The sequence below is a fragment of the Canis lupus genome, chromosome 3 (assembly GCF_011100685.1).
Source record: "Canis lupus familiaris isolate Mischka breed German Shepherd chromosome 3, alternate assembly UU_Cfam_GSD_1.0, whole genome shotgun sequence".
NCBI classification, from domain to species: domain Eukaryota; kingdom Metazoa; phylum Chordata; class Mammalia; order Carnivora; family Canidae; genus Canis; species Canis lupus.
In genome coordinates this window covers 48079674-48223852 of record NC_049224.1, presented here as the reverse complement: position 1 = coordinate 48223852, position 144179 = coordinate 48079674, and the positions used below count along the sequence as shown (strand labels likewise).

The following is a 144179-nucleotide window of genomic DNA, read 5'->3' as shown; positions in this document are numbered from 1 at the left end:
TACAGTAGGTTGAGTGCGGGAATTACTTAAATTCCAGTGGTTGCCCTTCAGAGCCTGGTTAAATAAGCTGTCATGTTAGGCATTGATGATAGGAAAAGAATTTGAAAGAATCAGCTAGCTGCCTGCCATCTTGTCTTTCCTAATCCCATTTAAAGGCACTGCAAGTGTCAAAGCAAATGCTTAATTCTAGCAATACATACAAAATGTGCTCAAAAATGCTTGATAACTCACAGTAAACTTATATAGACCTCCTATAAGATTATTCTTTTCTACCATATAAATTATATGTTTATTCTCTACAGAGCCTCCTTCTTTTCTTTTTATTATTATAGTTTTATTCACTCAACAAGCATTTGCTGTTCACCCACAGTGGGCTGAGCCTCGGCTAGCACTGATGCTATAGGTCATAGAAGGCAGGAACTGTACACTTGTGAGTACCATGATCTAGTAAAGGAAAAAGAATTAAATAACCAAGTATACCATGAGATATGCCATGGCAGAAGTAGGTAAAGTTTCTGTGGGTGGGAGTGTGGGAGAAGAATAGTCCAGGCAGAGAGAACAGCAGGGGCTGTTTACAGGTGTAGGAAAGGGAAGGTTTGATGTGAAAGTAGATAATATGCTGGAGCTGCTGGGGTATAGAGCATGAGACAAGTCCTAGAAAAGTAACTGGAGTCCAACCTGGAGAGCTTTTTGTGTCAAAGGTAAGAGTTTAGATTTTACTCCTCAGCCAAAGGGAGCCCAGAGGATCATGAGCAGGACTATGATCACATTGGGCATAGTGATCATACACTTTTAGGAAATGCCTCCCATAGGAAATATGTTGTTGTGAGTATCTTAACTGGAAAAGTCTGTTTTTCCTTGTGGATTTAAAGAATGGTATCTCAGCAAATGGCTTGGCACCTGTATGATCCCCCACAACAATGCCCCAACATATGTCAAAGTAAAAATATCTGCCTGGCTTAGTGCCTCTTAAAAACTCCTCTTAGAAAGAGTACTTTGGAGAGCGAATGTATCAAGGGAACTGAAGGGCATCCACCAAAAGCAATAAGAAGGTGCCATGAGAAGTGGCAAGAAAGATGTGAAAGAGTGATGGAAAACAAGAGGAAATATTCCAAAAATGGTTGGGCTCTCCATTGGTGCCCCATGAACAAGGAGGTTGAATGAAAATCAATAACTCATTCCCTGATGGAACAGGGCATAACTCACAAAAATATCAGAAAGTCAAGATAAGAAACAACCATATTCTAGAACCATACTGGAACTTCTGCTAGAAAACACACTTACAAATGGCTTTAGCAACAAATAACAATTTATAATGAAATAGTTTATGTCTTCATTTGTCTGTAACATAGGCTGGAGTAGTACTGATGGATACCAAGTGTAGAAATGATAAAAGAATAGATTGGTAGATATAACAAACTAAAATGCAATATTTCCATACATCAAAAATGTACAGGTACAAAATTAAAAGGCAAATCCAGAGGAGAATTTCTATGCAGAAAATTGTCTTTAATCATTTTACTTATTCTCATGAGAAATTGGGGACAACCTGCTAATCCAGCAATCAACTTCTAAAAAGGAATTATGAGGACCAGTAAATGTGGAAAGCACTCACAAATGCATCTAGCTAAGTAATAAAAACAGACCATGGCATTTTGAACATATATTATGATTTTATCTATGTAGTAATAAAAATGCTTTGCATAAAAAAAATCCAGATAAAAAATTTAAATGTTAGTTACTCTTTATTCCCTTGGGTAAATGTTATCAACCAAAGCCAACAGGAATGTTTCCAGACATAAAGTTTCAACGTTAACTGTCAAATCCACCTATCGTGACTTCCTTCATCTTGCTTTTGGAGTCTGATCCCTCCACTTGGTTTGGGAGGAGCCATCGATGGAAATAGGGATGTCCTTAGACATTGTGACATGAATCTTTCTTTTCCCCCTTTGGGGGCCAATAATAGATATAGTTACTTGAGCTCCCAAATAAGAATTCTAGAATGACACAGACTCTGGAAGTGCTATTTTTCCTCACTGGCACCTGCCGTGTCCCTCACCTTCTGTTCTGTGAAGGCAAAGGTGGGTAACTGTGTATATAGAGAAGGCACATCACAAGCATTCAAGCAAACAGATTCTCCTGCAGTTTCCTGGAGGTGAAACCAAAAGTCCTTCAGCAACTTGCCCCTGTAAATATCTAGCACAAAACAGGTACTCCATAAATGCTAGTCAAAATGTATCAGAACCATAAACAAAGTATATGTTTAACCAGCTTATTCGCATAAAACAAACAAATGCCATATGAAAGCCAGAGTTTATTCCAAGGGTCAAGAAAGATAACACCCTATTATGCTCTTCTGGATCCATCTCGGACGAAAAATTGTCACTTTTGCAAATGAAGTGAACTCTTCCTTAACTCTTACACCATATACTCCACTTGGTGTGAGAATCTAAAAGGAGTGTTTCTCTTTCTGAGTCAGAAGCAACATCACACCCATGAGGTGGACGATGATGGAAGGTGAGCATAGATGAATGTGCAAAATGGCACCAGCCCTTGGGGACTCCCAAAACACATGGCAGACATGTCCTAACAGTCTATGTGTCCATGTGGAGCAGGGATGAACTACTTAGCACCAAAAAGAAAGACTAACAATTAGAAGAATCAAAGTTCCCAATGGAATTAGGTAGAAATACAAATGGACACAATACTCTAGGACTTTCTGCATGCTTGTCTCCTTCTGGAAAGATCCCTCTGGGCACATCAGTGCTATTTACAACTAGGTTGCCTCCACTTGGCTGGCATTGCCATGAGCAGGGTGTGTATATGGGGAATTTTGGAAGAACTACAGAACAACCCTGCTCTCAGGAAGCTGCCAGTCTACCATGGCAGGTTGGGCCTTCTGAGTGTGCAGAGACCTAGGTCTAAACCCCAGCCCAGTCCCTGGCCAACCCTATGATGTAAGGAAAGTACTAACTTCCATACTAACCCTTTGGCTTTATGTATAAAGTGGAAGTGGTGCATTTGGGGATGAGCTCTTCCAGCTGCTACCGGCATGAATTAGCAGAGTGGTTTGACAACCTGAAAACTTCCTCCAGGATGCCTAAGAACCTGGAGGACAGCCACTGAGCATGCAGAGTCTCCACTGTGGCACTCAAGGAAAGGAAAGCCCTGGGCACTGAGAGTTCTGAGAAGCACAGGATGACTATAGCTCCATGTTGACCCAACCCAGAAGGTCATGGTTCGTGATTTATTTATCCTTCCCAGCGTAGCTTTCTATTTGCTTACACAGTGGGTATGAATCCAGTTCATAAAACTCTGGTTTGCAAGAAACATGACTTTATTTTGCTACAACTCAACTTACATTTTATTTGAAGCCCTATTCTGTTTGAAGGCAGAAAATGTGATCTTAGTCAATTCTGGGTAAACTTGGCATTTCAGGTTTAAACTCAAGCAATCAAGTTTTCTCATCCTCTTTCGTTTCTCAGGAGTAACATCATAGAGCAGGGGCCTCCTGCAGCATCACAGCATTGGCCCTGGGTAAAAGGAAAGAGTTCATGTTTCCCAGTCCTCATTTCTAGGTAGGGAGACACTCATAGGGTAATACTCCAGGATCTTTTCCTTTCTTCTCCCTGAAGTATATAAGAAAGGGAGCTAGTCCTGCCCCTCTCCATGATTCCCTCTGTTAGGGATCTGTCTACAGAGAGCAATCATTTCACTCTGCCCTGCAGGGAAGGGCTGCGGTGGCCTGTGCCTTCTGTGAATGAATCCATCCACGAACACTAGCATGCAGTACTAATAAGCCATTGTTTCTACTCCAAGCAGCAACAGTCTCCTACCTTACCTTTCTCACTTATAAAGATGACACTTGGATTCATAATTGCCCAACTTATGTACCTGTCAACTATTTCTGAACTTAGGTGATAAACATAGATGTTATATATGAATACCCTCAAATCCTTATGGGTGGTGTCTGCCCATGTAGGAATCTGCTGATGTGTCTGTATTCCTCTCTGCTCCCTGGTCATAGGGGGTCCCAGCCAATGTCAGCTGATGAAAGTCTCATCATGACCACGAGCCTGCTCTCTTGGCTATCTCCCTTCTCAAGGACACAGGAAAATTCATATTCCTTCCTTCCACCCCACTGAGAACTTTTGGGCTCTTCCTCACCTTGACAGCCCCCTTCTCTTTACTGCTCCCACTACATGGTGGTACAAGAATGTTGCTTCCCAGGCTTCTCTCTACTCTTGGATCCCTAAACTCCTCTGGGAATTGTGTGTTTTCAGATTATCACCTGTAATAGTTTCCTGTGGCTGCTATAACAAATTTCCATAAACTGGATGGCTTACAACAAAAATATACTTCGTTTTGGAGGCTAGACGTCTGAAACCAAGGTGTTAGCGGGACATACTGTGTGATGGTGCTATATAAGGGTCCTTCCTTGCCTTTCCTAGCTTCTGGTATTTGCCAGCAATTGTTAGTGTTCTTTGGCTTGTAGATACATCACTCTAATCTCTGCCTTTACCTGTATGTGAACTTCTCTTCTGTATCTGTCTCTGTGTCCAAATCTCCTCTTCTTATAGGAACACCAGTCACTGAATCCACTGTGATCTCATCTGAACTTGATTTTATCTGTAAAGGCCTTATTTGTAAGGTCACATTCACAGGTACTGGGGGTTAGGAACTTCAGCATATCTTTCTGAGAGATACAATTTGATTCACAATCACAGCCCCTTCCCAGATGGCATCCTCTGTGACTTTATCTCTCACTTGATCTCCAACTTTTCCTTCTCCTGCAACCCAAAGATATTTTATACTCATTTTCAGGTGGGGGAAAATACTACTTTTGGTAGCTGTTCTACTGAATCTTCTTCTCTCAGCCACGGATAGCAGCTTTTTGTTTGTTTGTCTGTTTACTTTAAAAGCCAGGAATTTAATGCCCTTTGTCTTACAGCTTCTGAAGTGCCCTTTCCTTGGGGCAACAGATGTCTTCTGTCCAGAGGCAGGAATGGAGAGAAGATTCCCCCAGAAATGGATGTGGATGGAACCACATATTTCTCAATGTTATTCTGACACACATATGTTGACTTCAGAATGTTTTATGAGACTCTCTTGATTTTCACAGTTTTCTCAGCTTTCTACCACCATTAAGATATTGTGGCTCTGAAAATCCCTACTAAGAGTGAAGATAAAGATGAGAGGCATGCAACCTTTACAGAACTGGCCCTCCTCATAAAGGCTTTGCAGACTGTTGGTGAGAAAGGTGTGATTAGCATACCTCTATCCAAAGACCTGGGTGCCCACTGGGTGCTGAAAAGGAGAAAAGAGCCAATATAATAAAAAATATTGTTCCCAATAGAGCCCCAAATCCCATTTTAGAGGCTTATTTTGAGAGGTTTGATCCCCTTGACTCTCTTCAAATACAGACACCAATGAGAGCCTTGCAAACCCAGTGATAGTTACATCCAGATTTTCCACTATTTACAAATGCAAATCTCCTTTTGACAAATCTAAAAATCTCATGGAATTATTTAGAGTTATTTGGAATTTCAAAGTAAATAGAATATCATGACAGGGCAAAGTAATAACTTTTTTGACTGCAATCTATAGGACTCTGCCCCATGCCCTGGGAATTCTAATCCCTCCCACTAGGGGGCGCAGTGCTCCTCTTCCTGCTCCACGAAAATCCCTACTCCCAGAGCTTTAAAATCCTGATCTTCCCTTCAATTTAGAGAAGATGGTCTTGAGACAATGGGTCCTGGCTGATAAATTTGGTGGATTGGTGTTGGGGTATGGAGGCCTGAATCTGATTGGGAGGATTTCCTATAGGATAGAGAGACCTCCCAACGCAGCACAGCCGAGATACAGGGCAGCATAAAAATACTCCAGGTATGGATAAGGCCTTGGGGAAGTAGGATCAGAGAGACCACAGAGAAAAGTGCAGTAAACACTGGGCAGGTAGTCAGAAGGCCCTAGTCCTAGCCCAAGGTCAGCTGCTTATGAGTCACGTGATGGTGCTCAGCTTCCCCTGAGAAAACAGGACCCCAGTGAGGTCACAGTGCAAGGTTGACCATTCAGAACTAACCTGGGGATCAGGAGAAAAAGTTCTATATTAAGTTGCTCGATTCTGTATTAAGCAATTAATTTCCTGCTAGCCCTCTCCCTGATTCAGATGAGCGTTTTATTAATAATATGGTCCCTGGTGGGAAGTGGAAATCAGGCTAAATCCAGTGTAGACACAGTCTGGTTTTTATGTCATTTTTTCTACAGGTAACCCACTGATTACCAATTTCATCCCAAAGCCATTGCCACCATCAAACTCTGGTGGCTTTAGGTGTCTCTATTCAAGAAACTGTGAAGCCCTCAGAGTTAGTCATATTCTGAGGATAAGGACATTTTGGAGTGCAGTGGCAATGTCTTTGCCCTTGAATGCCAGCCTGAATGCCCTTTAGCTTCAGAGTTTAGTGCGGATTCTGGGAGATACTCCAGGCTCTCTGTCAGATGACAGCAGGTTGCTGCTTCCATGTACCACCCTTCTTTCAGCAAAGTAGAGCAAGTAGATTCATTCAAAGGGAGAGAAAGGTATGCTCGCTTGGGATGCTGATTATGAATTCAGTTCTGGGGTGAAAGAAAGAGTTAAGCTTGCTGTTAATCTTTAGAAACAGGAAAAAAATAGATGGGAAATAAGGTTGAGGTCTCCAGTTAGTGGTTTTTTAAAAATCTGTCAGATTTAATTAAATCATCACAAGTGCCTTTTAAAGGGCTCTGTGTGGTTGTCCTGCATAGATGGAGGAACCTGATCCAAAAGGCAGTCAGGGCTTTGGTGGCATGCCAACTTCTGTCCTTTCCCAGGCAAAAAGCACAAGTCAGCCCGGTAGCACTCCTCATTATGTGGACCCAGAAGGCCATCAAGTGCAGACTGGCATCAGGTCCTGAGGCCCTGCACAATGCAAGACCTGTGCCAGAAAGTCCAATACCCACATCTTCTGCCCTGAACTGACCCAGACTTCCTCTGTAGCGCTCTCTGCTGTAGCTACTGAGTTCCTAAGCTGCACCATTCGTTCCTCTTCATTCCCCACAGCATCAGAGACACAAGAAGCAGGGCTTAACGTAACGTTCTCTTGTTCAAAGGGCATTAAATGAGAAGCTTCTTTTGATAAAAATATTACAATACATCTTATTGCATATGACAAGATATAGGTTAAAATGATAATAGAAGACACTTATTTATAAGACAGACTTTGTTCTAAACACTTTACCTATTGCCAAACTATAAGACAAATCAAAAACTAAGTGCAAAGCAATGTGTGTGTTACTCAATCTTGCTATTCTCCAGAAACCCCTCATCCTCCCTGTTCTGTGCACATAGTTGGCTGGACATCCTGGCTCCACTGTAGTTGGGAGATGCTGTGTGACTCAGTCTGGCCAATGAGTTTTGAACAAAAGTGATGCATGTCATTTGCAGGCTAGAGCATTTAACTGCCAATGCAAAACCTTCCAGTTCTCTTTCCCCCTGGCACAGTGACTGGCAACTTTGGGGATTAGAGCCTCCTACCAACCCATAATAGATATGTGGCATGAGTAGGAAGTAAACTGTGTTTGTTTTTAATTTTGAGCCACTATTATGTGGGTTGTGGCTAGTGTGTCCTCTTCTATTCCATCTGATTAAACATATATTCATAGGTTATTTCTGAAAAGATAAACAAAAATATGGCAACAGAAAGAGAAGTAGAATCAGGAGTGGGTAGGGTTTTATGCTTTTGTTTGTTGTACTGTTATTTTGTTTAGCAAGCCCATGTATGAATGCCCCTCTCCCTCCTCCACCCTAGAATGGAAACTAATGAATGAATAAAAACACAGTGAGTAGGCACTATCCTGGGCATCACGCTAGCTAATTGGGAGACAAAGTTTGAAGCCATGCTATTTTCCTGGCCAAGCTCTGCTACGCTGACCTTCTTAAATATTCTCTGGTCATCTATATCTTGCTTAAACGGGCCCTCCTTATACCGTACAGTGCTCCTCTTCTACTCAGAGCCCGGGAGGCAGAGAGAGAGAGAGTAGAGCCAGAATCTTCCTGGCATGACAGAGAGGCCCAATTGAGCCTCGCCATTACCCTCACTGGCAGCTGGTGCGGAGAGGGCTTGGGAAAGATTGAGATGAGGCTGCAAGCCTCTCAGCTCACTGTATGGACAAGCAGCACTGCAGCTGAGCCACTGACGGGGGACTTTCCATCACTGGATGTAAGCCCAAAGCAGACCGTGTCCTCAAAAAGCTTCCATTATGAGTGAGCAAATATATAATCCTCCTTGCTGGAGGCTGACGTTTAGAGTTCATTATTGAGCTACAGAAACCCAACCATGGTGACTTAACCAAATAGAAGGTTATTTCCCCCATAAGCAGGAGCCCAGAGGAGGCTGTCCAGCAGTGATACAGCAGTCCACAGTGTCATTGCTGTCTCAGGATCCATCATCTGGAAAGTGTAGCTTTTATTCCTCATGCTTCTCACTTCACACCTCCCATCAGCATCCCTGGCCAGAAGAAGGAAGGAGTTAATAACAATGTCAGAAAAGCACAGACTTTCTCTGAAATCCAATTTATATTGGCTGGAACCAGCCAACCATAATAGTTAAGAGCACTGACTCTAAAAACTAATTGGGTTCAAATCGAGGATCCACCATTTAATAGCCATGTTCTTGGGCTATTGACTTAACCTCTCTGTATCTCAGTTTTCTCATGAGTCAAAAAGGAATAATAGTACGTAAATGACAGTACCTACCTCGTTGAAATATTATGGGAACCTAAATTGCAAAATGCTTATAATCATGTCTGATCCATCATAAGTACAACAAAAGTGTTTGCTAAATGAACACTTGACCACCGTCCTGCAGGGAGTCTGGGAAGGCAAGTACTTTAGCTGGGTATATTACTATTGTGAACAAAAGCAGGTCCTTGTTAACAAGTAGGAAAGGAAGAATGGGAACTGGGGAGACGCTCAGTCATGTCTGCCACAGTCAATAAGATGGGCAGGGGCAGCATTTGAGTCTGACAGGTGAGGTGGCCAAGAGAGGGAAGTGTCAGAAGGCTCTCTGAAACAAAATCCTTCATTCAGGGTTGGGGGAGGGGGAGGCTGGAAAACAAAGAGCAGTCTATCAGTCCAGAGGCTCAGTCAGAGTGGGGCCTAGAAACTATAGGAAGAAAAGAGGAATACAATAATAAGAGGTCCTACATACTAAACACCTTTACCTGCCAAGTACTTCACCCATTATCTCATTTAAAGCATATTATCCCCATTTTACAGATGATGTAACTGAGCTTCTAAGTTGTTCAATAAGTTGTCCAATGTCACCCAGACTGTTGTGGTAGCACCAGTCCTAGACCACATATCCATCAGTCACCCAAGGCCTTGACATTGATCTTCTGCCTCTGAGGTTTTCATGGGCAGTGTTGAGTGAGGGCTGGTCCTCAGCACTGAGTGAAGAACTTTGGACACCTGAGATCATCCTATGCAACACTGAATTTGTCCTCACTCAGTGGTACTTAGCTCCAGAGGTGTGCTGTGATTTTAGGCAGGGTCTGGATGGGGAGGTCCACCAGTGTTCTGGAGGCCTGGCAAGAAAAAGTTCTCAGAAGGAAGGTGCTGACTAGACCCACACTACACTTGAGATCTGCAATAACACAGAATAGGTGTATATAATAGTATGTACATCTGGCAGTGATACTTGGCAAAGGTTCATTCTTTAAATTCAAAGCAAAATCCTCTTTAGCAGTAGGAGAGTGCAGGATGGGAGATGGGGATTGGAAATAGCACAGGTTTCAGGAAGAAGAGGCAGGGGAGAGCAGGACAGGGCGAGCCAAGGACAGCAGACCTTGGCTTCAAAGATGGCTCCTATCTATTGGGGACCAGGGGGCAAAAACAAGACTACCAGAAGAGATGCCTAGGGGAGCCTGGCTGGCTCAGCTGGTAAGCAGACAACTCTTGATTTCAGCTCAGGTCATAATCTAAGGATCCTGGGATCCAGCCCCACCTAGGGCTCCATACTCAGGGGGGAGTCTGCTTAAGGATTCTCTCTCCCTCCCCCTCACCCACGAGCTATTGCTTTCTTTCTGATAAATAGATCCTCAAACCCCACAAAAACAAAAAGAGATGCCTAGACTCACACACACAGAGTGATACTCAAGACATCACACAACCAATAAGGTGAGCCACCTGAACAGGTAACTTGCTGGACTAGTAGCCTGGAGACACTGCTGTCCCAGGAACACTGACCCTTTAGTTGCTGGACCATGAAGAGGTCTGGGTATCCAAGGGGATCTCAGGGAAATGGGTGGGACAGCAAGGCAATGCAAAGCCATTTAGATAATAGCAGCAAGTTTCCAACTACTAAAGAAACATTTCAATATTTTAGCGACTAGCATATCTGTACCAGTGCCTTCTGGTGAAATGTCAGGCCTGCACTTAAACTCCAAACACTGTGCCCACCACTGTGGGTGTATACTGCCAGAGGGCCTATCCTGCTCAGAAGGCTCAGGAAAGAGCAGGGCCTAATCTTACAGAGGCACAGAGCCTCAGCTGCACATACCAAAAGGTAGGGCTGACCCTGTTCTCCTCTGTTCTGTCTTTAAATTTTTCAGTCTGTAAAGCAGAGGGTGAGAGTTGTCTGCTTTTTGTTTCCTGCTTTGAGATATGTGTGGGGATCAGATAGCTGTTTGGGGGTCCCAACGGGGACTGAGGGGCAGACCCAGGCGAGTCCCACAGGTAACAAGGAAGCTGCCTTCCTGGTACAGGTAACGGGGAAGCTATGCCACTCGTGCTTTGCTAATCGCTTTATATCTCCAGGCAGCAGGATTTTTCATAAAAACTTTCTACCCAGTCACCCTCATCCCCATCCTCAAAAGCTGCTTTCTACCACCAACAATTTCAAAATTGATCTTTGCAATGATTCCTCACTTAAATCAGATCCTGAGTTTTAAAGGGTAAGAAAATGTCTCTTACTCATTTAGACTAAAATAATGTGCCCATTAGCTGTGTTAGAGGCATGCAAAGTCTACTGCCTAGAAATTATCTATTAGCCTCATTTTAAGCTCTCTCACCTGCCAGCCTTCCTCCGCTACTGCTTCTTGAGTTCTGTATCTCAGACTTCATCTTGGCATTCCCCTCCTCCAAAGACTAACCTTCCATGGCTCTCCACTGCCTTAAGGGTAAAATCCAAAATTCGTAGCCTGAGATCTGACCTTAATCTTTTTTCTATCTTTCACCGTGTCACTCCCTTACTACTGGCTTGGAAACTCTAGGCTCCAGCTCTACCAGACATTTCACAACTTGATCCCTTTGATTCAATGCCTTCCACCTGGAGAGACTTTGCCCCTTCCCTACCTGTCAAATCCTAGCTGTCCTTCAAGGGAGGGACTTCAACTTTCTGGAAGTAGTTCTTCCAAATCCTCCCAGCCTAGAGGATTATGTGCCCTGTGCTCTCTCCTGCTGCACCTTGTTCTCATCTGTTACAGCAGCCCAGCACATCTCTCTTGGGCCCCAGTTAATCAGCTAATCCTTTATTCTCCAGCTACATCGAATCTTTGTTATTCCTTGAAGGCAACTTTCTCTATTGTGTTTTTGGTACCTTTGTATATGCTCATTCCTGGACTAACCTCTCTCTCCTAATCCGTCCAGCAAACTCAAACTTATCCTCCTTAGAGCAGTGGTTCTCAACTTTGGCAGCAAGTTAGAATCAAATGGAGATCATTCAAAGATACCCAGGCTTCACCTCACAGCAATGAAATCGGAATCTCTGGGGGTGAGATCCAGACATTCGTATCAGGTGATACCAATGTGTTGCCAAGGTTGACAACACCTGTTCTGGAATCACCTCAAGGTTTTACCTACTTTGTTCAGGTTATTATTTGAATCCTGAGAGCTTTGCTTGATGCTTATAACTAAATTTTTATTGAATGACTAAATAAATAAATGGATGGATGGATAAATGAATGTAAGGAAGGAAAAATGGAAAGATGGACAGATGCTGTGTTACTCAGGAAAAATCCTAGGCTGCTTTCTACTGCTAGAATTAACTACTGAAAGGAAAGTATTAACTCCACACCCCTAGCAATGCAACTCTTCTTGGTTTGTAAACTGGCACCCATACACTCAGGGCAAGAAAAGAGGGAAGAGGCAGCCCACTCCAGATTGGTAGGTTTAAAAAACAAGGGAACCTACAGACAAGGCTGGTCTTGGGCATCCATAAGACAAGATCTCCACACCTGCCAACCAGAATCTTAAAAGTCCATGTAGAAGCCTTAATGAGATTCAGTCACACATACCATCCAGATGGTCTCAACAGAAACCTTATTCTCTCAAGGCTACATTATTGAAAACGGCTCTCAAGGTGTGAACAATAGGGAGAGTGGACATTCCAAGAACAGGAGAGGGCTTGAGGATCCTCCAATTGCCTGGGTCCATCTTATGGGTCAACCAGTGCGGTTGGGTCCTCTCAATGATCACCCCCCAACACTCCTTTATATAATATAGGTGCCAAGTGAATATTTAGAGCATTTTTACATTTTTATTTAAAGTCCAGTTAGTTCATGGGACACCTGAGTGACTCAGTGGTTGAGCATCTGCCTTTGGTTCAGGGTGTGATCCTGGGGTCCTGGGATTGAGTCCTGCACTGGGCTCCCCACAGGGAGCCTTCTTCTCCCTCTGCCTATGTCTCTGCCTCTCTCTGTGTGTCTCTCATGAATAAACAAATAAAATATTTTTTAAAAATTCCAATTAGTTCACATACAGTATAATATTACGAATATTTGTAGACTTAATTTGAGCAGTAGCTTCACTCAGTTGTCAGGTTATCCAGTGATAGTAGTTCTCCAACTCCACCTATAGAATACTCAGCCTTGACCTAAACCAAAATGGAGCATGACTAAAATGGAGGACAATAAAAGTTGGCCTTCTAATTCGCAGGGGAATTTGAAATTTTCTGTTTTAAATTTTTCCTTCAAAATGCTTTCTTAAAATTTGTTTCCTACAACTGACTTCTTTTGCTAGCAAGTGCTCATAAAGCAATTGAATGATTAAACATAAGAGCCAACTAATAATGAAAAATCTCCAAAATATGATCAGAAAATAACATCCAGAGAACATTCCCTCTGGTTAAGTTAATCACCTTTTCTTATCTTCTGTCTTTCCTTCTTTCTTTCCTTCCTTCTTTCCACAGGTATTTATTATTTACTAAATATTAGCATTATTTATTTAGATATTTATTTAGCATGCCAGGCACAGCTAAGATTAATGATACAATAGAGCTTTCCCCACAAGAGATGTATTCTGAATAAGGTATGTATTCTGATTCTAATAAGGTATGCTGTGACTTCCAAGACCCCACTTCTGTGACAAGGTAAAGACCACTGACACATTAATATTTCATAGCCAGAGCTCAATTAAATATAGTAGGCACATTTAACTAAGTGGCTTATGCTTGGCAAGTGAGCAGAGCCTGAGAAGGCAGGACCAGCTGGGCTGGGCTTGGATGTTCCCCTTCGGAACCCTACTGTACCTTGAGAATCTGCCAGCCTCCACAGGCCATCAGATTCCCAGATATTCCTGGGTTCTGTGCTGTTAGGCCCTCTATCATCACACCAGCAGAACCCTTGAGAGTTTCTATCTCTCTATCCATACCCATCTTGCTGGAAAGACACCCAAACTTTTAAGGCTTATAAAACTAAATAATATCATGGAAAACCATGGATCAAGCAAATGAGCTAGTTAGAATTATGAGCAAGGAAAATGCTTCCTAAGCCCAGATGTTTCCACTATCTCAACAGCCCGCAAAGGTGGTCGTGCTCACTCAAATCTGGTGGGAAGCAAGTCTCTCCCAGACCTGCTTTCTATCCTTATTCAGACCCCAGGCTTGTGCTTGTGGCCTCAGAAGTCCTAGCATTTCCATGAAGTTGCTCTCCAGTCCAAGGCATCTCTGTGCCTAAGGCCTATTCCTATTTACCATCAAAGAACCCAGTGCTAGGCTTCTGGTCTACCTGATGCCTCTTCACAAAGCCTCCATTCCTCCTCCTGAGGTCTGTGTCCTATAGCTGATACTCTTAAGGACAGTGTTTTCCTCTCCATGGGACATCGAGTCAATGTATTTGGTTTCTGTGAACCATTGACTGATCTGCTGCCAAATTCTAGCCTTGAACAAAGCTAGACTTCATAAATTACTGATCTTACTGAGCACTGAGTCCCTCCTTCCAGTATCTGAGAGAACATCCATTTTACTTTGGGGCTCCTCTCCACTGTCTTAGGACCTGTGGAAAGTCACTCTTGTTCTCAAAGCCTAGATTTCACTGTGGTTCACCTAGAAAATTTCTGTGTTGCATACAACACAGAAATAGTGGCCAATGTCCCACTATAGTATAAAGCAGTGGAAAGAAGGCTTAACATCTGCTCACACTATGGTCAAGTTATTCTTAGAGGATTCATCATTCAAGTGGAGGAAGGAATGGAATTTTCCAAAAACCACTTAATTGCACTCTTATAGACTATGGTATTTTAAACATTAATACTCTGTAATAAAAGAAACTAGGAGAAATTTGGATTAATCAAAGGCAGGAGTTGGAAGAGAGAACACATTATAGAGATTGATGATTTGGGTTAGATAATCACAGACTGCTATGCATTTGTTCAAGAAAGTAATTTTTAAACTGTAGTCCTAAGACACTAGGGTCCCATGGGGGTGCTTTGGGTCTGCAACGATTCCATACAAGTTTGATTTAGAAATTCTATAGTTACCTGTTTCTCAAAAGGCCTAATAAAAACTTGCATATTCAAAGGTTATGTTTCCAAAATTTTGCTATTATTGGGACCACTGGTGCTTTAATTTGTTTGCTAACTTGCCAATTTTACAGTAAAGATCATAAATGTGAACATACAAACTAAATTTACTTGTGTTGAACACATTATACATACAATGTAGGATATCAAGAATGTGTGTGGGGGGGTGTGCCTTAGTTTATTTATTTTCTCTTATGTATATGACACTGAATGAAATAAGTATTTTTGAATAAAAAAAAATCATGAAGAAGTTTTCTCATTCCCTTACAGCCAGTGCCCAGATTCCTCCTGAGTAGGGAAACCTTCACAAATGTCTCCCCTCCAAGTCTCAGTACCTGCCCCCTCCTACAGTCCCTCCAAGCTGGATTGAAATATCAGCTCAAGTTCCACCAACTCTGGGTTTCTGTTCTACCTCTTGTGGTTTTCCTATACCTCCCACACCTTTGTGAACAAACCTGTCTTGAATTATCTTAATTTGGGTGTGTCATACACTTCCTGCTGCAAACATCACTGTACACCCCACTTTTCATCCTCTTCCCACGATGGAAACCATCCATGTGCATTGATGTGTTTCTGTTTATATGTGTTCTTGCAAAATAGTGTTGTTTTATATGCACATATTTGAATTTTCTCATAAATGTTGAGTTATAGATTTCATTCTGCTTCTTACCTTTCTCACTAATTATATTTTTTTGAAGTTCATCCTCATTGCTATGGCTACAGCTAATGTGTTGTCTCTAAACTGCTACCCCTGCTCTGCTACATACACTCTCTACATTTATCTATCCAAGCTCTGGATGATGGATGGACACCCAAGTGGTCTCCAGCACCATAACCAATGCTGCAATGAAAAGTCTTGCACATGCTCCTTGGGGAGCTGTGTCAGAATTTCTTTAGACGACATAGAGAAGGGTAGAATTGCTGAGTAATTCTATGTGCATCTACTTAAGATAAAAGCACCAAAGCACCATCTGCCTTCCTGACAATAGTACCAAAGAGCTTCCATTCCGAAATCCCCACCAACACTTGGCATTATACAGCTTTCTAGTTTTGCCAGTATACTATAAGTAATATCTTATTTTATAATTTGCCTTTGATTATCAATAATTTAAAAATCTCATATATGTTTGATTTCATCATGCATAAATTATATGTTCACATTGCTTTGATTATTTTACTATTGGAGTTGCTAGATTTCTTATTTATCCACAAGGAGTTCCTTATACATTATTTTTAATACACTATTGGTTTCAGTTAGCTAATATTTTGTAAGACTTCTTATACCTACAATGATAAATGAAATAGGACTATAAATTTCTTTTCTCCTATTGTCCTTATTTGGAGTAACTTTAATAATACAGGAATTGTTCCTTACAAGAATCTGATGGCTTCTTATCATTATACCCTGGTCTACATCACCACTATTTTGCACCTGGATTACCCATAAAAGATAACTCAATGCAGAGGATTAGAAAGACACTGGGTTTTGGAATGGAGCCCCAATGTGGGGTATTGCAATTAACTGTTTTTGTATTCATCCTCCCTATTAAACTGTATTTCCAGTACCTGGCACACGTATGCATAAAATAAATATTTAATTTGTTGGTGAGTTGGAGACTTGTCCTTCTGCTCACTAGCTTTGTGATTTGGGGAATTTCAGGAACCTCATCTCTATCATCAGAATAATAAGACAGATCCATGTCCTACATTTGTGATAAGGGTTAAATAGAACAATGCATGTAGGGAGCCCAACCCCAGGGTCTGATGCATGATGGTACCTATGTAGGGGTGGAGGGCAGCTCAGGGATAATTCCCTACCCTATTTAAAAATAGAACTCAGGACACCAACTGGTCAAAAGCAGGGCTGATGTTTCAGAGGAGAGAAAATCCACATTAACTAATGTGTCTCTGCCTATATAAGAGCACAGATCGGAATGGGAGAGTACCCTCCCTAACTTTCAGGGATCCCAATATGATTAGCATGTGAACAGGGCCTTAATTAGAGAAGAGCCCCAAAGGGAATAGGAGAGGTAGTCTCTCCTCTGGTCCATGGGCCTGCTCCCCACACCTCTTAAATCCATTTGTCTCCACTGATTAGTGCATGAATGGGGCATTGATTACCAGGCCAAGCTATTGTGCAGCCTTTCAATGGAGTGGCTTCATGCAGGGATTTATTAGTAATTAAGCCTTGAATAAATGTTTTGCAAATGGGGTCTCTCCTGATGAATAGGAAAGGCTTTGGGAGTTGAGAAACCCTCAATGCTGGGACCATCAAGGCCTGCAATGTATGCTTGCACTTTCACATAATTGTATGTTTGTCCACTTCAAGGCTTCCAGGGCCCTAGCTGGCAGATAACAAGCAGTTACAAATGCAGTTCTGCCCTCTAGGTTGTGTCCTTTCCTGAAAGAAGTGGATATATTTTGTGGATTATATATCTTGGCTGTTGGGGGTATAGTGGCTCCCTCACTGTGTCTTTCTAGAGAGAGACACTACACAGGCAGGGCCTATACAAGAGTTCCAAGCTCATGGGAAAGCTTCACTTCTCTAGAGTGCCTTGGAGGTACCTTCATGCTTCACACAGGGCTTGGTCTGACCCACAATTCTCAAGCAATGATGACTCTTAGCCTCCTACAGTGTTCTCAACTGATACTATTAACATTTGGAGCCAGATAATTTCTTCTTATTGAGGGCTGTCCTTAGCATTCATTGCAGGATTTCTCACAGTATCCATATCTCCACCTCCTAAATGCCAAGAGTACGTCAAACAACCAAAAGTCAGCAGACATTGCCAAATGTCTCTGGAGGACAAACTGCCCTCAGTTGAGAACTGCTCCCTCTACTGGAAAGGGTTTCCAAGTGATTTCAGTAAAAACACTGGACTTAGGAAAAAATGTCTGTAGATCAATAATTTTTAAAGTGATAAAGTTTGGGATCCCTGGGTGGCGCAGCCGTTTAGCGCCTGCCTTTGGCCCAGGGCACTATTCTGGAGACCCGGGATCGAATCCCACATCGGGCTCCCGGTGCATGGAGCCTGCTTCTCCCTCTGCCTGTGCCTCTGCCTCTCTCTCTCTCTGTGTGACTATCATAAATAAATAAAAATAAAAAAAAAATAAAATAAAGTGATAAAGTTTATTTTAAAAATCTATTTATTCATGCCTTTGTCTATTTATGCCACTCTTTGTTAGGCTCCTTCCCTGTTCTTGCACTGTTCTAGGTACTGGAAAATCAACAGTGAGCAAGACACACAAGATTCCTGCCCTCATGCAGCTTGCCTTCCAGATAGAGGGGCAGATTGACAATGAATCATTTCAGGGTAAAGTGAGTAGTATGTGGCTGACACGATCAAAAGTAACCTCAGTGACAGATGGTGTCATTGCTATTTTAGGTAGGAGGTCGGGGAAGGCTTGAATGATAAGACAGAGCCAGCGAAAGAACTCTTCACTGGAGCGGAGTTTTCCAGGCAGACAAAACAGGGAGGGCAAAAAAAGAATAAAACAATGGAGAGGGGAGGGGAGGGTCAGGCAGGTTGAAGAAGAGTCTGGTGTGGCTGAGCTAAGGACTAACACATAGTGTGGGAGGAGGTAGAGTTTGGAGAGGAAGCCAGGATCAGGATCTGGATTGAACTTTACAGGAAATTACCCACCACCACTCCTGCCATTATTCCTTCTGATACTCCAATTCCAACACTTCTTTGGTCCCACAAGAGCCTCCAACCCCATTCTCTTGCTATCTGCTTCTTCAAGTTCTCACTCTCCTTCTTTCTCAGCTTACATTGATGGTCTACCCCTAGGAACACTTTCTTTGTTACATCTTCAACTCTCTTCCCTTCTTTCTACCATTGCACTTGCCTAGCAAATTCCAACCCCACTTAAAAGCATCATGTTTGCCTTGGAGGAGCTGAATGTAACTGGAGAGAAGCATGCAGGCAGACTTGTTTGACATTGAAATTATGCTCATAACCTCAAGGAAACTATCAGCACTGCCAATTTCCCTACCTCAGTTCCTTAGTCAACTCATCTTCCTGCAGCTAATTGAGCTGAGATACCAGTCTTTTCCTATCTTTGGACTCAAACTGAAAGCAAGGCAGAGAGACCCAAAATGAAAAATTACCTCTGCTTAGTTATTGAGTCTGCTGGCTTTGAACTAGAATTTACACTATCGGTTTTCTTTGTTCTCAGCCTTTTGGACTCAGACAGGAACTATACGTTGATTCTCCTGGATCTTCAGTTTACTGATGCAGACTTGTGACTTCTCAGCCTCCATAATTGTGTGAACTAATTCCTTATAATAAATCTCTTCAGGGATGCCTGGGTGGCTCAGTGGTTGAGCATCTGCCTTTGGCTCAGGTCCTGGGATCAAGTCCCATATCAGGCTCCCCACAAGGATCCTGCTTCTCCCTCTGCCTATGTTTCTAGCTCTCTGTGTGTCTCTCATGAATAAATAAAAAAATATTTTTAAAATATCTCTTCATAATAAGTCTTCATATATATATATATATATATATATATATATATATATATCTCCTCTTCACATATATATGTATATATCCTATTTGTTCTATTTCTCTGGAGTGCCCTAATACACTGATCAAAAGATGAAAAGTGCTTCCCAAGATAGATTTCTAATGTCCCTTGTGACATTCATGTAGATGATTGTCATGGCTCTTCCATGGGTGGAGAGATATTAATAATTATTATTATATATTATATATTATATATATTATATATTACTAAATAATATTAGTGCTCATTTATTGAGTGATTGTTATATGCCAAACCATAGGCTAACCTATTTACCTATATGCAAAATAACTTTATAAAGTCAGTTTTATTAGTCCTATTTTACAAATGAGAATATTGCCTAAAGACATGAATTAACTAGCCCCATGCCACAAAGCTGGAGAGCTGTGGAGCTAAGATTTGAACTCAAGTGTCTCTAACCTGAAAGTCCATGCTGTTAATCTCTCTAGGCAAACTGACCACAGAAACTGAAAATGAACTATTAAAAGACCTATGGTGAACAATTTAGAAAGATCCAACCTGAGAAGATTATTTTCCATGGACCACATTTCTGCTTCCTAAGCCTCTCTTTGGAAGTGGAAGCTACCCTTGGCTATCACTCCACCACATCTGAGATTCATTCCTCAAATGCCTGGAATGCAAAATGGCTCTACAAACTGATACCATGGAATTGCCCTCTCTCTAATCCCCTAATAATGAAAAATCATTAACATGTTCTACACTGAGTCACTTTGATGCCATATGAACCTTCCTCACTGGTATGTCCTCCACTGATAGGAGATCAGACCCACAAGAAATTACTCATTATGAGACCAGTAGCAAATGCAAGGTTGATACTATTGCTGCTATAACACGTTACTAAAAACTCTGTGACTTAAAATAATACAAATTTATTCTTTTATAGTCCTGGACATCAAAAGTCTGAAATCACTCTTACTGGACTAAAATCCAAGTATCTGCAGGACCATTTTCTCATGGAGTTTCTGAAAGGAGACTCTGTTTCCTTGCTCTTTTCAATGTCTAGTTGCCACCTGAAGTCTCTGGCTTGTGGCTCCTTGCTCCATCTTCAAAGCACACCACTCTGATCTCTGCTTCCATCATGATGTCACCTTCTCTTCTAACTGACTCTTCTTGCATCCCTTTTATGAGGACTATCGTGATTATGTCAGGGCCACCCAAATCACCCAGAATAATTTCCCCAATTTAAGGTCTTTAACTTGATCATATCTACAAAGTTTCTTTTGCCATAGAAGATAACATTCACAGGTTCCAGGGATTAGGACACAAACTTATCTAAGCAAGTATTATTCAACCTACCCACAATGCCTGACCAGAGAGCATCTAAACTCAAGAATACTCAAGAATAATATTTCTCCAATAATTTCCTTGCCTCCTTTTTCAGATCCTGTCACATTCAAAACACCATTAACCAAGACTCAGCCATTGGTCAGAAGTTTGTTAAATAGTCCTTTGTAATTTGTGTGAGTTACATTCTTCACTGCTGATTTCTTTCCCCCCTTCATTTTTGAAACTGAAAACTGTAAATAGCGTTTTGTGAACAGGGTCTCAGTATAAATTAAAGAATATTTGTTCTAAGCACAATGCTTAAATTAGGCTTGACTTTCTTGACACTCAACTCTTTTTCCAATCACCGCTAGCCACTATAGCAGTGATGAGAATCAGAACAGAGATCAGCACTGTTAAAACTGCATATTAGGCATGCCAGCTCAGCTCACAGTGCTTATTTCCATACCAGAGACTGCAACAGGTAAATCCTTTAAACCAGACAATATTGAACATGTCAGGACTGACAATTCCTTGAGGCCAAGATGCCCTCGAACCATAAGGGAGTAGCTAGTACTGTACCTTCTGGGTGGGCTACAGTACAATGAAGAAATCAGCCCTAGAGAATGTTAGTTAGGTTATGCCTACTAGATCCAAAGACAGTAAATTCCACTCAATCAAACAATCATTCATTCCTTACTATTACAAGTCTGATAGCGCCCACCACTGTACCAGTGCGGGAGAGATAAGAGGCAATATTGTAGATATGGATTTATGGTCACATGAGACTTGCTATCCTTTATTTAGAACTTGCTATGGGCCAGTCACACAGAGAAATTATTTGGAATGCAGCTTTTATACTTAACGTCCTCCAGCCAATACCCCAGAGAACCAGTCTTCTGATTCAGGAGGAACTGATGGGTGGAGTGAGCAGGGAGAGAATTCAAGTTAAGAACAAGTCAAGTGGGGATCCCTGGGTGGCGCAGCGGTTTAGCGCCTGCCTTTGGCCCAGGGTGCGATCCTGGAGACCCGGGATCGAATCCCACATCGGGCTCCCGGTGCATGGAGCCTGCTTCTCCCTCTGCCTATGTCTCTGCCTCTATCTCTCTCTCTCTCTCTGTGACTACCATAAATAAATAAAAATTAAAAAAAAAAAAAAAGAACAAGTCAAGTGAAACATGGGTTTCCCCACCCATGGAACCTATAAGGGGACTTTGGGATATGTGGATTATATCATACCCTTTGGGGTTAGGCATGTGCTAATTCAAATCACTTACTGAGAAGATTAAAATAATCAGATTGAATCCATCTGCAGAGCAGCCTCCTGTTCAGTGTGTTTTGTACAATTGTTTCAGTAGAGCTCTGGACCCAGCTGTCCAGGAATAGGCCATCATCTGAGGATGGCCATTATCACAGGTCAAAACTCATGTCTCAGAAAATGTGGTGTTATCTCTCGAAGGCAGAAGGTAAAATACATTTTGTTCTCATCACAGGGACAAGAAAATTCCCTTTCAGAGAAGGCACTGCCAGGAGCTGGTGTATGCAATGAGCACAGGGCTGCCCTTTGTTGATCATAGAGACAGGAGTGAAGACAGGGCTGGCTATTTTGAGCAGCAAAGTGTATGTAGTTATTTCCATGGATGGCCATTAATAATGGTAAATTAGACAAAAGCAAAATGTTTCATGGTGCCAGGCCAAATTATATTTCTGATGTAATGAAATTCTCATGTCAACATATTGAAGTCTAGAAAACAGACTGCAATTGCGCACCGCATACTCATATCCTCAGTATCAGAGGACATGGCACATATGGCAGACACCAAGTTCCCACTTTGAACTGTGGGTCCAGCTTTGATTTATGCCACTTCTTCTGAGTAAGGAGACCTAACAGGCACCCGCTCTGTGGCCCTAACTTTAAGATGGAGTCTCAGGGGCTTAATTTGGGGCAACTAAAGAGTTTACCTGAAGTGGCCAAAGGCAAGAAGATTTTAGACTGTATGCAAGATACACATGACAAAAGCCACGAATGATGAGGATAACATCCTTTTTCATTCATCTATCCATCATTTCACAAATATGCACTGAGCACCCACTCTGAGCCAGGCTCTGCAATTGGTAATGGAAACTCAGTGATGAACAAAATGTTCCCTGCAAGCTCCTCGGGGCTGATGGGCAAGATAGTTTAGCAGGGAAAGCATGCACATGGTAGGCAGTCAGGCCCAGGCCACTGTTGGAATAGTTGATGGTCACCCTGTCAGCACACACCCCCTCCATACTCCATAGCCCATTACTCTATCCCTATACTCCACTTTACTCAGGCCTCGGTTTTAAGAGGGTGTGATCGTACTTTTGCATCTGGAGTTGGACCCCATTAGAGGAGGTTAATTACAAAATTCAGAACTACAATCAGGCAACAGGGTCCCCGCCCTGTACCCCACATTTTGGAATGTCTAACTCTGACACCTGCAGTATGAGATGAGAGTCTGAGTGACTGAGGGGGCAGATCCATAAGAGGTCTACATCTCCTTTGATAGACTACACCCTCACTGACCATGCCTAAACTCCACTCGCTAGGCCGGCACTGGATTCTTTTCCATTTCCTCCCAAAGGCAGACTGTGCTGGCAGTGGGCACATACCTAGTCCACATGTGGAGTTTGGACACTAGAGCAGGGTCGTCGGCATGCATGTGAGCCCTTTGCAGTGTGGGATAGAGCACAGGTTGAACAATAACAACAACAAAGGTGGACTATTACCTAAAAGCTTCTGTTTGTATGCTTGCCTAGAACCCACAATGGTTAGTGCAAGCCTAAGATACCTCATTGTCATCAACCCTGGAAATGACTCAGGAGTAGGCGAGGAAACAAAGTTAGTTCATTCAGAGTGAACTTCAGGAATTTTACAGATTGTGGAAGAAGGAACCATCTAGGACTACTCTTGCCTAAAGCCAGCCCAAACCCAGAAGTTTTTAGGTTTTGGAAATAAATCAATTCCCTTTATTATTTAAGCCAGTTTAAATTGGATTTTCTGTTTCTTACAACCAAAAACATCCCAGTGTTCTATGGCTACTTGCTGTGTTGTTATAAGCCAACAAGTCATTTTCATCTCAACAAGGCTCAGTTTCCTCAAATGCACAATAAGGATAACAACCTAAATGTCATTGAGTTCCCTGAAGGAAAGAGTAAAATCATGAGTGGAAAAAATCATCTAAAATGTACCTGGTATGTAGTAGGTGCTTAGTAAGCATCACTTCCCTTTTGATCAACGTGGATGAAAAAACTCAGGCAAACCTTCTAGGGAAATCTGTGATATGTCACAAAACTTTACTAGACTCCTTTAAAGCATTAGGTTCCATATTAAGGGCTGAAGATCCAAAGATGAATGAGTCAGAGTCTCTGCCCTGAAAGGACAGACAGGCTCACGAAATGGTGGGCAAGAGAGACAAGTGCACAATTATGTCATCATGTAATATGCTGTGCTCATCTGTCTTTGCATCTCCAGGACCTACCCAGGTCCTGGTACAGAGTAGATGCCCCTGTGTTTGCTAAATGAATCACATGTGAGCAAACCAGTCATTAAAAAAAAAATAAGGGGGAGGAGCAAGATGGCGGAAGAGCAGGGTCTCCAAATCACCTGTCTCCACCAAACTACCTAGAAAACCTTCAAATTATCCTGAAAATCTATGAATTCGGCCTGAGATTTAAAGAGAGACCAGCTGGAATGCTACAGTGAGAAGAGTTTGCGCTTCTATCAAGGTAGGAAGACGGGGAAAAAGAAGTAAAGAAACAAAGGCCTCCAAGGGGGAGGGGCCCCGCGAGGAGCCGGGCTGAGGCCGGGGCGAGTGTCCCCAGGACAGGAGAGCCCCGTCCCGGAGGAGCAGGAGCTGCACCGACCTTCCCGGGCGGAAAGGGGCTCCAGGGAGGTGGAGCAGGACCCAGGAGGGCGGGGATGCCCTCGGGATCCCGGGGACACTAACAGCAACTGCGCGCCCAGGAGAGTGCGCCGAGCTCCCTAAGGGCTGCAGCGCGCACGGCGGGACCCGGAGGGACCCGGAGCAGCTGGAGGGGCTCGGGCGGCGGCTCCGCGGAGGGGGCTGCGCGGCCCCGGGAGCAGCTCGGAGGGGCTCGGGCAGAGGAAGAGGCTCCAACGGAGGGGGCTGCGCGGTTCCAGGAGCAGCTCGGAGGGGCTCGGGGGCGGCTCCGCGGAGGGGGCTGCGCGGCCCGGGAGCGCGAATCCAACAGCGCAGGCCCCGGAGCACAGGGCGCCGGGACACAGCCCAGGATCCCGCCTCCCCCGGGACAGGCAGAGGCCGGGAGGGCCCAGGACAGCGAGGACGCTCCTGCCCCAGCTGAGCAGATCAGCGGCCCCGCCCCGGAGCCTCCAGGCCCTGCAGACGGAGTTCCTGCCGGAGCTGACTCCAGGTTTCCAGAGCTGCCCCGCCACTGGGGCTGTTCCTCCTGCGGCCTCAGGGGGTAAACAACCCCCACTGAGCCCTGCACCAGGCAGGGGCACAGCAGCTCCCCCAACTGCTAACACCTGAAAATCAGCACAACAGGCCCCTCCCCGAGAACACCAGCTAGACGGACAACTTCCAGGAGAAGCCAAGGGACTTAAAGTACACAGAATCAGAAGATACTCCCCGGTGGTTCTTTTTTTTGTTTTGTTTTGTTTTGTTTTGTTTTGCTTTTTGATTTGTTTCCTTCCCCCACCCCCTTTTTTTTTTCTCCTTTCTTTTTCTTTCTCTTTTTCTTCTCTCTTTTTTTTTTCGTTTTTTTCTTCCCTTTTTTTTCTCTTTCTCTTTTCTTTCCTTCTTTCTCTCCTCTCTTTTTCTCTTTTTCCCAATACAACTTGCTTTTGGCCACTCTGCACTGAGCAAAATGACTAGAAGGAAAACCTCACCTCAAAAGAAAGAATCAGAAACAGTCCTCTCTCCCACAGAGTTACAAAATCTGGATTACAATTCAATGTCAGAAAGCCAATTCAGAAGCACTATTATACAGCTACTGGTGGCTCTAGAAAAAAGTATAAAGGACTCAAGAGACTTCATGACTGCAGAATTTAGAGCTAATCAGGCAGAAATTAAAAATCAATTGAATGAGATGCAATCCAAACTAGAAGTCCTAACGACGAGGGTTAACGAGGTGGAAGAACGAGTGAGTGACCTAGAAGACAAGTTGATAGCAAAGAGGGAAACTGAGGAAAAAAGAGACAAACAATTAAAAGACCATGAAGATAGATTAAGGGAAATAAACGACAGCCTGAGGAAGAAAAACCTACGCTTAATTGGGGTTCCCGAGGGCGCCGAAAGGGACAGAGGGCCAGAATATGTATTTGAACAAATTCTAGCTGAAAACTTTCCTAATCTGGGAAGGGAAACAGGCATTCAGATCCAGGAAATAGAGAGATCCCTCCCTAAAATCAATAAAAACCGTTCAACACCTCGACATTTAATTGTGAAGCTTGCAAATTCCAAAGATAAAGAGAAGATCCTTAAAGCAGCAAGAGACAAGAAATCCCTGACTTTTATGGGGAGGAGTATTAGGGTAACAGCAGACCTCTCCACAGAGACCTGGCAGGCCAGAAAGGGCTGGCAGGATATATTCAGGGTCCTAAATGAGAAGAACATGCAACCAAGAATACTTTATCCAGCAAGGCTCTCATTCAAAATGGAAGGAGAGATAAAGAGCTTCCAAGACAGGCAGCAACTGAAAGAATATGTGACCTCCAAACCAGCTCTGCAAGAAATTTTAAGGGGGCCTCTTAAAATTCCCCTTTAAGAAGAAGTTCAGTGGAACAGTCCACAAAAACAAAGACTGAATAGATATCATGATGACACTAAACTCATATCTCTCAACAGTAACTCTGAATGTGAACGGGCTTAATGACCCCATCAAAAGGCGCAGGGTTTCAGACTGGATAAAAAAGCAGGACCCATCTATTTGCTGTCTACAAGAGACTCATTTTAGACAGAAGGACACCTACAGCCTGAAAATAAAAGGTTGGAGAACCATTTACCATTCGAATGGTCCTCAAAAGAAAGCAGGGGTAGCCATCCTTATATCAGATAAACTAAAATTTACCCCAAAGACTGTAGTGAGAGATGAAGAGGGACACTATATCATACTTAAAGGATCTATTCAACAAGAGGACTTAACAATCCTCAATATATATGCTCCGAATGTGGGAGCTGCCAAATATATAAATCAATTATTAACCAAAGTGAAGAAATACTTAGATAATAATACACTTATACTTGGTGACTTCAATCTAGCTCTTTCTATACTCGATAGGTCTTCTAAGCAAAACATCTCCAAAGAAACGAGAGCTTTAAATGATACACTGGACCAGATGGATTTCACAGATATCTACAGAACTTTACATCCAAACTCAACTGAATACACATTCTTCTCAAGCGCACATGGAACTTTCTCCAGAATAGACCACATATTGGGTCACAAATCGGGTCTGAACCGATACCAAAAGATTGGGATCGTCCCCTGCATATTCTCGGACCATAATGCCTTGAAATTAGAACTAAATCACAACAAGAAGTTTGGAAGGACCTCAAACACATGGAGGTTAAGGACCATCCTGCTAAAAGATAAAAGGGTCAACCAGGAAATTAAGGAAGAATTAAAAAGATTCATGGAAACTAATGAGAATGAAGATACAACCGTTCAAAATCTTTGGGATGCAGCAAAAGCAGTCCTAAGGGGGAAATACATCGCAATACAAGCATCCATTCAAAAACTGGAAAGAACTCAAATACAAAAGCTAACCTTACACATAAAGGAGCTAGAGAAAAAACAGCAAATAGATCCTACACCCAAGAGAAGAAGGGAGTTAATAAAGATTCGAGCAGAACTCAACGAAATCGAGACCAGAAGAACTGTGGAACATATCAACAGAACCAGGAGTTGGTTCTTTGAAAGAATTAATAAGATAGATAAACCATTAGCCAGCCTTATTAAAAAGAAGAGAGAGAAGACTCAAATTAATAAAATCATGAATGAGAAAGGAGAGATCACTACCAACACCAAGGAAATACAAACGATTTTAAAAACATATTATGAACAGCTATATGCCAATAAATTAGGCAATCTAGAAGAAATGGACGCATTCCTGGAAAGCCACAAACTACCAAAACTGGAACAGGAAGAAATAGAAAACCTGAACAGGCCAATAACCAGGGAGGAAATTGAAGCAGTCATCAAAAACCTCCCAAGACACAAGAGTCCAGGGCCAGATGGCTTCCCAGGAGAATTTTATCAAACGTTTAAAGAAGAAATCATACCTATTCTCCTAAAGCTGTTTGGAAAGATAGAAAGAGATGGAGTACTTCCAAATTCGTTCTATGAAGCCAGCATCACCTTAATTCCAAAGCCAGACAAAGACCCCGCCAAAAAGGAGAATTACAGACCAATATCCCTGATGAACATGGATGCAAAAATTCTCAACAAGATACTGGCCAATAGGATCCAACAGTACATTAAGAAAATTATTCACCATGACCAAGTAGGATTTATCCCTGGGACACAAGGCTGGTTCAACACCCGTAAAACAATCAATGTGATTCATCATATCAGCAAGAGAAAAACCAAGAACCATATGATCCTCTCATTGGATGCAGAGAAAGCATTTGACAAAATACAGCATCCATTCCTGATCAAAACTCTTCAGAGTGTAGGGATAGAAGGAACATTCCTCGACATCTTAAAAGCCATCTATGAAAAGCCCACAGCAAATATCATTCTCAATGGGGAAGCACTGGGAGCCTTTCCCCTAAGATCAGGAACAAGACAGGGATGTCCACTCTCACCACTGCTATTCAACATAGTACTGGAAGTCCTAGCCTCAGCAATCAGACAACAAAAAGACATTAAAGGCATTCAAATTGGCAAAGAAGAAGTCAAACTCTCCCTCTTCGCCGATGACATGATACTCTACATAGAAAACCCAAAAGTCTCCACCCCAAGATTGCTAGAACTCATACAGCAATTCGGTAGCGTGGCAGGATACAAAATCAATGCCCAGAAGTCAGTGGCATTTCTATACACAAACAATGAGACTGAAGAAAGAGAAATTAAGGAGTCAATCCCATTTACAATTGCACCCAAAAGCATAAGATACCTAGGAATAAACCTCACCAAAGATGTAAAGGATCTATACCCTCAAAACTATAGAACACTTCTGAAAGAAATTGAGGAAGACACAAAGAGATGGAAAAATATTCCATGCTCATGGATTGGCAGAATTAATATTGTGAAAATGTCAATGTTACCCAGGGCAATATACACGTTTAATGCAATCCCTATCAAAATACCATGGACTTTCTTCAGAGAGTTAGAACAAATTATTTTAAGATTTGTGTGGAATCAGAAAAGACCCCGAATAGCCAGGGGAATTTTAAAAAAGAAAACCATATCTGGGGGCATCACAATGCCAGATTTCAGGTTGTACTACAAAGCTGTGGTCATCAAGACAGTGTGGTACTGGCACAAAAACAGACACATAGATCAGTGGAACAGAATAGAGAATCCAGAAGTGGACCCTGAACTTTATGGGCAACTAATATTCGATAAAGGAGGAAAGACTATCCATTGGAAGAAAGACAGTCTCTTCAATAAATGGTGCTGGGAAAATTGGACATCCACATGCAGAAGAATGAAACTAGACCACTCTCTTTCACCATACACAAAGATAAACTCAAAATGGATGAAAGATCTAAATGTGAGACAAGATTCCATCAAAATCCTAGAGAAGAACACAGGCAACACCCTTTTTGAACTCGGCCATAGTAACTTCTTGCAAGATACATCCACGAAGGCAAAAGAAACAAAAGCAAAAATGAACTATTGGGACTTCATCAAGATAAGAAGCTTTTGCACAGCAAAGGATACAGTCAACAAAACTCAAAGACAACCTACAGAATGGGAGAAGATATTTGCAAATGACATATCAGATAAAGGGCTAGTTTCCAAGATCTATAAAGAACTTATTAAACTCAACACCAAAGAAACAAACAATCCAATCATGAAATGGGCAAAAGACATGAACAGAAATCTCACAGAGGATGACATAGACATGGCCAACATGCATATGAGAAAATGCTCTGCATCACTTGCCATCAGGGAAATACAAATCAAAACTACAATGAGATACTACCTCACACCAGTGAGAATGGGGAAAATTAACAAGACAGGAAACAACAAATGTTGGAGAGGATGCGGAGAAAAGGGAACCCTCTTACACTGTTGGTGGGAATGTGAACTGGTGCAGCCACTCTGGAAAACTGTGTGGAGGTTCCTCAAACAGTTAAAAATATACCTGCCCTACGACCCAGCAATTGCACTGTTGGGGATTTACCCCAAAGATACAAATGCAATGAAACGCCGGGACACCTGCACCCCGATGTTTCTAGCAGCAATGGCCACTATAGCCAAACTGTGGAAGGAGCCTCGGTGTCCAACGAAAGATGAATGGATAAAGAAGATGTGGTTTATGTATACAATGGAATATTACTCAGCTATTAGAAATGACAAATACCCACCATTTGCTTCAACGTGGATGGAACTGGAGGGTATTATGCTGAGTGAAGTAAGTCAGTCGGAGAAGGACAAACATTATATGTTCTCATTCATTTGGGGAATATAAATAATAGTGAAAGGGAAAATAAGGGAAGGGAGAAGAAATGGGTGGGAAATATCAGAAAGGGAGACAGAACGTAAAGACTGCTAACTCTGGGAAACGAACTAGGGGTGGTAGAAGGGGAGGAGGGCGGGGGGTGGGAGTGAATGGGTGACGGGCACTGGGTTTTATTCTGTATGTTAGTAAATTGAACACCAATAAAAAAAAAAATAAGAAATTTGGAAGGCATTTTGAGTTAGAAATTGCTTTGAGTTGTTAACAGAAACCTAATTTCCATGACCTCTACACATGGGGATTTTCTCTCACTTGTAAAGTTCAGAGATCAAGTTCTAGATTTGCCATAGCAGCTCCATGGGACTCTTGCTTTTTCTGTCTTTCTGCTTGACTGTGTAGCCTTCCTGTCAAGATTATTCCAAAGGTCCTTGAAGGCTGCAAGAGCTCTAGCCATTATATCCATATTCCAGGCAACAGTCAGAAAGAAGAGGAAAAAGTGGAAAAACAAAAGGGGCTTACGCCAGCTGTCTGTCCTTCCTTCTCAAGTCACTCCACTTAAAGTTATTAGCTACAATTCAACTTAGCATGCACACCTACTTGCAATGGAAAAGTAGTCAGCTAGGCAAAATGGTGTCTCCATAATACAGATTGATTGGTAACAAAGAAGGGAAGGATGAGGGTTGGGGTGACAAGGAGCTACTACTCCTGCCAGTGGGCACCATAGGAGCACAGATGAAGAGGACAATAAATAGCCCGTGACCAGGAGCAGGGAGATCAATTTGGTTGGAGTGGAAGGTAACAAAGAGATGGCAAGTCAGGATTTAGGATAGGCCAGTTCTCAAACTTTAACAAGAATCCGAAGTACCTGTTTGTTCCAAGTGTTGTTTCAGTACAGATTGCTGGACCCCATGCCCAGGGTTTCTGATTCCATAGATCTGGAGCGGAGCCTTGAACACTTGCATTTCTAACAAGGTGATATCAATGCTGCTGATCTGAGGCCACACTTCAAGATGCACTTTTGAATGAAGTTAGGCCTTTATCCTCTAAGCAACATGGAACCCCCTAAACTTTTTGAGTCGGTAAGAAAACCAGTGAATGAACTGATTTGTGAAGGCTCCATCTGCCAGAGGTCTATAGGGAGGGCTAGAGAGCATGGAAATGGAGGCAGAGGCTGGGGCATGGGAAGATGGGAATGAGATCAGCATTTGGGATGTGCTCGAGCTGGCTTGACTGTATTATATATAGCAATCCCATCAAGATGCTGACCTCCAAGCCCCATCTTGATTAGCTGTGAACAAACCAATCAAGCTAGCTGCCTTACTCCCAGAACTCTGGTACTAAACGTGTGTTTGTATTGATTGATTTTTTTTTAAAGGCAAAGATATGTGTTCCTCCCTCCTTACCCTACCCAATTGCAGCCAAGGGTGGTGGCCCCTCACTGGGAGACCTTGGTAAAGGCAGCCTCTGGGCAACAGCTTGACAACCAGAATGTGACTAGATGTGGCCAAACACCCTGTACAGGACACAGCCTATAGGACTTAAGAGATAGTCCTTCTGTGAGAAGTGATTTACCCTCAAGAGCCCTGCGTTTCTCCTCTGTTCAATGGGATGGCAAAGCAGAGGCTCCAGATTTGTTGGGCAGATTGAACAGAGTAAACCTTATAAAGTATCAGGCACATGGTTGGTGCCCAATGAGCACTGCTTTCCTTCCAGATTTCCTTTTGAATCAGTGAGGACAGCCGGATGGGTTAAACCTCTTGGGCTGCCGGGGAATCATCTGCGCCTCCAAATCTTGGCACAGCTGCCCCTGCTTGGCATTTGTAGCACTGTGCCTGCTGCCTCTCTGCCAGCATCTCATTGTCTGGCACGAGGAAAGAGTGCCCAGCTCCCCCTGCGATGAGGAGATCAGCAAACGGAGACCAGCTGAGCTTCCGCAGTCGGCACATTAGCTCCCTTTTAATACTGCCAGCTTCGGGGGTCGAAGAACCCCTGATTGCAAGTCCAAAATCCCAATGACTTCCCCCTCTTTTTTCATTAATTTTCTAAGCTCCACCGTAGCTGAGATAATGCCCTGCCAGGTGCAGGGACTTCTCTAAACCACTTTGCCCGCTAATCTAAGCCATAGTGGGGTCCCTGGGAAGCTTGCTCAGGTGCTGGAGAGGCCAGAAGGGGCAGGGACTTCATTGCAGACAGCCCTGTAGGTGTGAGTGATGTGGAGAGCTTTCACCGCTGATGACTCTCTTTCTAAAGGGGCCAGCCAAGAGACTGAAGCGCCAAATCCCAATTAAATCACAAAAGAAGTGGGAGCAGCCAGAGGATGAGTGGGGAGGGAGGCCATTGCTGCTGATTCTCCAAGGGCCACTTACCCCACTTGCCTGAGGCTGAGCAAGGCTTGCTGGATGGGGACTTCTCTCAGTCCACATATTATTGTAAAAAATGCAGAGAACCAATTATGGGTTGGGCATAAGCAATCCAGAGATGAATGAGACCTAGTGAACAAGCTCACGTTTTAGTCAGGAAGAAAGACCTGTAAATGGAGCATGGCCATGCAATATGGCAAATGCTCTAATAGAGATCAGTACTGGGTGTTGTGAGTGCACAAAGGAATGTCTAGCTCTGCCTTGTGGCACTGTGGAAGTTTCAGAAGGGAAGGGGCATTGGGGCTGGTTTCTGATGGATGGGCAGGAACTTGCAAGGCAGAGAAGATGGGAATAGCATGCCAGGAACAGGAACAGCACATGACAAGCAGAGTCCTGAAACATGGTGTGGGTGAAGGAACATGTAGGGCAATAAGCCAGGGAAGTAGAGAGATAAGAAAGGTCTTTATGCCAACAGTCCTGGAGGCAGGAGTGGGAAAAATGAGAGAGAAAGCTTGCAGACCAAGAAGCAAGGAGAAAATCATTAAAAGCAAGGTGCTCTGTCACACCACACACACACACACACACACACACACACACATCTTTCCCCATCTCCATCTTACGGGACTAGAGAAGGGCAGGCTGGGAGAATGATGCTCTAGGTGCTACATGCTTAATACTATATCCAGGCTAGCAAGATGCAGAGGATAAATCCTAAACTCTGAAATCAGTGCAGAGGCAAGGAGCTGGAAACAGGAGTTTTAAGTTGAAAGATCTGCAAGAAGACAATGGATGAGAAGAAAGAAGTTCAGCTGAGCAAGAGGTGAGAGCATCTGGGACTTTACTATGCCCAGGGTTTTCTATCTGCATGATCACCTTATGCTATATCAGTGAGATGGCTAATGGTTCTCTAATTACCTATAAGTAGATTCATTTGTTATCAAAGACCGTCTGCCCTGTGCCCCTGACCCATGCTTGCATGCAGTAGTTAGTGTCTGGAAAGGCAGCAGGCTGAGCTACCAGGGGCATACAGTCTGAATTTTACAGGTACAAGATTTTCTGGGTTAATGGTTATGGATTTTGTAGGGTCTGGCCCCACTCAAGGGCTTTGAATGGGAGTGTGGAGGCAAGATGCAGGGCTTGGAATAGATGTGGAATCATTCTCCAGCCAATCAGAGGAAACCAACATCATGCCAATTTGATTTCTTCCGAAACGATATGATGGAAAGAATACACAGGTGAGCCCCACCAGTGATGTGGAGAAATATTCACCTGGGACTTCTAAGAAAAGGAGCTTATTTTTCAGTGGGTGCTAGTGATGTCTAAATAGTCCAAATGGTATCCCTGAGGCCCTAAGGGCAACTGGCTGGGGGACAGGCCATGGCATTTCAACCCAATAAATATTGCTCGATGCCTACTCTAAGATGGGCACCGTGCTAGACATCAAGAGGAAAACAATATCAACATAAGCCTTCTGAACAACTTCTCCCCCAACCCCTCCTCCAGCCTACAGTCTAGTTGGGAAACAGAAAATTAAGCCATAGTTACAACAGACCTGTGCCAGGTGATTTGTAACTATTATTGAGGAAGCATGGGTAGCCAGGGAAACCTGCCCCAGGGACCCAGTGTGGGGCTGTGCAGTGTGAAGGTTATTCCAGGCAGAGGAAAGATTATACAGGGCTCTGAGATTGGCGACTGGCACAGATGCAGTGAGAGAAGGGCCCAGGCTGGGCTGTGAAGTAGGTATGGGCCAGAGTGGAGTCTCAAAGTCAGGATGAGGAGAATGGATGTTACATTGAAATCCAATGTAACATCCTCCTCCTTGAAGGAGGTAAAGCAGGGGAACAGTATCACTATTTGGGGTAAATTACTCTGCCTTATGGAAAAGACTGGAGGGTAACAAGATGGCAGACAGCATACCAATTAAGGGATTACTGTATAATTCAGACAGTAAATGATGGAACCTGGATTTGAAAATAGCAATGGAGATAGAAGGAAGTACAAAGGTTTAAGAGACACTTACGGAGGTAGGATGGGTAGGATTTGGATATTAATCAATGATGGAAGCGTGGGGGTAAGGGAGCTTGCAATAGGCTGGATAATGACCTGCAGTGATACCAGGCCCTAATTCCTAGAACCTATAAATGATACCTTATATAGAAAATCCTTTGCAGATGTAATTGAATTAAGGACCTTAAAATGGGGAGATTATCCCAGATTATCATGTGGGTCCTAAGTGCAATCACGAATGTTTTTATAAGCAAGAGACAGAGGGAAATTTGACAGAGAAGACGGTACTGTGACCATGGAGCAGAAATCAGAGAGATGTGGCCACAAACTAAGGAATGCTGTCCAGAAGCTGGAAAAGTCAAGAAATAGGTTCTTCCCTTTGAGCCTTCAGAGGGAACATGACCTTGCAGACACCTTGGTTTCAGCCCGGTGAAACACATTTTGGATTTTGGCCTCCAAATTATAAGAGAAAATTTTTCTATTGTTTTAAGCCACCACATTGTGGAAATTTGCTGCAGCAGCGACAGGAAACTGGTAGAGTGCGGAAGAGTAAAATCTATCTACCAGTTTTCTAGTTTGGGCAACTGGGGGCACAGTGGTACCCCCTTGGAAATAACAAAGTCCAAAGGAAAGTAGGTAGTAGGACTCAAACAGCCATGTTGAATGTGAGAGTTCTGTGAGCTATTGGAGAGTAGGTGTCTAGAGGGTGGTTGGAAAGAAATATAGATCGATGCTCATGACTAACATCTGGGGTAAAGTCTGAAATCCATTATGACAGATTACAGAGGCCCAGAAGTGGGTGAAAATGAGAATGTAGAAGCAAAAAGTAAAAAAGCACTACTTCCAGAATATTGATGAAGGCTGGGCTCGATTGCTAGGAGGGGAGATGTGGACCCAAGGGAGACTGTCCCATTTATTTTTATTTTTTAGGGTGGGAATGACTTCAGAATCTTTGACTGTGGAGGGAAAGGAAGCAGGATTGAAGAAGTTGAAGAAACAGGACAAAAGGGAGATAGACCTGGGTGCTGAGGAGGCAGGAGGGAATGAAGTCCAAAGCATGTGAGATGGGGTGGCCCTGGATGCAAAAGAAAAGTAGAAAGTTGCATTCAGGTATAAATTCTTTTGCAGGTTTTCAGAAGCCTGAGGACATTTTGAAGACATTTGCTTGTGGTGTAACTTTTCTCTGGAGGTAGTGCATAAGGTCACCTGCTGAGACAGGATAGGAATGCTCAGTAAAGGCCACTGTGCACAATGGGACAGAGAGCTGACTGGAAAGAAAAGTGCTAGCTCTGGGCAATGCCATAGCTCCGCGTGGGGCTAAATGTTGGAAATTCATCATAGCCCCAGTTTGCAGGCTTGTGTGATTATCTTGTCTTCCACAATTCTCAGCAGAAAGGGCTATGAATGGAAGTGGCACAGGGTTTAGGTTTTGTCAGCAAGGTGAAGCGGAAGGGCTTGAGTTGGGGATGCTGGCAACAGAGTAGCTGACACCGTGGATGGGTCCTGGGTGGAAGCTGGACAGGGCAGGCAGGAAGGATGGTAGCTCTGAGGGGCAAGGAACACAGATAGGTCAAGTGTCAAGGAACAAGGGTGACTATAACTAGTGACAAATGTGAACCAAGATAGGGCTGTGATTCTAACAGAAGCAGATTAGAGATATGCTCAGAGGAAGTGTTTGGTCAGGGCCATTCAAACAGCTCCAGGTAAAGGCACTGGAGTGAAGATCAGAGGAGCTGGGTCATTGAGCTCAGAGGGGTCCAGTGTGGTGCTGGAGAGATCCCTCTTGATTGGGAAGTATTAAGGCCCTGTGCTGCTCTTGCCTTGTCCATGACCACTGTCAGACATGGTGTTGGAGGCCAATGAAGTCAAGCTTGCTTTATTGTTGTCGCTCTTATGAATAGTAGCTGGTGTGCTGAATCTAAACTACATACCCCATGAAGTCAATGTCTGTAAATGGCCTCATTTGAGCCTGTATTTTGGATACAGTGGTGGGAAGTGGGGAGAAGGAAGATGTATCATTTATTGAAGGCAGCAATTTCTCTGTTCTTCCTCCCCTTCCATTCCCTACTCCCTACCTGGCCCTTCATTCCCTTTCAAGGGTTTTTCTCACTCTCTCTTCCTTCCCAAGCTGGTGCTAAGCTGGGGAGGGAAGCCAGCATTACCTCACAGCAAGAGGAGCAGGACTTCTGGTCACCCAATATCCTCAGGGTCACTGTGCCTTCTGCTAGGCAGACCCTCCTCTCACCTCCTCATTGGGTTTTCTATGCCAATGTTTGCTGCAGGGGAACTGCTACTATTTCTTGGGGATCTTGTCAAGGTCCAAAGTGGTCTGAGGTCCTTTGCCTTCACTTAGGAGCACAAACATCCCTACCATCAGGGCTGCACCTTTTGCCCTGGCACTAGCCTGTGAGCAGGCCTTGTATGAGTGACCTGCGGTTTCCCCAGGGGACATTCTGGGAAATAAGGAGCAAGCTCTCCTGTTCTGTGACTCACCCAAATGATCTGGATGTTTCTACAAATTTTTCTCAACCTCCTAGAGGAGTTGACGGAAGAAGTGAGGACACTTGTCTGACCTCTTAAACTTCAAATGCTCTCTCATTTCTTTGCCTCCCCAGCAATGGTGGGACCTTCTACTTCCCCTTTCTGCCTGATACAAGCCGTCCCTCTGACAAGTCCTCTCTCCTTTTCATCTGTGTTCTTCCCTTCCTCAGGCAATGAGGGCAGAAATGTTAAAGAAAAAAAAAAACTGGATTACTGAGAAGAGAGATAACTTTGAGGGGTACTTTGAAAGTGTTATTCTACTTATACTAATTAATAAAGTTACTTACACATATTGTTTAATAAAGCTGCATGGAGAGCCTGCAAGGGGGGTGGTGTTCTCACCATTCCACAAAAGGAGAGCCTGAGGTTTGGCAAGCCTAATAACATGCCCAATATCACACAGCTAGTAAGTGAGGGAGGGAAGCCTCAACCAAGGTTCATCTGATCCAGAGCCTGTAATCTTCACCACTATGCTACCCTGCCTCTACTAGCCCACCCAGATTCTGTCCGTCTCCAAATCCCAGAAGACATAGACCTAGCTTTTACTCTGTGTTTCTGGTAACATCTTCAGCATTTCCCCCTAACAGCAATTGGAGGATGGAAAGGATTGGTTTGCCATCTCTCCAGGGGCTGAACCATTGGGAAAGAAGACTGGATTGATCTTCATCTAGGTTACACCCAGAACAGTCATACCAATTATCAAAATATAGAAAACTGAATTGTTAAAATATTTCTATGCCAGTTGGTAAATAACTACTGTCCTCAAGCCCACCAAAGCTTCATTCTGATTGGCTGGTGTCCAAGCCATACTCATGGATATTGAATATTACCCTAGAGGGGAAAAAGTTTTTCACTCTACCAGGATTGAACATATATGTATAATACTACTTTGAGCTACTGATGGTTCCATAAAATAATAGTCATTTTCTATAACATTAGTGAGACAACTTATATGAAAGCACAGAGCATACTGCCTACCACATAGCAGGTGTTCACTAAACATTAACTCCACTATAATCTAAGTTATGTTGCTAAATCGCTCCCTTGAGGGGAAGTTTGGAGCCCAGAAATTCCCAGAGTTGATAGAATTGACACATTCTTTTAAGAGGCAACAGTAGAGCCATTTTCATTTATGTCCCGAGGTGGAGATATGAATTAGATGTGGCTAGAATTGGAGCAATTGCCTGGCCATCAGAACCACTGGACCTGAATGGGTACTAGCTGATAGGCAAAAGCAAAGTGAAATAGGAATGAGATTTGTGCCAAAAGCAAAAGCCAAAGTACTCCCACAAGCCCTCCCCATGGATGGATATTGGCTCCTAACATTTACTGAGAGTTTTGTCCTCTTTGAATCCTCTCACACCCACTATAGACAGAGTGATAGCATTCCCATTTCTTTTTTATGTTTGCAAACTGAAGTTTAGAAAGTGTAGTAATGTGCCCAAAGTCACATAGGTATCAAGACATGGAGTCAAAAATCCCACCAATACCATCTCCTTCTAAGGCAGTTAGTCTGACCCCTCCACTGCATACCCAGGTATCCCCTATATACACTACTGTGGTTTGTTTTAACAGACCCTTTACAAGGAGATCACAAAAGTAATGATCCAAATATTCACATATTCCAAATTGGACATGTTTTTAATAGAATCCACCCACAAGCCAGAGAGGCCAGCAAGGTCTGTAATGATGGGAACAAAGTATAATGAGATGCAGAGAATAAAGCATGCACACCTACAGCTGCCAAGGGAAACAAGGAAAGGTCTTGGGCTGACAGGACCAGTGATAACCAAAGGCCTTTCTCTGCCTCAAGTGCTTCCACTGTGGGTGGAGAATTGGGTGGTGCCAAACATATGCTTTGCCATCAATGGCAGCCCTGAATGAGGAGGCTTGCCCTTGGTGTAGAAGGGAGCTGTGAGCAATGAGGCAGGTGAATGCTCATGGTGAGGCTGGTAGCCAGATCAATACAGTAGGAGCCCATATCCCTAGACTCTGCGTGTTTTCAATCAGCATCAACATAGAGGGGATGGCCTAAGAGGCACACCCCAGAAGGAACTGCAGCCTGGAGTCCGTCTATATGCTCACCCAGCATATCTAATGTCCAACCTTTGCTAATGTGTGGATGCGTGTGTGTGTGTGTGTGTGTGTGTGTGTGTGTGTCTCGGTTTTCATAGTGCTCTCTCACACACGATGGCTTTTTAATTGGATGAGGATTTTGAAGACATTATGGTAATCCGGGTCACTGGAGTTGAGTCTTCATTATCAGATGAAAGAATGAGATTCCTTTTCCTTTTCTTTCTCCCTCACTAGAATTAGCTGCTTTCTAACTAGTTCTCCCTGTCTTCAAGCTGGACCACCGTGTTCAAACTTGAATCCACTTCCTAAGATGCTTCATAAACACAGATCTATGTTTGCAGCATGCTGCTGCCTGCTATAATCTGTCCAGAGACGGATCATGTTCTGAGTATAGCAAAGTGGCCAAATAATCTTAGGGAAGTGCTGCAAACCAGACCTCTATGTGTTTCACAAAGCACAGGAGAGACTTATTTTCCTGTGTTTTTTGGGGTCTCCTCAATAAATTGGACTACAGAAATGTACTTAGCCCTCTTTAAATATCTGCTAAAATCTTATAATTATTACATCTTGTAGAGCAAGGTTTGGAAAAGGTCTGCCTAAAAGATAATATCCAAATTCTGTAACTTGATCTTCAAAACCTTCCAAAATTTTGACCTGATATTCTTTTCCAATAGTGGCAAGAGTTCAGGGCCAAAAATCAGAAAAATCCAAGTCCAGATCACAATGCTGGCATTTAATTGCATTTGACCTTCAATTAATCACTCCTCCATTCTATGCCACAGGATCCTCATCTATAAATGGCAATGATTGCACCTACCCTGAAGGGTTATATAAAGGATTATAATGAGATCATGTATGTAAAACCATAGTAGAATACCGAGTCTGTAGAAAAGAACCCAATGAATGGAATTTCTATTGTTATAATTATCCTATAAAGTCCCTTTGCCAACCTGCTGTGACTCACTCCAAACAATCTACTTGCCTTTTTCCAAATATTGTGCTACAGTGTCCAAATTTCTAAGCACTTCCACATGGAAAGCCTCTCTCTCTTCCCCATCTCCATGAATCAAAACCCCTTTCCATTATTCATAGCACAAGCAAATGGCAATCACATATTCAGCTTCCCTGCTGTGTGAATCAGTAGAGGCCTTTTTCATTCCTTTCACACCTAGTTTCTGTATCTATGAGGGCAACTTAATCCCCCCAACCAGTGTGGCTTTTAGGTCTATGCCTGCCTTGTAAAGCAGTGAAATGGGCTTACACCTTGTAGCCAGACAGCCTTGAACCCCATTTCCCCAGAAGGGTGGCCCTGTGATGTTGGATAAGTGTGTTCCTTATCTACATATTCAAATGAGGGTTCTGATAGAATTGCTACAAAGACTTAGGAAGACAACACATGAAGTATCTAGTGCTAGCATTAATTCATATTCCCTTCCCTCAACATCTTTACCTTTACTTTACCTTCATTATGCAATTATGTACATAAACCAGCACATGTTAGGGATATAAGGAAAAGTGAACTGACTGGTCAAACAGCCTTGATAAATCGATAGTATCTTTTAAATCAACATTGATGGTCATATCTTCTTACCTAGTGTCTAATTTACATTGCTTTGATCCCAAAAAGAGTAAGACCATTACTGAGAATGTAGTTACCTGGCTTTCCTCTAAAACTGCTACAGAATCAAAGAGCCCTCATCATAACACAAGCAGTGAAATAACTGCCCAGGATGTTGAATACATATGAAGACTTTTTAGTGGTTTTCAGCACCAGAAAAACAACACTGCTATAAGATATAACTTACTATGAGCATCACTGGTAGTGAAAGCCTGCATTTTGTGGTCCTGGCTCTACCCGTGACTTCTTATGAGATCCTGAGCAATAACGTCTTGCCCTCTGAGGGACTCAGTTTCCCTTTCAGCAAGCAAGAATACTGGGGGGAAAGATGACAAAACTCTCTGCCAATTCTAAAGTCATGGGAAAACTGTAGGCTCTTTTTCTAATGCTTCAAGTCTTAGATATGTGTTAATTATCTCCCAGTGTGGTATTTGCTATGTTACTTTAGGAGCATCACACTGAGAGAATCAGATCAGTTGTGTTGCCTTACATCACAAAGAACCACACTGGACCACCGGCTCAGCCCAGATCTGCCTGTGTGATGTGGGTCACAGCAGCAGGAAGCTTTCTCTGAACATGCTAGGAAGTCAAGAGGGAAGGTAAAAAGAGAAGGTTTCCCCTTTTTACTGATCTGGTGCGTTTGTCTTGGTTCTGGTTCACTTGGAGCCAATAAATTAATCCCCTGGGGTGACAATAATGATTAGGGTTTTTGTTTTATGGTTTGACCACGTGGTAATCTGTAGAGGAATGGTGGAAATCTAGTCATTAATGGGTAAGAGATGACAGATTATCTGATTTGTTGGTCTGTTAGACTAACTTCTGTTAAGTTCTGGTCAATTAAGAACTTCATGTTCATAAGGAAGGAGATTAACTCTTTGAAATCTGGGCCAGCAAAGTCTTGTGTCTCATATTTACTTTTAACTTCTGGCTAAAGCTGTAGAACTAAAGCTACAAACTCTCTATATAACCATAACTGAGAAAGGCCTTGGCATCTCGCTGTAAGAATGTGAAATGGTTTCCTACTTCTGGAGAATATTGATAAATTAGATTGTTTCTTAATTTAAAAGATCACTCCTCTGACTTGTTTATAAACATAAATAATCATATAAGTGAAATATTCCTAAAAATTCCACCAAATTATAACATGGAATTTCTTTTTTTTTAACACAGAATTTCTGATACTTTAATGTGTTACACATGAAAAAAATCCTGCTTACACAAATTATTAGCTCAGAAACATTCTGAGGATGTAAGCTCACATTATGGTCAATTTTGGCAAATCACATTACTTCAAGAAAAACCAGCTATGTCTTTTCTTTGATTTATCAGTGTTGAGTATAATACAATAGTACATTTCATCTTACTTGGATTTATTTTTGCAAGAAAAAAATCTGAAGTTTCCTAAATTTATACAGGGTTGCCAACCAAATAAGCTACCATTACACCCAATGATGTTTAAGATGATAAAAAATGTAAATTTGTGTTCAACTAAATTGAGTCATTATCTTACAAAGTTTTCATATCAACAGTAATTATATTTTATATTGAATCAGTTTGGACATAATTTCCAACATCTTTAGATGAATTAAAACTTCAGAAAAATATCAAACTGAGCTAATTAAAAGATAGTTCTTATATACCTAGATATTATCTAAAATAGAATAGTGAGACATTAATTACAAAGTATAACAAAGTTTATGTACTTTTGTTTTTATATGCTATACCGTTATATCTTCAGGTCATGTTAATAAATAAATTCATCTTAATGTGTAAAAGTGATGTCTGTGGCTAAATAAAATTGTATTATGTGTATCAAAAGCTTTGTTAGTCTGCTAAATGTTCATATATGACAGCTCTCAATTATCTATCCCCCATTTTCTCTGTAAAGTAGAAGTTAGTTACTTTAGTTACAAGGCATAATTAAAATGGACTGTTGAGACTATATTAGAAGCCATCATGGAAGTGCTTCTGTGCTTTCATTTTTCAAACAAGTCTATTCCAGAATATGAAACAGAGAAAGTGAAAGACAAAACATGGAAAGTGAATTCTATTTGCCTTCGTTTATAATACCTGAATCTGAAGAGAAGCCATGAAAACTGTTAACATTTTGGCAAACCTGTCTCGTTTTGAAACGTTAACTTCCATGGTTTATTGACCAATGTGTTTATCTACAATATAAAAAAATATTCTATACCATTTGTGTAATCTACCTAGATAGCAAAGATTCTTTGTCTTATCAGAATAATTTTTGTGTTTCTGTCTGTGCTTTATGTTTAATTTATTATTTCCTTGATTATTTAAAAAAAGATTCATGACTTGTGAAGCAGCTAAAATGCTTTATAAGTCTATTATTTAAAAATATTTATTAGTCACTTTTAGAAATAGATAGCCCATTATTGTTTTTCAGGCACCCAATGATCCTAACTTACATAAGTATCCAATTCTTCTCTGGGAACTCATTAGATTTTGCCTTTCCTAGGTTAGATACTAATTTAGAAAAAATAAAATGCTTAGGGTATTTTCTAGACCTATCTTTGACAATTTCCAATTGGCCAGTAAAAAATTACAAAGGTTTGTTCTTTAACCTTACAAAAAGACAGATGCTGAAAATAATTAGGTTTGGTGTGAAGCATATTCCTTGATTGGATTAACTATTGTGGAAGATACATTTTGAAGAGTTGTCAGATGAGGAAGGCTGCCAGCCTTCCCTGCCTGAGACAAGTTCCTGCCTCTCACACAGAGGAACCCTGAGATGGCACTACCCTCTAGTCTACACAACAGTAAAAGTGGCCTGGTCTCCCTCTTCCATCTTAGTTTCTACAGGGTGAGAGGATGTACGCATCCAAAGGATTTGGGAAGGTAAAAGTTCAGTAATTGAAGGGAATACAGAGAAGCTTCTCTTGAATGCTTTTCCTCCTCCCCATGCTCACAAGACCACCACCTTCCAGATGTTTCCTTCTACAGTTGACCCTTGAACTGCACAGGTCCACTTATAGATGCATTTTTTCCAATAAATACAATACAGTATTACGAATGTATTTTCTCTTCCTTGTAATTTTCTTAACATTTTCTCTAGCCTATTTGATTTTAAGAATATATTATATAATACATGTAACATACATAAACTATGTGTTAATCAACTGTGTTATTGGTAAGGCTTCTAGTAAACAATAGGCTATTTGTAATTATGTTTTGTGGGAGTCAAAGTTATATGCAGATTTTCAAATTTGTGGGAGGTCAGCACCTCTACCCTCTTCATTGTTCAAGGGTCAACTGTATGTGTAATGAGAATGACCTTTAGAAATCACAGAGAAGCAGAACCACTTGAGTACATAGGTGGATGGGTGGTGGGTGGGTGGATGGGAGGTGGATGAGTGGGTGGATGGATGGATGGAGGGGTGGGTGGATGGATGGGGGGATAAATGGGTGGATGGGTGGGTGGGTGGATGGATGGATAGGGCTGCTACAGGAGGAATTTGGTCTTATACAACTGTAAGTCCCTATAGGATGTTGTCTTCTTATCTGATGCTGCACTTAACGTCCTCAGGGTAGGCAATTGGGAAGGGAAGATGGTTGTAATGTGAGGGAGAAAATGGAAAAGCTGGAACTCACAGGATGGACTAAAACCTATGTCAACTCGGATGAACAGGTGTCCTCAAGAAGCTGACTTTAGGGCTTGGGGAAAATACAGCTGGTTTTGCATGCCACAAGAAACTGTGGATTTCTCAGGTCCTCTCCACCACATTTTCCAGGACATTTTTCTCTCTCTGTAGTTAGTACTTAAATTTATCTAGGGGTTCTATCAAGTAGGCATCCCCCTACTCAGCCTGAAGGAATCAGCGCACAAGGACCTACACCTCTCACTGCCTCTCTGACTGTTCTCTCCTCCCCTCAGCCTGTGGAGTTGTTGTGGAGTCTGTGTTTACAGAAGAGAAAGAGCTGCTTGGCAAACAGCCTTCCAAAATTTTCCCACTACACTATTGGGCAGTGGCTCCTTAATCTTTAAAACCAACTATATGATATCTTTTCCTCTGGCTCTGCTATGGTCATCACCTTGCAGGAAAGTGGACTCACATCTGACTGCTGGGGTTAAGGGGCAAAGAGCAGGTGAGGAAAGGTGAAAACACCAAAAAGACCTTGAGGAGCAAGTGGGGAGATTCAGAGTGGAGAGGGATTCACTGGTGAATGCTCCAGAATTTTTCCCACCACCTAAAGACTCAAAATCAAGGACTTTCTGGGCAGTAATTTCAACAAATTCTTTATTCCTTTCCAGTAAAGAAGCAAACCTACTGCACACACTGCTTATGAAGCCACTGAGACCACCATCTATGTCTTAGTATGATCCCCACCCACCCAATAAGATCCTGCTAAATGACATAAAGAAAATGATGCTGGTGATAATAAAAACCAAAGCCATGTTAGAAAGCTACCACCTACCTCCCACTAGCTGAGTTCATCTGGCACCCACAGGTAGAAACCCAGAAGCATGAAGACAGGAGGGACAGTTTGAGGATACACTGGTCTACCATCATATTGCAATTGGTAGGACCAATTCAATTGGCTGATATGGGCTACATTCTTGGTGGTTTTTGAGAGAAGGCATCTACCCATCTAATCCAGCTTCCTAGTCTGCTGCTAGCAAATTGCTTGCCATTCCTAGACTCCTTGCAGCCTTTTGAGACGAGTTTTCAAACCTAATTAAGCTTAGCATTATCATTGTTTTTATCACATTAAGTTCCCACTTGGCCCTCAGCAGCAGAGACCACAAAGTCAGCACTGCATCTTTAAACAGAAACAACAGATTTTGGTTCAATTAAAAATTCATTAAAATGCAAATTAGTTTGTAAATTTTTTTCCCTCCTTCTGATGATTCCTCAACATGGCTTTTTAATCATAGCTGGCTCTGAAAAAGAGGTGAACCTGTAGCTAGGAAGGAATAGAGAGGGAGAGCCAAAACTCTGGACCCCCTCTCACTGCTGCAGGATGAAGGATTCTCTGAGAGCCTTACCCCTCTCTTCAACCTTCTATCACCCATTTGCTCCCCAGAGGGGACTGGTTTCATCTTCACTGTCCCTCTGTGCTTAACTGGTAAATGCAATCATTTTTCTGATCTCCAGCTTACTGAACAATGTTATCTTAAGGGAAATACCAGGATAAAATGAATAATTAACCTTATCCACATACATTTCCTGGCTGTCCTATAATATTTTGGTAATGCTTTCAGGGAGCTTTCTCCACTAACAGTGTAGGGAAGTTTGACTTAGGGCTCTGTGATGATTTAAAATGACAACTAAGCCCCCAAGTGCTTAGCCAAGTAACCAAGTAGTGTTTTTAGACCAAAACCTTCAAAATCATAGTGAAACATCTAAAAACTAATAGCAATGTCTACTATACACGAGACCTACAAGGCATTACCTGCCTTTCTCACCAATCTACCCAGAAACCTTAATGAGCTCCCTATTTCTTACACCCAGCATAGGAATGGAGAAACTGAGGCTCAGAGATCCTAGGGGTACTTGCCCAAGGCCACACATTATTAGAAAGCATTAGTCGAGACTTGACCTCATGTTCCTTGGATCCCAATTACCATTACACTAAACCCATGATCCTTTGTTTCCATTTTCACAGAATCTGTCCAGCTTATTGTTTTGCTGATTGACCAGCTGTTACATTCAATTGATCCTAAGACAGGTTGGATGTGTACAGGACGCTGGCTTTCAAGAAGACAATGCTGCGCTGCCTCAGACACGAGGAAAAATATTCTCAACATTCTGTATGCTGTGGGAAGCAGGCAACTCCTGCAAGTTCATTAGATGCCCCTAATTGCTAAGAACACATTCAGGAAGTATGGTAAATGCAACTTAATTGAGAACTAATTAACTTGTTATAGTTATCTCGTTACATGCCAATTAAATGTCTAAATATTCTTTTCTTCTCAGATAAAAGAATTAAAAAAAAAAAAGAAAAGAAAGAAAGAAAATCGGTGAAAAACCTGGATCCCCAAACGAGAGAAGTCAGGTAGTAGGGCCTGGGTACGTATCAACCCCACAGGGGCAGCAGTGGAGGCTCCTGGTCCAGAAAATGTCAAGCTCATTAACACTATTTTAAAGGAAGATGTTCAAAGGCAGTGGGCAGATTTTGACTTTGAGAATTCTGCATTAAATCTGGTGTGAAATGGGATTTGGCCTCAAAGGTCCCAAAAGACAGGACCTAGTAAGGGCTGTTCCTACCACCCGGCTGCTGTCTAGCTATTTAAGGTTTGGGCTTCTTATCCATTTGTTTGCCTAATCTGCCCTTTTCCATGAAAATCCAAGGAGACCTTCCCTGTAGCTGCATGCTGTTATCAGGAGCATATTGCCAGGGCAGGGCTCAGTTTCAGCTCAGCTTCCAAGCAATCATTTGCTCTTAATCTGTTTTCAATGGCAATGTCATTTAAACATCTCCTCTGTAGAGTTTCCAGAAACTCTAACAAAGAGAATCAGCAGCAGCGGAGGAAGCGGCAAGGTGCCTACCCAGAGGGCTGGGAGAAGTCTGTTCACAGAGCTCTACCTTCAGCCCGGATGTTTTTTTTCTAAATTACATCCATTTAAATCACGGAGAAAAGCAAATTCTGCTTCTTCTTTTTTTTTTTTTTTTCCTGTCAGAATCTCATCTCAATATCCGGTCCTGGCAAAGAAGGGAGGCAGATCCTGTTCTCATCGGCTGGCCCCTGTCGGAACTGATGGGCAGTGGGTTTGGGCTGCCTTATTGAGATCGGCTGGCATCCCATGAGGGTAGGGCGTATCTGGTTCTCCATCTTAATGAAAAGCAGTCAAGGCTGCTCCGAAACGTTCGCCCTGACTCCCTCGACCTCTCCAGTTTGACAATTAGTGCCTGTTCCAGAGCTTTCTGGCTCCCCATCTTGCTGAAGAATGTCCCAACCGCATCATCCCCAGGGTTTTTTCCATTCTTCCTTTCTCACAGCCAGTGTTTATTCTCTCTTCTGGGGGCTTCTGGTGCTGACACAACTTGCAGCATTCTAGAGAGAATTCCAATGCTGAAGGCCCATTCTCTCAGGGGAGCCCCTCACCCAGTCTGCCCCTAGGTTGGACCTCCAGCCCCACAGTCCAGGTGCAAAAGATCCTGATGGCACTCCTTAGTTCTGGCCTTTGGGAAGACAATAACAGAAGAATTCACTGAAAACAATGAGCCCACCCTACAGAATGAAAAATGATAATCCACTTATTATATAGTCCATTTAAGCTGTGGTACAAACAACAAACTATAACACAGTGAGATTCTGATATGAATTTCCAGTTTATTTTCATGACAAAACGAGGGCAAACTCTCCTCCCCCCCTTGGTATTACTAGAAGCTTGCTTGCCATCTGATTTATCTGGGTTTTTGAAATTTATGATTGTCTCTGTTTGGCTCCTTTGCTTCCACTGAGTCTCCAACTCCGTTCTTGTTCTACTTCAGTCTGTGCTGGGACGTGGCTTCTTTGTGTGCAGCCCTGGCTTGCTTCTCTTTGCAGAAAACACTCAATCTCTGCTTATGCATTTGTTCAAAGTTCACTTTAAGTACAGAGTATTTATCAACTGTATTGCTCTGCAAAGTGCCTGCCGCTGGTTACTCATTACGGGGAATGGCTTCGCTTCCTATTTTGCATGGCCCTGCAGCTTGCTGTCTGTGTCTCTCTCATTTGAGTGCTCTGTTTTCTTTGGCCAGCTGCCTCTGTGCTCAGCCTGCAACCTGATGATCGTGGCATATTTCAAACTCTACTCCTGGAGGGTGGGGAAGGTAACTACCAGTGTGGGACAGACTACTCTAAAAGAGCTCTTCCATTGCATGGCAACACGGTGACTTGGTATCAAAATTCTCCTGGTAGAAGCAGCACCCTGGTAACAGAGGTTTAATGGAAGCTGTGGGGACGGAGGTAAAGGTGGGGGCCGCAGAGAGGGGTGGTTTCTGCCAGAGAATGGTTCTCTGAATCCGAGCCGCCCATTGCAATCCCCTGAAGCACAGTTGAAAATTCTGACACCTCCATCCCACCCCAGAGAGACTGACTGAATTACTGGAGAAGAGGAGAACCTGGACCTGGTTGTTGATTGTTTCAAATTCCTCAGGTGAGACTGAGAACAACCGGACTGCAAGTTTGAGTCAAATCAGAGTCAGCAAGAAGCCCAGCTTCACATTCGGGGGGAGCAAGGCTCAACCTCATGTCCAAAAAGCCAGCAAAATGATTGGAGTCCACAATGCAAAGCCAAGAGTTTGAAGCGGGGCACAAATGAAGCACAGGATAAAAAAAAAAAAAAAAAAAAAAAAAGCCAACCAGACGAGAGCCACAAGGACCTACAACAGCTTCTATAAGAGCTGTGGCCTGGTGGGACCCACAGCTCAGCCTCAGAGGCCAGCCAAAGTGTCTGGAGACCCACTGGGTCAGCTTGGCTTAATGTCTGAGGGAGGACCCATGGGGAGGTCTGTGACTTCTTATACACACCTCTAAGGCCCCATTCTGCCTGTGGTAGCTAAGGATTGAACCCACTTCATGACATTGCTACACTGATTATAATGACAAATACGATGGCATAAAGGCATAGAGTGTTAGAGCCCCAAGAAATAACGTAGTCTGACCTCCTCCATTACATCAAAATGAGATCAGAGCCTGTTTCTCCTCCCCAGGTTCTCCATTATAAAGACTTAAAAGACTCAAGTCAGATGTTCATAGAGACAAGCACAAATGGCTTAGAATATTAATAAGAAATTTCAGTTATCGTCAACTCTGTTATTTATAGGGTAGTGAGAAATGGGAGAGAAACCCTAAATCAGTCTTTTCTGAACATCGTTGTGTTTGAAAAGTGCCCAAGGGGAGAGTGTGTTAAAAATGTAAAGTCCTGGGCCCACTGCAGAGACTCTGATTCAGTAAGTCTGGGCAGGTGTCCAAGAATCTGCATTCTTAACATGTGAGATGCCTTACTACCTCAGGGATTTCTTGGGTATGTGGTTCCAGAGCCAGGTTCTAAGAGATTCCAGCTCAAGCAATGATATCATCACCTATTCCCAAACAGAAAAGCAATATCCCAAACGGGCAGTCATCAATCATGGTTGTACATTACAGTCACCTAGGCAGCATTTTGAAAAACATTAATGCCTGAGCCCCAACTCAAACCAATTAAATCAGAATCTTTGAGGGCTGAGGCCTTGTATTAGTCAGACATTGCTATAATGATGCTGTGGAACAAACATCTCAAAATTCAGTGGCTTAAAACAACAGACATTTATTTCTCTCTTGAAGGTCTATGGCTGGATTGGAGTTGGTGTACCTAAGCTGGGCTCGGCTGGGCAAACCCTACAGAGTGCAGGTTGCATTCAGGTCAGCTCTAAGTATATTTCATTGTCTTTAGACCAGTGGCTACCTAGGATATGCTCTCATGACAGATCATTGCAATACAAGAGACAAGCAAAACAAAGCACATTTAAGGTTTCTGCTCATATCATGTCCAGTAATATCCCATTGGCCAAAGCAAGTCCTATGTACAAGCCTGCTATCAATAGGATGGGAAAAAATATTCCGCTCAGTGGTCCAAACTATCACAGGGCCCCATCCCGGACTGGTTAAATAACAATTTCTGGGTTAGGGTATGGGCGATGAAAATGTCCCCTAAAATGTGCAGCTGGGTTGGATTCTTCCTTCTAAAGGATGATTCAGGTCCCAGGCCAACCCACAGATAGGCAGTTAACCCTGAATGAAGGAATTACAGGGCTATGTAATTGGAATAAAACATGGATAAGTAGCACCATGGCAATATAATTGTTAATAATAGAGAAAATAATAAAAATCAAGCCAAGTACATTATTTGTCCATGTCCTCCTTCATATATTTGGATGTAGTGCTCTGCACTCTGAGCCTTACACAGCCTGTTTTACCAATTGTTGTCCACATGCCATGCTTTCAATTCCCCTCACCATCTGACCTCACTCTTCTCCTAATTCACTCTATATATGTGTACCCCTTAAATCTGGATGCCCCCTCCCACAATATCCCACAGTGCTTCTACTCTGGCCTTGATACAGAGATAAATTAGATAGCCTCTCCCCTCATCTTAAGACCAAATTCCTATTAATTCAGCTCAAGTGAGACCAGCAGGGAGGGGGCATCACCCACCAACCCAGCTCAAGTACAACAAAGCTGGCTCACTGTCAAGACCAATTTCTCAGCCAGTTGCCCTCCCTTTGGGGTCTATGCCCAGCTCTGCCTCTGACTCCCTGAGTTTCATTGGATAAGTCGTTTCCTCCCAGCTTGAGCCCAGCTTCCTCATCTGGAAAAAGGGATGTCTGGAGATAGCCATGCCCTTACTACTCTAAACTTGAGTATGGGCTTACGCATGCATGCGAGTGGTCTTCAGAAAACAATGTGGGGGGATCCCTGGGTGGCGCAGCGGTTTGGCACCTGCCTTTGGCCCAGGGCACGATCCTGGAGACCCGGGATCGAATCCCACATCGGGCTCCCGGTGCATGGAGCCTGCTTCTCCCTCTGCCTATGTCTCTGCCTTCTCTGTCTCTCTGTGACTATCATAAATAAAATTAAATTAAAAAAAAAAAAGAAAACAATGTGGAAATCATTCCTCCAACTGCCTTTATCCTAAGCAATGAGGCCATCTGTGGCCTGGCCCTGCCTCCCACCCTGTGCTTGTCTCCTCTCTCCCCATACTATACCATTGACCCATCGTATTGGCCTCCTGGATATTCCTAGAATATACCTCATTCTTCACCTCTCACCAGCCTTTATGACTGCTATTTCCTCTGCCCGGAACACTCTTACACCAACCATCCTGATTTGCCTAAAATTGTCCCACTTTTAGCACTGAAGTTCCTGCTTCCCAGGAAATGCCTCAGTCTCTGGCAAATAAGAGGCCTGGCCACCCTACTGTCCTAAATACTCATGTGGATGGCTTTTTCATATACATCAGGCTCTGTTCCAGTGTTACATCTTTAGAGAAGACTTTGTAGACTACCATTATAAAATGATCCACCTAACTTCTTTTCACTCTCTTTTTAGAAAGAGAAAAAACATGTATAAGCAGGGGGTGGGGGGAGAGGGGCAGAGGGAGAGAGACAATCTTAAGAAGGCTCCACACTGAGCATGGAGCCTGATGCAGGGCTTGATCTCATGACCCTGAGATCATGACCTGAGCCAAAATCAAGAGTCATATACTTAACTGACTGAGCCACTGAGTCACCTTTTTTCACTTTTTTATCACTTACCATATGCTGAACTTGACTGATATTTACTTATTGTCTGTCTCCTCCTTCTATATGGAGATCAGAGGGCTAGTCTTATCCCCTATTTAGAAGAAAGTCTAGTGCGTAGAAGGCATTCTGTAAGTATTTTCTGTTGGGAGTTATTTTAGGTAAACTGAATTGCTGTCTTTTCTTCTCCAATCACAGACTAGAGTCCAGGGACATTGCTTTCAATACCACACTGTCCTGGAACATTTTAGGGAGTCCTTGGGTCCCAAGAACTTGGACCTTTGCTCACATCACTATTTGTTTAACAACAGAATAAGCTGCCCAGAGATGCAATAGTCTAGGCAGCAAAGAGAATTCCATTAGCTCTTTAAACCTGCAGCAAAGTTTCATGGAGAAACATGGGACCTGCTAAGCACAAATTCAAAGAGGAGAGGGATGGTATGCCCATGAATTGGAGAGTAGCTCAGGATCATGCATCTACTCTTTAATCGTAATGAACGTGGCAAGCAGGTATAAAGTGCCAACTCTCAAGGTATTTTTCCTCATTGCATCCTCATTCCTCTATAAAAGTTAGATGACATTGCTTCACTTTAGAAATGAGGTAACCAAGGAACAGTGAGAGCAAGTAATTCACATCAACTGGTAAGTGGCAGCAGATATTTGAAGAAAAGTCTGTCTGACACTAGAGCCTTTTGTCTTCTCTCAAGACCAAGTTGTTCCTTATTTCACTAGCTATGCAGAAACTTAAAACTATAGTAGGATGTTTCCATAACAACTTGGAAATTACCATGTTGTAATGTCTCATTAAAAAAAAGTAGGGTACAAACATGTATGTATGCTTTCTTAACATTTACCACATTTTTAAAAATTGTACATAGGAAAAAGCTTTAATCTAAACCAAAACGATAAAGTGGTTGTGCTGAGTAGCAGATTTTTAAGTAATATTTAAAATAGTTTCCAAATACATGGTACTTTTATGCTTTTTAAAAATCTATGTTTTTATTCAAAGGGAAAACCATACCTCGTTTACCTGTGATGAGGTGGGAGGAGAGCTCTGGAGATGTCTGATAGGTAACTTCATTTAGTTCTTCAGTGGCTGGAGGGCAAGAGGAGACTAGAGAATGTAAGCAATTTTTTAAGCAAGGAATTGGACATGGAACAGAGAAAGGTTGGTGGGACTGGGCAGTGTTTTGGTTGGCATCAAAACTAAGGCAGGGGTCTCACCGACAAAGGCCAAAGACTCCTGTGGTCTGACCACCCTGAGTTAGTGCACCCAGGATGAGGCCACTAGCAGGGAAGGGCCTTGAACCAAGATTATTTCAGAAAGAAGGTAGAGAATGATGCGCAGCCCACCTTTCACTCACAGGAGAAAATATCAAGCATGATTTCCTTTTGTCTTAGGTATTTTGGATCTGATGAGTTCTCTGAGAAGCTCTCAGTATGGCTCAGCTTTACATGCTCTGATGAAATGTATGCTCGACCATGAACAAGCTTTGTATGCACTTTCAACTCAGTCTATTTTTCAAAGGCGAAAATTAGAGAATAGTGAAAGAAGGACTTCTCTGTAAGGGTAAATTTTATTGTTTAGGATTTTTAAATAATTTCTATGAAATAGAGTTTTTTAAAAAAGATTTTATTTATTCATGAGACACACACACAGAGAGAGAGAGAGAGAGAGATTGAGAGAGAGGCAGAGACACAGGTAGAGGGAGAAGCAGGCTCCATGCAGAGAGCCCAACGTGGGACTCGATCCCGGGTCTCCAGGACCACACCCTGGGCTGAAGGCAGCACTAAACCACTGAGCCACCCAGGGTTGCCCTGAAAATAGAGCTTTATACAACCCAGAACCATATATGATAGATGGATTTCTATGGATGGTGGAATCACTGATTATAGATTCCTTTCTTTCAAAGGAAGCAAATTAAATGTCTCTTTTTGAACAGCATCCTTATGACAAGTTTAAAGACCAAAAAATATCCCAAGAATATTACAGATTTCTCAGGACAGTTTACATGTGCTTTGTCCTAAATTATTTTATCATTATTGTGTGATATGTTAGCAGAATGGCATAGTAGAATCATGGATCATCCCAAAGAGGTGGCAGGGTACACTGGGATGAATATGGCTGCTCCAGTCAGAAAGACAAGGATTAAAACCCAGTGTCACAGTCAGCTCAGACTTCCATAACAAAATACCATAGACTGGGTGGCTTCCATAACAGACGCTTATTTTCTCACAGTCCTGAAAGCTGGAAGTCCCGATCAAGGTGCCAGCATGATCGAGTTCTGGTCAGAACTCTCTTCCTCATTTGCAGACCAGCCACCTTCTTGCTGTGTCCTCACATGCAGGAAAGAAAGAGCAAGTTCTCTGATGTCACTTCTTATAAGAGTGATAAGCCCATCATGAAGGTCCCTATCCTCATGATTTCATCCTAACTTAATTATCCCCCAATGGCCTCATTGCCAAGTACCATTTTATTGAGGGTTGGGGCTTCAACATAGGAATTTGGGGGAGATACAAACATTCATTCCATAGTACTCAGGCTCACCACTCACTAGCAAGGGGTTCTTGGGCAGGCTATGTAACCTTTCTGAGTCTCAATTTTGTCACCTGCAAAACTGGGAAAGTTGGACAGCTCTCCAAGTTCAATGAAAACCTCAACATAGTTCATGGCACATAGAAAGCATCCCACATATGTTATTGGTGCAGAATACTTTTTTCATAGACAGAAGCACCATCTATGCAGGTAATAAGGGCAGAACTGCTTCTGTTCAGGCAGCCCTTCCATATGAGTCTCACTTCCCTCTGGAAACAACACTAAGACCCAGGACTTCAAAGGACATCATTTCAAAACTACTCATCTGGCACAAGTCCACCACATCTGCTGGGTGGTGAACCCACCCTCACTTCCAAGGTTCTAAATATAAAACGCATATTCATGTGAAGACACTGTCATAGTTCAGGCAAGCCTAGACTCCTGTGGCCACATCCACACTCTCAAAACAGGTCTGCACCACCAACACCCTATATTCTCTCTTCGATGTCTGTACTATGCCTCCCTCTCCAAGCATGCACTTTGAGAGATTCTCACCCCCTTTCAACTTGTGTTTAATGCCCCACACACACACAGAAAAGGAAAAGGAATCCAAAAGATTTATTTATTTCACATTCCAGTTTTAAAAATTTGGAACAGCACAGTGTGTATATGTACCATGGGTCTCAGTGTAGACAAACTTACTAGATTTAGGAGTCTTATTTTCTCTTAAGGAGTTGTACAGCAGGTTAAAAAGTGTATGATTCATAAGTTTTGCATATATTAGTATCATTTCTGTGCTGCTGAATGCATAATTCTGACTCACATTTCCCACTGAACCTATAAGGAAAAGGATTTATTTTATCCTTTCATTTTATTTATTACTTTTCCTTTCAGTGTTTCCCTAGGATGTGTCATGGGCAAAATTTCAGCTGCGGGTTAGAAGTGGGATTACAGCAGTGGGAGTTGGGAATCTGGGTACCAGTCTCCCATTCGCTGGTACCTACACCTGGGTGGGTTGAGGATGTTTCTGAGGAGAGTTGTGGCCACAGCCAAAATGTTTCTAGCCAAGGCAGAGGAAGACTTAGCCCTAAAGTATTAGGACCCCCTCCTTAGTGTTTTGTATTTTTGCTCAGTAGCTCAGACACTATATTTTCCTTTTAATCTGAGTATTCTAAAATTCACAAGTAGTTTCCATCATGAATAGCAGTTCACAGAAGAAAGATAAGAAAATACGTTCATTCTCACATATAATGAAATAATTTGCATTTAAACCAACAAAATACCATTTTTTTTCCACCTAGCAGATGGCAAAGATCAACAAGTTTGATACAATGCTATATTAACAGGTGTGGAGAAACATTTTGATGGAAGAGTATATTTGCATAGCTCTTTGGCAATGGCCACGAAAATGTAAAGTGTGTATGATCCTTGATTCAGCAGTTCTGTTCCTGGGATTTCTCAGAGCTACAGTGGCCCACGTGAACATAGCTGGAGAAAATCTCATGCCTGTACAGATTGGACTCCCTTTAGGTTTACCCTGAAATCTCAAACAGGAACCCAGATCCTGCTCAGAGATTCCACCATTCTTTTCCTGGTCTCATGACTTCCTGCTTTTCTAGATGACCGCATCAAATGGGCACCAGACTTCTTAAACCTCCAACTTGGCTGGAGACCCCTCCTCAGTCTTCAAGGAGAAAGAAATGTGGATACAAACTAGTTTTCCCAATTAAAAAATCGTGGCAGGTCTATCTATCATGGGAAGGGAAGACAGCATAGGATTTGCTAGTCAGCCTCAAAGGTAAATGGGTTTAAATGTCACATATTAGCATGAGATTTCGGCCAAGCCATATAAACTATCTGAAATTCAGCTTTTTCCTCTAAATAGTCTAGATCCTGGCCATGCCCTTGAAGAAAGAAGAGAATTGAGAATAATCAAGAATGACCAAAGTCTCATACAAATCAGTGGCATTTAAGTCCTTTTCCCTGAGGCTGACCCATCACCAAATCCTGTGCTGTCTTCCCTGCACAGACAGACCCTCCACAAATTTTCAGCATGTTTTTTTTTTCTCCTCTGGGTTTGTTTTCCTATAGTTATGAGAAACAAACTAAGTCCCCTAGTTATCCCTCAAAGCCTCTTGTCAGGAAATGACTTTTTTAATTAGAAAAGTGATACTGTTAGACAGAAACAGGGATGAGTCCCTAGGCAGGTCTTTGTATCTTCAAAAGCAAAGAAAGACCTTCTACTAATTTCCTCCCCTAAGTACTTTCACAGAAGGGGAACATTCAAAGACACAACGGGGAGAAGAAAGATCCACACTTCTTCTCCTTGATTGTTTCAGGTTAATAAGCCAGTATTTGGGCAAACGGATTGGTTCTGATGGCCACATGAATATGACCCTTGCCAAAAAAGATTACTCCAAAAATGAGCACAACATGGACAAATCAATGCCACACTGAGATGGGGTCATGATCTGCCTGTCACTCACTGTCTTCCTAAAGACATCAGATGCCATTACCTCCTAGGGTCGGGGCCATCAGATGGGCCATTAAATATGAATTCATCTTGTGTAGATGCAAAATGCACATGATTTAGTCAACTCAAGAGAGGCTGAAAACCAGCAGAGGGTTCCATAAAGGTTTTAAAATTATCTCCTGATCAAGAAGGATGTGAGTGCCAGCCAACACGCACCTGCAGAAGCTGGGGGAATATTTGTGGGTGCTTTATCAAGGGAGCCAGACATAAGTTTGGATTGGGCAGGGCTGTGGGAATCATTACTGTGTATGCTTGCCATGGTGTAGGGTCCTTCCTCCTGGGATTCAGGCACCTCTTTAGTGCCTGAATTTAGCCACCTATTAGTCACTTTAATCTAAAACTGGCTGAAACCAAGAATACAGGTAAGGGGGTACAATATTTTATTGAGGTGATTGCCTGCAGCCTTTTACTCATCCATCCTTAATTTCTTCTGCCTGTACTGCTTAGAAGTACCTGGTTGGATTTCATATATTTCATTTCTAGTGCCATTGGTTCTACTACCTGTGTCCATAAAGCTCTGAATTTTCTGTGGGTCAAGCCTCTTGGATGTCACTCCTGCCCTGGTCCTCATCATGATAAATGTGCCCACCTGGTCTTCATTGTTCCAGTACCCTATCATTCCCACTGCTGCCAGTGTGCCCAGCTCCATGATAGCTCCTCCTACCACCAGCCCCCTGGCTTACAGAAAAGTGATACCACTGAACTTCTTAGTGGTCATGGTGCCCCTCACCATTGGTCTTAGAAAATGGTATCTTCTTTGAGACTTCCTTAGAACATTTATTGAATCTCCTGGCTTTACATGGTATGTTTACTCCAGTCCTTCATAAGGGACCTACAGCTATTAATTTATATAGCTTATACCAGGGGAAGGGGAATACTCAAATGTTGAATGGACACAGGACTAAGTTAGCACTGACACTCATAAGTCTAAAGCATCACTATCCTCCCATGCTCTGTTAAAGTGGGGAGCACATGGGGGCCAGGAGATAAGTGAGGTCTGGCCAAGTTCTGGCTCATAGTAGATCCTCTCCATGCATGGACCCACCTATTAGTCACTTCTGAACTCCAAATGCATATTTAGAGTTTTACATACTCAAGAATTGATGCAAACCAAATATTGGGTTCTTGATCTATGGGGTGAAAACTATCATAATGGGGAACACCAAATGGAAGCCTCTAGAATGGTATTATTTGGAGGTGATTCTCCATAACTCTGACATTTCTGCTTATCTTTTGAGCCTAAGGCCCTGCAAAGAAAAAAAAAATGTTTCTATAACAGACAGCCTTCGAAGCTAGAAAGAGTGTCTCCCTAAAGATAGAAATCCTAGGAAACATTCCAGGAAAATAAAATCTCCCTCCTCCCAGGAGAGGATTTTCATACCTTCCAGGATAATAAGTCTAATCTTTCTCTGGAGAGAAGGATGGGTATGTTTGCCAACAACCCTTATAAGATTTAGCATTCTCTAAGCTCAATGTTTCTTGGCTGTGACACAGATCTGTGTGTGCAACATCCACTAGGCCCACTCCACATCAACCCATGGAACTTGGGGGTAATGGGAAAATCCATGCAAATATGTTGTGTCATGACTAATAGATTATCTAAATTCTTTTTGCCACATTGTTCTCTTACCAAATTTATGGAAATGTGGAAAGCAAATTTTAAGAACTGCTTGACTTCACACATCCTTCTCCACAGCAACATAGCAAATCTTTCTTAGGATGGCAGAAATTAGTGACACTCCTAAAGACCGAAAGCTGGGATTGGCAAATTCCACAGGCCAAATCCAGCCCACCACCTGTTTCTCTAAATAAAGTTTTGTTGGAACACAGCCATGTTCATTTGTTTATATATTGCCTATGACTGTTTTTGCACTATAGCAGTAGTGTTAAACAGCTATAATAGAAATTATGTGGCCACATAGCCGAAAATATTTATCTGGTGCTTTAAAGGTTTGCTAAACTTTGATTTAAAGATGGCAGGGGACGCAATTCCCGTCATACCTCAAATGAATTCATCAATCTGGTCTCTGGCAAAAACCAAATGGATCCTGAAAAATGACAATAAACTACCACAAACTCAATCAAGAAGTAGCCCTAATAGCAGCTGTTATGTCAGATGTATTGACTTTGTTAGGGCACATTAACGTGGTCTCAGGTACATGGTATGAAAAGAGGATCTGAAACAGTTTGCATTCACCTGGAATGGGCAACAAAAAAAGTCATAGTTTTCTTCCAGGAATATAGGAACCCTCCTGATAAAAGAGATATGGATGATTTGGACATCCCACAGAGCCTCACATCTATCTTCTACATTGATGACAGTGTGATAATTGGGCCAGATAAGGAAGAGCTGGCTAGCACACTGGTTGAGTTGGTATGACACATGCTCCTGATGTTGGAAGGTAAGCTATGTATAAGTAGGTCATGCTACATCAATACAATTTTTAGGGTGACAGTGGTCAGAGGTATGCCAAGACATCTCCTTCCAAGTCTAAGATAATACATTTTATATCTCTGGCCATGAAGAAGGAAGGAAACACAGTGTCTGGTAGGCTTAGTGAAGTCCTGGATGTATCATATTCCACACCTTGCAGTATGGTTCCAGCCCATATTGGGGGTAAATTGAAACACTGTATACTTTGAGTGGAGCCCAGAACCAAAAAGGATTTTGCAGCTGGGCTGGGCTGTAGTGAAAGCATGTGGCTATTTCCACCATATGACCCAGGAGGACCTATAATATTGAGTTATTGCTGGTGGGGAAAGGTGCTGTGTGAAGCAAAAGGTCCATTCCAGTTAAAGAACCACAGGGCAGGTTGCTAGGATTGTGGCAAGACCTTGGCATCTGCAGTGGAGAATTGTATACCTTTTGAAAACAGCTCCTAGTACAGATGGAGCACTTGACCATGGAAACATCACATGTGGTCATGAGTCCAGAACTTTCCATTATGATCTAAGTTTGTCAGACCCTCTATGCCCTAAGGTTGGATTGGCCCAGTAGCAGCCCATCATAAAATGGAAAAGGATAAGACTGGACAACAGTGTACCCAGGGAGGCACAAACAAGCTGCATGAACAGAGAGCCCAGATGTCCATGACTTCTTCCTCAGTCCATGCCTGTAGCTATATCAGAACCATGTATGACTAGCTAAAGGAAGAAAAAGCCAAACCTTGGCTTATAGATGGATCAGTACTATAGGGTACATGCTGTGTGCTCTCAAAATTCATATGTTGAAGCTTTAACCCCCAATGTAATAGTATTGGGGGCGTCTTTGGGAGGTAATTAGGTTTAGATAAGGTTGTGAGGGTAGGGCCATTGTGATGGGATAAGTGTCCCTATAAAAAGAGGAAGAAGCACCAAAACTCCCTCTATCTGCCATGTGAGGATACAGAGTGAAGGCAGCTATCTGCAGGCCAGGAAAAGAGCCCTCACCCAGAACTGAATCTGTGAGAAAATAAATGTCTATTGTTTAAGCTACACAGTTCATGGTAGTTTGTTATAGTAGCCTGAACTAAGACAGCTTGGTATATGAATTCAAGCCAAAAATGGACGACAGATGCACAAGAACCTCACTCAGGTGCAAGGGGGTGCCTTGGAAGACAGTGGTGAGGGACATTCTTCCAATGGGTGGCACTTCCAGCAGTGCACTTCATTGTCCACTTTATACAGAAGGAGAAATGGCCAAAGGTGGGAACATATATGGCTTATGGGTAGTGTGACTAGTCTGACTTGGTGGTCAAGAGTCTGAACAGAAAGTATTGGAGATTAAGAACAGAGAGATTTGGGTAGTGCCATATGGATGGACATAGGCAGTGGACACAAGGTGTGAAGATCTTTATATTGAATGGTAATATCTACCAGTGAGCATCTACTGTGGATGAAGCACAAAACAGCCACTAGGACAAAATGACTCAGCCATTTGAATCATCAATCCTAGGTTATTGGTCACCTCAGTGCTGGCATAATAGGCAGAGTGGACAAAGAGAGAGGGCTGAATGCTATGCATGGTCCGAACAGTATGGGATCCCACCTACTAAAGCTAGTAAACTACTGCTGCTGCTGAGGTCCATTTGCCAGCCACAGAGAAAACACTGAGTGCCTAATATGGCAACAAACTTTAAGGAATACAGCTGGCCACTTCAATTCTTCCTTTCTGGAAGAGCTAGAGATTCCTTCTAAGAGAAACATATATATTCCAAGTATGGATTTGCCTTTCCTGCCCACATGGCCTTGGCCAGCACCATTCTCCAAGGGCTTAAAATGTTTGACCCACCAACATGAGAGCTTATACAACATTGCATCATAAGAGACACACTTTGCAGCAGAGGAGATGAGGAAGTTGGCTCATATAGAATCCACTGGTCATATCACATAATGCATCACCCAGAAACTGCCATGCTTATGGAGCAATGGAATGGTTTGCTGAAAGTTCAGTTGAAGCACCCTTTAGATGCAGTACTTCATAAGGATGGGGTACCACTCTCCAAGATGCAGTATGCACATTGAATTAAAGACCTATATATGGCGCTGTGCGCCCAACGGGAAGAGTGCATGAGTCTGGGAACCAATAGGTGGAAGCAGGAATGACCTTACTTAACACCCCTCCCACAGGACAACTTTGTGTTTTCCATTCCTGTAACTGGGTTCTTCAAAGTTAGAGGTCCTGTTTCCCAATGGGGCTATACTTTTGCCAGAGCCAGAGCAAGAATTTCTTTGAATTATAAGCTGCACTTCCCACGGGGCACTTCAAAATCCTTCGGTCAAGAGACAAACAGGTGAAGCAAGGTATCACCATCTCAACAGATAAAATGGTCCCTGAATGTGAGGTAGAGCTCCAGGTGATCTACCCAGTGCCTCTTGGTCAGTCCTCCCTTCCAAATGTGAAGGTGAGCAGGTAAATGCACAACCCTGGCCTGAGGAAGGCACAGTGATGAGGGACTCAGACCTCCGAATCACTTTAGCTGGTAAGCCGCTGAGACTAGCAGAGGTGCTAGGTGATGGTAAGGGAAATCTAAAGAATAATCAGTTCCAGGTGGGGCCCCAAGACCAACTGCTATAAGTCCTTCTAATCTACGTTTCCACAGGAAGGGGGGAGTACACTGAGGTCTTGAGAATGTATATAAAGAAGTGGATGTTGGTGATACTAATAGTAGACCATGATCACAGAGACATCCACCAAGATACCTCCAGGAGAGAAGACTTGCTGTCACAGCTGTGGGAAGTGCTGCCAGAGGACAACTTCTGGTTGTCAACTCCTCCAGGTTTTCTCAGCTGCAGAAAGTCACCTCACCTAACGGCATGTCTTTCCTAGGATAACACATCCAATGACCCATTGTGGGGAATATAAATATCTAGCATTTTCCACTCAATGGGGAAAAACTCTGATTGGCCAAATATAGTCAAGATTTCTCCATGTGGTTTGCCAAACTTTTTGTTAGGTCCACGCAGTAGTTCCACTCCCCCCTCCCATTCAGCCCAGCCTTGCTCTTTTTCCCTATTTTCCACTGTGGTTGACAGAGAAATGAGCTGCCCAGAATCCCATTCAAGGAAGGATGTGGTGTCCAGTGTGGAAGGTGCAGTCAGCAGCCTCCAGTGTCAGCGCCTTCCAGGTCTTTGTCAGGGGCAGAAAGCCACCGAGCAGAAGCCACTCCTCTTTCGGGGGCAGCCTGCATTCAGTGGCTCAGCAAGCAGGGCTATAGAGGCTCTGCCATTTTAGCCCCATTCAAGATACATCTACTGGACAATATCTGCTCCAGAGTCCCTCAATCCTGGTTAGATGAGGCTGTATTAGACTGCATTGCAGTTCAATTTGCTTTCTGCTCAATCCTGTTCCCCCTACCCTCCTTTCACAGGTGTTGATCCCTGGTAAACATCTTGCAACCCAAATTCTGTTTCAGAGAACCCAACCTGCAACAAAGAGAAGGGGTAAATGTGAATTAAAGTCACCCCAAATCACAGTTCCCACCATAAATACAGAGTGTGTCTCAGAGACATGATAACTCTGTCATAAGTATATGAAACCAGCCAAATAAATTGTAAACTGTTAAGTCACCCTTCTGTTTACTCAATGACAGTGTCAAAATCTCAATGTTTTCATCAGGGTAAAATATAAAAGCCTGCCAGTACCTCATCTAAGTGATGTGTAGTCCCCAAACATTTTAAGAATGCTACATTTATGCCATCAAGACACACTGACATCCACTATTCTCCTATATATACCTCCAGATCTCTCACCCTGGGTATTAGTTGTCTATTGCTATGTAACAAATCACCACAAATGTAGTAGCTCAAATCAGCACACATTTATTATCTCACAATTTCTGTGGGCCAGGAATCTAGGTATAGTTACACAGCTTAGTTGGATCCTCTTTTTTAGAGTCTCCCAAAGGCTGCAATCAAAAATATTGTCCAGAGTAGGGTCTCATCTGGAGGGTCAGTGGGAGAAGCTCACTCAATGGTTGTTGGCAAGAATCAGTTCCCTATGGGCTACTGGACTGAGGGCCTCAGTTCTCCGCTGGTTGTTGGCTAGAGGCCACCCTCCATTCCCTGCCACACGGCTTTTCTAACATAGTGATTGCCTTCATCAATGTGAGCAAGCCAAAAAAGCAACAGAGAGAGCCCAAAAGCAAGACAAAAGTCACAACCGTTTGTAACCTAATCATGAAATTGACATCCCCTCAAAGTTCCTGTACTCTGTTGGTTAGAAACAAGTTATTTACAGGAAAAGGGTCATATAAGGCTGTAAATACCAGGAGGCAGACATCATTGGGTGCCATCTTGAAGGATGCCCACCACACCATGCAAATATATACATGTTAATGTTTGCAAAAATGGGATCATATTGTTTTATAATCCTCAACTTACTAAAATGCAAAGTGACTTCTATATATATAAATTTCAACAATTTATGACTGTTAATGACCACACTGAAGAACTGTCACATGATTTGTTCATGATGGCCTACTGCCAGCCGTTAGATTGTTCTCAATATCTCATTTCTATAAATGATATTGTTATAAGCATCTTTGTATCTAGACATAGCCACATTCATTTATGTATTTCCTGAGGAAAAAATTTCTAAAGATTTGGAATTTAGATGGGTGTTGAGGGCATGTCCTTTTTAAAGACTTCTGTTATGTTATGAGATGTTTCCAACTCCAATTAATGGACTTGTTTGGATAACAAGAGGCCTCCATTCCTCTCTGTAAATCATACTACTAACTGCTCCCAGGGCATGCGGCTATGCAGGAGGAGCAGGCCTCCTGGTGGGTCTGCATACTTCTCACTGACCATCAATTCACCTTACAGAACAAGCGCCTCCTATAACAGGGCTTCCATATATCACTAAATTGCCCTCCAGAGAAGGTGTTCTAATTTACCCTCCTGTGAACAATATGTGGGATTCTCCCCCATTTATTTAAAATCTATTATATGAGAAGGTGCTGACCCATCATCAGTGAAGTACACACATTCTGGGTTCTTTTCCCATTAATATGGGTTTCGTGTTGGTCTAATTCCTAGATGCCCATAGAGTGAGGCAAAGCTCACAAGTGTGTGAATCAGACCAGATGTAAAAGAACAAGTGGTGGGGTCTATTGAGAGCTGGGAAGTCTGTGGTCCTCTAAAGTTTTCCAGACTCAAAAACATTTTCAAATACTTTGCTGGTCCAAGAAAATATTTGAGGGGGCTCAGATTAAACTTGGGCTATGAGTTTATGATCCATAATTTACACTTGAGAGAAAGTTGGTGAAGAACAGTTATTGCCTCTGCACATGGAAAAAAAGTACTGCCTAAGTAAAGCTGATTGCCTCATACAGGTCATTTCCTTACTACAAAGAACAAAAAAAAAAAACCAAAAAAGCAACAACTGAAACACCTCATACAAAATGGGTCAGTATGGACTGCAAGATGGGTGAAGTACACAAAAATTAATAAGCTTTCTCTTCTTGGGAAGCAAAACTAAGTGTCATAAAAAAGCATAAATGAATGAACAAACGATGACAGCTTTTGGGTACGGTGCTCACTTCCTCCTTATCTGCTGCAGGAGCAGAGCTCACCCGCTTTCAGAACCTGGGAGCAGTGGGAGACGCACTTATAAATACTCCCACACTTGCTGTGAATCGCAGTCGCTTCAACTCCACATCCCTGGGGGACTGACTACACGAATCCATTAAGTTAATGAGGGGTTGGGTGCAGCTATATCTGTGCAACATGTGACAAGCATCACCCCATAAGTGAAGCAGGGATCTTTCCCAAAGACTCTAGGGAGAGTATGCAGGGCTGATGTCTATTTCTTACTATCAGAGCAGTGGGCACAGTTCTGGGCTCAGAAAGGGGAGATACTGTATATAGTGCCTCATGGCTGGTGCATGAGCTGTGAGGACACAGATGCTGCACAAATATCACCCTCTTCCTCCATCCCCAAGGAAGTGGGTTTGCTGTTTCATATACCTGCCTTGGGGGAGAGGGAGGGGCATCCAGAGAAAGGCTGATTCTTGGTCTAATTATATGTCAGGATAACTGAGGAAGTGGAAACATTTCATATTTTTCTAACTCTTCAGTTTAAACAACTAGAAACGCACATCTATTATAGTTGTGCCCAAATCAGGAACAGTGCAAGGTATTAATCTATTATTGATTTTCACTGATAGTGCAAAGTGTCTATTATTGATTTCCATTACTGATTATCTGAAGAACTGCTCAAATTTCATTTCTTCACCAAGACTAGAAGGGGCGTTAAGAAAAGGACCCCTCTGCAGAGATAACTGGGATCATCCAACCAATTTTTTGGTGATTCACACCCATCTCCCATTTTGTTTGCCTTGCATACTGATTTCCGGAGACACTGTGTCTACTTCTTATCTCAATTCCAGTTACATGCTTGAAATTGATGGCTAATGGAAACTGGCTTCCGTGGGTCTAACACAGGTCAATAAGCAAAATGCAAGATTTTTGTCCTCTGGGTGGTTGTTTCCTTTCTCTGTTCGCATTGTCTCGATTTCTCTTTTGACCCTACCTTGCCCAGTATCTACCTGGCACGCTCAGCCCTGCAATTCCGCTTCATTTTGGAGACCCTGATCTAGCACAGTGCCACCTGGTGGCCCTTCTCCACTATCGCAACAGGACAACAAAAGCCGCGAAAAGACCACCCCTCAGGTGAGCATGAGTACACCCAGGATTGACCCCATGCAAGAAATCAAATGACAGAGAGAGAGACAGAGAAATTCCTCCTTTTGTGGAATTGCCCATAAATTCCCAAGTTGTATGAAGGCACAGGAAGGACTGATTCTACAGAGACTATTTTACAAACATCAAAACTATACTCTCTATGCCTTCTCTCAAAATACCTTTTCTATTGTATGTTGTCAGAGGACAAGGATCACTTTTGAGTGGGTAACCAGTCCCTCTGGAAGCCTTGTCTTTACTGGCTTCTGAAAGCAAGACTGTAAAATGGTTTTCTATTATCTAGCAAATTATGATGAATCATCAATATTATTGATACTAAAGAGATTATCCTTTCAAATGGTTGCAGCAACCTTAGAAGGATAATTCCTGCTTCCCGGGAGGCCACGGGCTCTCACAATGGCTAGCTGTGTGCTACAGTCCCAGATCCGGGTGGGTAGTCTGCCCCATAAACAGGAAAACACACACACACACACACACACACACACCCCAAAGCGGCAATTATCCCTTTTCTTTTAGCTATGCTTTGGAAATGACAACAAAAATGTGTGTTGGGTGTGATTTTTAAATTTCTTCACCTTTTAAAGTGGATGCTGCTTAGTGATTTCCACCCCATCATTATTTGTGGTCAATTCAATTCTAGAAACAGAGAAATCGTTTTTTTCTTGCCAGCTTCATCTTTCCTATTGGTTTCCCTGTGCCATACGTGCCCCTAATGGATCCTGAAATGAATGCAGCATTGTTATTGCTTCTTTCCTTTGTGGGCACACGTCTGCCAGGGGCCAGCTGTTGTCAGAGCCCTGGGACCCTCATTCTGCAGGAAGGGTGTTGGCCCCTCCCAAGAGATGGCCAAGAGGAAGGAAGAAAGGGGAAGGGAAGATGTGTTCCCCTTTGCTGGGCCTGGAATTAATTATAAGAGAATGTTATCCTTTGACACGAGCCTCACTACAGAAAGTAAAATCTTCCTGAAATACATGAGAGTCAGGAAGTTAGCAATTCACATGGAAAGGTAGAAGGGCAATGCTAGAAACATGAAAGGTCCTTAGAAAAAGCCAGATGAAGTCCCTTATACCTTTCATGTTTTTAAACTACAAAATAGGTACTACAAGACTCATCTTAAATGGTCCAAATTGGGGATTATTCACATAGAGAGTAAGAGAAAAGGAAGGACATTGTAAAGAAGATCTTTTGAGTCCAACCTTCAATGGTTCTTCCTTTTTCACCTTCCCTGCGCACTCAAGAACCACAATCTACACACACAGCCGAATCAGCGGACATGAGCCAGTGGGTCCCTCTAGTAAAATTTAGAGTTTGGCCAAGAATCTTATGGGCACTTAGAGAAGTATAATAACTCGCTATGGAGCCTTTTTGGATATGAGACCCTGGCATTCCTTTTGGAATAAAACTGAAAGATCATACTTCCTAATCTCTCTTGGATGTATGTTCTGCTGTATTGGGAAAATCACATAGCATTTTTTTGACTCAATATGTGAGTAACTAAATGCTCACAGGGGTTGCTGTTATGTGCCCAATCCACCTCTCGTGATATCAGATGGCTGGAGGCCACGGCTGCTCCCAGGGCCACTCAAGAAAATTTATTAAACTGCTTTCAGACTGAAAGAGTGACCCAGCACTTATTTGTCATCTCTATGAGTTTCCAGAAAACTGCAAAATGGACTATGTTTCCTCCATTGGATCAACTCTATAACTGGGGTTCTGTTACTGATCAAGGTCTTAGAAGAAATAAAACATAGCTATTACCAATAATATGTTGACCCAAAGGCAGGTACGCAGCCACAAATCTCCATAATTGTTAAGAATTATCAAAATTATCTCCCTATTGGTAAACATTTAAACTTTAGTTACTTTTTACTTTTATTTTATTTTATTTTGAGAGGAGGAGAGAGATAAAGGAAGGAGGGCGGAGGGAGAGGGAGAGAGAGACTCTTAAGCAGCCTCCATACCCAGCGTGGAGACCTATGTGGGGCTCTATCTCAATTCCCTGAGATCATGACCTGAGCTGATATCAAGAGTCTGACACTTGATCGACTGAGTCACCCAGGTACCTTCTAAGTTTTAGTTATGTGCAGTATCCCAATGCTCTCTGAAAAATATTTGTAACAAAAAAACATACAATACTACTACATCATAAAGATCATCTTTCCCGCAAAAATGTTAATGATGATGAATGTTAGATAGTAATAATGCCCTCTTAGAATTTGGACAAGTTTCAGAGTTTGTATTTTGCAGCTTGAATTAAAAAATAAACCATTGGGGAGACTTAAATTATTGCCTTCTTTTTCATCTCAATGAATTTCATCCCACCAAAAAAGGCGGGGGGCGGGCAGATATTCCAAAATATGAAACGGTCACATAGTTGCATTCAAGACAAGGATCATTTTCTCAAAGAGAGCTTTGCATAGTGAGATGACCTGATGATCTGGCCAAGGACTTTATGTGAGGACTTGAAGAGGAAGGTTGTCTTCATTATGACCCTCATGTTTGTCCTTTCCCCTTGGTCCCTCATTTTAATATGTCCTCAGTATCACTGCCTGCACAGAACTATCAGCAGCAGAGTTTGAGCCATGGTGAGGAAGAGGGGAGAGTCAGTCCCTTCAGCCCTGGGGGCTGGGGTGGGGTTGGGGTGCCATGTGGGTATAAAGCTATTGCCTGCTTTCCTTGCACACAGCTCTCTGAGTCACCGCTTTGCTCTGGAAGCTGGGACTTGGCTGTGACACAGAGCAATCAACAGAGAAGTCCAGGCTAGGTGATGATCGGGTGACATCAAGTGAGAAAATAGGGGAGGGAAGAATCTCCAGGGCTTTCTGATGCCAGTGGGCAAAGTTTTGTAGACCGTGTTTTTCTTCATCAAAAACTGCAGTGTGAATATCAGGTAGCTGCTCACAAAACATCAAAGAAAGGTTGGAAATTGTTTGCAAAACCAATTTTCTTTACTAAATATGTGTGTTTCTACTGGGTTATTAAGAAAGGATATTAAACTCCAGCAGAAAAAAAAAAATTCAGTGCAGAGGAAATAGGCACCACAAATTGTAATGACTTTTTTCCTGATTACAGAGTAATTTATGGTCATCGTAGAAAATTTGTAAAATGGAGAAAAGTGTGTAGAAAAATAAAGATCAACCCAAATTCCACCATCCAGAGATAACCAGTTTGTATTTTGTATATATACATCCTTTCTATTTTTGCATTATCCTAAATAATAAATTGAAGTCCATACGTAATGAACAGTTACTTTATGCCAGCATGCTCCTAAGTACTTGGGTTATATAATTTAGTTCATTCTTACCAAAACTCATGAGCTAAGCATTATTATCTTCTCTATTTAATAGAGAGAAAACTGGAACTTAGATCAAGACCACACAAAAAGCTAAGTTCCGAACAGCAATCTGTGTGGTCTCAAAATCAGCTCAGAACCAGAACTACTCAAAGTATGGTCCAGGGGCCAACGTATGAACTGGACGTTTGTGGTCCATGCTGAGATAAGTACAGAAATTGAAGACAAGAAACGTTTAGAAACATTCATAACAGTTTCACATGTTGCAGCATCTGAGTATGTGATCAGTGACTCTCCTGGATGAAGAGTTTGAAGATTCTCCACATGCATGGTGAGTAGCACATGACGTGAACTGCATACTGGTATGTGGTAGGACACTTGTTGCTCTGCAATGGTTGAGATTTAAAAACGAATAAAAATCCTGGTCCTATACCGCAAGTAATTTGAGAAGTTCTGCTCCAAACCATTTTTTAAATGTAGGTGTTGTTGTAATTCAGCTATGGTGAAGCCCATGATCAGGAGACTGTAGCCATTGAAAAGATCATTTGTTATAGCTCCCAAGAGAAGGTCACAGGCCATGACATACAGGAACACAGGGAGAGGCTCCCGGGTCGGTCAGCAGTCAGAGGAGTGGGAAGAAAATGTGGGCAAGAGGCTTCCTTGTGGTTTTCATGGGAAGGAAGAGGCGATCGTGGTAAACAGGCTTAGGATTCATTCTGTGTAATTTCAGTCAGCTCTGGGGCACAGGGGCTGTCCCTGCCTGTCTGGTACCAGGTGTTGCGGGGGATTAGGAAAGAGGGGATAGTGGCCTAGAGAGTGAGAGGCCATACAAGACTTGGATGGGGTATGGGACCTGGACTGGCTGGCTTACACATGAAAAGAACACTCCCAGGCAAACGCTTTACTCTCTCCAGGATCGACTAGCCCGAGGAGAGTACTTTCCAGGTTCAGCGAAGCCCTAGATGTCAGAACACTAGAAAAAAAGAATCTTCTTGATACAAATCACTATGCTGCCTCCCTAGGGTGATAACAATGACATAGTGTGGCAAAGTAGGGCACAAAGAAATAGGAAGATATGACAATATGAAACTTGGCTTCAGGAACAGATTCGGGTGTTTCTGGTCAGTCCACACAATCATCTTAAGGCAGGGCTAACAAGGAGAGAAAAACTCTATGGTGGTCTTTTCTATCCCAGAGCCCGCCACATGTCCCTCACACCTGCCCTTCCCTTCTTCCACAGATTCCCTTCTTCCTGCAGGTTCTCAGTCTGGTTTGTCAAACCAGACTGGGGGAACTGGGAAGAGGGTATGAAACAGCCATAGGGACCTGTCTGAGCCAGGGAGAGGGAAAAAAAAGGATTCCCAAAGGGCCATTTCACAAGAAGCCTACTTGGGGCCCAGGGCACGCTCCTTTGGCCATGCTTTATGCCAAGATCCTAGCAAGTGGACATTCCGTTGAGTACTGAGGCTTTGGAGACTATCCCATCTGGAGTTTCCTTTAGAAATGGTATTTCACCCAACCATGCTCACCAAGTTAATTGTAATTGTGCCAAATTCCCGTTGCCCCTCATCACCAGTATTGTGCTGGAGGTGGCTCATGCTGATGGTGAAACAGAGCCGTTATTAGAAATGGAAGCATAAAAACTTCCAACTACAAAAATTCATTAAAAACAAAGACCACACATACTCAGAACTCATCACTTCCTAATCTGATTATCTACCTTTTGCCATTATCCATACTCTCGAGATTATTTCATTTATTGTATGTAAGTGGTGGACATTCTACATCATGGCAGGCCCATGCACATGTCAGTGACATGATGGGGGTGGCTTGTAATTAGCCATGGTGGGAACATGTATTCACTGGGTCTCTACCATGCTAGGTAATGTGGGACCAGAAGAAGAATAAAGCTCCCTTACTCCTTGGGAGTTTACAATCTCATTGAACTGTCAAGAAAAAGATGAAAGAGTGTATGTGCAAGAAATCTGGCTCCAACCTCAGCTAGGAGACAGGAGAGACAGAATTCTGCTCTCGGCTCTGAAACTAGCAAGACCTGTGAGCCAGCTCTAGGTCTCCGGGTCCCAGGGTTTTCTATCCGTAAAATCCCATGGGACTCCAAATTCCACAAGGGTAGAAACTGTGCATGCCAGCCTTCTAGCATGATTCCAGACACACCATAGTTGAGTGAGTGAATGGTCAGGGGTGCATCCTCTCTACCCAACTTCCTTCCCAGCTCTGAGAATGCCCAGAAGTCCGTGATCCAAACAGAGGTTAGAGAAAGTGACACAAGACAAGAGGGAGAGTCAGGGATGGCTGACCAGGGCCAGCTTCCTTAGATGCTCTTGGGGAGGAGGTCATGCTGGAGTCTGGGCAAAGCTGGATGAGTTGATTCAAATATCCCAGTTTTAATTTCATAGAAGCACTGATGAGAGTCTGAAAGAGGACATTCCTTTTCATTTATCTCTGCCATCTGGTCCTTGACTTCATGCTTTGGTTCAAAACCACCTTTAATCCTGACTGAAGAATTTGGAAAAATCTCAGGAAAAAAATTGAACCACTGCCCTCTCCCTCCACCTTCTGCTATCACTTCCAGCTCCCCATGGAGTTCATTCCCACGTCCCTCCCAAGGCCTCTTGCAGATAATCCCAGAAACATTTAGCACTTGCCTGGGTATATTTCTTTTCTTTCTTCAGCTAATATACAATCTTGCTATTTACAAAAGCTACAAATGAAATGCAAATGTGCCCGTTTATTTTCCCATATTGTTATCGCTGGATTCTGATTTTGAAGGGGGGAAACGTTGCATTTGTGAGAACATTCAAATTTAGTGTAAATTTCAAAAGGGAAGGCAGGTTCTCTCAGTTATGGGATGTGCAGAAATACAATAGCCTATTAGTCTATTCCAACTAGGCTATTCTCCTTCTTTCCACACACCCCTCTTCCCCCACCCCACACTAAGCAATTCACAGCTCCTCATTCAGAGATGATGATAAAGCAAGGCTGTAACCACTCTAGTTTTTTTTTCTTAAACATTCTAAACTGCTTTCAGAGTGAGTTAAAGGGTGGTCGATACTGGTTCAGAATTTTGGATCAGAAAATTATTATTTATTATTGAGGTGGGTTTTTTTTCCTAAAAAAAAAGATTGGATTAAAAGGATTGGTATCTTCTGTGTGGAGAAATGAAAATTGAGATTTATGATTATGGTCTCATCGATGATGGAGGGTGTGCAGTGAGTGAAGATAAATTTGTTCCCCAAATCCTGACATACCAGAATGGAGGGGATTTGGTAAAAGTCAAAGGTGGTCCCTATTTACAAATTCATTCAGAATTGCCCAATGTGTTGGAGGGGACCTTGGCATTCCCAGGATCCCAGAAGTTGTTGAGGCCCAAGGGAGGCCGGCTGCATTAAAATTCCCTCCCTGCCAACTAAGCTATCTTGCACAATTGAGCTTCTCCTGACCTAGGTTGCCTCCAATGTAAAATGAAGTTGATGGTATCTGTGTAAGAAGAATGCCAGAAGAGTCTTTATTTCCAGTTGCTGACCTGAAGAGTTGAGATGAAAACTCTCCAGTTCTGGAGAGAAGACACGGAGTATTTAGTTGATGTGCAAATGATACATATGGTTTTGGTGTTTTTAGGAATTTCAACTCTTCAGGTCAGCACCTGGAAGGAGAAATACACCCTTAGTCCGAGTCAGAGATGAGGAAGGACTGCCTGATTGCTGCATGTGACTCCACTGGACCCCTTCTGGGCTCTGCAGAGCTTCCTGCTCCTCTACCCCTCATTAATATGAACTTCCAGAGCCTTATCAGTGGTCAAATAGCTAATCTACTCTATTAATTTGAATTAAAATGTTAATGGGTAGTAATGACTTTTAATTTGCTACCTCTCCCATATAACTCTTATGTTTTAACCCAAATATACAGAAACTTGACCTAAAGAAGTGATTACTGTGGGTTCTCCCAATTTTTTGGAAAGACCAAGGCAGGAAAGGGGACTTGTTTAAACAGAGGGGTCAGAAAGAGGGGAGGGATCAGGATGGCTGTATGCCTGTGCGGCAATTCATACAGCATTGGCAGACATGACACTTGCTGCCCATCCAATCATCTTCCCTCTTTCCAGACCCCAGGAATAAACTCAGTTTTCAGAGACAGCCTTGAGGCAGTGAGTGTGAGCAGACACCACTGTAAAAGGAGCTGGCCCACGCAGATTCAAACGCAAGCGCTTCCGGACAGCATTCTGGGTCAACTATCACAAGGATCCCCTACCACTCTCCAAGTAAAATCCTGTCTCAGTGACTCTCAGTGCAAGGATAGCCTCAACATCACAAAGTTAGCTCTTTCTCAGCAGGTGTACTTGGCAGGGGTTGTTCTGTGGGTCTGGTTACAAGGGTTTCTATATAAGGATAGAAGGATAGAAGTGTTCAACGATTTCCACGTTTCCTGTCCACTCAAGTGAGTCCAAAGAAGGGAGGCCCTGAGCCTGGGATAACAACTGGGTCACCTGACAGGAAATGGGTACAGCAACCTCTCCATGAGGTTCAGCATAGTAAGAGTGTAGTTGGTAGAGAAGCAGAGAGCAGAGAAGAGAGAGGCCAGCCAGTTTCTTCTTGTTCTCTTGCATGGTCTTATTAACCAATTACAAGTTATACAGGAGACCATAGCTGTACTGTAGCTTGCTCACATCCCATACCATAATTACATCTGTCTTCCTTCTTCTAAACCATGAGCCACTAGAGGGCAGGAAATGCCTCTCTCTCTCTCTCTATCTCTATCTCTATCTCTATCTCTATCTCTCTCTCTCCTTTTTGTAGCTCTAGCCCCAAGCACAGAGTGTCTAGCACAGGGTAAGTGCTCAATAAACATTGCTGAGTAATGCAGTCAATGAATGATTGAAATATGAGGCAGCATAACAGGTGCACCTCGTTCTTACCTCTCAGAAAAAAACAGACAAAGCAACAACAAATACAATTCTACAACTCCTTAACCACTCATGAAGCAAGATGAGGGAAAGATCAAAGCATGCAGAAAACTTAGAGATACAAAGGTTATACCGCATGGCCAGCGACCCTGATGGTAAACCCTCTTTTGATGCCTGCTACCACCTCTAATGGACTGGAAGACTTAATTTTAACATTGTACTCAATATCACAAAATTGCAGTCCAATCAAAATATGTGGTATTCTGGAGGAGCTCACTGCGGGAGTGGAGGTACACAGATTTTGCAAGGGGCTAGGAAAGAAATGAAGTGCTGTCACGCAGATTGGTACACCCCTCCTCTGGGGAAAAGACATCTGTTCCCCACACCCAGAGCTTTCCCGTCTCTCTCTGGGCTGCTTCCCTCTCCTGCTCTCTAGGCAGGGTTCTGGGAACACCTCCTGCAGGAGAGAACTGATCTTGGCTTCTAGGGCCAACAAGAGCTGTCCAGCAGCCCCTAGCTTGGAAGGCTTCCACCTGTCCCTCCTTCCTACACAAAAAAAGTAGAAGGACTCTGGGCACAGACAGCCCTCTTATCCCCCCACGGTACCCATGAAGGGACTTAGCCACTGCCAGCCGGTCCCCAAACCCCTCTAAGAACTGGCTCTGTGTGGGTGGTCCTGGAGGAAACAGTCAATCTGCACTGCCCCCCACCTTCATTCTTGAGTCCTTTCCAGGCAGTTAGGATGTTCCACATGGCTTCTTGAACAGGACCCTTTTCCCCAAACTCAGACCTCAAGGACCCTTTCATAAACCCGATGACCACTTCTGGGAAGTTACGTTTCCTGATTTGAGGATTGTTACAATTAGTGCAAGAAAAAAAAATGGTAATTATCTAATTCCAGTAAAACTTAATGGGGCCCTTCCCAGGCTAATGGTCGGTGCAAAATGTAATTTGAATTAAATTGTCTCAGGCTGGGGAAGCGAAAAATATTCAGCATGGGGGGCATTGCCCCTTGTGGGAGCCATATTTTCTAGCAGGCCTTTAGATCAAGACAGGGTGGGTACTGATTTTGCAAGGAGAGGGCAAAAGCTGGGGAGGCAAGCCCAGTCCGGAGTCAGAAGGGGGAGGGCCCAGGGTGGGCAGGGCGGACGCCGCGGAGTCTGCCTTTGTGGGTAGAGCAGCCGCTCCAGCAGGAGCCCAGAGTTCTAGCCAAGACTGCGAGACCTCGGACAGCTCGGGGAGCCTCTCTGGATCCAGTCTGGGTTCTCCCAATGGTGACCAGGATGACCGGCCCCGAGGGGGTGGTTTCCCGCGGGCTGAGCACCTCGCCCGGAGATTGCGATCAGCATCTCCGCTGAAGTTGGCCTATCCTGGATATCTCGTCTCTCCTCCCCTTCCCCCACCACCCCTTCTAATTCGTCAACTGCTGAAACATCTGCCTGGTTGAAACCGCCTCCTCGCCGCCGAGCGCTGGGGGCTGTCCCCAGGTGTAGGTCTTTGTGTCGCCAAAACTTTGCGAGAAAGCGAGGGCGCTGGACAAAGAGCGAGCGCGGTAGGGCGTTTGCCGGCGGGCGGGGGACGCCGGGCGCTGCGCTCTCTGCCCCGGGCTCAGCTCGCTACCCGGACGCCCGCCGTGCCCCGGGCCCGGCCTCCCTAGGCGGGGAGTGGCGGGTTGTGGCGGGTTGTGGCGGGTTCCGGCCACCTCCCGGCGCCCTCGGGGGCTGCAAGCAGCCAGGCGGGAGGAGCAAAGGCGGAGGGCTGGACGCCGGAGTTGACTGGGGTGGGAGCAGGCGAGCAGAGGCGCGGAGCAAAGCTGTCAAACTGCACTGGGAGCCCGGCGCGGGGCGGAGGAGGGAGGAGAAGGGAAGGGGAGGGGAGGAGAGGGGAGGGGAGGGGAGAGGAGAGGAGGGGCGGGCGGGAGCGGAGAGGGAGCGAGCGGGCTCGCCGCGCCTGAGCAACCCCTGTCTGCCGCCGCCGCCGCCGCCGCCGCTGGCCCGCGCTCCCCGAGTGCAGGGTGTCTGCCCCGCTGCGCGCCGCGCGCGGAGGCTCCGGCGCCCGCCGCTGCGCCCTCCAGCCCCCGCTCCTCGCGCCGGCCCGCGCGGCTCCAGGCGGGCGCGAACCCACCATGCAGCTTCAGTTCCGGAGCTGGATGCTGGCTGCGCTCACGCTGCTCGTGGTCTTCCTCATCTTCGCAGACATCTCGGAGATCGAAGAAGAAATCGGGTAAATAGCTGCGCCCAGGCCCGTGCGGAGCCCCGGCGGGATCTCTCCCTCCCCGGTACTCCGCCCCCCGCACCCGCTTTGTGTGCGCCGCGCCCCCCTGCCGCTCGCCGGGAGAAGTGGGGGAAGGTTTCGGCCCGGGAGGCGGTGCCGAGGGACCGGGACGGTTTGGGGAGCGGAGCTTGGGGGCGCGGCCGCCGTGGGGTGTCCCCAAGAGGGGAGCACGGGCAGCCTCCGGCTGGCCCGCGTCGGGGGGCAGACTCGCCCACCCACCCCCCTTCCCCAGTGCGCCCGCGAGCGCTGTCGCCGGGGTCGAGGGAGGGCGCCGGGGAGTGTCTGGGGCGGGCGGAGGGGCCGAGAGTGGAGGAGGCAGGAGTTTCTTTGTCTCCAGCTCGGCCGTTTTCTCGCCTTGGCAAAGTGGGCAGGGGGCGCGCGGGTATCTCTGCGCTGGGGGAGGGGATGCCCGGGTTGGGGCGGAGGGCGGGGGCTCTGCACTGGCTCCCGGGAAGGGGAGTGTCCCCAGTACCTACGGACTGGCACACGCTCCTCCCGCCGGCCCGGGAGCCCGGGAGCCCGGGAGCCCGGGCTGGGGGCGCCGGCGGGTAGCGCTGGAGGCGGCACGCGCGGCGCTGGGCTGAGACTCTCGTCCTCGCCTGGCTTTGGACGCTCGGCTAACCCCGCGGCGGCCCCTGAGCCCCCGATTCCCGTGCGCTCTCAGCGCGGAGACCGAGACCTTCCGGGAAAGTGTGAACCGCCGCCGGTGGTCTTCGCGGCCCCCAGGCGCGCGGTCTCGCCTCGGCTTCTCTCCGGATCTCTCCAGGGGTGGGGAGGGGCCTCGAGCCGCTGCCCCCGCGCGGGACTTGGAGGAGCGCGCACTTGCGGCGCGGGACGCACCTGCGGCGGGCCCCGGAGGCTGAGAGCGAGCCCGGCCGGCGGCCTCCCGCACGCTCGGGGGTGGCTCTGCTTCAGCGCCGCAAAGAGCGTCCGGCCCGCGGCGGGCAGGTGGGGAGGCAGCCAGGGCGCTCAGGGGCCCTGAGGAGCGCTCCCTGGCCCAGGGCAGGGAACAGGTGAGGTCGCGGAGTGGGCACGAGGTCCCTCCCTCCTCGGGGCTAGAGCCGAGCCTGGCGCCCCGCTCGAGCCCCGCGCCGCGTGCGCCCACTCCTTTGTCCCATTTGTTTCATTCATTATCTGCGCGAGTTGAGAGCCCGCTGCGCTGACAGGTCCCTCGAAAGGGAAATGCCAGGATCCCAAGGCCCTAAGGACCCAAACCTGGGGCAGACGCCACTTCCTGCTCTCTCCTTCTCTCCCTGCCCCTTCCCATCTCAGGAACGCAAGAATTCCTTCTGTGAACTCCACTACACTTCTGTCTGCCTCCTCCTCTTCCTCATCCTGGGCTCCCCAAGAGCTCCAAAACTTTCACAAATACTATTCAGCTAATACATGACGTGTTCCCAGGCGGAGATAGAGAAATACGTTACTTTCCAGAGCTGTTAGCCTCAAAAACCAGGGTGGGAGAGGAAATCAGGCAAGCCAAGTCTTGGGGTGGTAGACGGCGGTGGGGAGGGCCTTCCTCTCCATTCTCCCTCTCTTCTCCCACCTGTGGGCTCTGCTTGGCCCAGACCACTTGCTGACCTTGACAGGTGAGCGGGAAGGAGCAGCAGCTGCCCATTGTTCTGCTATAAAATCATAAGAAGTGCGGAGCTCATTCAGGCATCCCTGGCTTAGCCATTCACTGAACTTTTACTGAATAGCTTCTACATGGCCCAGGGACTTTTAATTTTTAAAATGCAATCAGGAAATCACTTTGCACATAATGTCGCACCTTCCTGCCAAATGCGTTGTAGGGACCCCCACCGCCACCCCACATCATGTTATTCCAACAGGGTATCTAGAAGTAAGCTCCTAGGCTGGAGCTAAGAAGGGCATTTACACATGTATTTAAAACCCAGGGCTCCTCTGCTATGGGTATGCCCCTGGGACCTGTTTCATTGGTGGGGGGAGAGGGGTCCCTGTTTGGGTTGACCCTGGAGAAAATTGTCAGATGGGTCAAACGTGTTATCTTCTGTGGCATTATCCTTCCTTTTCGGTGTCTGTCCCCAGGCTGACCCCTGGCTAGACCAGTTTTGACTCCAGCTTGAGACATCTCCCCGCTCCACACACACACACACAATCCCTCTGTGAGTCCCACTCACGGTCTGTCCCACACATATTTAAGGAGAATGGAGGTATAACTGGGATTTGCCATAGCTGGAGGACGAAGGACGTGGAGCAGAGGACTAGAATACCAACAGGTCTGATATCTGCTTAGAAGCCAGGTTTCAAGCTCCGTCGCTTTAATCCTTGGAACCACCCCAACTTTGAGTAGCCAGCCAGGGCTCAGTGGGTTAAGGGTCCTGGCACAGTGGCCAGTGAGGGGTGCCAGGAGTAGGGCTCTGTCTTCCTCATCATATTCCTTCCTGGGAGACCTGGGCTCAAACTCAAGACCATGGTGCTACTCCACCAGCCGTGCCCACCCTTCCCCAACTTGATCTCAACCTGTGCCAGGGAAGATTGCAAATAACCTGCCAGTGTCAGTCCCTGGAAGAAAACATTGGTTCTATAAAAGGATGGCTTGTTTCTGGAAGGTAGGACTCTGTGATGCTGTTAGGAAGGCAGGAAGGAAGACGTCTCTTTCTGGAGTAAACATCTATGTATGATTCAGGAATGAGAAGTGAAAGAGAATTGTGTGTGCATTGTCTGGTGGAACAAAACTGAGACACACTTTTCTTAAGCCCTTGATCCTCTTTCTTATAAAATGAAGCTTTTGGTGTGGTACTCTCAGAGGTCCTGTCCTGCCCAAGCAATCATGCAGTGGGTTACCAGGGGCAGGTTTTTCTTCCTGAAGCTTTTTCTGGGAGACGTGTTTCTTTTCCTCAGTGATGATTTTCAACTTCCTAACTTGCTTATGGAAATGTCTCCCTGGGGCTGAAAGAGAAAAGGAAGTGTAGCAAGATGAGATCTCTGCAAAGCACTCAAACAAAGAGCAAATTCAAATTCTACATCAGACGTTGGGTGGGACTTTGGTAAACTGGCCCCCAACAATTCATGCAGTGCCCCAGTTTTTAGACCAAGTTGCAAGCTAAGATGTTTTTCCAATTGTCCCTTGAGCTTTAATCTTGAGTGTAACCTACAACAGAGGGGTGTGAGGCATGACTCCCTTGCCCACCGAGGTATCCCCAGAACTGGGTGCACAAAGTCATCCAATAAACTTCTATTGCACTGGCCTGGTGACAGACGCACATGGCATCATTGGGCAAAGCAGACACCCACAGAGCCTTAGGATGGGAAGGAAGTGTGAGGTTCTGACTAGGAAACTTCCTCTCTTTTTACGGTGAGGGTAAATTTGACCCTGCGAAGCAATATTATCTATCCAATATCACACCCTGATCTGGTAAAAGGGAGGGCAAGCCTGCACACGTCTCCTTGTTTGCAACCCAATGCCCTTATTCCTAGATGAGCTCTTCAGACTCTCCAGAAGAGTCTCTGGTTTAAAAGAATGTAACTAGTAATAATAGCAATAATCATCATAATGGTGAAGATGAAGGTGATGATGGTCATTAGCATTTATTGATTTGCTGAGAGCTTACTATGAGCCAAGAGCTATTCCAAGTGCTTCATAGGTATTAACATAGGTTCTCCTCATGGCAACCCAGTGGTCACATTCTGGTGGCAACAGGAGCTACTATTTGACAAGTTCTGTGTGCCGGACACTAGGCTAATGGCTCTAAAGTACTACTTCATTCAATCCTCCTGAACTTCTTTAAGCAAGGTACTGTGGCTATCTCCAGATTATCAGTGAGGAAACTGAGGCTCAGAGAGGTTTGGTGATCAAGTAAGTGATGCTGGTTCTATGAGAAGCCAAAGCCTGTGTTCTTGACTGCCTTGCTAGACCTGCCCTGTCCTCTGGGTTCTTCCACACTGTGGTAATACTACAGACTGGGTCTCAGGACTTAACCCTTTCTCCAGGGATCTGACAGGCCCACAGTTTTCCTAAGAGCATGGTCTGGCCTCAGCAGCTTACAAAGAGGGAAGATGAATGAAGGAGACTAGGAGAAGGACTAGTCTCCCTGAAATGCCCCTTTGGTCCTGTCAAGTTCAGCGTGATGCTAGAGGACAGAATGGCACATCTCTCTCCCTGGCTTGTCAGACAAGCTCACATGCCACAGACATGAGCATCCTAGACTCACAGGTGGGGTCTTGGGCTGAAGCTTCTGGAGGGAAAAGCCATCTCTTTGCAAATCTGATTTGGTTATCAATTGAAAGAGAATTCTGGCATCTGCATGCCATTTGATTGGGCATCTGGGGGCCTGCAGCAGAGGTGATAGTAGAGATATTTAGTAACAGGTCCCTGTGAGCACTGGCCTATTGGAATGGACGTCCTCAAAACGGATGCCATCCAGTCACCCTCGCCAGGGGTCCCCAGTGCACCCCAGACAGACCTCAAGCCACATCTGGGGAACAGTTAAGATGGGGGCGGGGCAGCCTAGCTCTGGTCCTTGGCTGTGACCAGGTCTGTGAGCAGGCCACAGCTGTGGCCATTGGCCAGGAGTGAGGTGAGGTGCACCTTTTGGTGGTGGATGAGTCCAGGCTGATGTGAAAAAAAGGAGCTCCTTTTTTGAGCACTTGAAGTGCAGGCACTTTGTAAGGAGCATACATATTTGCTCAAGAAGATGCAATCTTTTTTTTTCATTCTTTTTTTTTTTTTTTTTTGGAAAAGCTCATTCTTCTTCCCAGTCCTGGTGTACTTCCCTCTCGTATAAACATGACTGGAGGATAAAATAGGAGAGAAAGCTCTGGTTTTTAACTCACTTGCTCCAAGTCCTGTTGCCAACTGTTCCTAGCATCAAATTTAAATTGTAAATAGATATCCGTCTTAGAAACCAATTCACCACTCAGGGCCTCTTTCCCCTTATAAAGCAGGGTTGCTAGGTTTTAAAATTGTTTAGGTTTTACAAATTGGGGACGTTGTAAATTGCAAATTATAAATACTTCTGAGAGAGAGTGGAATTCTAGAAAGGCTCCTATGCTTTTAGCACGGTGTACAAGGTAATACATAATCTGGCCCCCGTCTCCTGTTTCTGCCTCCCTGGGCTCCAGCCTTCCTGTTTTGCTCACAGTTTCCTAGAATGAGCCATGACTCCATGCCTCCACGCTTTTGCACACATTCTTCCTCCTTTCTAGAAAAACCTCCTTCCACACACTATCCTCCCTGACTCCAACCCCACGCTATCCTGCCTTCCCTTAACTCATCTTTCAAGGCTAAGGTCTGGTAGCCGTTCCTTTGTAAAGCATTCTCAGGGCCCAGACCCTCCTTGGACAGTCTGGGATAGCTGCGCCTCCCGTATGTACCCTTAGCATGCCTTTATGCCGGTATCTATGCCAATGGAGATGGGCTCACTGATTCTGTTTTATTTCTCCCTGCCCCCAGATCCTGGTGATAAGCATATGGTTTAGTGCTTGAAACCCATAATATATTTTTCAGGCCTAGGACACGGCCAAAATAAGATTTCAGTCTTCCTGCCCCCGGAAGCTCTATACTATTTTAATAACAAGGAAACACCCTCTGCTTACACAGAAGGCCCTGTTTTTCCCACCTTATGTATCCAACATAGAGGGCACAGCCCAATTAAGGGCATTGTCCATCATCTTAGAATGTTGGAGGCGGGCCAGTGGAAAAGCCCTTTCTAGTTTGTAAAAGAAGAGGACCAGTGGTATGTTTCCAACTGTCAGTTCAGATAAAAACCAAAGCTGCAGAAACCCACCTCCACACCTCTGTTTAGCCCTTTCTTCGCCAGAGAGCTCTTCCTAGCCCTGCCACTGCTAATAGTGCCACTGCCCCCCAGCCACCGTCCTTCTGCCTGGAGAGAAAGTGCCAGCTCTGTCCCCCTTTGTCACCCTAATGCTTCCATACTGGAGTCAACTGTTTCCTTCCAAGGGCTGGTGGTCCCTAGGAAGGATGCTAGAAGTTGGATGTTTGAAACATTGCAAGAGCAAAGGAACAGGAGGTCAGATCAATGTGTGTGATCTCCAAGACTTTTTTTATTAAGCATTTTTAGGTGGCGTTTTGATTCTCAAACACTGATCAAACCAGGGAATCGTGATGGATGGACTTGTGGCAACTGTGTGGACCCTAGAGAAGCTCCTAGAGAAGCTCCAGATCCTCCTATCTCTTAGCTCTCTGAAGCAAAAGTGAGTTCTGGAGACGATGGAAAGGTATAGGGAGAAGATTGTGGGAGGGGCAGGCACATAAACACCACAGAGGGCAGGAGGGGGATGCCTGTCAGGTGGCTGTCTCCTGCCAGGGAGGGGGATAGGTCCATTTCTCCAAGAGAAGCCACAGGGTGAGACACTTGGGTGCCATCTGCGTCCAGGAAAACCGTCTCTTGTGTCTGAACGACTGCCGGTCTGGGGCTTGTCCTTAAGTGTGGAGATTAGTCACTCTCCTGGGTGGCAGCTGGGCTGGTTTTAAATTCTCCCCAGTCGCCTGCAATTCGTCACTCTGCTAGGAAGCCGCCCGGTGTCCTGACGGGACCTGTTTGTCCCAACATTTTCTCAGCTTCAGCTGTCACAGACCTCACAGTGGCAAAGGGAACTGCTCCATCTGGGGAAAGAGCAGTGGCCGTGACAAGCCTGTATCTGTGTTTTGCGCCGGCAGGAGTGGCTCCTCCTGACACTTGTCCACTTAGAATCCTGATCCGCTGCTCTTGGAAATCCGGTGTCCCGCCTTGTGGTGTGGGTGTGTGTGCCAGTGTGATTCTTCGATTTCTCTGCCAGAAGAAGGCTCTCACTTTGTCGGAGAGTTTCCCAGCACTTTTTTGTTCTTGGGGGGATTGGGAGAGACACGGAGTCCCTTAGCCCTGCCTCCCAACCTGTTTCTGAGGCTCGAGATGACAACAATTTTTCCTCCTCCTCTGGCCTCTTAGCAGCTAACGGGGGGGGGGGGGGGGGGGGGAGTGACCCCAAGGTCAGTGGTCCCCAAAGCTGATTTGCAGAAGGCCGGGGATCCCAAAGGGAGAAGAAAAGAAAAAAGAAAAAGAAAGAGCACCATGTGTCCATGACGATTATGTTCATTTGCTAACCACCATTCCTGAGAATGACTTTTCTTTGTTCTGAGACGACATTCTTTTTTCCTATAAAGGGGTCCTCTCTTTCCTGAGAGAGGGTGATGCTAGGATGGTGGTTGTGATGGTCTTCCATAGCCAAAGAGGCTGTTGATCCTATGACTCCCTGACCTCAATTTTGGGGAATTGTTATCTGATCCCTGAAATCTAACAGTCTAGGCTCCAAGTTCACTTTGAAGGGTAAATGGAGAGCATCGCTCCTGGAAGCACAGATAGCTTCACTCCTCACCCGCCTTTTCCTCCCAGAGGCTGATGCCGCAGAGAATATCACATCACTTTGGGGTGTCTTCTCTGCACCAAACGATACTCAAAGCCCATTAGCCTTCTTCATACCTGTCCTCTCAGCAATCCTATGAGGTCTGGGCTACTGTTACCTCCATTTCACAGATGAGCAAACCGAGGAACAGAACAGCTAAAGAAAGTGGCCAAAGTCACACAGCTAGTAAGTTGCATAGCTGGGATTTGAGCCCAAGCACCCAGAAACAAGGAGAACTACTCAGAAATGATGTACTAAATGGCATTCGGGTGGGGAAATCTTCATGGTCCTCATTCCAGAAGCTAAAGCTGGAAAACATGAAAGTCTGTAGGGAGCAGTGATGCTGAAAGAGAGCCACAGGGCAGCGTGCCAGCGCCAGGCCAGGGTGGCATCCTGGCAGCCCACAGACCTATGCCACTGAGGGCTGCCTGCTGTGACTCAATAACCTGTTGCACAGCGGTGCCCCCACTCTGCCCGCCCTGTTGCTGCCTCTGCTAGCTACCTGCTTGTCCCCATCTCATCTCATCAAAATGGCTCTGGAGCATGGCATTTGTGTGACTGTCTCATTACCAGAGAGACAGATACACACTGAAGAAAGAGGAACACAACACAAATGATTAAGGCCAGGAGGAAGTTTCTTCTGGGGAAAGAGAAAAGGACTAGTGCTTCCAGCTTCCTCAGGCCGGGAGGGGCCTGGCAAGGAAGAAGGAAGGAAAGAAGGAAGGAAAGAAGGAAAGAAGGGAGGAAGGAAGAGAGGAAGGAAGCTGGCAGGGAGAGGGTATGTGCCCAGGGAGCCCTGTTTCCCAGGGACTGACGCCATGCTTGCCATTCTACTGGGAGCTCCACAGCTCACTTCCTTAACCACCACAACCACCCTGTTTGCCCTCTTGCAGATGAGGAAGTGGAGGCCCAGACAGATTCCAGGATTTGCTTAAGGTCACACAGGTGGGAAACTGAGGCACCAGAATCCCAGACTTCATGGCCCATGTGGGCCTTAGCTACTTTCAGGTACTAGAATTATGGGCCTGCTGCTCCTGTTCCCTCCAGCCCCCTAGGCCACCTCTGTACCCTCTGTACCACACCAAGAGTTTGTAAAGGGCAGCTAGGGACATCTAAGACTGCAGACAAGGCTCATGGCATGTCAGAGGAGCCCCCCAAATGCATCAGTGGCCGCTGCCATCGGGTGCCCCATTTCAGCAGATGCTTAGGAAGGGGCAGCCACACTTGGACTCTGCCCAGTGAGGCGTGGGTGAGTGTTCTTAGTTCCCCATCTCCAATTTCAAGAACAGGAACATTGGCAGTGCTCGGAGGAGTGATACTCAGGATTAATTCACACTTTCTTTCTTGGTAAATGCCAGCATGGCTTAAATAATGAAGCGAGGAGGCCGAAGATCTCTGGAGAAAATGAGTTGGTAAATTGATAAGGCCGGTGACTTTCTCCTATAAGAAGCAAAGCTTCTCCAACTGTACCTCCGTGGTTCCCGAAACTTGGGAATTGACGCTCCAAGGACTCTGTAGGATGTCTGAGTATCCCTGGATCAATAAACTGAGTTCCAAGGAGAAGCAAAGAGAAGGGCAAGACAGAAACCCCCAGTGCTGAATCCATCCGGGCCTGGGCAGGATGCCTTTTAGGCCGCTGTACCTGAGGGCCGCATGCTGACGAATGGCCTCGCACAGACCCGCATGGTCCAGCCAAGGCTCTGCAGCCCCTTCCCTAGCCTGCCTGGTGCTGCCCACTAAAGCTCTAGCCTCTAGCAATGTCAGAATAACTCACTTAGGTCTTCACTGTAAATTTTTCCCAGGCTTCAAGCCAAGGGTAACTGTGGGAAGATTGAGGCTGTATCTCTGGAGGAACACTTACTACCTGTGTGACCTCAGGCAGGTGACCTCATCTCTCTGAGCCCCAGCTCCTAACCTAAATAACGGGGTGAATAATACCCAATTCACAGTGCTCTGAGGATTAAATAAAACACAAGACATGAGAAAGAAAAATGGTGCAGCCATTATGGAAATCAATATGGCAGTTCCTCAAAAAATTAAAACTAGAATTACCATAGGATCCAGTAATCCCACTCCTGGGGGGTACCCAGAAGAATTGAAAGCCCTTGCTTTCAATTCTGTGTCGTATCGATATTATTTGCAATAGGCCAAAAGATATCCATGGATGGTTGGATGAAAGGATAAGTAAAATGTGGCATAAACTTACAATGGAATGTTACTCAGCCTTAAAAAGGAAGGACATTCTGACACAGACTACAACATGGATGGACCTTGAGGACAGTATGCTAAGTGAAATAACCAGTCATAAAAAGATAAATACTATATGATTCCACCTCCTTGAGATGCCAAGAGTCATCAAATTCCCAGAGACAGAAAGCAGAATGATGGTTGCCAAGGGCTGGGGGAGGAGGGAGTTACTATTTAATGCATGCAGAGTTTCAGCTTTGCAAGATGAGAACTCTGGAGATTGGTTGTACAACAACGTGAATGCACTTAACACTACTGAACTCTACAGTTAAAAATGGCTAAGATGGCAAATTTTATGTTATGTGTATTTTACCACAATTAAAAACACACATACAGATGCGAACCGCCAAAAAAGCGCCTGGCAGGTGTTCAAGACACATTGATTTATTTTAAGAGAGCAGTTATGATCTTAACAAAGCAACATCAATGGGAGTATTATTTAATTCAAAAAATAATATAGTACCAAAAATCATGGTGGGAAGGAAGTAGAGGGAGAAAAGGAAGAAGGAATATAGACCTAGATTTACAGATATACAAACCACTTGCTGGAGGTGGTGGCCCAAATACCCAACACCTGGGAATTAGGACTGTGGAAAGTGCAAACACATAACTTTATGGGGCACTCTGTAAATAGTTGTTGGCCTGCCTGCCTGTCTAAATTCAATGGAGGGGCCCAGGAGGTCTTGTAAAAGCCCAAGCCACATAGAAACATGGAATGGTGGGGGAGTAGGTTGGGTAGGGATGTAGACAGCCCAAACCACTCTCCCTTCCAGATCTAGGTCCCTAGCTGCCTCTTGCCTTACTACCTGCCTAGGGTAGCCTTGTTTAGTGTTTTTTTGGGGTCAGTGGTGAATCTGAAAAGAGAAGAGAGCCCCCAAATGCTAATCTCCAGAGTTTTGGCTGTCTCTGGTCTAGGAAGGGCTGAGATACAGCTGTCTTTCTCCATTTTAGGCTCAGGCCACACGCTTCCCCTAACAAAAGAGGAATGAGCAAGTGCTGTGGATTGCAGGGCCAGGAAGTGCCAAAGCTGTGGCTCAGCCTTACATGAGGGTTGTAAGAAACAGTGCTAGCTCCTCAACATCAGTGTTTCTGATTCAGCAGATCTGGAACAGGGTCTTAGTATCGAAATCTCAAACAAGTTCCAGATGATGCTGTTACCCTTGATCCCTCCAAGGACTGTACTTGGAGAACCACTGGTCTAGAGCCTTGTCATTCAAAGAGTGGTCCTCAGACCAACCACATGGCATCATCTGGAGTTTTGGTAGAAATGCAAAATCTCAGGCCTCACCCAGATCCAAACCTAATGAAATTGAATCTGCATCATTAGGTAATTTGTATGCACACTCCTTCCACTGGGGGGACTAGTTGGTTTCCTGGCTTTTCGCAGAGCCCCAGCCCAAGACAGTGACATTGACCCATCAGACCAGGGAGGAGTTGTCCAAAGATCCCTGTTACCCATCACAGAGTTGGCCTAGAGTGACCCTCAAATGGATGTCAGAAAAACTTAATAATAGTTATTATAGTCACTTGCTGGATGCCTGTATATGACCAGGAGCTTTTCATACATTATTTCACACATTTATTATGAAACCCCTACAAAACCCACTTAATGGAGAGGTAAACTGAAACTCTGGTAAAGTAACTGCTGAATAAACACATGCAAAAAATCCCCCGAATTTTCTCAAGGTCTAGCTGGCCATGTCCCAGGTGCTGGAGATTTAGCCCTAGGGATTAGCCTGCTTCTCTTTCTTTGTCCTTCTAGATGAGGCTCGAGACAGAGGCAAGACAAGGAGAAGTCCTAACCAAGGGTTGAATTGATTTATGAAATCAGTTTTTAAGGAGGTTGCAGTGTGCCCATACCAGAAATAACCTCGACCCAGGACTATAGCACATGATTGAAATTTCTGGAGAAGCTAGACAGCAAAGCACTTTTTGGCTGGATCATTAAGCCCCCTCATGAGCTTGGCTGGGATGTGGTCATTCATACAGCAAATGACCCCTCTCTATAGTTGGTGTACACAGTAACAGTGCCCTGGAGTTCCTGGGGTTCATGAGAGGTTCTGGTGGCTTACCCAGCCTGCAGTCTCATTCCAAACTGAAACCATTATAGAAAGCAGATGAAAAAAAAAAAAAAAAAAAGGCAGATGAATTGATATGGGGGAAGCCTCTGGGGATGATCGAAAAAGACAAGTATAAGGGAACCTTTTAGAACCAACCTGCTCCTTCAGGTAAAGACAGCCTCTGGGCAGGCTGGTAGCCAAGAACTTAATTATATTTATTTTTGCCATAACTTTCTATTTAGAGCAAGGGATATTGGTATTCTATTTGCGGCAATGATATAAAGATTCCTTTTATGATAAATTCATTTACGTTTTTTAGTGGGTCATTGCAAAGAAACATGTTAGGTCAATGAAGTGGAGTTCACAAAACACATGAAGGTAGATCCAGGAGAAGATTAACGTCTATGCAGTGATGATGTGCTGGTCTTAACTTCTTCCCCCAGAGCTACCAAAGCTCTGCCTCTTTGGTAGCAAAGCTATGACAATTCTTGCAAAACTTCTATAGAGAGGAAGTGAGTTAATCTTCCCCAAAAGTACCTAGCTACAGAGATACTTGCTCACTGTACGTGGGAAATTGCCCAGTGTACAAATGAGGAATTGCCCAATGAAACCGTCTTGTGAATGACACAAAAGGCAAGGGCAATTTAGGCCGGAGAGGCCCCTCCACCCCAGCAACACCACTAGATTAGACCCCTATCTTGTAGTCTCCAGGCACACTCTACTCTTTCGTGCAGCTCCCTCCGCTTTGTGTGTCTTGCGTGGTATCTTTCTTGCCTACTAGATGGTAGCCCTAGGAGGGCTGGAGCCATTTCAGAGCTGTGCTACGTTGAGCACAGTGCCTGGCAGAGACTAAGTGCTGGTTTGGAAAACACAGGAAGGAAAGGAGAGACAGCAGGAAAGGGGGGGATTTGTTTCTTTTTTTTTTTTTTTAAGATTTTATTTATTTATTCATGAGAGACAGAGAGAGAGAGAGGCAAAGACACAGGCAGAGGGAGAAGCAGGCTCCATGCAGGGAGCCCGATGTGGGACTAGATCCCAGGACTCCAGGATCCCGCCCTGGGCCGAAGGCAGGCACTAAACTGCTGAGCCATCCAGGGATCCCTGGGGAATTCGTTTCTTGAGGCTCAGAAAGACCCCTGCCACCTACACCCTGAGATCATGTCTATATTTCTCTCCATAGCCAAAGGAGAGAAAATGTGCTGGGTTATACAAGCCCCCATAGAACAGTCTGATTTGAAATCCATTGAGTTCCATCTATTTACAGATGAAGCACCCTTTCCATTTCCTGTTTCCATGAAGCAACACCAGCCCCCTATTAACATAAGTATTCCTCGCAGGGATCTCATGGTTCTATACAGGCTCCATGGCCTGGTACACAGAAACCCAAGGACTGGAGGGATGTGGCCGGAATTGGGAATCAGACGAGCTAGTTCCTGGCAGGCTGAGATCAAGCTGATAACAAGGAGATTAATATGGGTCTGCAACCTCCTCCATCCTGTACCATCAAGGAGGGTTTTTAAATCAATGCTAGTCTGGCTGGCTTAATGGTACCTAATCTTACCTTTTGAAGCTGGAACATTTGGGAGTTGAGATCAATTGAGAGAAAATAAAGTAAAATGTGTTGACTTTTGGATTTTTTTAGTCCTCATCAGAGTGCCATTGTGTAGCGTTGTTTTTATTTTCTGTCTTGGAAATCGGCAGAGATTAGCCACTGAGAGGATCATTCAGCCTGGACTAGGAAGGTAGTGTATTTACTTTTGTTCTTATTGTTTTCATCTACCATAAGACAATCTCCATAAGGAAAGGGTCCATTTCCGTCCCGTTTACCAATGTGTCCCCAGTGCATGGCACGTGGTAAGTGCTCAGTAACAGTTTCTCAAAAGCAACTTTTTGGTGTTGTTTTTGAGACCAGCGCATGCTATCTGACATGGGCCAGCCCACTGGAAAAGTTAATCTGCTCTCGATAAGGTGCAAGAACAACAGCCTTACAAGGTACTCATGGTGCCCCTGGAGAAAAACTTCCCTGGTACCTGGTCTCTGGGACAGTTACCATGAGCTTCATGTGGTCGTCACAAAGCTATATGAGTAAAATGCATCCAACTCACTATACACAGGTACTCACAAGCCCGGTGTTGGATACTGGTGCCATGAAAAGCTGAACCCAGTACAGAGAAAAGGCTCAAGGCCTTTATGGTCTGGCGGCACAGAGACTTACTAGGGGTTGATGACAGATGTGTCTGCAGTGAGCAGCAATTTGGGAATCTGGGCTTTGGTTGTGGATTCACCACTACTAGGCCATTGCCTTAAGGGCAGGCCCTAAGCTCTCTAGGCCTCAGTTTCCCCATCTGTAGAATGAGTGTTAGATGAACCCATAGGTCTTCTCTGGCTCCAGTGCATCACAAGTGGATGTCTCCCTCAATGAATTTCCCTGTTGTATGGAGTCCAGACTCACTGGAAATAGCAAATCCTTTTGTGATGCCTCTGAATTCCTTGCCCTGAAATTTTAGAGCAGGGCAAAAAATAGGTGCTGGTTTATTTTCAAGCACCACCTGCTCTACATTAAACAGGAAAAAAAAAAAAAAAAGGCCACCATCGAGAAGGCAAACTAACATACTGAGCACCTGCTACATGCCAGACATTGCAGTAGACACTCTCACATCTCAATGAAGTGCCTTGATAAACTTGCAAGAGAGGTTCAGTTAGCATTGCTGTTTCCCATCTTCCAGTACCACTTGGAGAATCATTATATTACAGCAGGATTGGTGTTCCAGATAAATTATGCTCAATATTCCATGTGTTAGAAAAGCACCTGAGTGTGGGTAATAAAATATAAAGAAGCTATTATCAACATAGCTAAATTGGGGACTTTGGAAGCCTTCTTCCTTCAGTTATCAGGAAGATTCATCGTCACCAACAAACCTCTAGTGTGCACAATGGCAGTGCCTGTCCTCAGCAGTGAGCCCTGCCTTGTAATAAAAATGAAAGTGACATTGTTGTACTAATGATACTGATGATTCAGACAATAGGAGCTGCAAAGAGGACTGAGGACCTGAAAGACATTTTCCAGAGAAGGCGGGATCAGAGTAGGACTTCAGTCCAAAAAAGGGTCCAAGGACTTAGCCGAATAAAGAATGAAGGTGGTAATCCAGATGGGGATAATGGCCCAAGGCAAAGAAGCAATGAGCTTGACAGCAAAGAGCTTGGCTGGAGTGGAGGTTTCAGGAATACCTGGAGGTGAAGGGAAATACAACAGGACAAAGAGCTCTGAGCAAAGCTGTCAGTGCTGAGGATCTCACAGTTGGTTCTTTTGGGAACCACTTTGGTTTAAGCTGTGGTCCAAAAACCTCTAAAGAATCTGTGATGGATTTCAGGAGATCCATGAACCTCTTGAAATTTTAGGCATTTTTCTGAGCAAAAGATTTATATATTTTAAAGGATTCGCAAAGGGATCCACAAAGCTAAAGAGAAGATGCTATGGACAATAGGGACCCTTGAAGAGTTTTGAACAGGATGGTGCAGAGAATATGTGAGTTGCTCAGAGGGGACAAGTTAGGGAGACCACTCAGGTAATCCACAGGAGGAACATGGTGGGTATGGGCTGCAGTCGTGTCAATGGAAAGGAAGAGAGAGTTAGGGCATCATGGTACAGAGAAGAAGAAACAGCACTCGGGACCACCAGTGGTGGCAAGGACAATGGTTTGGTCTTAAACATGATGATTATAAGAGGATGGAGTTTATCTATGTGGAAATGAAAACATTTAAAAATCACTTACTGAATCACCAATTATTGGAGAATAGGGACAAAAGTCCAGCCAGCCCATTCCTCTTTATTTTTTCAAGTATGGCAACAAAGACCTTGAGATGGGAAGAGATTGTCCATGCTCACATAGATGGTGGGCAACCAGGGACCAATCCATAAGAGAATAATATTTAGGAAGGAAGTCATGGAAGATGGAGATGGAAATTGGAATCCATTTGTAGGGAGATGTTAGTTGAAGCCATTAAGTGGAGACAAAATCCCTAAAGAAGCAGAGACCCCAGGATTAAGCCTTGGTCATCACCCTCATTTAGAGGGTGGGAAGGAGAAGCCAAGGTAGCAAAGACCATGGAGAAGGATGGACAAAGAGATGAGAGGGGAACCAAGGGAGCAAAGCAGTAAGAGAGGCAAGTGCTCCCAGCAGGAGGATTTTAGGTTTGAGAGTGCTCAGAGCCACTGGGCTTGGCCATCAGCAGGTCCCTGGTGACATCTAGGAGAATGACGAAATGGAAGGAGATTTCAAAGAGAAGTCCCTGATCAAAGGGGCAGTGATTACAGCGTGGCCACGCCAGAGTTTTGAGAAGGAAAGAGAAGCAGATCAGCGGTGGGGAGACCAGGCAGGAGGAATTTACATAGGAAAGAGTGCATTTGTAAAAATAAGGTAGGGAAATAAGCAGTGGGAGAAGGAAAGGAGAGGTTATAAGTCAAAGCCACAATGTTGAGGTGGAAATAGGACCAATAACCAGAGGTGGGGAGGGGAAGAGGGAAATGAAGCCTTACAGACCATATTCTGGAGTGGGGAGGGTCCAGAAACATGAATTTAAAGGAGGGAAGATTTGGGATCCACTGACCCATTGGGCTCTTCTTGCCTGAGCAGACCCCTCTTCCTGAGGCACTTCCCAAAGCCCTTTGTGGGGCTGGCTCCTCCTCAGATTTCAAGTCTGATGGAATGCTGGCACCTCCAGCAGCAATTCCCTGTCCCCTGCCAAGCCCACCCCCAGTCCATACACCTCCATCACCATTCCTCCTACTTCCTTCTCAGTGTCACTGGGTACCTGAATAACAGGTACTCACTCTTCCTTTGCTGGGGTATTTGCCTTTCTTGTATGTGTATGTGTGTGCTTCCAGTCTCCAAATTTAGATTTTAAGCACCTTCAAACTGGAGTGGAGTGGGTGGCTATCTGTCTATCCCCACTGTGCCCCCAGGGCCTGTCACATAGTAGGTGCTCAATAAGTGCACGCTAACTGGAACAAAATGACAGGAAGGCAGAGGAATCCAGCCATGACCTATCTCTCTTCTCAGAAATGATTTAATGAGAACAATAATAAAAATAGAACAAAAATAGCATCTGCCAAGCTGTTTGTATGTATTCATTACCTCATTTACTCTTCAAAGTTTACTCACTTTAAGGAGTGAGGAGGCTCAGTTTTAAATACTCTGCTCGTGAAGACAGAGCTAGGGATCACACCAAAGCCCGTGTTCTTCTGCCAATCTTTTTTTTTTTTTTTTTTTTTGACAGTATTGGATCAAAGAGGCATTTCTGTCAAAAAAAAATAATAAAAATTCAGAGATGCTAGATCCTTCTGCCAACCCTCTACCAGGGGGTGTGTAGTTTCTGGGCATCCTCTCCCCATTCCTCCCCATTCTGATGTGGCCACACAAAGCCCTTCACATGCCAGGGTGTTCTACAAGAGCTTAAGAAGGGTTAAATTTCCATCCACTTGTCCAGTCCACTGTAGTCACATGAAGAAGTCAGCTGGCAAAGACTTTTCTTCGCCTCTGGTTTATTCTAAAGTCCAGGGAGGGGCAGACTAGCCCCCACTTCACCATAGCTTCTTCCTTGGTGTTTTCTAGATGAATTCGGTGGCAAGAGAAGTGGGGAGGGGGTAAAGGCTTTGAGGCAGCCCCAGTATCAAAGCCCAAAATGATACCTTGAGCTATTGACCCCAGAGCACCGTGCAGAGCCCCCAGCCCAAACTTGGGAGGCAGACAGGCAGACTCTCCCTGGAAGTCCAAACTGATGCTCAGGGCAAGAGTAAAAGCAAAGGAGGTGCCACTTGTCCCGTTCTCTTTGCTCCTTTCACTTTCGTGTGTTCACAACAGAAACCAGGCTCCTGGCCTTTCACACAGCCTGAACTTCCTGAAAAGCTGCTAGAAACATTCGAAGCATGAGGGCCAAACCCTCCTAGAATGAGAGGGTAGCAATCTAGTCAGATGCACACACCTCCTATAGGACGTGGCTTCGTGCTTCCTCCTCTTACTCTGCCAGGTGATGTTTGGAGCATCTGTCTGGAGTCAGGTGTAGTGTCTCAGGTACAATGGCTGTCTGGCCTGGCTCTCCGGCTTCTCTTCTGGGTTTGCTTCAGTTACACAGAACCCCAGTTTTGACTCCACTCAGGCTTTGACCGCCCCCACCCCCAACCCCTTGCACCATGTTTCCAAATTGGAGACAGTTTCAGACAAAGCTGGGTTCAGATTCTGCCTCCAGCCCCTCTTTGCTATAAATCCTTGGATTCAATGCTTAACATCTCTAATTGAATGGGAATACGAAAACATCCACCTCATAGGGATGTGATAGAGACGAAGCAAGACAATCCACAGCCAGTGTGTGGCCTGCGAGTGCTGCATGCTAGGTGCCCAGGCAATAGTAACTCAGGATGGTCACTCCTCTGGGCTCTGTCTATCCAAGCAAAGTCCTTCTCAAGTTCCCACCCAGACACCTATTTCTAGCATCAACCTGACATAGCCTTGGGTGCCACCATCCTCCCTATGCCCATCTCCACCCCAGGCCCACCAGCTATAAGCTACAGTGACGTTTGTTGAGTGAAGTCATTTTCCATGCCCAAACTCAACATGGCTGGAGGTCCTGTTTTCCATCCTGAGCACTGTCTTTGGGCTTTTCTCCAAGGCAATCAGGAATTGGCTCATAGGGAGGACCCAATTGGCAGAAACCCTCCACAATTCCTCCTCAGAGCCTCAAACTCCTACAGAACACAGGGTGGGGGTGGGGATGGAGGCCACGGCTGACAGCTGAAGACATCAGGGCTAAGTAGCCTTCCAGAACTGGGGCTGGCTTCCTCTTACTATGCTATTAGTTGGTGATTCAATTAGTAAGCTCTGGGGAGCAGTTTCTTACTGCATGGTAAGAAGAACGAAGCTCCCAGATTTTCTTTCCAGCAGCTTTGTCTTCTACATGTTGCAGGGGGCAAAGGACTGGGCCCCTGGGTGTTCTTCTGCTTATGGTTGACTTTATCAATAAGCATCTTGTAAATTGTCGCTGGGAAGGAACAAGAAACTAGTACCCCTGCTGCTCCCTGCCCACCCTCAGGTCCAGCAGGCTTGGTATACCTGGCATAAGAGGGGTTTCTGAGTCAGGGAAGTTAACGGAGAAGGTGACATGCACGGTTGTGCTACCTGAGTAGCAAGGAGTTGGTCCAGGTATCTCAAACTACCAAGTCCAAGCAGGGCACATACATAAGTGAGGTATCTCAGGGTAAGACAAAAGGGAGTGGTGAGGACTGTGGGGGAAATGTAGCATATACCTCCTCTACCCCTAGTCCCACCAACCTGATGCATGGCTGCTTCTCAACTCAACTCAACTCAACCAATGACTATGGTTCAGTATGGCCAGACCTTCTGATTGTTCAAAAGAAGCCAGATATTACCATGCTTTACAATAACTATTCCCTTGAATTTTAAAATATTGGCCTCTGATTTTTAAAATGTTTAGCATATGCAAGCCACCCCCACCCAACCAGGTATTTAGGCCAGATATGATGGGGGATTCATAAATTCTGAATTAAATAAATGGAGATAGAATAAAAGATTCCCGAGGGGGGGCCTGAGGCTCAAAAACACAATCTTGGATCCGACCTTCATTCCAGAAACTTCCCTCTGCTTGGTGGTGTTAGCAGCTGTCTCTATGGGAAAATGGAAGACAAGGACAGAGAGGGCCAGCTCAGAAAGTGTCTCCTGTGTTCTGCTAAGGATTCTGAACTTTATTTTGAAAGCTGGGAGGGTCTGTGAGGGAACCCAAAAGAGTTTCAAGGAGGGAGTGCCACACTGTACTTTACATCTGCAGTGATCCAGGGTAAGGACATGAAGGTTGACACCTGCTCCCCTCAGGTGTATAATCTGAAGGCTGAGTGGTCTTGGAAGGGGGAACATAGTGAGAGGTGGAGAGTGTAGATGCCACCTTGATTCTGAATGAACTGGGTGGGCTGCCATCCTGGTCAGGTTTGAGTTCTGTGTGGAGGTATCCAGGATGTGCATGATTCTGGGGCCAGGAGTGAGGGATGCCTGCCAGTACATCAGGCAGTCATGGCCTATAGACAAGCGATGGAAATTGGGGTTTGGACAAGTGACCCATGCTCAGAGGGTGCTGAGCTATGAACATGGAGAGGAGAGCAGGTGTGGAGGAGCTGGGAAAAAGTAATGGGAAAGGTTCAAGGAGCACTTGGAGAAGTGAGACCACTCAAGGGAAGAGGACAATGTCCATGGCTCTCAGCATATTTTGGGTCTTGCTCAGTTTACCATCAGAGCAGAGAGAACAGAGAACCACTAGGCAGTCAGACCTGCCCAAGGACTAGGTGGCACTTCAAGAATCTCCACAAGACAGTCCCTTGGGGGCTCAGTCCAGCACAGCTTGGCAGCCAGTGGACATACCATGCCCAGCTCTTGACAATGTGATCTTCAGAGGTGCCTCCTGCTATTTATCTGAGAGTTTCTTTGGGGAAGAAAAGGAAATGCACTAATTCAATCTCTGGCACACCATCAGTGAGAGCAGTGGCAGCAGGAACCATGGCTCTGCCATGGTGAACACACCCATTTGCTTCCATCCGCTGATCCTTATTTCTCCCTTGTGGGCTGTACTGCTGAAAGGCAGGTTCCCTGAGGATAGCTGTTCCAAGGCGCCTTGGCAGAGTCCACGCACAGCAATGGACTCTAATGCCCTCTAATCAGAAGGGCAGCAGCCATCCCCTGAACACCACAACTGACATCCCTGTCTGTCCAGCGCTTCTCACTGCAGCCCCACAACAGGACCCTGCTTTACCAAGAAGGACATCAGGACCTAGAGACATCTGGAGCTGCAAAGCCAGAACCATCAGGAGCCAGACCCCAGTTCCTTACTGATGGTCCTGGCTATCTTCTTTCTGCATGATGCCAACTCTCCCTGCATGGTGGCTGCTGAAAAGGCAGGGTGGGGGACACATCTGACACCCAGAAGAAATAGGACTTCAAAGTTCACTCCAACACTGGTGCCCTTGTTGGGGGGGGGGGGGGGACAGTTTCCTCAGGAAAAGGCTGCAGCTGACATTAATGGGGATGCTGTTTCTGAATGCGGCTCCATCAAGAATTGAACAAAAGAGAGGGAAGAAAGGCTGGCTTAGGGTAAAGGCCTTTCAAGTGCTGGCGAGGCGAGGAGGGTTCAAGAGCAAAGCACTGCGCATTGGACAGGTATTCTGCTTCTTTTTAAAGAGTAAGATTTATCCATAGCAGTCCACATGAATGAAATGAGAACTTTTCAGAGCTGCCAACCTCTTGCTTCAGGTTTTTTTTTTTTTTTTTTTTTTGCAAGAGTATATTTCTAATGCAATACAAAAGGAAAAAAATTACAGCCCAGGTTAACACTATGTCTGTAGCAGGAGGCCCAGGGACTGCCAATAAATGAACACCAAGTGACTGGCCAGTGGAGGTGCTATGGTCGAGTGTTTGTGTCCTCCCAAATTCACATATCGGAACCCTAACCCTCACTGTGATGCTGTTAGGAAGTGGAGCCCTCTGGGTGGGAATTCAGTCATGCAGGTGGGGCCTCATGATAGGATGAGTGCCCTATCCAAGAGACCCCACAGAGCTCCCTCACTTGTTCCATCACTAGAAGTTAGAACAAAAAGTCAGATTCAGATGAGGGAGGAGGGCTTCACCCGACCAAGTTGGCTCCCTGATCTCAAACTCTCCGCCTCCAGGACTGTGAGGAATACATATCTGTTTATAAGCCAGGCTATGGTATTATGTTCCAGTACCCCAAATGGAATGAGACAGTAAGATTGAAAGATTTTTCATATAAAACCACTCCTGGATCACATTTTATCCTTACTGGTGCGGTGCAGGTGAAGAATCTAATTTGAATATTTCTCCAGTTAGCTCACCAACTGTCTCACATCTACTTGTTGAGTTAACCTTTGCTTCCTCTCAACTTCCTGGTGTCTCCCTGACAGTATATTAAATCCTTATCTGCAGCAGGTGAAGGGCAGGATGCTGGGGCCAGCTTTCTGCAGGCACAGAAAACCCCAATGCCGGCTCTGCCAGTGTTTTCACTGCACAAATCACTTAATCTTTTGGAGCCTGTCTGTCTTATTTCTAAAACCAAAATATGGAAATTAACATGTCCCTGGTAAAGAGTCAGCACATGGTGGGGTCAAGCAAATGAGGTTATTAATATTTTTCACTGCTCTCTTGAAATCTGCATCCCCTTCCTAAAAATATGTTTTATTAACGTATCCATCTGGGACAGGGATTGTCACCTGGGTTGCTTCCTAATTCTTAGGAAGTAAATTTTGCTGGGGAAAGAGAGGCTGTTTCATTTGAAAAACAAAACAAAAGCATATTCTGGTATACTTTGTATCTGAAAATTTTATAAAACTAATATTTTGTAAGAAAAACTATAGAAAGTAATACTGGATGAAATCTTGCTGGGTGTGAATATAGCGAAAAATCAAGACTTTTAATTGGGGGCTCTCTCGGTCTAGGGAGTAGTGAGAATCAAGGAGGGATTTTTATGTCATTATAAGTGGAACCTTAAAGTGTTGAGAGGAGATGATTTAATATAATAATGGATTTTCTGAACCAGAAGGAATCTTAATGATGCCCCGAGGACTTTAACCCATCTCTTTGTTGGGAATCGTTCATCATGTCCCTCCATAGTAGCATATTTCCTATTTCCTCCAGAGGGAGATCTGTCCCATGGCCAGACCCAGGAAACCCTGATTTTACCTATTCAGGAAGGAAGAAGCGGCCACTGTCATCACACAAGATTGGGATTCGAATAAGATGGGGAATGAGTAGCATCCATTGCAAGATGTTCACACAAGAGCTCGTTTGATAGTGTGACAGGCACATAGACCAGATTGGAGTGATGCCAAGAGAGGGCAGAATGAGGAACACAGAGGGTTAGTGTAGACAATGCTGTAAGAAGTTTGCAGAGTACTGGCAAGACATAGAGAAGATGCTGAGGGGAATATCGAGTTAAGGTTGGGTTGTTTATTTAAGATGAGGAAAGCAAACATATATATAAATGCTGGTGGGTATGAGCCAGTTACATGGCAGATAATCAGGAGCTGGGCTCCTGAGCCTGTCTACTAGGTTCAAATCCTGGTGTCCCTACTTAGTTTCTGTGCTGCCCACAGAGAAGTATTTCACCTTCTTGGTGCCTGAGTGTCTTCTCACATAGAATGGATAAGCATTTCTGCTTCACGGGGCTCTTGTGAGGTCCAAGATAAGTATCAGAAGTATTAGCAAGCTGAAAGGATGCTGTTGAATATATGGAAGAGAGAGGAAATAGTTGATAGAACAAGAGTTTCAAAAGGCAAGAAGGGATACAATCCAGAGCACAGGTGGAGGTGCTGGGTTTGGATAAGAGAACAGCTAGCTCCTCTCTTGTAACAAAGGAAGGGAGGAGGCAGGCTCCTTCTATTTACAAATATTCACTGAGCCCTTATGATGTCCAGGCACTGTGCCCAACACTGGGGGTGCAGCAGTCAACAAGGCAGATACACGCTTCTGTCATGAAGCTTACAATCCAGGAGCAGAGTCAGATAGTGTGTTTAAGACATGAATATGGTGATAAGAAGACAAAAGGAGCTGGGAGTGGGAAGGGCCACGATGAAGGGAATAGCAGAGCAGAGCAGTTAAAGGGGCTGGTCAGAAAAGGCCTCTCCAAGGAAGTGACATCTGAGCCAAGGTTTGAAGGATCAAGGAGTGAATCATGGAGCTATCTATAGGAAGAGTGTTCCAGGGAGAGGGAATAGCCAGTGCAAAAGCTCTGCGGCTGGAGCACCCCTATGGGGACATGGGTAGGTGGGCAGTGGTGATGGAAGTGAGACTAGGGTTTCCCTACTTCCTACCCTGGCCATGGTTCTGGGAGGCTGAGTCCTCTTCTCTAAAATGGAAGGACACCTTCAGCTTTTCTGACTCATCTATTCGTTCAGCAGCCCTCTCCCGAGCATGTTTGGCATACAGGAGAAACACACCCCACTCCTCACAATACAGAAACGAGCAGGCCCCTGTCCTATGTTCAACCCCAGTCTGGCAAAGCCACAGGCTAGTGACGCTGCAGTGGTAGGGAGAACCTTGGTGCAGGTAGGACCAGGACATGGAAGTAGGATGAGTACACTGGCCCACTATAAAGCAGGGCCTTCAGAATGGGTCAGGGGGACTCAGGAATGTCTCTATAGCCATGAACGACTAACAGAGGTCTTATCTACCAAGAACCTCACTGTCTCCAGCTTAAGCAACAGAATAAGTATGTCTCATCTCTGAGTTTTAACTGTCTTGGTTTCTGGTTTTTGAGTGGTCAGGGTTTTGGAACACAGCATTCTCTTAGAAGTCTCTCTATTATAAAGTCTGTCTTTATAAAATGGGTACAGATGGGAGGATGGCGAGTCCCACATGGATTGGTGATCAGTGCCTCAGTTTACCCTGAAAGGGCTCTGGTTTGGATGATAAATCATAGGGCCCCCTCCCCACCACCACCCCATTAGAGGTGACAGTTTCATGATGAGAAAGGATCAGCAATAAACATGGTACAAAATGTTTGGCATCCAAGTGACTTGTTTACTTGAATGTTGATCTGCAGATGCCTATCTGTACTTTTATATGAAGACTAGGGAAATTGGCTGGAATATAATCAAAGCCCTAAGTTCACACAGATGTTTTCTGAAGTTGAGCGAAGGGAGAGCCAGGAGTGAACTGGTTCCTTTTTGTATACTGACAGAAGCTGATTAACAAGCAAAAGTTTCCTAAAATCAAAGCAAATGAGTAATATTTAATAATTTAATAATAAGCTAATATTTAAAGTGAAAAAAGGGAGAACAGCAGAGAAAGGAGCTGAACAGTGGATGAGGAGAGCTCAGGGGCATTACAGATACACCCATGAGCTTGCCGACCTCACCCTTGTCCCTGGTATCAACAGCAGAGATCTCGATCGTCATGGGAACATCATTGTCAGGGACAAACCCTACACAGGTCTCTTCAGAGCTCTCTTCCCGGCATGTTTCAATATCTGTGAGGTTCAAGGGATCCTGTACAGGAAGGACTCGCTGTATAGGAAAGCTGTCCCAGAGACTGTTAGCAGGTAAGTAAAGCTTTAGACTTGACCTGATGAGCAAGAAGCTGAGTTCATGGAACCAGAGAGAGACAAACTGGTGACAGGCATGAGGGCACTGGGGATAAGTCTAAATTTGATGGAACTACCATAGCAGAAGTGTCACTTGCTGCCTATAAAACTGACCTTTACGGTCACACCCAGTCCTGGCTGGCAGTCCAGAAGTGACTGGCCAGTTCCAGCTCTCAGTATGATCCACAGTAGTTGTCACGCTAGCGAAGAGCTGGCAGTGAAGTTCATGGTCCTTCTTGTTGGAGCTATGACTTCAGGAAAGCTGTGCTCAATCAGAAGGATGTCATCAAAAAGAAATACGGCAAAGACGCCTCCCACGTGGAGGATGAGAGGCATTTTGCTCTTCACTCCCTAGAGCAGAGGTCAACAAAGTGTAGCTCATAGATTCGTATCCAGCCAGCTACCTGTTATCATGTGGCCCTCAAGCCAAGAATGTTTTGACATTTTTTAAAGGTTGGGGGAAAAAAATCAAAGGACGTGTAACACTAATATCGAGTGCTTTATAATATGTCCTGCAGTGTTCTAAAGCCTTGCATTCATTAGCTCATGCAATCTCTACAAAAACTCCGTGAAGTGGATACTGTTACTCATTCTGTAGATGAGGAAACAAACGAAAGCTTCTAGATAAGTTAAATAATGGTCAAAGATCACACAGCTAATGGCTAGTTCAGCTAGAACTCAGACCCAGGGAGTCTTATCACAGAGCCTTGTGCTCTTAACCTGCATCCCTGAATGAAAGGTTCTCCAACCCTGTAAGCGTAGATAGAGTAGAAGTCCAAATGAGAGATTCGATGAGTGGCAAAAATTAGAGAGGGTGACAGAACATGAGAGACTCTTAACTCTGGGAAACAAACAAGGAGCAGTGGAAGGGGAGGCGGGTGGGGCATGGGGGTAGGGTAACTGGGTGATGGGCACTGAGGGGGGCACTTGACGGGATGAGCACTGGATGTTATACTATATGTTGGCAAATCGAACTCCAATTAAAGAAAAAAGAAAAAAAAACAAAAGAGAGATTCGAGACACGTGTTCTGATGAGTTCACAGGAGGAAAGAAGGAAAGGAAGGCTCTATAGAGGATATCATGATGACAGGACTACTAGCTTTAAGTCTCAATTAAGCAAATTCTAATCTCTGCCCCTCCCCCAAAGAATTGCATTCTTCTCATTGTAAAATCTTCCATTTTTTCCTCTTGGTCCACAAAGCCTAAAATATTTGCTGCCTGGCCCTTTAAAGGAAAAGTTTGCTGACTCATAATCCTGGACAATGCAGCCCCTTGGAGTTGCTATGAAATGTGACTAGAAAGGCTGGCTACACTTATAAGGTTGTGAATGGCATGAATGCAGTAACCTCTAGTTCTTAGAGTTTGGAAAATATAACCTCGAGCTTCAGGTCTCTTGATGACTTCAGCCATTATATCACTCCTGACTAGCTTGTGGCTGGGTGCAAGTCCTTCATCAGGGACTACCCAGTGCTGTCTACTGAAGATGCCTTAGATCAGGAAGACTGGAAAGCTGGGAAGAAGTTCCCACTAATGCAGGTAATATACAGGTGGTAGGGGATGGTCTCACAGTGCCCAACCCAAAACGAATCACTAAGCCTATGGGCAACAACACATGTTACTGCCTTCTGCTCCGAATGAATCAGAAACCAGTGACAGAGTCTCCTCGGGAATGCAAATTGGCCTAGTCCAAAGGATGGGGGTGCCATGTTTCCCACTGTGCTAGGGCAACTGAAAATAATTTTATTGCCAGCCTCGTGGTGAGGATCTGCAGTGGATCAACGAGGCTGGGCCTCTTGCCCATGTGAGCCCTTGGCCAAGTAAAACTAGCCCCATGGAGGAGGAGATGGACAGAAAAGCTTAATTTTCCAGCAACGAATTCAGGAAGCTCCTAGCCAAGTAAGCCCTGAGCAGAGGAGAGCCACTGAACTATTCAAAGCCGGGTCAGCTGGTAGAACCTGTACTCCTCTTCTAATCACAGATGCTCAAGGATCAAGATACAAACATCTTGGAGGAGTCTTTCCCTCTTTTGTCTTTGTGATGTCCTGCCTCCTGAGAAGGGCCACATCAAAAGTCAGGTTTCTGATGCATGAGCTACGTGGAAGAGTCTTTAAAAAATTATACTAAGTGAAAGAAGCCAGACACAAAGGTCAAATATTGTATGATTCCACTTATATAAAATATCTAGAATAGAGAAATTCATGAGGATAGGAAGTTGATAGAGGTTACCAGGGTCTAGGGGCAAGGGGATTATTAGGAAGATACTATTTAATGGGTGCAGAGTTTCACTTTGGTTGATTAAAGAAAAACTTCTAGAGCTACATAGTGGTAATGGCTACACAATATACTTATGCCACTGAATTGTACACTTTAGAAGGGTTAAAATGGGAATTTCATGTTAAGTATATTTTGCCACAAAAAAAATTTAAAAAAAACTCACCCTTAAGGCCTGTAGGAAGCCCTTGCTCTGTCCATGTGACTGACCCCAAATGAATCATCCCTTTCCTTACTGTCCTCCCCACATGCATCTCTGGGGCCATATACTTAGTGTGTCCCTTGGATGTCAACAGGTACAAACTACAAGTGGTTTTATACAAAAATTGGAGGGGGGAAAAAAAGCACTTTCAGTATCCTCCCAAAACTGTGAAGGAAGAACATCTGCAAATTCATGATTTGTGCTTTAGTTTAATCTTTTATTCTCAAGACTAGTCAGTTGTTTAAGTTGGGTCTAGACTCTTAATTAAAGCTGACAGTTTGTTTACTGGGCCTGATTCTCCAGTGAGAAACAGAGAAGACAGGAATTCTAACACAGCTACAAGACTCCAACCCACTGGATGTTACCTTACCCATAAACAACTGGGCTTGGGTGAAAAGTCAACATAGAAATGCAGTTCTCAGGTTTGCTAACTGCTTTGCATCAAAAACAGAACTAATTGTGCATGTTTTTTTTTAATAACATAATATTTTTCTGTATTGTCTTATTAGTTTACCAAGTATAATCTACTTGGAGAGAGTATTGGGTCAGTGGTGGAAAGGAGATCACTGTCCTAAAATGTAGAGCTCTAAAGCAGTGAATCTCTATCATTGCTATGGCTGAGAATATTTAGCAGGGTCAAATATACAGTGGTTATTACCAGTATTATTCCTCATTTTATAGAGTTCTTTATGTGGGCGTAGTGCTTTCCCATATATTTTTTTCCTTTGGATGATCTAAGCAACTTTGTTTCTATGACTTCAGCACACTGTGAATTATCTCTAGCAAATTCTTCTCACCTGATAATCTTCTTATGTTACTCAACCAAGCAGGTATCAGTAGTCTCCCATTGTAAGGAATATAAATTCATTTTAATAACATTGAAGGCAAAACCTAATTAGAAGAAAAAGAAACCCTCCTTGTCAATTCATGTGATTCTTGCTGAGCCGAACATCTGCAGTTTACTTCTTTTAGTGACAGTCTGCCCCGTTCTATGGATATCTGAAAGGTGAAACTGTGTCTTGTATAGTGTAAATAATATGCACGGTGTGCACACTGGGAAGGGAAGATTTGGGGAAAAAGTCCCACTTAACCTTGAAGTTAGATTTGATTCACTGAGCCCCATTTACACAAGGCTGTGAAGGTGAACAAGACAGAGTTCCCCCCTGTTTTAATATTAGTTTTATTATTATTTAGGTATGGTCAGGCCAACAGGTCAGGAGACAATTGCCATTAAAAAGATGATTTGTTATACTCCTAGATCCCAAGGGGCATGCCACACCATACAGGGCCACATAGAGAAGCTCTAGGTCACTCAGAAGGCAGTGAGACAGGGAAAACTGTGGGCTAGAGCCTTTATTGTTGTTCTCACAGGAAGGAAGAGTAAGGCAGGGCCAACAGGCTGAGGTTGGCTAGTTTGAATAATGTCAGCAGGCTCTGGGACATAGGGGCTGGTCCTAGCTGTCTAATACCTGGCTCTGGGGTGATTAGGGCAGGGGGATAGTAGCCCAGAGTGCAAGACACCAATAGGGAGGTAGCAGGGGTGTGGACTGTAAATTGGTTGGTTTGTCTTTGAAAGGTACACTCCCAAATAAGTTGTTTATTGTCTCTAGGAATTGGCTAACCCTCAGAGGGGCAGGCCCTTCAGAATACAGAAAATAAAAGACCTGATTAATGCATGCTCTCCAGGGGCTGATATTCTAAAGTGGCGAGCAGCTGGGGAAGCTGCAACGAGGACCAAATCTCCAGGCCCTGGTTTCAACTCTAAGAAGAGGAGTTTGGACTAGACACCTAAGATTTCTTTAAAGTTCCTCCATTTGTGAGTCCATGAAATAGTTGAAATAATTAAATACAGAATGAAGGTGACAAATGGCTATAAGACAATTGAATGCTCTGGAAAAAGAAGGAAAAGATGGTAGAGAAGTGAAAATGGGGATGGTTTGAAAGGGAGGCATAGATGTTGGCTTGGTGTTCAGCTTGAGAAGGTGATGCAGATGGGCTGGCTGGGGGAGGAATCCATGTTCCCCGGGGCAATGGGCAGAAAGCAAGAGTTAGAGCAGAGATTCTGAATGGAGACAATTTTGCCCCCCTGCCCCCAGGGGATATTCGGTCATGTCTGGACACATTTTTGGTTGTCATAACTTGGCGGGTGGGTGCATAAAGTGATGGAAGCCAAGATGCTGCTGAACACCCTACTCCCAACCGCACCATTAAAGAAATCTCCCACCCAAATGTCAACAGTGCTGAAGCTGGGAAGTCCTGAGGTAAAAGAAGAACTGATATGAAAAATGCCCCAGAGGGATGCCTGGGTGGCTCAGTGGTTAAGCGTCTGCCTTTGGCTCAGGGCGTGATCCCAGAGTCCTGGGATTGAGTCCCACATCAGGATCCCGGCAGGAGCCTGCTTCTCCCTCTGCCTATGTCTCTGCCTCTCTCTGTGTGTCTCATGAATAAATAAATAAAATCTTAAAAAAAAAAAAAGAAAGAAAAAAGAAAAGAAAAGAAAAGAAGAGAAGAGAAAAAGAAAGAAAAAGGCCTTGGATTTGCAGTGCCCACATCAGGTCTTAGTGCCATTCGGGATCTGGCCTGGTGAGAAAGACTCAGGGAAGTAGTTGTTGTTGGGCACATGGTTCTCTCCAAATGCTTGGTCACATTAATTCAGAGGGCTGCATAGAGACAGTGCTCTCTCACCTGGTCCCTGCTTCAATTTCCTGAAAGACACTGTGCACAGAGTTTACTGAGGATTGCTTTTTTGTATAAGCAGAGTCTTAGATTTTTATAAAGTCAAATCTGTCTTATATTTTCTCTTATGATTTATGTTTACCTTTCTGAATTTTAAAGTCTTTCACATACACTCTTCATACCTCATCAAAGATTTGATAAGTATTCTCTTTCATTTTCTCACCAATTTCTTATGGGATACCTTCCTTAAAAATGTGCCTCTTCAATTCATTCTTTCCCAGATGGTACTACAAGTATTCTTGGGGATAATATGACTTTAGGAATTCCACTGATAAATATTTTTTTGTTAAGGACTTTGTGTTCTTTTCAAATGCATATATAATCATGGTTTCAAATCTGTATTTTTCACAGATGGCATTGCTTAGGATAAGGAGTTTTTAAAGATGAGTCCATTTTAAAACTTAAGTAGGTAATGGTGTGAGTGATAAATGAAACATGGTGAACTGGTGGTAGGAGTATGAGAATCTCTATTGTTTAGGAAACACTAGTTAAATCACTTGAAATTTATTTTGCTGTGTAGAATAAAGTATCACTCAACTCGTTCCCCTCCACCTCATCTCTAGATTGTTAACCAACTACTCCAAACCATTTATTGAATTTCTCATTGATCATGACTTTTTAAAGCCATATATCAATTCTTATATGCAGTCTTTCTGCATGATCTTTTTTTGTTCCATTAACCTTTCATTAGCCTTGAGCTATTACCACACTTTTAATTACTGCACTTGACTTAATATCTGGCTCTGCAGGTCTTCCCTCCCCACAAAGAGTACTGATTTTGAGGACAGGGGTCAGGGTGCAGGGATGTGAAAGGTCAGTGACATGTGGACGGTGGTACACCCAAGAAAGCCCTTGGGGTTTGATCTGAGTAGACATAGTTACAGGGCCAGAGTTGGACAGATATGCCCAGATCTCTGAGTTAAAAGTGCTAGAGCTCTGTCATCTCAGGGAGAAACGAGGAGGGACAAAAAGGAAATATTAGGCATTGATTTAAGATGTGAAGAGCCAATCCATGAAATCAAGAACTAGACCGGGAATGATGGAAATTTGAGACCTGAGGAAAGACCTGAGGAAAGAGACTCTGGACAGGACATAGCACACTTCCTGTTGTCTGGCTATTTGGCTATGAAATAGGAGAATGTTGCCTGTTGCCAAATAATGCTGAAAGGACATTTCAGTCCATTAGGAAAAGACATGTATGCTTTCACACACATGCATACACACAACACACGCACAGTGTTATAACTACAGATATGATAACCCTAAAAAGCAGACAGAAAAATCCAGACTTACAGCCAGTGTAGAGATAGGTGTTAACTTCCCCCAAAGAATTTTCATTAAATCATAGAATCCCTTGAAACACACAGCTTTGCCAGTGATTTAATTGTTTCTTTGGAGTGCTCCAATACCCTGACTGAAAGGCAAGATGGAACTTTAAAAAATAAGAAAAGTATGAAGAAATAGCTCCTCAACCACACATCCTATAAATCAGTGGGGGAAAAAATATTTAATTTAATAAAAATAATTAGTCTCACCACTTTTTAAAAACCAACACAGTGCACAGGGTGGACTAAGGTACCAAGGGTAAAAGGATTCATCTATCCCCCAGCCCAATGTGATAACAAAGCAGGGTGAAACTTCATGGTCCTACAGCCCCCCTTCAGAATGGAATTTTCCAGAATTGAATGGATGGTGGGGCTAGAAAGGGCCTTGGAAGGCTTTTACCCCAAAAACATATTCCAGAGTGAGAAGCAGAGGACTGACTCCATTATTCACAGATCACCTGCTCCCCCCTACAAAGTGACACGACTTATTATTTTTTTCTGCCACCAAAAGGCAAATCATTATCACATCTGGTATCACATTGAGTTAATCATTGCTGCCTCTGTTGAACTTCTGGTGTCTCAGGTTTGGAATGTGATGGACAACATTCTAACACATGTGAGAGCAAGAGAAGACTGGGGGCAGATACTGAATCATGCTAGAGTGAATGCCAAGTCCTGCTGAGTCATGGAGAGCAGATGCTGAGTCATGTTAGAGCAGATGCTGAGTCATGCTGAGGGGTACTATCCTGTTGGATTAACTAGGGCAGATTAACCCAAAGGAGTTTGTCTCAAGACTCAAATGAAAGTCTCAACTGGAAACCCTGGTATGAATTAAAATAGTGTTCAAGTGGGAGGTGGGAAGGATCTGGGAGGCCTACTTCCCTGTAAAATGCTTGGGTCTGTGTCTGGGCCAGGATGATGCCCATTCTGGAGAAGCCAGAGTGAGATCTCATTCTCCCTCTATAGTTCTCCAGGCCGGCTGCGGGATCTCCTGGTGATTGAAGAGGGCTTTACAAAGAAGAGCTGGGTTTATAAATAATGCATTTCCTTTGTCTTGCAGGGATTCTGGAGGCAGAGGTACAATCAGATCAGCTGTGAACAGCTTACATAGCAAATCTAATAGGTTTGTAAATTAGATTTTGTGTTCATTTGTTTTTGCTGTAAGGCAGCTATTAATCTGCTTCTCCTCTTTGCTGGATGGTGCCCTTCTTACTTAGCAAATAGATCTGTTTCCTTTCACTTTGGCTTTGCATTTCCCTAATCACTTTTGGGGAGGAGCTGTCGATAGAAGAGACCATGAAATGGCCCAGGGTCTAGAGGCTGCAAAGATGGAAGACTCAGATGGGTAAGAGCTACTTTCTGGAAAAGAGCCCACATACTTTGAAGCACTTGAGCCACCAATGTGCTTATTCATAACTTGTGTTTTTGCTGAGCAATGGAAGCTCTAAAGAGAATCAGGAGTTTCTCTCAGTTTCATTGTGGTAGGTGGCTTATCTAGGAGTTTAAGATGGAAAATAAAACATTCTGGAACTTCACAAAAACCTCTTAAAAATATTTAGGGAGTCAACCTAATAATATTTATCTTGATTGTTGAATGCACAAGCTAAATTCTGAAAGAGTGTTTTCTCCTGTGATGATCGTTGGCCAGGGGCAGCTCAATACACAGGAGTGAGCAAATGCTTTGCAAGCCACAGACCCCACTTGCCACTGACTATAGTTGGGCCATACCTCTGAGTCCCCATTGTCCACTGATGACAACTGTCCCATAGCTCTGACCTACAGTCTATGAGCCTGAACTCAAGGAACATTGAAAGGAAGAAAGAATGCCACATTATTTGACATAAGCAACCACTACTAAAAATGAAGGCCTTGTTTTACTTCCTAAATATCCTATCGTGGTCAGTCTGGGAATGAGAAATCCAAATTATTTGGAGTAGAGTCTGCTATTTGCCCTTACATAGATATTTTTTAGGTTTCTTGACCCTATCAGACCTATTCAATATATCCATTCCTAACCCCACATGATTCAGGAAAGTGACCTCTCTCTCCCTGACATCATTGCTTCTAGATCTCAAATGACCTCTTAACTACCTGGAAGCTACAAATGAAGTTCACACTATGCCTGGTTAAATGCAAGAAAAAAAAAAAGAGAGAGAGAGAAGGCCATGTGGCCTAAGTTTCTTTCTCCTCTACTGTGGAAAAAAACGTCCCCTTTTGGAGAAAAAAGATCTTGCCCCTTGATCTTGCCACAGCTAAGCCCCATGGTAACTTGAGGGTGGAAGAGTCTTAATCAAAATTGATTATGAGAAGCAGGAAGAAAGAGTCTTAAGAGCCAGTCAAACCTGGATTCATTTCCTGTGCTTGTTAAATGGGGCCATGGGCAAATTATTTCTCCCCCTGAGCCTGTTTCCTCATTGAATTAGGACAACTCCCCAATCCAGCTGGGTTTGTGCAATGTAAAGCATGTAAAACCAGTGACCTGAGGTGGTTCCTGGGTCACCTAATCCATCCCCTCAATCTTACAGAGAAGAAGGCAGAGGCCAGAGACCTGAAGTGATTTGACCAAGTCCCCTACCTCAGTAGCCACAGAGCCAGGGTTGACATCCAGGAAGACCATGGTTGGCAGTGCCAGGTCCCCTCCACAGTTTCACTAGGAAGTGGAGAGAGAAATGGAATTTTGCCAATAGTCATGCCAGTGTTTACCTCTTTCCCTTCCTCACCTCCTCCACTCTGTCCCAGAGAAGCCTAGAAACTCCTTCTGGAGTTTTCCAAGCAAATCCCCTGGGCAAGCATCCAGGATAGGAACCTCTGCAAAACCTTATGGCCTCAGAGAGCCTGGGATCACCCAATGTGCCCCAGTTTCTAGGGAGCTTCACTTTAGATGAAATCCACATCAAGCCATAAGAGGCCAGGTTCTGGTCACTTATTACCAATGGGAACATCAGCTAGCCCCTTAGGAAGACAATGCCCCATCACAAGCAGTCAAGTTTTTCTATCACAGATTTAAGCTGCAGTGAAGTTTGTGCTCTTGGGGTGTGGCAGCTGGATCTGTGGTCCTGAGCATCACTGCTCCTGCCTGTGGCCTGTGCAGAAGGAGGCAGTACCAAAGGGTTAAAGCCACAAGCAGCTCCTCCTGGAGCTTCATGAGAGGGCAGTTAGTGAGAGGTGCAGGAGACATCATGGTCCTTATAGAATTCCAGAACCTGAATGTTAGATATCTTCCTCTTCTATACCCTTTTTCTATAAATGGGGAAACTGAAGCTCAGAGAGGTAAAGTGATTTATCCACAGTCACACAGCTTGTGGAATCTTTTCATGCACACCTTCTGCTTCCTTTCATGGAAACAGCAACATTTCCAAGGTCGGGTCCTCTGTTTCCTCTTCTAGTCCTCTGCAAAAGTTACATATGTTTGAATCCAAGACCAGCTATAGCAGCCAGAAGAGTAAGGAATATTGAGAAATGAAGGTATGCGGGGAGAATGTGCAGAGACAATTTGCACCCCCAACTGAATTTCTTCTCTACCTATAAAAAGCAAAGTAGAGCATTGGCTGTAGACCTTGTTAAAAGGATTGCGTCTTTTTTAACTTGGCTCTTTCGAGATAAATGCTGAGGACGTAGATGTTTGGTTTGAACTCTTTAGAGCTCCAAAATTTGGCATCACAAATCCACTTATCACTCTAAGTGGGAGAATCTGCTGTCAGCACAGACAAAAGGAAGTTCTGATGTGACCCACATGCATCTGTGTCTGACAGAGGCAGGCAGGCTACTACGCTGCATTTAGAGATGTAATTGTAACCTAGTTTCTTAGAAACCTACTAGCATAGATTTCAAACCTCAGAATTCAAGCAGACCCGGAATACCTAGTGTTCCTGAGTCAGGTGGAGAAATGGTGTGCAGCCAGAACTGTGATTTGCCTCGGGCACACAGGGCCAACCAGCTCCTTCATCCATCCAGGCTCCCCCAGGGTAAAATTCAAATTTCAATTCAACAAACATTTATTAAACACCTGCTATGTTAGACCACTGGGAATAAAGAAATGAATGAGGGAGCTCCCCTGCTTACAGCCTAGTGATAGAGCGAGACATAGCACTGAGAACTGTGAAACAAGGTGTGAGGTGGCATCTGAAAGTACAAACGAGGTAGTGATGGGATAAGCGGAAGTAGGGGAAGTTGCAGGCTGCATCGCATTCCCCTGGTATGAGCTTTGTTTTCTCTTTATTAAGTTTGTAGACCATCTTATGACACCCAGCTGCTAATGCAACTGTGGACTTTTGCAAAAGTCACTTGAAGATCTATTACTATTCCAACAGTGACAGCTAGGTTTCACTGGGAGGAGACACTGGGGCGGGGATGTCGGGAGGAAAAACATTCCTTCCTTCTCCACCACCCCCTCCCCCATCTCCAAACTGTATGCAGCTTATACCTGAGGGAGAGAGTTTGTGCATTCTAGAGGATAAATAGACTTCCTTCCCTTCTCAGGTAATAACTGCAATTTTGCTCTCCCGAAGTTTACATCCAAGCCCGTGCAAAAACAAAACTATTAGACTTGTCATCGGCATGCTAACAGATCATGTCTACCCTCTTTCTCTTTTTTTCTTTTCCCTTCCAGAGCTGAAGTTGTAATAAATGGCTCCTCGTCGCCAGCTGTTGTTGACAGAAGTAATGAAAGCATTAAGCACAACATCCAGCCAGCCTCGGCCAAATGGAGGCACAACCAGACGCTCTCTCTGAGGATCAGGTAGTGGTAATTACCTATAGGACAAGAGACAGCCTTGGCCTTCTTTGGCGCAAGCCAGCAAATTGCCGCTCTCCATCATCTAAAGAAGTCAGGATAGAAATAAAATGTTTACCCCCCGCTGAGACAAGTGTCATCTGTAAGCGATCAATTGGAAATAAAAACCTGAGACAAGCCCAGCAGCCCAGCACATGTGTGCAGTGACTGGGGCGTGGGAGGTGGCCCTGCTGAGGTCCTTGGTTCCAGAAGGAGCGAGGCCCTCGGATCTGTGGCAGCAGGAGCCTGGGGGTGGAGACCACAGGTGGCTTCTCCCAGAGGATGCAAAGCAGGAGTCCTTCTCTGGCAGGAGACGTTTCCTGCTTGCGCCAGCCCGGCACCTGTGCCGCCTTTCTGTGGAGGCGACCCAGGAGCTGACATGAAGAGAAGAGGTGTGCTTAGCCAGAGAGCACTCTTGTCCTGAGCTTTCGAGGGTGATGTCTCAGAACTCTGCAGTCACTGCTGGCTGGCAGGGACGGAGAGCTGTAAAGAAGGGATTACAGTGTCAGCAGTTTGAGTACTTGACTTTCATGTAGCCACGACTGACCCAGGAAAGCTTGGTCAGGATAACCCTGGCATCGTACTGGGGGCCCGGGGGTGCTGACATGAGCCGGACATGCTGGCGGGGAGATGCAGCTATGAGGCAGGACAGTGCCATGTGATGCACACATTAGGTGCATCTCATGAATAGGTGGAAATCCAGAGATCACACTGAGGAGAGGACACTTCATTTTGTAAGGGGATTAAGCAGGATAGCCAGGAAAGGAGCAGTGGGTTTTGAAAGGTAATTAGGAGTTTGCCAGGCATGCCAAGCTGCGTCCCGCTTGCACACACAGCCTGACGTCTGCTATTTGTGCTCAGTGCTGCTGGAACCCAAAGTAGGAAGTAGGAAACGTGGGTGGCGAGGTCAGTGAGATGGTGGCTGGTGGGGGGGGGGGGGGCGGTGGGGAGAGGGGAGTGCGGCTAGAAAGGTGTGAGACCCAGGACCCAGGAGCTGAGAAGCCATCTGAAGGAACTAAATCCTGTTGCCATCATTCTGCCACCCTCACCAGTGCCCTTTCTAAGGCCCCCTGGGTGGACCAGCTGCACGCCTACGTCACTCACCCTTGGATCAGCAGCACCCTTAGGTTGGTCAGTGGAACACCTGCAGTAGTCTCCCAGGATTGGCTTGCTCTTAAGCAATCCCTGCCCCCTAAGTGGCTTAGGACAATAGAAACATATTCTCTCGAAGCTCTGAGGCCCGAGTTCCAAATGCCCCCTCCGCAGGGGCGGGCGGTGCCCCAACCCTTCTGCAGGCCCTGTGGCCTCATCGCTTCAATCCCTGCCCCCATCTCACATGGTCTTCTCTATGTCTGGGTGTTTCCCTCTCCTGCCTCTTGTAAGGACACTTGTCATTGGCTTTAGGGCCCAGGGTAATAATCCAGGACCATCTTGATGAAGGACCATCCTTCATTTCATGACATCTGCAAAAATGCTATTTCCAAATAAAGCCACAGCACAGGCTCTGAGGGTTAGGAAGTAGATATATATTTGGGGGGACCCCCCCACCACACCATCTGAGAGTGAAATCCTCCCTGCATCCCCATGGCCCTTCCTCTGCCACCGGGTAGACAAGTGGACGCTTCACACATACACATTTTCAGAGACCAGACCACGGAAGCCTGCAAACACACAGCCACCCTGGCAGGAACAATGTGCCTTTCCCCAGGGGGAGAAAAGAATTTCCTTCAGCTTCTTTCAATTAATCACCAAAATTATTCTTCATAAAAGATGCTGTGAGTGATTTGGAATGATGTTTAATAATTGATAGTAATTTTTCATAATTAGTTATAAATTAATTCGCTCACAGAGGTGTTTATGAAGTTTCTGGGGACTCTCCTTACTTTTAAATACTTTGGGGTAAGTTATTATGGAGGTCTTAGCAATTATCACACTGTATCAGTTTGTCAAGTTGTATAATCCTTGGTAAAGGGCAGTGAATAAGTATAATGCCTCTTTTCCCATCCAGAGATACAAATTATTCAGCATGGGGGTGCCTCTCCTGCATGATGGCTATAGATCCCAGGTCACTAATAAGGAAAGGCTAGTGGAAGAAGAGCCTTGGGCCCCACCCAGCATTCTAGCTGCCCCTTGGCTATGCCAGAGTGCTCCCAAATCCGGGTACACTTTAGAGCCACTTGCGAGCTTGAGAAAGGATGCAGAGACCTGAACCATTCTCAAAGTCAGGATTTCTCAGCTGTGAGCCCAGCGCTTCTGGATTTATCATTTCCCGAAGGGTGGGGGTGGGGTGGGTTGTTGAATGGGCACCCTGCTGGGACACACCACAGATTGTCAACATCCCCAGTCACACAGGCTCTCAGGCATCAGTATTACCATCTACACGATGGGGCAACCATCTTGCAAATTCTCACATTTGCAAAGTGCAGGAAGGTTTTGTGGAAAAGAAGACTGGCATCATTGTATCTATGCTAGATAAGGGCTTGTTGCAGGAAATGAAGTTCGTTTAGGCTAATGTGGGTACCAAATTTCTTTCTCTCTATGACTTAAGTCATTTCTAAAGATCTTTTAGGAGAGTCAGACAGTAAACACCCAGCTAGGCCTGGGTGGTTTGAGTAAATCTCCCCAGGTGATTCTAAGAAGACACCTACCCTCTTTCTGACCACACCTCATTCCTGTTGTGTACTGTGCTAGATGATTCTAGAACTCCACCCCCCCCACCCCCACCCCAATCAAAGTCATCCTAGAGCCTAGAGAGCCATGCTTTGCTCATCTTTGTTCTGAAACAGCACAAAGGAACTTGCTCTGAGGGACCAGAGAGGTATCAATTTTTACAATCCCCGAACTAGACAGCAGTGGAAGACAGGGCAGCACCCTCCACGGAACGGACTAGTTCAGGGACGGCAGGCCACATTCTCAGTCTCTCAAAGGTAGAGGGGTTGACACACCTCACAGTATCCACACTCCCATTCACCCCTTTGCCCAGAGAAGATCTTTGTGGAAGCAAACAGATGACTGAGGAGTGAAGGACAGGTGTCATCCTGGCTTCCTATTCCTGGATCAGGACCTCCTGTCAGATGATCTCCCAGAACCCCATGAGAGGGAAATGACAGTACAGTGACCACTGTCTGGATTTGTCCAAGATGGGGAAGGGCTCCCTGGGGCATGAGATTTTCAATGCTAAAAGCAGGCTGTCCTGGGCAAACCAGAATGCTGGATCACCCTTCTTTACAGGGCCTTCTATGATGAGCTCATGATATGTCTTCATGGAGTTATCTCCCTGGGCAGTTATTGCCCTTCATAGGAAGAGGCCATAACCCCCCAAAACCAGACTGGCCCCCGCTATAATTGCCTCTGGGCCATCTCTGATGCTCCCCACCCAGAACCCATCCTCAGAGGGCACCTGAACTCCGCTTCACCTGTGTACTGGCTGCAGCACGCTACAAGGTGACAGGGGACAGCAAAAGTTGGGTTGGCAAAAGGCAGCTAGCAACAGGGAAACTTTTTCCTCACGTGTGTTTGGTTTTTGTAGGAAGCAAATCTTAAAGTTCTTGGATGCTGAAAAGGACATCTCTGTCCTCAAGGGGACCCTGAAGCCCGGAGACATTATTCATTACATCTTTGACCGCGACAGCACCATGAACGTGTCCCAGAACCTCTACGATCTCCTCCCCAGAACCTCACCCCTGAAGAACAAGCACTTCCGGACTTGTGCCATCGTGGGGAACTCCGGGGTCTTGCTGAACAGTGGCTGCGGGCAGGAGATTGACACACACAGCTTTGTCATAAGGTAACCGCAGCAGGGGCTCTGGGTGCAAAGCCACAGGCAGTTTTTAAGTTGAGCATGGCCAGTTGTCCCAAGAGGTTGAAACAAGAGACAGAGACATTGCTTTGGGTTAGTCCTCATTCTCAAGTTTGTGCATTAGAATTTCTTGAGGTATCCAGACTGCACCCCAGATCAGTCAAGTCAATCTGAGGGATCTGGAGCCCTGGCATGTGGCCCAGGGAGCCTAAATGTTTCTGGTGCACAGCCAAGGTTGAGAATCCCTAATCTGGCACAGAGGTAGGCAGACTATGGCCCACAGCCTGTTTTTATCAATAAAGTTTTATTGGAACATGGTTGTGCCCATTTATTTTCATATCCTCAATAGCTAGATTAGTTGGGCAGAGTTGAAGTATTGCAACCAGAGAACAAATGCCAGAATCCTAAAACATTTATTATCTATCCCTTTACGGAAAAAGTTTGCTGACCCCTAGAAAAAGCCTCAGCCGGCCAGTTGTCAGTCCAAGTTTACAAACCTCTTGTAAGTGTTCTTGAAGGTGGTGCTCTGCCAGTAACTATTATCCTGTAGTCAAAATCTGGGAAGTGAGTGGGGGGTGGGGGGACAGAGAAACTTGGACTTGACCATCATTCTTCCTGAAATATCAGCTCTCGTTGTTCATTCCCCTGGGGACACATTTGGAGTCAGTTACCAATGGCCCTGCTACCTGACCCCCAACCCAGACAGACTCAGAACAAGGCCTTGCTGTCCCCTCATCAGAAGTAGGGCACACAGAGCCTCGAGTTTCATACCAAACAGTGCCCCAGCCCTGGCAGGAGTGCATACCGCATCTCACGTTTCCTCTGGGGCTGTCCTGATGCAAAGAGGGCCTTGTCCTGGGGCTTTGGGAATCGGCCTTCTCACAGGACACCCTGAACTTCAGGACGTGGGATTAGATGGTGTGTTTACTTCTGCATCCACCGCAATGGAAGAGCCACAGCTGCCTAGCAGCCAAACTTGTTTTAGTTCGGAAGCCTTGCCGGATTCTGCTTGCACCTGGCATAGCCAGTGGCTCACCCCCATTCTTAAAGCCCCCAGTCTGGAGACTCAGGGATGGAGTGGGATGCAAGGGGGGAAGGAAGCAGGGCTTCCTTGCTCTTGTCTGATGGAAGCCAGAGCAAAGGTGGAGTGGGGTGACGGAGGTATTAAGGCTGCATGCAGAGGGTACAAGTATGGGTGCCAGGCACATGGAATGGGAGGCCTTCCTGACGTGGTGTCACACCTGTAAGCCACGCCTCTTACTTTGTCACAAGCTTCAGTGGTCAGGTTTGCATGCTCCACCCAGCCCTGCCCTAGCATTTTCCAGAGGCAAGGGCAGATTCCAGCCAGCGGCTACTTACAGAGCAAGATGAGCAATGTGGTGTTAGGGTCCAGTCTTGGCTCTGCTGCTCACTTGTCACATGACTTGGACCTCAGTATCATCACCTGTAAAACGAGCGGGCTGGACTCAGCCTGTTGGAATCCTTCCATTAGGAATAGTCTGTGCTCTGGCCCCGTGCTCGCAAACTCGGACCAGCCCAGGAGTCCGCTGAGTGTATTCACGTGCAGAGTCATCAGGGATGGGGCCTGAGACTCTGCATTCCCAATACCATTCCTGCTGCTGCTTGGACTGCGCTTTGAGAATAAGCACAGCCACAGTTTGCTTTGCCTTTTCCCAAAGGTCATGTCCACACCTGTCCACACGTGCTTAGAAAGGAGGGCCCTGAGACACGGAGAGCTCCCCAGAGCACCATGAAGTTGTCCGTTGACCTTTAGGTCTGTCTCTTGCACACACCTGCATGTCTTGGGGAGGTGACCTTGGTGCTCTTTTAGGGAAAAATTACCAAACTGTACTGTGCACAGACCCTTCTCGATGCCGAGTGGTAGCACTGGCTCCTCCACCCCACCAGGGCCACTCCTCTGGGCTCATCCCACTTGGGCAATCATCTGCCTTCCCCCTAGGGGATCCTATGGGCCAAAGCCCTCACAAAGAGTAAATGGGGTGCAATTCTGTGGCCACTGCCTGAGTCATCATGTGTGAGTGTGCTGGATGGTGTCTCCCACAGTAGAGCACACTGAGTGTTCATTCCCTCCCCTGCCTTTCCGTGGGGTGCCAGGAGGTGACCCTACGACTCCACACTATCTCTCCTGTAGCATTTGCCTATCTGAATGAGAGTACACAGTGGAGCCTGTGTCTCCACCCCAACTGCCTCACACTGACCATGAGCTCCCCAAAGCAGGCTGCTCCCATCCATCTCTGGACACCTGTCCAAGCCTGTGCCTGGCACAGACAAGGGGCTCCCAGTTCGGGCTCCAGTCTCCATGAGATAACAGACACCAGGAGGTCCTGATGAGATGTTCTGGGTCTCTGTCAATTGAAGTCTTCAATCACTTTGCCTAGCTCCTCGTTAATCGGGCGCCTTCTCTGCCCGGGAGACACTGAGACCTTGCCCCCCTCTCAGAACGCTTTACACTATACAGTGAGAAGACGCCCTGTGTGCAAAACAGAATGAGCTTGCAAAACAGCCTCCTGGAAGAGTTCAGGGCAGGCTTCTGGAAGAAGCATAATTCCTCTTGGTTGACTTTGGCAAGTGAAAAAGGTGAGCAGGAGAAGCAGCGTGAGGAAAAGTATAGAAGCAAGAAGCTCAATCCATGGACCCTGGAGGCTGGTGCTTGACTGACCACAGGTTGCCAACCTCAAGTACTGCTGAGAATTGGGGCTGGACAGGAAGGCTGGTCCCCGCAGGGTCCCCGTGAGCCTTCAGGGGCAGCTTGAGGAGACTGCCTCACTCGGGATCATATATGTACAAAATAAATTCCCAGATGTTTGGGGATCAAAACTTCATTGTGTGCTCACACTCTCACACACACACACACACACACACACACTCACTCACCTAATGAACCAATGCCTCTTCACAGACAAATCTCCACCATCATCGTCATGTTCATTAGGCACTTAGCATGTACCAGGTGCAATTCTACACACTTCATGTTCATTAACTTATATAATTCTCACAACAACCCTGACAGGAATGTTCTATTTTGCCCTGGCTTTTGCAGTGAGGAAACTGAGGTGCAGAGAGCCATAGGTCCATGGCAGGCTGGGGAAGCTGGGCTCATGCTGTGGGCCCAGGCAATATGGGTCAGAGCCAAACATGAGCTGCCTCCTTCCCCAGCAGATTACTCCTCACCCTATACCTGTGGACATGCCTGCTTCTGGAAGGGACAGACTCCTTTCCAGCCCAGAGCCATGCCCATAAAAGCAGTGCAGCCCACCCACAGTCCACCCAGAATTTGCTTCAGGAGGCCTGGCCTACTGTTAGATCAAGCTTACTCCCATCCTGATTCCCCCCAGCCATCTGCTTGAAGAAAATTGCCTTGTGAGTGAGGGGCACGTCAGGGCAGAGCTGTCCCCATCATCCTCACTAAAGAAGTGGCCCTGGGACATGGTCATGGGAATAACCTGGCCCTCACAAAACACCTGCCTAGAACACCTGCCATGAGTCGGGTCCCATGTTGAGTGAGGTTGGGAGCCTGCCTCACATTGCTTACAGCCCCAGGGTTCCCCCAGAGTCTCCAGCACTGCACTTGGATGACACCCCAACTGACCAATATTGTAGCTGGGTATGCACTTCCCCATTTCCTTTCCCCTGACCAACCTGGAAGCCTACTGGGGGCAGGCTCCACATCACTTCCTTCTTTGCCTCTCCCACAGCCCTCACTGGCCCATGATAGATTTGGTAGATCTGAACTGCATTGAATCCATCTCACTCTGCCCTTAGGACTTGGAATTTGGCCCAGAAGAGGTCCCAGGCTCTTGGGAATGTCTTGGAAGCCTGGCTCAGCCAAGCTTCAGGACAGTAGGAATAATTGTCTCAAACTGGTGGACATGAAAATGACTCCTCGTTTTTCTGAGGTCTGAGGCAGGGGCCCCTAAAGCTGTCCCAAAGCAGTTCCACCCCCTTGCAATGTGTAGCCACAGTCAGAGATAGCAAGGCCAGGGTGAGAATGGGGACAGTGGCTATTTTAGGGAGTCTAGTCTGAGCACCAAACAGGCTTTTGAGTCAGACACATCAGAAACAATCCTGGATGCCCTCCTACTAGCTCTGGGACTCCAGCAAGTTACGTTGCACATTCTGGCCTTGGCTTCCTCATCTGTAAGGCAATGGAGTCAGAATACTGATTCAGAATAAAATACTGAGTCAGAATAAAATGAGCTTAGTTAAAGGACCAGGGGCTAGCACACACCAGGAGCTCAAGGATGTTAGTTTTCTTTCTGATTGTCTTACCTTTTCTCCCCAAATGTTGAAGGAAGAAAGTCCTGGCTTGAAAGGAGGGTAAGTGGTAACTCTGTGGATCACATCATTTGGCAATGACCCATGGCCCTGGTCTTCATGTCTCCAGCCTCCATTCTGTAAACACTTATTCTAGCTTCTCAGACTTGATTCCACTGGTCAAAGGGCTTTTCCACCATCAAATCCTCCATGCAGGCAGCAGCCAGCCCTCCTCAGCAGCACTCCATGGCCACCTCAGTCCCATCAGCTTGCAGCATGGACAAGAAGCTCCAGTGTGCACACCCAAGCTGGACCCATGAAGGTGGGAAGGTCCCCCACAAAGCAGGCCTCTGGTGAGATATCAGAGGTTTCCCACCCAGGGTCCCTGGCTAGTTCAACAAGAGATTGTCATGGCCTTTTTCGTTTGTCCTCCCAGACCTAATTCCATCCAATCCAATACCTACTACAACTTCATCTTATTGTTGTCTATCTGCTGCCTAAAATGCAAGTTTGTCATGTTACTCTCTTGCTCAAGAATCTTCTGTGGCTCCCTTTTGCCCTTGGAACTGCATCCCTGACATACAGGCTCTGCTTGCCTCTCCACTTCATCTCCTCCACACAATATGCCCCAAGCAGAGCAAATCACTTGCCTCCCCCTAAATACCGACACTGTTTCACACCTCTATGACCTTAAATACACTTCTTGTGCCTGCAATGCCATAGCATGATGTTTCTTAAACTGCTTGGTCATAAGAGTTACCTGAAGAGCTTGTAAAAATAAGTATCAGTTCCTAGGCTCACTGGCTGAATCTGGATCCCCAGGTAAGAGACCTGGCAAATCTGTATTTTTACTGCCTGAGGTGATTCTTCTGCTCTGGCAAGCTGGAGAAACACTCTTCTAATTGCCCCATCCACAAAGGGATTAATGCTCATCCATCCTAGATTTTCCTCAGTGGTCACCGCCTCCAAGAATACCACCTAATGTTCCTCCTTTCTGTAGTAATATAACACTACTTCACGTTTATTGAGATCTTAGTGTGGTGGAGCAGTGTTCTAAGTACTGGCTATGTGGCGACTCCTTGAATCCCTGGGAGGGGGTGTTGTGATCTTTATCATAGCTAAACAAACTGTTGTGCATATTCCTTTGTGGTAGGGAAGCACAAAGAGGTTAAGCAAGTTGTGCAGAATCACACAGGTAGAAAGTAGCAGAGCTGAATTCTGAACCTGGGAGTGTGCCTTCAGAGCCCTCACTGTTACCTAACGTGGCCAGGTCACACCTGCCTGTAGCATGATTGTCTTGTGGGCTGAGGCTGACTTACCAGCTTCCTTTGTCCTCTACTAGATCTGGAACTGCAGAAGGCAGGTATTGTATAGCCCAGAGACCTGCACAGCTCTATGTGTGTGGTAAGAGCCTAGTAAACATATGGGTCACAGAAGAAGAAGCAGGGATGATTGGGGGTGGGGTGGGGGGGATGGTGCTGGAAGATGCCCTTGGGTCTTTGGGGATGAGGAGGAGGGGAGAGGAGGCAAAAGTTGGATAAAATGAACTATAAGCAGCAACATCTTGTGTTTCCCAAAGGGACTGTGACACCTTTCTCTCTGACAGGTGCAACCTGGCACCCGTGCAGGAGTATGGCCGGGATGTGGGGCTCAAGACCGACCTGGTGACCATGAACCCCTCTGTCATCCAACGGGCCTTTGAGGACTTGGTCAACGCCACCTGGCGGGAGAAGCTGCTACAGCGGCTGCGCAGTCTCAATGGCAGCATCCTGTGGATTCCCGCCTTCATGGCCAGGGGTGGCAAGGAGCGTGTTGAGTGGGTCAACGAGCTCATCTTGAAGCACCACGTCAACGTGCGTACTGCATACCCCTCTCTGCGCCTGCTGCACGCCGTCCGCGGGTGAGCCGCCTCTCCAAAGCCAGCGGGGCCATCACCAAGTCTGGGAGGGGCTTGGTGGGCCATGTTCCTTTCCCAGATGCACTTCCATCTCAGCTTACCACTCACTCGTTGTAATACCTCAGCAAGCTCCCTGGCCTTTCTGAGCCTCCCTTCCTGGAGAAAGGAGGAGGGATGGCAGATGAGTTTCATCTGCCCAGAGAGCTGTGTTGAGAACGATGGTCCCATGACTGCTGTGTGGGGAATAAACCAGGAGGGGCAAGGATGGAAGGAGGAATGTGTGCTGGAAGCTCTTGCATTAGTCTGGGTCACAACTGACTGTGGCTAAGACTGGGATAGTGGTGGAGGATAGGCAACAGGTAGCTCAGATCAGCTGAAAATTTTGGAGTAGAGGCAGCAGGATTTACTGATGGGTTCTATTTAAGGACCTTAAGGAGTGAGAGAAAGAGAAACATCCAGGATGGCTGTTAGGATTAAAGTTTGAGCACATGGGTGGACAGTGGTGCCATTTTCTGTGAGAGGAGAGTCTGGGAGAAGCCCATGCATGTTTTGGGGTATTAAGTTTGCTCTAATTTCAAGATACCTGTTACAAAGACACCCCTCCACATGCCTGACCTTACAGCTTGGGATCAGGCTCTGCATCCATCTGCCCATCCAACCAAATGGCAGTTTACTGACCTGCTCTAGGGGGACAAGTAAGCTCATTGTACAGATCCCCACTGACATTAAAATGCTCTTTTGCTCTTTACTGGAGCCTGAGCATAACTCAGTGTGACCCAGGGAAGCTCTCTGACCAACTCACAAAGGGCTCTTGCTGTCTCACAAAGGTGACCCCTGAAGCACCCAAGCCTGCGACCAGCACTGACTGGTCTCATTAGGTTGAGTTGCCAGCACAGAAACCCATTGCCTCCAAGAAAAGCCAAGAGAAACATTCAGAAAGAGGTGGACATACTTGTGGCTGATGGAGCAGAGTGATACCTGATGGACATAAGGTTCACTGGAACCACATCCTTATTCTGGAGGTTGACCTGTTAGATCTTCCTTGAGCATCCACTTCATCCCTGTCACAGCGTGGGTCTGCCACAGCAGCCCCCATCTCACAGATTTAGGCTCTGTGCCTTAAATGTTGTCTTTTTCCAGAGGAGGAAAGTCTTTACATGGTTTGGGGGTGAGAGGAGATGAGAGAAGGAGAAGGGCTAGCCCATGGTAAAGAGAAACAGTCCCTTGGACAGGGAATGGGCTACTCCCTAGAAGAAACTTATGCAGCCAGAGCTATTTCCAGCTATAATTGACTCACTTTCATCTGTCAAAATAGCATTAAGCACCAGTAATAAGTCCTTTAAACAAACAGGCTGTTAATCCTGAGATGGTACCATCTTCCCTTGCAGGAACTCCCGGGAGGAAATACTGCAGGAGAGAGAACAGGGCAGGCTTCTTCTTTTAGCAAGGGGAGAAGGTGGTGAGGAAGAAGGCTTCAGGGGCCTTAGAATGGATTTCTGCCAATAGCCCTCTCCCTCTGTAGGATGTGGGGTCCAGTAGGGCATTACAGGAAAGGTGGGCAGCATCTGTAGTAAGAGTGAGGGCTTGCCTGGACTTGGTGGGAACCTACCTGTGTTTGCTGCCAAAGGAGGAATGGGCTGGGGGCTGGGGGGTATGCAGAACAAAGCCACAAGAGAAAAGACCAAGGGTTCGTAGAAAAGATAGCTGAGAAAAAACCTGGCCGGGGCAGTCTGGTCTAGCATGAGAATCATGGGCTCTGCAGTTAGGGACAACTGGGTTCAAATCCCACTTCCATGACTCATGTGGTTGAATAGGTCCCTTGTTTCCCTGAGCCCTGCTTTCTGTGTCATCACTGTGGAACACTGCCTACATCCAAATGTGTGTCCTGTGCTGGCCAAGGGAGACACACAGTCAGTCGATCGTACCTACTGCCACCATGGCAGCTGCCACCACCCACCCACCAAGAGATTAGATTTGTCCTATGGATTTAAGCGGTAGAAATAGGACCAGAGAGTGAAACCACAGGGAGGAGCATATATATTTAGGCTCAGTTTGATCAAATATTCTGTAGTAGAATGGTGGATTAAGTCAAAAACATCTGTCAAGACTTGTTCACCTCAACATTCAAATATGGAACAGGATAATCTTGTTTCCATATTTAAAAATCTATTGTTCAGTAAACCCCCTATTTATGAGATTGGGGTGATAAACATTTTCATTGTGGCAAAATATATACACAACCTAAACTTTACTATTTTAACCATTGTTAACTGTGCAGCTCAGTAGTGTTAAGTATATTCACACTGTTGTGAAACAAATCTCCAGAACTTTTTTACCGTGCAAGTCTGAAACTCTATACCCATTAAACAAGTCCCCCTTCCCTCCCTCTAGCTCCTGATACTGTAACCTTTCTACTTCGGTTTCCATGAACTTGGCTATTTTAGATACCTCATATCTACCTCATACAAGTAGATGCATACTGCTTTTGCCTTTTTGTGACTGATTCCACTTAACATAACATCCTCAAGGTTTATCCATGCTGTAGCATGTGTCAGAATGGCCTTTCTTTTGAGGACTGAATAATACTCTGTTGTATGTATACGCCAGATTTTGTCTGTCCATCCATCCATCAGTAGACATTTGGGTGGCTTTCACCTTGTTGACTATTGTGAAGAGTGCTATTGTCAACATGGGTGTGCAGATTATCTCTTTGAGACTCTGCTTTCAATGGCTGCATCGTATGGTAGTCCTATTTTTTATTTTTTTAAAGAATCTCCATCCCACTTTCCATAGTGGCTGCACCATTTTACAATCCACCAGCAGTGCACAAGGTTTTAGTTTCTCTACATTTTCACTGACACTTGTTATTCCATCTCCACATCTTTGCCAACACTTGTTATTTGGTAGTAGCCCATTTTAACCACTTTTACGTGTACAATTCAATCAGAAGAAATGTACTGTTAGAGGAAAATGTGGCAGAAAATTTTTATGACATTAGGTTTAGCAGTGGCTTCTTAAGTATCACACCAGAACACAGGAAACAAAAGAAAAAAGAGATAAAAGGGACTTCATCAAAATTCAACCTTTCATGAACCAAAAAGTCAATATATTATAAGAGTGGAAAAAACCCACCTGTAGAACAGGGGGAAATATTTGCAAATCATGTATCTGATAAGGGATTAATATCCAGAGTATACGTGGAACTCCTAGATCTCAACAACACCACAAATAAATTAAACAACCCAATTTTTAAATGGGCAAATGACTTGAATAGACTTTTCTACAGAGAAGATATACAGATGGCCAATAAGCACATGAAAAAATGCTCAACATCACTCATCATTTGGAAAGTGTAAATCAAAACCACAATGAGTTACCACTTTCCACCCACTGGGATGGCTGCTATCAAAAAAGGGAGGAGGAAAAAAAAAAGGGAGGAAGTAACAAGTGTTGGTGAGGATGTGAAGAAATTGGAACCTTGTGTCTGCTGGCGAGAATGCAAGTGGGAGTCACCTTTGAGGCATCCAAGTGTCTTTGTTCTGCAAAAGAGAAAGCTGACGCCCAGATAAGTGGGGTGATTTGTAGGAGGACACCCAGCCAGTGAGGAACACATCCAGGAACTGAAGCACAGCCCTTTACTCTAGCCAGGGCATCAGATGCAGCAAATTCATACCTAGCCAGTTCTAGATTAGGGGCCTCAGGGAGTTCAGTGGTCTGAGTACTGTCACACCTGAGAATTGGAGTTAGGAGACCACATTGGATAGCAGTGTATGAAGACTCTCTGTGTACATGGCAGTTCTTCTGAGTCTGGGACAGCTTTTCCAACAGACAGAACAAGCTGAAAGGTCAGAATGCCTCAGAGTCTCACCAAACACCCGCTGGCAGCTGAGGCTTGATAGAGCCCTGTGGAAAATCCCGTTGAGGTTCTCAGTTTTGTTTGCCCCTTGACCTCACCTTGGCCTTTGCCTCCCTCATTTGCTTGATTGCTCTTTCACATCTAAGCCATTCAGAAGAAAAGCAGCCATCCTCAGATAGCAGCTGTGCATCCACACACTCTGAATGCAGCTGGGTGGCTTGAAATGTCCAGACATGTCCATATACAAGTCATTGTGCTCCTAGGGCTGATTTAGTGTCCCCAGTCCATCCATTCATGGGGAAAAAAACTGTGAGATGCTCTAGTAACAGCAAATAGGCTTGTCACAAAGACCAAATGAGATCATTTATACAAATCACTTTAGAACCCAATGCTGTTCATATTAAGCCCATCTAACACTAAAACCTGGCACATGGTAGAGCCAGGCTTCATGTGAAGAAACCAAATGACCATGGTTTTAGTTCCCCTGGTTAAACAATCTCCTTCTACACATTTGTGGTTATTAGCCTACTTCTTATTGTTAGTTATTTGAGTAATAAGTGCCTTAAGGCCAGGATAATGCCACTTTGTGCTGCATTCCTGTCCCCTACACAGTGCCTGATACTGAGAGAGCATCTGGTGACTGGCCAGGGGGTCCCCAAGTGAACTCAGATTGATGAAGGACATGTAGGAGAATAAATGAGGGGCACAAGAAAAAAATCCCTAACATTACTGTACCAGATACCATGCTAAGCATTATGACATGTAATGAGAGAACTAGTACCAATATCCTATTTTAAAGACGACAAATTGAGTCTCAGGTGGAAGTAACTTGTACAAGGCCACATGGCTGGTAAGAGACAGATTCAGGACTCCTCCCTTGCTCCTGATCACTACCCATTTGCCCCTGTGACAATAACCAGCAAATAAAGACAGGGACCCTAGAAGAATAATGTCAGGAAGGCCAAAGTCAGAGTGTGAGCTTATGAAAATATTAAGAAAAACAGAAAGGGGGCACCTGGGTAGCTCAGTCAGTGGAGCCTCTGATTTGTGATTTCAGCTTAGGTCATGATCTCAGGGTGGTGAGATTAAGCCCTGAATCAGGCTTGGAGCTGGGTATGGAGCTTGCCTAAGAGTCTTCTCTCTATCCCTCTCTATCTACCCCTCCCCCCTAAAAAGAAAAAGAAAAACAGGGCATTTTAGTTTCAAGTAAGAAGAACCAAAAAATTAAGGGCAGGCACTGTAAAAGCTACAAAAGACAGATAGGAACTGGACCTTGGTTTGTCTTCTACACCTGTATTCTCAGCAAAGGAGAGCTATCTTTTATCTGAATAGCATAATGAAGCCTTTGATGTCATTATTTACAGTCCTGCTTCATTGTCCTAAACCAGTGGTTCTCAACATGGTCCCTGGACCAGCGACATTAGCATCACCTGGGTACTTGTTAGAAAGGCAAATTCTCAGGCCCACCCTACACTTACTGAATCAGAAACTATATGTCTGGGGACCAGAAATCTGCATTTTAGCAAACCCTACAGTTGATTCTGATGCACAGCACAAGTTTGAGAACCTCTACACTCAACAAAACCAAGACCTATTAACATCCCAGGAGATATCATGCACTTAGACCACAGAGCAGCTGGCCCTGATCTTCCCCAAATCATACAAAATTGGAGAAGGACAATCTGGAGCAGGCCATTCTTGCCCAATTTTCTAAAAGTGGGGAAAAGATGGACTCTAGTGAGCTTGTTATCAACCCCAAGCCATAGTCTCAAAACGGTTATCAGTGTAGTGGCTTATGAACACCTGAAGATGAAGAAGCAAACATCAAGAGCAGGTGTGCTCATGGGGCAAACAGCAGAGCACACTGTCCTGGTCTGCTCTTCTGGGAAGGGTAGGAGACAGGTAGATCTGGAGTCAGTGTAGTCATTTCATATCTTGGTTTAGGTCGGATACTTTGATAAAGTATTTCTTGAGCAGCATGGAGAACAGTGATATTTCAGCAGGTAAAAGGGAACAAATGTTAAGTCTCAGAGAAAACTTGTAAAATAGATACTGTTTTCATCCCCATTTTACTCATAAGGAAACAGGCTCAGGGATGTTAAGTGAAGTGCTCCAGCTCACTCAGATGAGGAGGAGAGGGACTAAAACCTATGTGTATGGGTTTCAGTTGGGTCTTCTCTTCCACTGCCATCCCTCTTCTCATGTCCTTGACAGACTGACCACTGTTGACCATGGACACCCAAAAGACACTAATTAAAAGTTGACTTCATGCGGATCTCTCAGAACACAACACCAGCCTCCTATACTACCAGCTGTCCTCATTTTTACCAATGACTTAAACAAAGGCATCAATTGTTTTCTTAGCCAGTTCATAGAAGACATGACTTTGGGGGGATTCCTAATATTTGAGTTGAATCCAAACTACCTTTGATGGGATGAAATAAGAAGCCAATTTAAAAGGGTTAAATATAATACAGACAAATGCAAAATTCTGTACTTAGGTTCTAAATAATTGTATAGGTGCAATGAACATTGCCAACCAGCAATAGGAGTGTGGTTGGTTGCTCAAAGGGATAAGATGATCTTAGATCACAGCGATGTATGTATATCAGTTTGAGAGTTGAGGTCAGCAATGACCTTGGTTGGGTCCCACTTGGAGAAATTTGGGGTTCCAGGATGGAGAGGGACCACAATGGCAGAGAAATTCAAAAGTTGAAAGTTTGGGGAGAGAAATCTCCGAAGAGCATGAGAGCAATCTTTCTTCAGTTAGCAAATACTTATTTGCTATAAGCTAGAAGGCCCCAGGCCTGTGTTGAGGGAACATAAAAACCAATGAAACAGGGCTTTTGCCCTTGAGGGGCTCACAGATTTGGCCTGCAAGGCTCCAGGTGTAGAACTAGGGCTGAAAAGGGATCTACAATGAGTCGGGTGTCATCTGGACCCTGGGAAAAGCATTCCCACAAATAAGGGTCATCTGAAATGAGCTTGGTTGCCTCTTGTTCAGACAGCAATGAATGCCCCTTGCTGGGCCATGACTTGGGAAATCCGCGTCATACAGAGTTAGTGTATCAGTCTTCCAGCGCTGCTGTAGGATCACAGGCCAGGTGGCCTCAATTGACAACAGTAAGTTATTGTCTCACAAATCTGGAGGCTGGAAGTCCTTCTGAGAGCTCTGAGGTTAGAATCTGTTCCAAGCCTTCCTTTTGTGGAGGAGCATCTCCATCATTTTCTGTGTCTGCTTGTTTATCTGCAAATCCACCCCCACCCCGCCCCCGCTTATAAGAACATCAGTTGGATTGGAATAGAGGCCACCCTATTGATTCTTGCTGGTCTGAGGCAGTTATTGGGCCTGGGTATCACAGAGAGGGGACAATGTGGTGCAGAGAAGGCCTGTCCTTTGACTCTTACTGGCTGAACAGCTCTTCCAGGGGGCTTCCAGCTCTGCCAGCCTGCAAGAGTGGCATAGTGCCCTGGCTGGCTGTTGGCAAGGGAGTTGAACAGCCCAGGGGAAGGACACCCAGGCAGTTGAATATGGCTGCAGGAAGGGGAAAACTCTGGTCTGCAGATGGTAGTGAATGGCTCAGATTCAATTATGACAATAGAGAAGGCTGTGACCCATAGAGAGGGTGGCCCTCGGGCAGGAAAGCAGTCCGCTGCCTGGCCCATTTAGCTGCCCAGACCATGGGCCTGGTGCGGAGGAAGCCTGTGAATTGGTGCTTAATTAGGCACCAAAAGTGCTGAACGTCGGCCCTGGGATGGCAGTGATCCAGCGGGCATCCCTGCCAGAGCTGGAGCAGTAGATCAGCAGAGTGGGCATTGCTGCCTGGCAGCAGGGAGCAGATACCCAAGCGCTAGATGGGTGAGGGAGCAAGCATGATGCAGAGAAAGACGCAAGACCAGCACAGGTTGGAGGTGCCCTCTCCCAAGCATGCCCATCACGGTCCCAAGAATATGTCCCTAGGGTCCGTCCAGTAGCTGGGTTCCAGTCTCCTCTAGGGGACATGGAGTATGGAAGTACATTTCAGGGCAGTGCTACATAGAGAAAAGGAGGGAAGTCTGTGGTATTAAGGCACAGATGGCATTTTGTCACTTTTCATAGACTATTTTTTTTCAAACAGCAATGCACATAGTAAAAAGAAAAATCCAAACAATATAAAAGGATCTGAAGTGGAAAGTGAGTGAGTCCACCTCCACAGAGGCAGCCTGTTACACTGGTTTTCTGTGTTTATTCTTCCAGAAATATCCACTTTTTACACATAAGGGAGCATGTTTTAAGCACTGTACCTTGCTAAATTCTGGAAATCCTTCCACATCAAGACACACCACCCTGTTCTCCTTCACAGTGTCTGGACCATAATTTATGGGGGCACAAGCCATGGTGGACATTGCAGTTTTTCCCAATCTTTTGCTAGTATCATCAGTGCTACGGTGATCATCTATACCGACATCTGCACTTACGTACCTCCGTAGGCTTGTTCTTTAGACATGCCATCGCTAAAAAGAGACGCATGTGAGCCTTGTTAGTTTTTATAGAGGTTACCAAATTGCCCTCCCTAGAGGCAGGTACCAATTTACACTCCTACTTATGATTATTGAAAATGCCTGCTTTCCCATAACCTCACCAGCATGGTAAATTACCAACATTTGTTATCTTTGCCAATCCAGCGGAAAATGCCATCTGATTGTTGTGTGAAATTAGATTCCTTTAATTATGAATGAGGTTAATTATAATTTTTTTCCTATTTGGAGCGGCATCAGTTTAGATCCCAGAATCCAGCCAGAAGTTTTTGGCCCTCAAGAGGTGGTCTTTCTGGATCACTGCTGGGCCAGAGGTGATCCCTGTAGGTGAGTGACAGTCTCTTGACTCTTCCAGTCAATGTAAATGTCCCTTCCAGGGACCTGCCCTATAGCAGAAGGAAGCTCTGAAGTAATCGGTGTCATGGTTTTCCTCCTTTCTTTCAGCAACAAAGGTCTAAGGCAACGTTAGCCTGCCTTTCACATGGGCAGACCTAGTGGCAGCTTAGAAGGGTCTGTGGGAAGCCAGCCTCTTCCACTTCCAGTGCCCCCACAGGGAGCCACTAGCCCCCACTTGCTCATTTTCACTCCTGGCTTCATTAAATAGAGATTTGTGATGCACCCATTTTGTGCTTGAGCTATCCTAGCTAGCATCTGGAGCTATATAGAAACAGGAAGCCAGTCCACTTGCTCACAGAATTTTAAATTGTAAGGGAGGAGAAAGGCAAGTAAATGAATAATTATACCATGGCATGATAAGTGCTGTGATCAGAAAAGAACAGCACACAGGGCACAAACCCACTGGGGGAGGTCCAGGAAGTGCCATTGAAGCCGAGACCAGAAAAAGGGGCTACCAGCCAGGAGAACTGGGAGTTGCTATGTCCTCATAGGAAACAAGAAGATCCTTATAGCAGTGTGGCTATGCATGCTGGGTGGTGAGAGGGATCCCAGGCCCAGGCCACAAGGGCTTGGTGACTGGATGTTGTCCTGGGGACTCCGAGAGTCACTAGGGAGTTTTTGGTGGCGTGGTTATCCTTGAAGTTAACCTTGCTTATGTGAGTGTAGAGCACTGGCGTGCGTGAGCATGAAGGCCTGGGGACCAGGAATCAGCCTCAAGCATCCACGGGACTTGGTCGGCCCTGCACTCCAGCCCCAGATTTTGAGACAAAAGCCCCAGCTCTCCATTTTCACAAAGCTGAGCAGCCTTGTCCTGAGGTGTTCCTCAGGATACCAGAGCCCTCAGCAGTGTTCCCAAAGAAAAGACAGCAATGGGCTGTGGGTCCTTAGATCAGGGCCCAGGCTGCTGATGTGGATAATGGGAGACCAGGGTTCTGAGGGTCCTGTCCCCGACTTTGCTGCTCATCTTGCACAAAGCGTCACCGAGTGTCCCATGGCAACCACCTGTAAGGCAGTCCTGCTTTTAAGGGACAATATGAGCTAGTTCCCACAAAGTGCTCTTAGCATCTTACAGAAAGCCTTTTGGTTCCTTTTTCCAACAGTGGCAGCCACTGTGCTTGCCACATACCGAGCTCAGAAATTCAGAAAGAAGGATAAATGTGCTTTGGAGATGATTTTGGCGATCCTCATCTATAGCTGTCTATGCACATAAAATACGGCACTTAATCGTCTTAGCAATTGGGGTAACCAATTTGGAAAATAATTACTGCCTTCTTTGAGATTACTTTGCCTTCTAATTAAAATCTCAAGACTGGGATATTAAAGGTGCATTGTCAATACAATGTCCCGGATGCACCCAGCTAACCTCATTTGGGAAGGCAAAATTAATTAGTTTGTGTTTTAACACCCAGCTGTTATCCTGAGGAAGGAAATCGTCTGCAAGTCGGCCACACACACAGTGTCTAAATTGGCCAGAGTGACTGAGGGGGGATAGAAAGGAAATCAAGGATGATTTGTTCCCACATAACTCAGTCAGCTCCCATTACAAGCTGCTCATTAAATGGCGTCCCCGCATCCCCATCAGACATTGCTCAAGAGTGTTCTTGTTCACCCGTGGAGGCAGAATGGAAAATAAGTGGGTCCCTCCATGCCATTGAGCTCTCCATTCATTCTGGAGCCTCCTTTGCTGTTAACACCTGTCTCAGTGATTGATTCTCCTGGGGAAAGCCGACAGCAGATCGAAGAGGGTGGGCACCTCTCTCCCTGTCCCTGCTGGCCACAGGTACAAGGCTGTGTGCCTTCCTGGCTTCCCTCTTTCTCCTTTTCAACTTCTATTTCTCAGTTCCATCTAAGTCAAACATTTGCTGAGCACAATGGAAGCCAGGATAATAATGTTTCTAGGCTGTGCTGCGGTAATGACCCCAGGGCCTCGTGGTTTAGCACAACAGAAGCTGATTTCTCGTTTATGCAAAGTGTGATGCAGGTCAACATGAGCTCTCTTCCAGCCAGTGATCCAGGGATCTAGGATCCTTCCTTCTTAGACTGACATGGCCATTATGAGACACTCTGAGGTTCCTCATGGCAGAAGAGAAAGAAGGACTGCGGGCCCTTAAGGCACATTGGCCCCCCCAAGGGACACCCTTCCTGTCACAGCCTGTTGGCCAGAACTGGTTACATGACCCCAGTTCCATTGCAAGAGACGCTGGGAGATGTAGAAGGGCACATGGAGTGTTTGCTGACCACTTCTGTCCCTGCCACAGTGCTCTGGCTGCCCTATGCATTGAGCCAGGTACCTCTGAACCCCCTACCAGGAGTGTGAGGCATGGCCCCTGCTCTTAAGGAGATGGTAGCACAGTTTTGTGTGGGAGGCCCACTCACCGAGTAATGGATTATCAGGCTGGATTGATAAGCATAACAGTAGAAGTAGAAGCAAAGTTCATGAAAGTAGGTGGAAGTGATTCCCTAAGCATGAACCAGGAAGAAGAGGGTGGAACAGAAGGAACATTTCCAGGAAGATGTAATTCATGTGCTTGGTTTTGGGGCAGAGGAGAGACAGTTCACCACTGGGATATGTGGAGGAAAGTCACATCTGCAGGGAGGGCACAGCACATGTCCATGTAACCTCAGACCTCCTAATGATCAAATTCTTCCCTCCCCACCCCTGAGCACAGCACTGATGTCCTGAAAAGAAATTCATTTCCAAAAGCCTCCTCACACTAAGGCCTTATAATCTGAAAATAAACAAACCACAAATCCCTAATATGGCATTGGTGACCTATGTTAGGGTTTGAATTTGCTCAGGGAGCAAACAGCCCTATGCTCTCATGCAGGGACACTGCAGTGGCTTGCATGTCCCTGAGGAGTACTAACAGCTACTACAGCCAGCTTGTGCCCACCCTGACCCTCCAGAACCACCATGGGGTGGAAAAGGCCCAAGAATCAGAAGTAGGGAGGCTGCATTTTATCTAAGCCCTGTCTAACCAGCTGCATGAGGAGCACCACTGCTCAGGCACATCTCCCTGGACTCCCACGTTTTCCTCTGGAACCTGATAGAACAGGACAAATCCAATCTAGGAGGCCCATGGATCACCTGCAAATACAACCTGTTGACTCACCCAACAGGGCCTCACATGGTGTTTTTAAATTTTTTTCAATAGTTGCCAGCATTCAAAAATTTGAAGAAATTGCATAGAAATCCAGATCTCTGGTAACTCTGGAAAACAATCAGAAAATTTGGCAGCACCACACTAGACAACAGTAAAACTGCCTACCCCTTTAGATGCCACAGTCCCCACTACTCCCTGTTGCCTTGGCAACCCTGAGGCCAGGCACTGGTTTTTCCTGCACATGTTCCAGCTCCCAGCACACTCGGTTACATCCCCTACCAGGCCATTGGGCTAGACGAGTCTCCAGGACTCAACCATCTTTAAAACTCAATGAGTATTCCTTAGGCTTACTCTTTTCCCATATTTTCTCTAAATATACCTTATTCTTAGCAGAACTACCCACCAGTGAGAGCAGGGCTTCTTGTCCTTGGCTGAACATTTGAACTACTGGGGGAGGTTTTTAAAAACCTCAGTGTCCAGCCTGCACCTGGAGGTTTCACTCAGGATCAGTCTTCTTAAAGCTCTAGGTCAAGAAGCACTGAGTTAGAACCGAAAATGCAATGGACCAGCTCAGGAGGGTGTTGAGATCCCTGTTATAGGAGGTGGTTAAGCCAGGGCAGATGAGCACTTTGCAACAATGTGTGGGTGAACCAAAGATCAGCTGCTACTCTCCCAGGATTCTTCTCCTTCCATTCTCCCTGCCTTTACCCCTCAGCACCTTCCCAAGCTCAGCTCAACCCCATTAAATCTATAGGGCACAGGTGGTCTCAGGAAGGGCACCTTATCTCTTAAGCCTCAACCTCAGCATCAAGCCCCCCAACCCCCAAGCCAGCACCATGCCTTCCACATGTCAGTTGGGAGTAAGCCTCTCAGCAGTTCAGGAAAGAAGACATGATGAAGGTCTGCAGGATGCCCATACAGGCTTTTCCCTATTACTTCCCAGTTGTGCTTGTAATTAACAGAGCCATTGTCTTGCTCCCCATCTTTGTCCTCTTCATCTGATTTCGGGTTGAAAAATTCAGCTGCAGGGAAGTTTCTTGGCCCAGACAGGATGAAACAGGAGGAGATGCAACCAGAGTGGTCTTCAACTGAAAGACTTACAACAAAAGCCTGGGTGTCTAGGTGCTGCCCTGGAGGCTAGCATGGTGCCCTAGAGAATCATGCTCACGGGATGGTGTGGGGATTGGGGTGGGGGATATGTTTCACTATATCACATATTACATGATTTACTAAAATTATATGGGTTACTAGGAATCTGTAACTTGTCTGATTCAAAGGCTAATACCTCCTCCCAAAAAAAAAGGATTTAAGGTTAACTTTCTGGAATGTCTTGGTGTTTCCTTTTTGAGGCTGCAGAAAGAACCACTGGTGAAAGGAAGGGCATACTGGAACTTCTCGAAAATCTTACCCCTGCCCACCCAACTTTTTTCCTAAAAGTGCTGTGAAGAATGTGAAACATTTTCAACTTTCAGCAATATGTAAATGTCCTGCCTGGCATACTTTTACTTCCAGCATGAATTTAACTGGTGTGTTTGACTATAAAGTCACACCTGTCACTGTGCTGAGGGTCATCAGAGGCTGCGCTGCCGCTGGGAAGTGGATGTTCCTCACAATGGCAGGCGGAGCACGTGAGATGAGGCGCACAGAGGTTGAGGGCAGAAAAACGTGGTAGTGTCTGGGGTGTGGGCGCGCAGCAGGAAGGAGTTGGTGGTAAGGAATTCTTTCTACCAAGGCATACCCATTGCATTTAAGAGGACTCAGGGTAAGGTAAGGAGAAGCTTCTTACAAGGAATCAAGAGGGTAAACCACACATCCCAATGAGTTCTAAATCCAAGCGGAAGAACCACAGTGGAAAGTCAAACTGGTGGCAAACAGAATGGATGTTTTCCCACTTCTGGAGAAACGTCTAGATTGTGTTGAAACTTGGAGATCCCCTGGTCTATGGCCCACCATAATAGAGATGCGAAAAATTAGGTCCAGCAGGGAGAAGTAACCTGCTACAGCATACAGGTAGCTGTGGACAGAACTGTCACTTGAAACTCAAGTCTAAAAAGTTGGTAGCTCCCCCAGACCTCTGTTTCCTAGACTGTGGAATGGAGATGGGTTCTTCCTCACTGCTGGCTGAAGGAAACTGAGGCCCTCTGTGTGCAGAGATAGCTCGTGCCTTGCCCAGCACTGGGCCCCTGAGCCCAGTGCCATGCTCTCTCCACTTCTCTGTAGCTCATCTTGTTACCCCCAACAGATTCCTAGGTAGGAAGCGGGAACTCCCATTTCAGAGGGAGGTATGCCAATGCCATGGCAGGCCGTGAGAAGAGAGCACAGTAGAACCCGGCTTCGCCAAGCAGAGCACCATCTGGTGTCCCCTCAGCTCTCAGGGAAGCCACCCATGGTCAGAGGTGGGCAGCCTGCTTGAGAGATTGGGGGTCCTGCAGGCAGGGATGGGAAGGAAATCCAATTATGCTCAAGAGACAAGGAAGTCAATCTCTGCTGGGGTCAGGAATGGTGACAGGCAAAGGCACATACCACAGGACCCTCCACAAAGGGAAGGTGGTGGGCACCGTGCATGAGCCACCCTTTAATCAGGGGTCTGCATTCTGTGGCCCGAGCAGCAAGTTGCCACGCCCACATGTGTCATCTGTGGCTCTCTCGTGCTCCAACAGCAGAGGCCGGGAGCATGACTGCAAAGCCAAAAATATCTACCAGCTGGCTCTTTATAGGAAAAGTTTGCCTGCCCCTGCTTTAGATTTCAACAAGCCTGAGCTCAGGTCAAGGTCTTGCCCTTTCTACCTAGGTGACCTTGGACAAGCCACTTTTGTCTGAGCCTCATTTCTGCATCTGGACCTACTAACAGGCTCATTATATTCCCACAAAAGTCATGTATGTGAAAGAACACAGCACAGGGAACATTTCTGTTGCTTAATAAATGTTGGTAGTCAATCCCTGTGAAGGGAATAGGTAACCAGTGGCTCGATTGATCGCCACAATTCTTGGAGTGGCAGGAAGCAGGCTGCTGGACAGTTTAAAGTTGTCCTCTTCCTGGAAAGGAGGATTCACAAACTCATGTTTCTTTTTTGTTTCTTTCCTCACTTCTTTTATTTTTCCAGATACTGGCTGACCAACAAAGTTCACATCAAAAGACCCACCACTGGTCTCTTGATGTATACCCTGGCCACACGCTTCTGTAACCAGATCTACCTCTACGGCTTCTGGCCCTTTCCACTAGATCAGAACCAGAACCCGGTCAAATACCACTATTACGACAGCCTCAAGTATGGCTACACCTCCCAGGCCAGCCCCCACACCATGCCCTTGGAGTTCAAGGCCCTCAAGAGCCTGCATGAGCAGGGGGCTTTGAAACTGACTGTTGGCCAGTGCGACGGGGCTACGTAAGGTGGGCACCCCATGGGACTCAGTGGCTCACATTTCCTGCCAGCTACACCACAGGCAGATGGGAGTCGGGGTGGCACAAACTATAGAACAAGCAGGCTAGTGGTTTTCTTTGTTAAAGTGTAAAACAGTGACCAGAATATATATATCTATACCTGCATATATATATTGACCTGAGTATTTATAACTGTGTGGTGTTCATCTAGCATTAGGCAGATAAGCCACAGGAAGAAGGTGTGGAGAACCCACCCAAACTGGATTGAGACTCAGTCCATCTTTAGGGGCAGAAGGACTTGGCATGAAAAGAAGCCAGTCCCATGACTTTGGATGACAAACTGCCTCCTGGGTTGGAGAGATCTTTGGGCTCATGGATGGATAGAGAGCCACCTGTTGGCAGCTGCCCCGAGCCGCTGAGATACGCAGATTCTGGGTGAGCCAAGACCCAGAGGGGACAACCTGACCCAAGTCTGAAATGGTGCTGTTCACAGAGGAGAAGGAGGTTGAGGGGTCCAGCCTGGCAAAAGAGTACAAGGATACCAAGAACCAGAGGCTACTTCAGAGCTGTGGGCCTGGCCCCGCAGACTTAGAGGTGAACTGTCCAAGGGATGATCCACAGTGGACCCGGCTGTCCCAGACAGGCTTCCACAGCTATGGAGAGAAGGCTAGCGAAGAATCCATGGACAGTCCAAATTCTGGCTTTGCAAGAACCACCAAGACCTAGACAGAGCAGACAGATGATACTAAAGAGCTGGTATGTTTCCCTGGTGTTTTTGGAAAATTGAGATTTCCTGCTCAGGGGCAGCACTCCACCCCACAACAGGGCAGAAGAGTGTCCAAAATGTGGTTGTTTGATGGATGTTCTTTAAAGAGACTAGTGCCCCCCAAGGAGGAAGGGACCCTGAGATCTCACCCTCTGGGTTAGCCCACTTCCTGCTCTATTAGAATGTCACATGAGGGATGGTACTGTCCCCTTCTCCCACTAGGGAAACCACAGCAGAGGCTTGAAAGGGCTCTGTCAAGATAAATGTCACCCCTTTAAAAATATATATGATTGCCTTTCGGGGTGCCTCACAGAGCCCCAGAGTGTGAGACCTGAACATATGTTAAGCACCTAGCTCCATTTCTCTGACACCACTCTGTTTGCTTTCTGCATCGTGCACTCACGGGGCTTCTGCAGCCAGACTGCTGTGTCAATGTCACTTTCTCATCATCTTCCTATCCTGATGGTCACACAAGCCAGCATGGAGCTCCAACACCAAGCTTCTCAAGTCTGCAGGGAGAGGTTCCAATGTCCACCCCCATCCCCACCTACCCACCGTCCTCCAGAGGCAACAATTTTAGAATTTCACAAAATCCTTTTTGCCCTCTATTAAGATTAATTGTTAAGATTCTTCTTTTTTTTTTTTTTTTTTAACCCAAAGCCAAATGCAGTATCCAAACACTGGGCATAATCTCCCCCAGGGAAATCTGGGCTCCATGCCAATCACTTAGGGGCTGGAATCAGAGGTCACATATAGACAAGCCTTGGCAGGCTTGATTTGTTGGATGTATTTCCCTGCCTGATAAATAACAGTGTTTTAAAACATATTTGAAAGATAAGTAAAAAACCATTATCTTGAAGGTGAAGGGAGTTAAGAAAAGTTAACCAAGATCTGCTCCTAAGCACACGAGACCGGACATAATTAATCAGCGGCGACTCAGAACAGGACATTTGCTCTAAATTAATGGCTGCTGGGAAGCAAGCGGAGGCGTTAGGAGGATACTCAGAACCATTCACCCCACACGTGGGTGCTCCAGCTCCAAACCACAGCTGCGATCGCCACCCTGCATCTCTCTGCTTCTTCCCTTCTTGTCCTTGCTTCAAGTCTGATGCTTCAAGTTGATGCTTCAAAGTCTGAGATTTGGGATTTGCATCATAAAAATGAATATTTAAAAAAGCAACAGCCCTAACAGCCTCTGTGGGAACTGAGTGGTTTGGACTCCCTTGCAAGAAGTGGAAATAATTAACATCATATTTTACGCTTCTCCAGAGCCTTTCATCTTGAGGATCTCAAAGGCCCTGGAAGACATTTAATATCTGAAGCTGGCAATGCCCTGGGGAACAGGTAGTCTTGCCTGGGCCTCAGTGGATTAACCAAGGCTTTGGACTCCAGAATGTTCCAGTGGTGAGTCCTGAGGGGAGCCGGGATGTCAGGTCCTGGAGTTGGCCCCACGCTCCGTGTACCAGCCAACAGCCTGCCCTGCAGGGCACTTCAAAGCAAGAGCTCCGTGGAAGAGATGGTTTTCCTTCGGTCCCATATTGGTCTTGGTTCCTTAGACGGACACTAGTGGCTGCTGAAGTAGAAGGAGTCCTGAGAACGTGCCCTCAGGTTCTCTCCAGAGAAGAGCTGGGAAGCCAGGACCGTCCACATCCCTCCATTCCCCTACTCACAGGTCCTGCGCTGCCGAGTGCTTCCCATCTGATGGCAGGAGCTCCAGGGGCCTGGGCTTCCCACCTGGGTGTGCCCCTCCACCTGGGTGTGCAGGCAGGAGGCAGCCCATCCCCTCTGCCCACTGAGAGTAGCTAACTGCACAGGCCAGCTAGCCTGTGTGGCCCCGAGGAGTCCCAGCCTGCACCCTGCTACCCTCCTCCACCGCCTTGTGACTGCAGTGGTCACAGCCATCCTCGAAGCAGGAGACCCTTTCAGTCACCTCCTATTGACCATGAGTCAGTCTCCAAATGCCCCACCATCACTCACCCTGGAGCCTCTGAGACCTGCATGCTCCTCAAGCCCCCAAATGCCCACCAATTTGCCATCGGCCACCTCCTTGGCTGAAGAGAGGGAGCCATCTGAAATGCCAACTCTCCTCCAGATCTCTTGATCCCTTTCCTCCCCACTCCTCTCCTTCCTCCCATTTCTGAAGAAGTGACATCCTCCTCTGGCCAGTGACATATTGCCACACACCCCAGCCACTCCTCTGCCACGTCTGTCCTCACTTCCACCAGGACACACTCGTCCACCCATCCCGGCTCCTACAGCCTCTTCCCTCACCTTCCCTCCACCACCAGCCCCTGGGAAGGGGTCTCTGGTGCTTGCACTGCCGTCCCCTACACCTGTCTGGCCTCCTTGCTCTGGGGACCTGCGATTCAGGGCCCTCCATGTTGCCACATGGAAAGACCCTTTGTCGTCCCCCAGCTCCCCACCTCGCTGGGCTCCACAGCGACACCTGCTGGACACCTGCCCTTCTGTGCCCAGGATGCCATGTTCTCCTGGTGTTTCTCTTCCCTTCCCAGAGCCTCTTCATCATTTATTTATGTATTTATTTATTTAAGTATTTATGATTTATTTATTGCCACCCTTCCCTTGATCTTAAAAAGGACCCAAGGTGGGTCAGACCATTATTTCCCTCCCTCCACCTTGCCTCACTGCACGGACACTCCCTACTTTGGCACTTTCCATTGTGCCCCTACCCCCCTGCTCCCATGGCACCATAGATTCCATATATCCGAAGCCAAGTTTATCATCTCTGCCTCCCCTTACTCCACGATCCCCCCTCTTCTTGCTAGAGGCCCCGCGAGCCTCTCACCCCCCAAGTCTGAGACCCTAAAATCATCTTCGACTCTTCTCCATGGGTTCCCTTGTCACCCCTCCCCACCAGCACTGCCCTTGCTTCCCTTGCTTGCACAATTTTAGCAGCCCTCTCCTCCCTCCTGCTTCCCCTCTGGGCATGTTTGCACAGCCCCCATCTGTCCTGCACCTGCGTAGGCATTTATCTCCAGGCATTCACAAACCTTCAAAAGTCACCCCCACCCTGGCCCACAAAATAAGGTACAAGTCTCCACCCTGACATTACAGATCACCCAATAAGGCCCCGTTCCTTCTTTACATCCTGTACCGGTCCATCTGGAATCGTCATTTCTGGAAAGGGTGCCTGGTTTCCCTGTCTCTGTGCCTTTGGTCTTGCTGTTTTCATCTCCTGGGACTCTCTCTTCTGTTCCCTTTAAGGCCCATGCAGAAACCACATCTTCCATGAAGCCCTCCCTGATCTACCAACCACTGGGATCTCTCCCTCCACTGAACCACCGTAGCACTTTATTTGTGCCTTTCTAATGGCACTTACCATATTCTGCCTTGTATTATAGTTATCGTGCACTTGTCCTATGAGTGTTCTTAGATTGTAAGCTCGCCAAGGGCAGGGACTGTGTTTTATTCATCTGTATCCATCACAGCACCCGGAGTGGTGCATAGCACATAGCAGTTGCTCAATAAATGTTTGTTGGATTAAATCCTGAATGCCTGTGGAGGACTGTGTAATTAATGGTCATTTTGCATCAGGAATGTCATAAGAACCTCCAAAAAATCCTATGAGTTGGGCAGATGCAGAGATCATTATTCCTATTGGATGGGTCATAAAATTGAGGCAGAAAACCTACAGGAAATCCCTGTAGGGGGCTCACTGGCAGAATTTGCACCCAGGTCCTATCCCCACTCCATGGCATCTTCTGCTAATCCTTGTGGCTGGGTCACTGCAAATTGGAAATTGACCCCAAGCACAGTCTTGGCTGTCATGGGTCTGGCATTACCTTCACAGAGTCAGACAAACCTCAGCATGAACCCCAGCTTGTGTGCCCATCAACAAAGGCAAAGTCTCCCTCCTTTTGGAGGAAGACAAAAGCCATTCAGGTTTTATCAGGCCCAGGGGGTGGAGCTGTGGGACCTCATAAATCATTCCCACTGCTGTTGTCACAGGGTACGAAGCCATCCGTCCAGATGGCAAAGAGACCAACAGCTCCAAGGGGCTGCTGTTTGATAAATCTCTTCATGCCTAATTAAAGCTCCCCTTCCAAAATGAATGGAACAGGGACATTCGTTGATGCCGGTCAGATGGGACTCCAGACGTGCATGCTGCCTCATGAATGCCCTCAATAGCATCCCCAATGACACCAACAGCCTGCCCTAGCCCGCCTGTCTCTCACCAGCACTGCTAGATGTCATCATTCCTTCCTGTCTTCATCTCCTTCCTTCTGCTTCCCCTCCCCAAGGCTGTTCCCTTTGGCATCTACCAAGAACCTGGCGAGCCTAGGGACCTAGGTTGCAGCTCTTCTTGGGTACCTAAGCCTTGACTAGGGTACTGTGGTGGGATGGCAGGAAGGGAGGAGGTTGGGAGCAGTCTACGCCATCTCTTCAGGAAGCAAAAACACAAGGGGCTCTGATCTAATGGCAGGTTTTCCATAACAGAGGGTGAGTGTAGTGGTTTCCATGGTTACTATGTGGAAGCAATGTTTTTGTTGCCCTTGGGCTTCATGGTGAGGGTAGGAGTTTCATTTCCATCCTTAGTGATCCAGGTAGTGGGGCTAGTTTCCACATACTGTGCATAGAGCCATCCAGCCCCACATCATTTTCCAGAATCCCGCCCCAGTTGTGTATAGCCACAGCCCAACGGAACAACCCAACGAGATCACTAAACATTCCTCATGGCCCCTCCTGTTCTCACAACATCCTTCCCCTCTCCAGAACCTCGGGTGGGAAACGGGTCTTCCAGGGGTTCCAAGAGCTGTGTCAGGAAGGACCCAAATGCTCCAGCCACAACCGCATGTTCTAATATCAAAGACGTTTCTCCTGGGTGCCTGTGTTGCTCAGTCGGTTAAGCATCTGCCTTCAGCTCAGGTCATGATCTCAGAGTCCCGGGATCAAGCCCTATGTTGGGCTCTCTGCTCAGTGGGGAGCCTGCTTCTCCCTCACCCGCTGCCTACTCCCCCTGCTTGTGCTCTCTCTTTTTCTCTCTCTCATTCTATGTCTAAATAGATAAATAAAATACTTAAAATAAGAAGAAGGAAGGAAGGTAGGAAGGAAGGAAGGAACAAAGAAAGAAACAAAGAAAGAAAAAACGAGGTTTTTCCAAAACTGACCTAGCAGCAACAGCTGGGAGCAGCCAGTCCTTGGGGAATTAATAGAAAATGAGAGCCAAGCAGTGGGGTGACGCCCAGAGGCCTGCACGGATCCTAACAGT

The 144179-nt window shown here is 45.3% G+C and overlaps 1 protein-coding gene and 2 long non-coding RNA genes across 3 annotated transcripts; 2 read left to right on the top strand and 1 right to left on the bottom strand.

Moving 5' to 3' along the window:
* The first annotated feature begins 41421 nt into the window (after window positions 1-41421).
* Window positions 41422-46717, top strand: LOC119870950. Its single transcript, XR_005356362.1, has 2 exons — window positions 41422-41461; window positions 46491-46717. It is a non-coding gene; the product is annotated as an uncharacterized LOC119870950 (long non-coding RNA).
* A 29964-nt stretch (window positions 46718-76681) lies between these two features.
* Window positions 76682-138191, top strand: ST8SIA2 (ST8 alpha-N-acetyl-neuraminide alpha-2,8-sialyltransferase 2). The gene is made up of 5 exons (NM_001097548.1): window positions 76682-76779; window positions 109246-109308; window positions 116486-116743; window positions 122637-122930; window positions 137906-138191. Exons 1-5 carry the CDS (start codon window positions 76682-76684, stop codon window positions 138189-138191), a joined length of 999 nt encoding a protein of 332 aa, NP_001091017.1.
* Window positions 112195-122246, bottom strand: LOC111095209. The gene is made up of 3 exons (XR_005357024.1): window positions 121046-122246; window positions 118115-118199; window positions 112195-113439 (listed from the first exon to the last, which is right to left on the bottom strand). It is a non-coding gene; the product is annotated as an uncharacterized LOC111095209 (long non-coding RNA).
* Window positions 138192-144179: the final 5988 nt, after the last annotated feature.

What these genes read in the sequence shown, in the direction of transcription:
- ST8SIA2 (NM_001097548.1), top strand. Translation starts at nt 76,682, where the DNA reads ATGCAGCTTCAGTTCCGGAGCTGGATGCTGGCTGCGCTCACGCTGCTC. An exon ending in ACACACAGCTTTGTCATAAG is followed by an intron (nt 116,744 to 122,636) that starts GTAACCGCAGCA and finishes TCTCTCTGACAG; the next exon opens with GTGCAACCTGGCACCCGTGC. An exon ending in CTGCTGCACGCCGTCCGCGG is followed by an intron (nt 122,931 to 137,905) that starts GTGAGCCGCCTC and finishes TTATTTTTCCAG; the next exon opens with ATACTGGCTGACCAACAAAG.